The sequence below is a fragment of the Cupressus sempervirens genome, chromosome 3 (assembly GCF_028749045.1).
Source record: "Cupressus sempervirens isolate cs-2001-9-10 chromosome 3, ASM2874904v1, whole genome shotgun sequence".
Lineage (NCBI taxonomy): Eukaryota > Viridiplantae > Streptophyta > Pinopsida > Cupressales > Cupressaceae > Cupressus > Cupressus sempervirens.
In genome coordinates this window covers 443067822-443212000 of record NC_143120.1, presented here as the reverse complement: position 1 = coordinate 443212000, position 144179 = coordinate 443067822, and positions in this window count along the sequence as shown.

The window sequence follows — 144179 nt, the reverse complement described above, 5'->3', positions numbered from 1 at the left end:
CTAGATACACCTCTATAAGAGTAGTCCTAACTATTGCAGCATCGAAGGGATGGAAAGTACATCAGATGGATGTGAAAAAAAACATTTCTAAATAGAAAGATTATAAAAGAGTATATTTGGAACAATCTGAAGGATGTGAAACTCACAATCCTAAAGTCTTTATTTGTAGGCTCAAGAAAGCTTCCTATGGGCTTAAATAGGCTCCAAGGGCATGGTATGAAAGAATTGATAAGTATCTCACCAATTTAGGATTCTCCAAGAATAAAGTTGATCCAAATCCCTATTATAAAAGGGATAAATATGATATGATAATTTTGATACTATATGTTGATGATTTACTAATAATAGGTGATGATCATATTATGGATCAATGAAAGAAAGATTTAATTGGAGAATATGAAATGAAAGCTTTAGGACTCCTTCATTACTTACTAGGACTATAAGTATGGTAGAACTCTAACAACATCATACTTAATCAAGGAAAGTAAATATTAGACATCTTGAAGTGATTTGGAATGTGGAACTATAGACCTATATCTTCTCCTATGAAGACTAATCTACAAAAACTTATGGAAGCAACAACAAAATCACCCTCCATATATTCTACTCTTTATAGACATATGATTGGGTCTCTTATGTACTTGGTAAATACAAGACCTAATATTTGCTATGCTATTAATGCCTTAAGTCAGTTTATGTGTGAGCCAAAAGAGATTCACCTCATTGCAGTCAAACACATTATGAGATACCTACAAGGCGCTCTTAACTTTGGGCTCAAGTATGATAAAGTTGACTTCAACTTACATGGGTTCACAGACTCAGATTGGGATGGAAGAGTTATTGATAGGAAAAGAACTTTAGGATGTTGTTTCAATTTAGGCTCAATGATGATATTATGGGTATGCAGAAAGCAGGCATCAATAATTTGAATACATTGTAGCAGCAATGACCTCTTAGGAAGCAGTTTGGCTTAGAATTTTACTTGTGTGGTTATATGGTTAACCCATGAATCCCACTATTATTCACTATGATAATTAGAGTTCCATCAAGATTCTATAAATATAGTTTTTCATGACAGGTCTAATCATATTGAAGTTCCTTACCATTATGTAAGAGATATGGTAGACATGAAAATTGTCAAGTTAAAATACATTTGCACTGTAGATTAGACAACAAATATTCATACCAAACCTCTCTCTTGAGTGAGATAGATCACTTTAGGAAAATAATTGGTATGATTGTATTATAATTGTATTGTATTCTTTAATTATTAATAAAATAATTTTGTGTTAAAATTATTATTGTTAGGCTACTGACTGTTATGGGCTTCACCATTTGTATTCATTATCTAGGAGGTGACAATTTTTGAGATAATAAACAAATGTATAAAATACATTATGAGAGGTGATGATCTCTAAGATAATGTACTAAATAGTAGAGAACTATTGTCAGATCTGGATGAGTTCAAGATCACATTGTCATGTAGACATTTCTATGCCTATGAGTCATAACTTGGATAAAGGAAGAATTTAATCATTCTCCAGATTTTATCCTATGTATTGGTAGATCTTAACTTAGGATCATATTGTGATATAGGTCTACTATTACCTACAAGTCACAACTTGGATAAAGGAATAATTGATTCATTCTTCAAATTTTATCTTGTATATTGCATTCCATGCAATACTTTTATCACAAGTATAAGTGATAAGTCATATCATAGGTATAGTAATATGACATAGTATCATGTGTTCAATGATAACACATGCTTAGAATATTCAAATAGATATAGTGTATCAATCTATGATTATTCATCTTAATTAATGATGCTAGATATGTTATCTCTTTGTATGATTATCAAGTTAAGAGGGAGTATTTATTTTTTAAGTATGATAATCATAACTGATCTGAACTATAGATCATACAGATCTAGTAAAGCATAAATATCCTTAATAGGATTTTCCTCTTTAATAACCTTATATGATTAACCAAATCTGCATCTTCATTTTGAGCATTTAATAATGTTCCATTTTGCATAGTTGTTAGTATAATTACTAACTATTTTGCATTCCGGGAGATGTTGATCTTGGAATATTATCATTAGTTTATACATAAGGGCCAACCTAGAAAGAGTCATGTCCTTTGTAAGGACATGCCTCTTGGGTGTTATATAAGTATGAGTTAAGAATGAGGATATAGTACACACAAATACAATTAAGTCTACTCCTCTTCATTATTGTCTTATGCGATTTATAACAAGGATAATAATAAAACATTTTCAGAATAATTATCATACTCCAAGTAACACTTCATATACAAGTCTATAGATTAAATATCATCTTCAACAGTACAGAAAGGCATTATATTAGTTTGATTTATAGTAGAATTTGTAGTAACTCTACATGTGCAAGTCTGTAAACCACAAGCAGAAAAATTATAAATTCAAAAACAGGCCCATAAACTAATACGAATGCAAGGAATTTTTTTTGTAAATGTTAAAACAAAAACCAAATCATTATAAAAACCTCCAAAAGAGTTAATTTATTAAAAAAATTCCTGAAAAAATGTTTGAGGGGAATTTTAAGCTGATTTCAAACCATCTACTAAGACAATGAAAGCATGTCAAGGAAATGAAGGTTTAGTTTTAGTTAAAATTACATTTTAAAAAGAGGATTTTTCATCAATTATTAGTTTTAAATTTTCATTTTAATCTTGGGAAATGTGTATTTTGGATCTTGAGGAAGTATTTACAAGAAAGTATAAAAAATTCATTTAGAGGTTTTTGTCTTAATCATAAGAAAATAAAAAGATTTCTTGTGTTAATAAGTATGAGGCCTAATTATATAAAAAATACACTAAAAGTATAAACACTTTAGTTGAAAACATGTTTATAAATCTAGTTTTTATTTATAGATGCATGTTACAAGTTCTAAAACACTTGTAATTGAAGGATTAGAATAAAATTACAAGTTAAAAAAATAGAAAACAAAGTATCACTTATCAAATTGGTTATGAAACATGAAATATATGAGTTAGTTAATTTTAGAAGGATTTAAAAGTTACTTATACCGAGTTTAGAAATAACCATTACAAGTACCTATGAAATATTTTAAATATAAAATATTAAGTGTAGTTATGAATTAGTATCAAGCAACTTGCAATAGCATCAAAAACTCACTCACTTGACTCATTGGTCATATGGAAACCATGCCTTGACTATGAGTTAGAGGATGATAGGATATATTTTGGACCTTTTTCTATACCTAATGGATTATAGATAGGACCTCACTCATTATTGAGTGACATATTGTGACACATGTTCTCTATTATCTTGAAATGATCTAGGAGATGCCCTAGGGTACATATGAGTTTTGGTAGACACACATGAAGTGAATGGATTGGGTCTCATGGTTTATTTTGAGATTTCTAGATAATTTTTTATAGAAATGCCTAACTAATCATGGACAAAGAGGAGGGAGATCATAGATCTTAGTATGACAACAAAGTATGAGACATAGTGGGAGCATCCTTTCCTATGCCTAAAATTGTCATAGGAGATTCCTCTAACTCTAGAGGAGGATGAGGTTTTGTGATACCATGGATGATTTTAGGTGATAGGGAGGTGATAAAAGAGGTGGTGGACTAAGGATATTCTAGACATTATCAAGGAGGTGGACAATTGATATGAGGAGGCCAAGTAGAGTTAGAAATAAGCTCCACTTGCTGATATCCCCATGTAGATTCATGATGATATTCCATAGTTCCACGTAAAAGGTGATCAAGAACCTAGTCCTTGAAATGTACAACCTCATATGCAAGCACAAATTCATCCATTGGGGCCTTGGAGAGGCACAAGTTCCTCTACAAGGTGGAGTTCCATGGGATGATTCTTATGTACAAAACCATGCTTAAATACATGATGAGGATATTGATGCAAATGGTATTTTCCCTTATTTTATAGAATTATATGTATAGGTGGATCACATCCCACAACTTGAGAGTCTGTCATGCCCAAAACTTGAAGGCAAAAACACACACACACAATTTTTTTTGACTTAATAATTAAACATGCCCTAGGTTTGAAAAGATTGATAATAGTTTTAGTACAGGTTCCTTACTTTATGTCTTAAGGTTATAAACATGAAGGCGATTATATTGTTAAGATTTTGAAACTTTTGTTACTAGATTGGTATCAATCTTAAGTTATGCTATTTAAGAATTAAACATATCAAAAGATATTAGAGATGTAAGTTACACTTAATTTTGACCAAAAGATAAAGGAAACAATCCAACATTCTCTATTGGTTTTAACATTTACATCAATTTGCAATGATATGCGATCAAATTTACTTACATAACATTGTACATGAATTCGGATCTAAATTTTCTTGCAATAACAAAACAATCAAAAACTACTTTAGAATTTATTCAAATAGCCAATTAATCGATAATTTAATCTACTTAATGATCAACAATTGGAGTACATTTAAATTAAAACTAGCTAATTAGTATTTAAACATAACTAAGTAACAAAAGAAATATTATCAATTACAAACAACGCCCTTAATCAAACATAAGATAACCTTAAACTTTATTAATTCAACAAATTATTCTTTAACAATTTAAAATTTCATTCTAAACTAACTAGATATATATATATATATATGAAATAATAATGTTAATAAAGAAACTAAGATCAAATAATAAAATAACTAACTAATCTAAGACTAAACCTAAGGTTTAAAACTAACCTAACACTATCACCTAATCTAACTACCACTAAACTACAACTCTTAACACTCTAACACATTTAACAATATTTAAATAAAACACATCTTAACATAATTAATAAACTAACTAAACATACTAATTACACACTAAAAGAAAACTTAAATAAGAAACCACCTACAACTAGCCCCCCACTAGTCTAAGCTTTTCCCCCCCCTTACACACCTACTAACCCTACCAACCCCCTAACTCCAACCAGCCCAAACCTAACCACTACCCTTTATCCTAACCCGCCCCCCCAAACATGTCAACCCCATTCCCCAAGGCACGTGCTTCTCCAAGCGCTTCAACCTACGCGCTACATGAGAGAACTGACCTGCGTCAGTAATGTCCAGCGCAGGTGTAAGGAAAGGCAATTCATGCCCAAGTCCTCCACAAAGGAGAAGGAAGAAGGAGCCTACAAGGAGGAAATGGAGGAGATGGGTGATGTGAAAGGGCGACGTCATCGCTATGATGAAAAAACAAAATTTCAACCATTTTTAATTCTTCCTTATGTGCTAACGGCTAAAGGAGAAGACAGGGCATTGAAGTTATTAAAGTTTTATGGGTGAGGAAGGATATTAGTTTATATATTGATTTAAATTTTGTTATACAAAACTTTCAAATATCATTATTATTCTATTTTAATTTTACAAGATTCATCATATAATTTAAAAGAGGATATTTAAAGGAATATTCTTTGTTCAACCAAGAGAATGAACAATTACTTCAATACAATTTCCAGCATCCTGTAGCTGGATGTTTTGAATTTTTTTTTTTTGAATGGTGTTAAAAGTAGATTTAATCCTTTTCAAATTGGGTCAAAATTGAATAGCTACATAATGCAAACATTAAACTTAATACAATGGATATATATATATATATATATATATATTCCATGATAAGGCTTGATATGAAACTATCTGAATTGTTCTTATCTATGCATTATGAAGTTTTAAAAAAAAACACTTTCTCAAAGATTGACATTATATTCTCATGCAAATTTAAATTTGAATGTACATTCACAGCTACTATATACTAGAATCAAAATGATAATAATAATCAACAAGGATAATCATTTCTATGAATACTATCTCTGCTATGATATCAAATTTAGTTTGGAACATACTTTTTTTTTATCACTCAAACATCAAGTATTCTAAGTTCTTGAGAGATGTTTCTATCCAAGACCATGAGACAACCAAATTTTGGCAATGGACTTCTCTTCCTTGATGTTCTTATACTACACAAAGGTGGTGGTCACAATAATGCATGGTAAACTTGATCCCCTAAATAACTTGAATTACAATAAATCAACCATAGCCATTGTTTTCTTTCCTTAATCATAATTTTCATTTGAACATAAAAAGAACTGGAAAATTTTGCCTACTAAACTATCATCATTTCATCTTAATTTTTGATGTGCATCCATCCAAAAATAATGTGTTACAAAATTAATCACATGACCAACGATTATGCTCAAAACCACCAATTTTATTGGTAAACCTGATTCAAGGTTCAGCCGAGAAAGAATCAGGAAGAAAACCCGGCTTCGTTTCCATTTACAATAAGGTTTGAAAATACAATTTCATAGGATAGCAATCCCAATTACAACAATTTTATCCCATTTTATTCATGATCATAAACAAGGAGTGTGTAATGTTTATTGAATCTCATTTCAAGTACCCTGGAGGAAACCAATATCTGATCGGGTGACAACCAAGCAGAACCAAAAGAACATCAAGCATGCATAATCATACATGGTTTACACAATAGGATTCACAATGAATCAAGACTAGGGAGAGGTGGATTCTTCCAACTGGAGAAGTCAAGCACAACACCAATTCAGATGCCCAATCGGGGCCAATAACCAAGAACTTCCGTTCTTCCATTTAAACTTGCCATACTCATACCAGGCTTGTGCTGACGGGTAGGGGCCCATAACACCCTACCCTTTATCCCTCTTCTCATCCTGAGAAGAGACTCTACACAGGTTCCTCCATAATACTCGATCATTGGTCCTTTTCTTCTTGTTTTTCCTCAGGTTGTGGGGCCACCTTCTATTCTTGTATTATGCTTAGCTCTGATACTATAATATTTGTAGCAAGTGGCTAATCATCTTTTTCCTCAAAAACTTCTAGTATTATGCTTTTAATTTCTTATGTTGGTTGAGGAATTATCTCATCTATCTTTTCCATCTTGATTTTAGCTTCATAAGGCACTTGTGAAATCAATTCCTTTACTCTCTCATCAATTTTTTGAGAAAATTTATCAACAAACTTCATTTCTTCAGTATATATTGATTTATTTAGCAGTCTATCATTTGCTACTACCTATGATGATTTTATTATTGATGCATACTTGGCCACCCATTCATTATACGTTGCATTATCATGCTATTAGTAACTGATGACTTCTTTCTCTTTACTAAAAATATCTTTCCAATCACTTTTAAGAAATTATTCCTTAGAAACAATTTTTTAATAAAATCTTCTGGCTTTTGCCAAGTCTACTACAACATCTACAAATGAACTATTGGCATTATATCTTATTATATGGTATACTTTGTCATTCAACATAGCGAAAATGTCTTCATCCTAGACTGTTAAAGTCTTTATCTCATGTCCTTTCATGAACAATGGAGGAAAGAAAGTGAAAACCTTGTTTTGACATCTAGAGATGCATGACCCAATCTTTCTCTGTAGTGACTCCCTTTTCATATCAAAATCTAATTAGACAATTGCCTTGTCATATAGTTTTTCAACATGGTAATCATCATTCCTTTAACAACTATTTCAAAACATTTCTTTATTATTACCTTCTCTCTTTCTAACCATTTATTTAGGATTTTTGTCAATTTGTTATCATCAGTACTAGGGGTTTTAATGATAGAGAGTAATTGGGTGACCATGTAATGTAGTCTTCTAGTATCAATCTCATAAAAAAAGAATACCATTGCTTCTCTTATCTTTTGCTCATCCCTCTTCCATGTTTCTTCTTGCATAGTCTTGAGCCTAGCCTTTTCTTCCTCCATGTCCTTTTTAGTGGTATCTTCTTGATGTAGAGGAGTATCAAGAATCTCAACTATAGGGATAGTTGGTGGTGGAGGAGCAGGTGAGGAGGAAATTAGTCTTTGGGATGACTCCCTAATTTTTGATATTCTAATTATCTATCCTTTATATTTAGCAATTTCATTCTCAAGTATTAGTCTCTTCTTAACCTCTTCATCATGGCTACCAAGACTTGTTCATACTTCATCTATAGCTCCAATACAAATTTCTTTCCTTCCTTGTAGTAGCCAGTGAAAGATTCATTGTTCCAACATTCATCTCGACAAACTCCTCATTTGGAGTTTCTTCTACCCTTTTCACAATCAATTTCCCTATTTTATCTGAGTCATAGGATCAAAGGAGTGAGTCCTTGTTCCTCTTTGTAATGATCAAATGACCAAAGAATCATGATCTTCACTATATTTACACCACCTAATGCTTTGTGTTTTTGTTCCTTAGTGTTCATTCCTTTTCTTACTGCATCAAAAACCATAACACCAACAATATAACAATTAGGGAGAAGTAGTACTCCAACTCCTTTGATCATTCTTCTTCATTCCTTAGGAGTTATTCTATTAAATTATTACATTATTTTATCCTTGATTTCATTCTATATAACAAAGTCCTCTTTATCTAGTTGCTTTGTTTTCCTTTTTTGACACCTCTATTTAAAATTTGCAATATTTACTCTCCATGCAAACTAATTAAAAGCCCTTGATTTAATGAAGCTATCATCTGATAAGAATTCATAGATAGCCTGTTCAATCATAGGATCTAGCTCTTTCCCTTGAAATCAGATATAATTAGCTCCAAGCTAGGCATAGGGGGTTCTTTTAAAGTTCCTTCTTCTAATTTAGCTACGGTAATAAAAAATCTACCTCGGCTTCCAAGCTACTACATTTTCTCAATTGTGAGTTATTCATCTCTCAGGAAAAGGGGTGACCGAGATGGTGTATAAGTTCCTCCTTGAGTTATGGAATCTTCTCCAATTCTTTTTCACTTGGGTGCTAGCTTTGATGACCTTTCCTCAATATGGGGTCTCTTATGGGCTAGGGAAACATACATATCAACTTCTAATTTTTCCATCTCTCTGTTGCCATCTTATTCTCCCACCTTGACTACACTATAGCCAACCTTTTTTGAACAACCAACTACCCTAAGTCCACAATAGGAGTGAAAGATAGCCACTTCATGACTTCTCTTACTCTATCAGGGTAAGTTCTGATGAGGATGGATTTCTTTTCATTTAGAGTATCCTTTATCTCTGCAAAGAATGTCATCAGATTGTTTACCTTATCAACCATTGTTTTACCCTCAGATAATGGGCAGTAATCTTTCTCAAAACAATTCACAAACTCTAGCACTCTAGAGTAAATTCTTCATTTTTCCTTTTTCACCTCTTGCTCTTACAAGAAAAACTAGTTTCTTATGATATCCTCAAGTTACTAAAAAATCATGCTCATGAGCTTTAATTTTTTCTCTTTTCTTGAATATCTCAAAAAATCCCTCACTATCAACAAATATTGCATGGGAGGTAGCCATTTTATAAGGGTTCAAAATTTTATACAAGAAAACCCAACCCCCTTTAGCAATCACAAATTGATGTGCAATAGTGCATGTTGGAAAATGGAACCTCTTGATCTACTTGTTAATTCTAGTTCCTCTAGTCCACCTTTTTGCCATAGTATCTCTGCTAAACCAACCTTTAGAGGAACTTGATATGGTAGCACATGTGGAGTCCCTTGAAATCCATCTATACTAAACACAGTAGAAGCTAAATATGGGATAATGCCTACCCAATTATGGAAGACTTTCAAATTAATTGGGGAATCCATAGGTCTAATAAAATCCAAAAGTAACTTAGGAATTCTTGGGTCATCATTTAACAAAAGTATCCTCAGCTTTGATGCAAAAAAAACCTATCAAACCTAGCAAATCTGGCCTCACTTATATCCAATGACATGTCTACACTCCACAAATAAACATGCAAAGGCTCTCCCTCATGTTCTCCTTTCAATTGCATCTCTTTTTCAAAATAAGAGACCTCTTTGAAAAAAAAACAAATGCATAATCATAAACCAGGGCTAACTTAAACAAGATTGTGGTCATGGAAGCCAAAGAAATGGATGATCTGAAGGACTCTATGATTAACATGAATATCCTTGTAGATTAGGTTGTTGATTTATTGAAGACATTGTAGTTGTCATAGTGTTGTCTTTTTTTCTTTCTTTTACTGTCTTTTCCTATTGGTTATATTAAGGCTTCTTGTCTTAGTTAGTTCTATTTTTTTGTGCTGATGCATAGTTCTTCTGGGCTTCATTGCTCTTGTTGTTAGTTACTTTGTAAAGGTTTTAGGTCCTTTAAAACCCATTTTTACTTAATCAAAACATATGCATCAACATTGAGTACCACCCAAATGTTCTCTCTATCTTTCCTTTTGCAATCCCAATCAATCCAACATGGATTTATTTAGATAGAAAAGAGGCAAAATTGAAGATAATACTAACTCTAAAATAGGAAATTTACACTATCATATACATGAACTTGATTGGCATAAAGTCATGTTCATCCTCACCAAAAACCATACATAAGGTCATATAGACATCTAGGTCACAGGAAATGAAAAATTATTTCTTACAAGGTTCTTGGGTTGAGGATGTGACTAGTGTGTTAAATTCTCAATAGTTGCAAGGTGTCCCCTTAATACTCCTTTCCTAATTTTCATAATCTGAGATTGGTATTCCTTTTCTAATTCCTAAAAGTCAATAGCCTCATGGTACTATGAAGTAGGGTCCATTCCAAATACTTTCTAAATCTCTTGAGGTGCTATTTTTAGTAAGCATTCTCCATTTAGTCCCCTTATTGACCTAATTATTGGATCATACATCTTGGCTATAGAGGTTAAAAGGTTATACTTCATGAATACTCCTGGAACAACTAATTTCCAAGATCAAAATTGAAAATGTTACCATGTGGGGTGAATAATTTTCTTTTTCAAAACTATTTTTTGAAAAGTTGCAACACAATTTTAGATGTTGTTACATCACAAGTCCAATTTCCTCTATCATACAAACCATCAGCCACTTTCAACCTTGGTGTAACAGGGAAAAATTTCTTCATTTTTTTTCCATCATTAATGGCCTCATTCAATTATTCTAAGAAATCATCATGGATATTTATGTGATAGTAAGCCCTTTTCCTAGAGAAACCCTTCTTTGGAGGCATTGTGAAAAGATAAAGGAAACTATCAAAATTCTTCTAGGAGAAAGAAATTTAATTACTAGGATTGAAATTTTTAGCTTGTTGTTGTAGCAGCTCATTATTTAGCTTTATACAAAGATTGGTTTCTACTAGCACTATATTCTAATTCTTCAACAATCTCTTTTTAGAATGAACTATCAACTTTCTATTATAATTTCTATATCAATTTGCATGAGAGGCATTCAATTTTCATAAATACTTTACAGTGAACACAGATATATGTTGATCCATAAAATATGACATGTGGAAACCTTCTATCTTATTAAAATTCATTGTTTAATGGTTACAACACATGGGACATGTGTCTACTCATTGCTATGTTGCTATAATTAAAATCATGTGCCTTTGATCATGATATAATGATAACCATAGATCTTTACTATATCAATGAATGATATTGCTCTTTATTATTACTTCATTTGGTTAACTCAAGAGAGTCCAACCTATTCAACATTGTGTGTTGCTTTTATGTTGCCTCGATTAAAAACCTTGCAACTCTCCATAATGACATAATGATAACCATTGATCTTGAGGAGATCTATGGTGGTGTTGATTTTAAGCATTGAAACAATTGCCTAGCCCCACTGATAGGTGTCACACTGGCATTATGTTGCCTTACATAAAAATCACTCAACTTTCCAAAGCAACATAAAAATGTCCATATATCCTTAAGAGATTTGATTGCTGAAATTAAAATGCCTAACTGCCATGCCTTCTATGGTCTTGCATGATAGGTGTCACACTATCTGTTGGAATTCTTTAGAATAACTGAGGGTGGGGGGGTATCAGTTATTCAAGGTCCAAATTCCCTAATAATACTTTTTCACAAATTATAGTGGATCCATAAACTTTTCATCCATCCAAGCTTAAATCAATCATCCTTAGCAAATTATAGTAAATCAATATGCAGGGATAAAACATGCAAGATCAACACATGACACAATGATTTACGTGGAAACCAAATTTGGGAAAAACCACCAGTAACATGCTACTTGATTTTCACTCTTCTAAAGTGATGCCCTGTTAAAAGCCTGCCCTATTAAAGGCTTACAACACATTGTTAAATGTGACCTTGTTAGAGGATTTCACCATACTGTTAGGAATGGGCCTCATCAAAGGACTTTAGAACATTCACTTGGAATGTCACCCTATTAAAGGATTTACAACATGGCTATTTTACCAACCTAAGTCCATAGGATTTAAACTAACTGTTACAATTGCTAGAAAGTAACAATAATGGCTTTTTGATCTGATACAACTTACAACATATCTTGCAGATTTTAGATCACACTTCAGCTCAATCCTTTGCTTGGCTTTAATTACTTAAGCTTTGACAACTTGTCATCTCAAGCTTCATCTCCTTGAGTCTTCTTACTCATCATATGAATGCAATCATATTTGTGGTCATCTATTGAAGTAGAGTAACTGTGCTTTCTTACTCCTTAGCACCTCCTTCAACACTTTATACTTTCATGCTTGACCTCTCCTCTCTCTTTGCTTCGTGACCTTGTTATTCCTTAAATAGAAATTTGGATTGCCTTTGCCACTTGATTCTCCCTCTCCAACTTTAGGGTTTCATATGGATTAGGTAGGCTACAATGTATCTACCCCATATCTTGCTCTTTTCTAGAAACTTCATCTAGAGTCCAATTGTATCCTCCAAAAAAAAAATGTTCTACATGGTGTTCTGTGCCACTAGCTCATCACTCTTATCTTCTATTTAATTCACATAATTCAAGACAACAACCTTGTCAACTCAGATTTGACAAATCTTTGATCTTTGAAATAATGTAGCAACTCGAAACTATTGGTTTACTGATGCTCGACATCTCTATGTTACTTGACACTAATATTTGCTCAGCACTTGTTTTTGCTCAACACTTGTATCTACTCGGCACTTGTATCTGCTTGGCACTTGTTTCTACTTGGCACTTGTTTTTTCTCGACATCTGAAGTTCACTTGGCACTTATTGAAGTTGAACTTGCTCAGCTTCAACTAGGAATCTATTCGGCACTTACTAGCTTGCTCGGCTCTCTCTCTCTCTCTCTAATGAACTTAGTTAGGCTTTACAAATGACTTAGCTAAAACCTTGCATCTTTGATATGTTTCAGTGTGCCCATTTTTTGTGTCTTATAGTATGTCATCAATACACTTTTTCATCAATGGCTTAGCTGATCCTTGTACTTCATTACAACATCATAACTTCAACCTTTCTCTAGGTGTTCTGGTTACATCTTATTGATTGCCTCCTCCTTGTCAATCAACCATTTGATAGTGTTTGGATCACCAAAGCAATTTTCATTCCTGCAAGTAGCAAGTTTGACATCAATGAAAAAACAATGATTGAGAACATTCTTTACCAGTTCCATTACTTCCATTACTTTTTATATATGATCATTTCCAACAATCTCCCTCATGATCTTTTCAATCATTTCCAACACTATCATTATGTCACTTTGATTAAAACCATAGTATATTTTCATAGTGACATAGAAATGACCATTGATATTTAGGAAGATCAAAGGTCATCAAAGAAACTCACAACTTGGGTTAAAAAGGTAATTTATGTGGGATACAGGGTAGCCATGATGAAACCACAGGTTGAGTAGAGACATAAGTTAGGAAAATAACCCTATTCCACGAAAGATTTCAAAATCAAAGAAAAACTCTATAGAATAAAAACTTAGTTGGGTACTAGGATTCTTCAAAATATTTCATGTTAGTAATTAGGGTATAATTCAAATTTCTTGCCTTGACAAAGTATATGACTATTAAATTTTTCAAGAATATTGTAGAAATGATTTGAGAGAATGGGGCATAAAAAGTAGGGCCAACAGATTGGATGAGATATCTTTCTTTTCTAAATTATATTAGAGACAAATTAACATAAATAACTCTTGTTCCTAGGTTTTCACCTTTCACTTTTACTTCTCTTCTTTATTTTATTTGATCTTTAATTGTATTTTTATTATTTTTTAATTATAATTTTATCTCTTACATTGGCATTTAAGAAAAAACTTATGCCAATGAATATTAATGATAAGCTCTTCCAATGGTTCACCTTCTAATGTTGATAACTAATAAGCCCTAGACCTATAGGTAATTGTAATCACAAAAGAACCAAGACAATTAGGTCAAAATTTTCTCTTATTTTCTCAATCCTATTGGTTATTGGGATTTTGTCTTTGGACTAGACCTCCCACTTGAAAAACACCTAACTCTTTGATCATAAGTTTGAGAAATCCTTTGATAATAATATTTTAAGTGGTCAAATGCATAATCTCAATTAATTGAATAATTAAATTCAATAAATTAAAATAAGGATATATTCTTATTAAATCAAATACATTTAATTCCTTTGTACATTAGCTAAAAAGATAACTTTAATTTAATTAAAGTATGAAGACTTATAATTAAATTAAACTTAATTAATAGGTTTGATGTAGCTAATTTGAGTCAATACTTAGGAATTAAATAAAGAGTATAATGAATGCAGATTAGGGATTTTCTACATTTGACACTTAGGTCAAGCAACGATTATCAAAATCAAAATTACTTAGTAATATAGGACTTAGAATTGACTAAATAGAATAGAATTGGTTTAGCATGGCAATGTGCCAATTTTGGGGTATTACATTTTCCCCTCTTTGAATGAATGTGTAAGAAGCACATTTGATTCAAAGAAATTAGAAGTATGAAGCATAGATCAAGAAATGAGATTGGTTCTAAAATTGATGACACAAAGACCAATTGATAAGCTTTCTAAGGTTATCTCTAGAACGAAGCTTAACCTTAGGGAATCTGGATAGAAAACCTAGATACCAAAATTGATAAGCTTTTTAAGGTTATCTCCATAATGAAGCTTAACCTTAGGGAATCTAGATAGAACATCTAGATACCAAAATTGATAATCTTTTTAAGGTTATCTCCAAATGAAGCTTAGCCTTAGGGAATTTGGATAGAACACCTAGATACCAAAATTGATAAGATTTTTAAGATTATCTCTAGAATGAAGCTTAACCTTAGGGAGTCCAGATAGAACACCTAAATGCTAAAGTTGATAGAACAAAGATTTTCAAACTTCATAGAATTGTTCCCAAAACAAGACTCAATTCTTAGGAGTCAGGGTTAGACTTCCCGATACCTGTCCATTAGAAGATGACAAGATTAATCATGATTCATAGAATTATACCCAGAATTGAGCTTAGTTCTTAGTAAAAGATTGGGATTATCTTCAAAATGAAGCTTAATCCTCAACAAGAATTTGGAATTATCTCCAAAATGAAGCTTAATCCCCTAGAGTCTAGATAGAACACCTAAATACTAGTCCATAAAAGAGACAATAAGAACTATCATGAGTCATAGAATCATTTGTAGAATAAGGCTTGATCCTCAAGATTCGAGGTTAGACGATCCCAATACCTATCCATCGAACTCTGACAAGAACTGTTATAGGGTTGATTAGTTGATCAAAAGATGAGATAGATGAGATAGATGCTAGATATAGAGGAAAAAGATGCCATGAGTGTTATGATGCCCTGAGTGATGAGGGCATACGATTCAAATTGAATTGAAGTTAGTTTTAAAAGATTCAATGATGTAATCATCTTTCCCCTTTGGGAGAAAAATAAAAAGATGACACACTAGAATAGTGATGTAGAGCATTATATTAGGAGATACTAAAGAAATTAGGGATTGAGAAGAATTTAGAATAGATCAGATGAATCTAAAGAAAATGTGAATTTGATTTGAAATGATTTTGAGGTCCAAAAGACCAAGTTTGACCATAGTTGGCTAAATTTGACCAGAGTTGAATTTTTTCAAAAAAATTGGTAAATTTGAAGAGATTGTGAGTTGAAGAGATTTCAAGATTCAGAAAGTATCAGAAAAATGGACTGCACAAGTGTTCAATTACATTCAACCCAAAATTTAAAAATGCAATTTTGAGCTATTTAAGTGTGTTAGATTTGAATTTGATCCTGAAAATGAGTTTAGAGTAGCCAAATTAGCTAGGAGGGTGATTGATCAATCATTTGTTCAGTCATGAATAAACATGATACTTTGAAGAAACCAAAAATCCCTCATTACAAAGGATGCAAGTAAGTCAGTGATTGAACCATGTGCTTATGCAATCCAACACTATGCTAGATGCAACCCTAAGTTTGGTTACCAAGCTTCAAAAATTTTCATTACTAAGAATTTAGCTAAATCTAAAGTGACATACAATTCCCACTGATATTACAATCACGGGGATATGAATATGACGTATGTTCTAGTTTTTTTGGGATTAAATGTAAGTATTCAAGGCACAAGAAGCCAGAATGACTAGAACATTTGTCCCTTTTGATATAGAAAGCTAACATAAGCATTAGAGAATAAATGCTAGGATGACCAGAATGTTTCTTGCATGCAAATGCACTAGACACATGAGAGATCCTTCTTATGCTAAGTAATCATTAAGTATTTTGTCCGCAATGACCCTTGCATTCATAATCTAAGATAGAAGTGTGCTAAGTATACTCACACTAATCCATAAGTTCACTTAGCAGGACAAGTATCAGTATTTACTGTAGCATAAAGAGTTCACTCAAACAAGAAAGGAAAAGAACAAACCTCACTAAGTTATCATATAAAAGGAGTTAAGTTACACACAACTATCCAATATGAGATTGAGGTTCTTATAGTGGACACTCCATTTATATGGATGCTTCAGAGAATTGGAACTAGACCAGAAAACAAAAAGAAGAAGAAAAGATCATGCCCCTAGTCCTTGATTCTCTAGTTGAAAGTGACATCATTAAATTTTTCAAAGAGACATGATAAAGCAAAAGAAAAACAAACAAAGAAAAGCTCAACATATCCCAAACAAATTCATTGTTTGTAGTTCAATTTCTATGTCATAGGATTGATGTCAAGTGTCAATGTTTAGAACATATGTAAAAAAAATCTCTTCAATAGGAGTATGATAGTAGACAAACACAGTTAGAACAAATGGTGACTAAAGTCAAAGAAGAATCTTAGTAGGAAACTGAGCAACAATAGATAGACACAATTAGGACAATTGGTGACTGACACAAGAGAGAGATCTTCCATGAGAAGAATCTCAAAATTGACATGAGAAATAGTAGGTAGAAGTAGTTAGAAAAATATGTGATTGAAGCTTAAAGAGATTTTCCATGAGACGAATCTTAATAGTGACACAAATGATAGTAGGTAGATACAGTTAGAACAACTGGTGACTGAAGCTTAAGAGATTTTCCATGAGAGGAATCTCAAAAATGATGCAAGCGATAGTAGGCAGACACAAGTAGAACAATTGGTGACTGAAACTTAAGAGATTTTCTATGAGAGGAATCTCAAAAGTGACATAAGTGACAGAAGGTAGATGTAGTTAGAACAACTGGTGACTAACACAAGAGATTCTTATGACATTGTAGGGTGTTGCCCCCAAATTATTACAAGATTCAATCCATATATACATGAGTGAAAGAAACAAAATAAATTAGGAAAGCAGCTATATAGGAGCCAAAAGATGCGCTGCAAGATATAGCATTTGAAATAAGAGGCACCTATTTACCAAGTTTTCACCTTCTTGGTAGAGATTTTTTAAAAAAAAACCATGATGCCTATTTTTTAGGTTTCCATCAATGGAACTTTTTTGTTTTTTGAATTTTTTTGGTATTTTTCTCTTTTTGGATTTTATTTTGTATTTTTGAAAATTTCATTTTTTTGGATTTTTTTGAATTTTCCATTTTTTTTTATGACCAAGAAACCTATAGATTTTTTTCACCAAGATAATAGATTTTTTCATGAATTTTTGCAATTTTTAGACTTTTTTAGCACATTTTCAAAATTTAAGAACTTTTTTATAGATTACTAGCTCTCAAGTAGGATCATATAATTTTGTTCTAATGTCTAGCAAGGTATAGGACAAGATATAGTAGCAAGTTAGTAGATAAGCAGAGGCAAATAGGCAAGGAGTATGAAGTGGTGAATGTTACCCTCAAGGAAAGTCTTCACAAGATTACCCAAGCTAGGGAAAAATGATATATCAATATAAACTCATGGTGTAATGAAGGATATCACTTAAGTAATCTAAGAAAATGACCATGTCTAGAGATTGCTAAGAACTAAGTTTTCTTCTTTCTTTCACTGATCAAGACCAAAGGGTTAATTGACTAGGATAACAAAGTTTGTTATGGAGGTTATGAGTGAATGACTTTGGGGATGAGGAAATCTGAAGGATAAGCAAGATCATAATAGGATGTCATGGATGGAAGAATTATGCATGCCACCTATTTACTAGGTTTTCATCATGGTATTTATCCAAGGGGCCACAAGAAGTGGTTTTCACTATAGGATGGATTTATTTTTCTTTTACTTTTGCTACCAAAATTCCACAAGAAGTGGTTTTCACCAAGGCACTTTTTCACTTTTTATTTTAATTTTTTTCTTTATTTTTAGAAAGAACTCAATCTTTCTCATGTTAGATAGCACACCTATAAGAAAGATAAATTATGATAAGCCAAGGCCATAGCAAGGTACACTTAAAGATGCTAATAAGGTAATGGAAGAGAAATGATAGGAAAATGAGAGGTATATGGAGGATAAGGTTGTTGGTTTTGGGAAAGGATAACAAGTAGGCATAAGGTTTAGAGGATTTCATGAGGGTGGATGAGATATTAAGGAAGATCAACATTGACACACACCTTGAAGGGTTATGGAATGATGCAAAAATCATGGACAAAATAGATCGAGGCTTAGATATATGAGGCAACAAAGCCATTTTGGAGAAAGGTGGAGTGGAAGGTTTTGAAACCTTTTTAGGAAGATGTTGAGAAGAAGATGGAGTGGAAGCCTTTGGAAGCTTGAATGTCAACTTTGTTTTGTTTTTAATATTCAAGTCCTTCAAAAGAGACTTGGGAATCCATATAGCTTTTGACTTTTCATTAGATGCTTTGGAACACATTTCTTCAATAACAAATTTAAGAATCCATACTTTCTTTGGTTGAGCTCCTTGAATAGTGGACCTTTGTGGTCTCTTTTGCATATTTTTCTTCTTAACATTCACATGTTGATTAGAGGAGACATAGTGAACTTTTGAAGATGGATTCATGCACTTGTGTTTGAGTTGATCATCCAAATTACTACCAAAGGACTTGGGACTTGTGGATGAATGAGGCCAATATGATTGGTTTAGATGGAAAGGTGAATGTGAAGAGTTCAAGTATGTGTATCTTTTTTGATCTTGGGGTAGGGTAGGAGCTATTGGAATTAAAGGTAGAGTAACTGAGAGGGGGGGTGAATCAGTTACTCACAAAAATTAATCCACAGATCCCTTATATGCCTTAAAGATCTAGTTACTGTTGATACTCAGTAAACATAACAAAAATGTTGTAACTCGATAAATTAAACTATTACTTATCTTCAAGCAAACATGCATGCAATTGAAAACAAAATGAACATAAGAGACACCAGATTTAACGTGGAAACCCAATATCGAAAAAACCACCAAGTAACTAGTCACCAATTTTTCACTCTTCTGAAGTGAGCCCTGTTAGGGGCCAACCCTATTAAAGGTTACAATACACACTGTTAGGTGTGACCCTGTTAGAGGATTTAATCATCTTGTTAGTAGTGGCCTTGCTAGAGGTCTTTAGAATAATTCAACTAAACTGTCACCTTGTTAGAGGATTTACAAAATGGCTATTAAACCAACTTTGTTAAGAGATTTGAAATCACTACTACAATGGTTAGAAAGAAATAATGAATTGACCTAAATAAGATGCAACTGAATTTGCTAGCTACAGGTCTCTGTTCAGCATCATTAGATCCTCCTTGATCAAATATGGCTCTGCTACTCCTCAATGATCTCTGATCATCCTTCAAATTTGCTTCCACAATAATTAGTCTTCATATCACATTAATTCCACACACTTCCACACACTTAGAATTCACAACTTGACCTCTTACTTATACCATTCAGATTGTCAAGTTGGATCATTTACATGTTATATTTACCAATAAACCATACATCAGTTGGCTAAAAATATTACTCTAAACAAATAAACATTATTTCATAAAACAATGAAATCTTTTACTGGCTGACCCTGCTCAATAAATACTGCTTCCAAAAATTTCTTAAGTTAACCTTCTTGACTCGGTTATCATTGCAATATCTGTAAAATCCTTTGGCTATCGAGTTTACTCGGTAAGAACTAAATTCCTTCATGAGAGCTCAGTAGAACTGCTTTTGCCACATTTCCTTTGATGATCGAGTCAGCTCGATAAGAACTGTTTCTGCCACATTTCCTTTGATGACCGAGTGAGCTCGATAGATTTTTTCCTTTTGCCTTATTGACCTTCTGAGCTTGGTAGAAACTGTCCTTTGCCTTGCTAACCTTCTGAGCTTGGTAGACACCATCCTTTGAGTTGCTGACCTTCTAAGCTTGGTAGACACTATCTGATGACTGATATAAAATTTGTGTGACATCAAAGACAACACACAATTAAACAATTGTATCCAACAATCTCCCTCTTTGGCATTTATGGCAACACAACATGTCATAGTAGAATAAAATTTGAAAACAAGTCTTTTACTGATAGAATAATTCACTTTCTTCTTCAAATATAGCAAACTCCCTCTTTCATAATAATCTCTCCCTCTTGCACAAACTCTTATTATTTTGCAAATTTCAAAAAGATATGATAGTATATTCTCCCTCTTTGACAACATATGCCAAAGACAACTCAAAATAGCTGAATATCATTGTACCTGATGTACTGATTCACATGCAATGTCTTCAATTGTTTACTTCATCAACTGATAGTTCTTCAATTTTGTTTCTATTGATGCATCACTAGAACTATATTTTAGTGAGCTTTAGATAGGGGAATGACCCCTAACTTACCTCTTACATAAAAGAATGCATCCTTAGGTAAAGGCTTTGTGAATATGTCAGCAATTTGTTCTTTTGTATGGACATATTCCAATCTTATTTCCTTTTCTTGTACCAATTCTCTAACAAAGTGATACTTTATGGCAATATGCTTGGTTTTTGAATGCATCACTAGATTCTTGGAGATGTTAATTGCACTTGTGTTATCACAAAATATAACAACAAGTTCTTTGATTTCTTGCTTCATACCTTCTAATAATTGTTTAAACCACATAATGTTTGAGCAATTTACTGTTGTTGCAACATATTCAGCCTTTGCTGTGGATTGAGATGTACAATTCTACTTTTTGCTTGTCCAAGAAACCAACCTTTTTCCAAGAAAGAAAGCTCCTCCACTTGTGCTCTTTCTATCATCAATATTTTCTGCCCAATCTGCATTAGTGAACACCTTTAAATCTAGTTTTCCTCCAAGTTTATACCATAATCCACATTCTTTAGTTCCTTTTAAGTATTTCATCATCCTTGGTCAATTTTTATCCAGTACACATAGGAGTCTCAATTGGTTTGCAGTCTTCCATACCAAAATTTTTCAGTATCTCCTTGATGTATTTAGATTGCATGATGTAGATCCCATTCTTATTCTATTGAATTTGAAGACTGCCAAAGAATTTTATTTCACCAAACATTGAGATTTAAAATTCTTTTTTCATTTGTTCTGAAAATTCTTTGCAAAGATCATCATTTCCTGTGAACAAAGTATCATCTACAAATATTTCTACCAAAACAATCTTATTATCTAGTCCTTCCTTTATGTACAAACTATTGTTGTCATTAGTTCTTTGAAAACCAATCAGAATAAGATAGTTATGCAATCTTTCATACCATGCTCTAGGGGCTTGTTTCAGACCATATAATGCTTTATGTAATTTGCAGACCATGTCCTTCTTGTCTGGATCAATAAAACCTTTAGGTTGTTCAATGTAAACCTCTTCATCCAATATGCCATTGAGAAATGCTGACTTGACATCCATCTAATAAAATTTGAATCCTTTGAATGCAGCATATGAAAGTAAGGTTCTGACACCTTCCAATCTCGCAACAGGAGTAAAAGTTTCTCCATAGTCTACACCTTCTTCTTGAGATTATCCTTTGCATACCAATCTAGCTTTGTTCCTTGATACGTTACCATCTTCATTTAATTTATTTCTGAATACCCATTTTGTTCCAATCACATTTTTGTCTTTGGGTCTAGGTACAAGAGTCCATGTTTTGTTTTTCTCTATTTGTTCTATCTCTTCATTCATAGCTTCAATCCAACTTTCATTTTCTAGTGCATCTTTGACATTTCTTGGTTCAAAATCAGCAAGTAAAAAAGTGCCTTTCAACTTACTTCTTGTCATTGTTCCTTCTGATTTGTCTCCAATGATCTGATCTGGTGCATAATGCTTTTTGACATACTTGGCTAACATGGGTTTCTTGCCTTTTGAATGACTTGCATTTTTATCCTTCTGTGTCTCAACTTCTAGTTCTGATTCTGGTTGTTCAGGCTTGGTAGATGCTAACTCAGTAGCTTCTATTTACAACTCGAATTCTTGCAGCTTGGTAGGTACTGACTCGGTTTGAACTTCTTGTGACTTAGTTAATGAAGAATCTGGAGTTGAGAGTTCCTGATTAATAGGTGTACTTGGCATTGTATTAGGTTCAATGTAAATAAATCTTCTGTAGTCTTCAGGTTCATTTTTGCTTTCTTCTTCTATTCTTTCTGCAAACTCATCAACTTTCACATGTGCACTTTCTTTGACTTTGTGAGTAGATAAATTCAAACATCTATATGCTTTGCTTTTGTAAGAGTATCCCAAAAATATTCCTTTATCACTTTTTACATCAAATTTACCTTTTCTAGATTCTTTCAAAATGTAACATTTGCTTACAAATACTTTTAGATAACTTACATTGGGTTTGTAGCCATACCACAATTCATAGGGTGTTTTGAATGAGTCCTTTTTTAGCTGTACTCGGTTCAAGGTATGAACTGTAGTGCTAATAGCTTCCTTCCAATATTTGATAGCAATGCCTTTCTCAATCATTAAAGTTCTTGCACAATCCATGATATATTTGTTCCTTCTTTTTGCTATTCCATTTTGTTCTAGAGTTCTAGGTGCTGAAACTTGTCTTTTGATTCCCCTTTCAATGCAAAAGTTGTTGAACTCATGTGAAATGAATTCACCACCTCTGTCAGATCTTAAGAATTTTAGTCTTTTTCCTATTTCCTTTTCTACTCTGGCCAAATACCATTTGAACTTTTTAAATGCTTTCGATTTCTCTCTGAGGTACATGACAGTCATCATTCTTGAATAATCATCAACAAATAGAATACATTTTTTTTCACCTGTATAACTTTCAATGCCAATAGGTCCACACAAATCAGTATGCACAATTTCTAGAACTTCTTCAGTCTGAAAGTTCTTGCTTTTAAAACTAGTCTTTCCCATTTTACCAATTTGACAATTCTTGCATAGACCAACCTCAAGTTTCTTTATGTTAGGAATACCTCTTACTTTCTTAAATTTACTGATCTTTATTAAGTTGTCAAAGTTTACATGACATAACCTTCTATGCCACAACCAACTTTCTTCAATTTGAGAAATGAAACATGAACATTCACCAAGTTCGAGATAAAATAAGTTACCTTTTGTTTGAATGCTTGATCCAATTAGCTTTCGTTTGCCATCCAATAATCTTGCTTTTCCATGCATAAATTCTACTTTGAATCCATTATTGAGTAGCTGTGCCACACTCAACAAATTATGCTTTAGTCCTTCTACCCAATATGCATTATCACATACAAGTTCCTTGGTTACTGAGATTCTCCCTTTTCCTTTTATACAACAAAGTTCATTGTTACCAAATCTTACACTGCCACCATCATAGTCTTCAAAGTATTCAAACTTAGTTTTATCACCAGTCATGTGATGAGAACAACCATTGTCTATGATCCATGTATCATATCTGCTCATATGAGAAATAAGTGCTATTTCCTCATCATTATCAGACTCATCTTTTACAACAATCATCAGAATCATTAGAATCTTTTGCCATAAAACATGTTTTCTTACCTTTATCCTTGAATGATTTGAAGTCTTTCTTTCCATTGTACTTGTGACCTTTCTTCTCATCTTTGTTCTGCTTATTTGGGCACCTAGCCACAATATGTCCAATTTATTCACAAGAAAAGTAGATTAGAGGAATCTTACCTTTGTATTTCCCTTTGCCTCTTGAATATTTTCTTGCTAGTAGAGCTTCAACCACTTCAAGATCACTATCTAATTATGGATGCTTCATATTTTTCCCTTTTTATTTGAGTGAAAGCTTGGATTCAAATGCTGATTCAATGGTCTTGGTAGCTAGAACATAATTGTCATAGTTGTCTAGCTCAAATGTAGTCAATCTTCCAACTATGGCCTCTAAAATTATTTTATGTTTTGCCTCACATCTCCTTTCTTGAATTGTAGAGACTCTGATTGCATAAATGGGAAGTAGATTTCTAAGAAATTTAGTTATAATTGTCTCCTCATTGATATCTCCTCCAAATGCTTTGATTGCACTACCACATGCTTTAACTCTTTCAACATACTTTGCAATGTTTTCATCCTCTCTCATCCTCATTTGATCAAATTGTCCTCTCAAACTTTTTGCTTTGGCTCTTCTCACATTATCATCTCCTCCATAGATCTCTTTCAACTTGTTCCACATTTTAAAGGCAGTTTTGCAATCCTTGATGTCATCAAATTCTTCATAACTTAGAGAAAATGCTATATCTATCATCATGTTGTTGTGAGTCTTCTTTTCAGCAATACCATTGATAGATAATGTACCAGAAGGTTCTTCATATTTTTCATCAAGGTACTTTAGCCCTGTATTACCAATAGAAGCCAGATGAAGCCTCATCAATCCTTGCCACGTTGAGAAGTTGTCCCTGTTGAGTCTTGGAATTTCCCTTTTGTAAGACATCTTGATCTTTAGCTTAGATCCTTGAAATCTTTTCCTGTAAGCACCAAAAGCTCTGATACCAATTGTTGGAATTAAAGGTAGAGTAACTGAGAGGGGGGGTGAATCAGTTACTCACAAAAATTAATCCACAGATCCCTTATATGTCTTAAAGATCTAGTTACTGCTGATACTACATAAACATAACAAAAATGTTGTAACTTGGTAAATTAAACTGTTACTTATCTTCAAGCAAACATGCATGCAATTGAAAACAAAATGAACACAAGAGACACCAGATTTAATTTGGAAACCCAATATGGGAAAAACCACCAAGTAATTAGTCACCAATTTTTCACTCTTTTGAAGTGAGCCCTATTAGGAGCCAACCCTATTAAAGGTTACAATACACACTGTTAGGTGTGACCCTGTTAGAGGATTTAACCACCCTGGTAGGAGTGGTCTTGCTAGAGGTCTTTAGAATAATTCAACTAAATTGTCACCTTGTTAGAGGATTTACAAAATGGCTATTAAACCAACTCTGTTAAGAGATTTGAAATCACTGCTACAATGGTGAAAAAAAAATAATGAATTGACCTGAACAAGATGCAACTAAATTTTTTGGCTACAGGTCTCTGTTCAACATTATTAGATCCTCCTTGATCAAATATGACTCTGCTACTCCTCAATGATCTCTAATCATCCTTCAAATTCACTTCCACAATAATTAGTCTTCATATCACATTAATTCCACACACTTCCACACACTTAAAATTTGCAACTTGACCTCTTACTTATACCATTTAGATTGTCAAGTCAGCTCATTTACATGTTATATTTACCAATAAACCATACATCAGTCGGCTATAGTTAGTACTCTAAAAAAAAAACATTATTTCATAAAATAATGAAATCCTTTATTGGCCAACCTTGCTCTGTAAATATTGCTTCCAAAAATTTCCTAAGTTAACCTTCTTGACTCGGTTAACATTACAATATCCGTAAAATCCTTTGGCTGCAAAATTTATTTGGTAAGAACTAAATTCTTTCATGAGAGCTCAATAAGAACTGCTTCTGCCATATTTACTTTGATGATCAAGTGAGCTTAGTAAGAACTGTTTCTGCCACATTTCCTTTAATGATCAAGTGAGCTCGGTAGATTCTATCCTTTTGCCTTGCTAACCTTCTGAGCTTGGTAGACACTGTCCTTTGCTTTGCTGACCTTTTGAGCTCAATTGAAACTGTCCTTTTCTTTGTTGACTTTCTAAGCTTGGTAGACACTATTTGATGACTGATATGACATTTGTGTGACATCAAAGACAACACACAATTAAAAAATTGTATCCAATAGGGAGTGACATGTAATGAGTTAAGAGTGGAAATAGGAGATAGAGGAACATAAGGTCCCAATATGGATGGAAGACTTGAAGGTTTTAGCTTAGATGGATAGGGACCAAGGATAGATTTAGAAGATACAAATGGATAGTGGATAGAGATATATGCATCCTTAGAGTGAGCAACATGACCAAAACCATCAATGGATTTATGAGTTACTATTATAGGAGCAATACCTTTGCTAAGAGTATTTAAAGCTTGGGCATAGTTTTGAAGTGAATGTGGTGAGGTACAACAAGAAGGTGAGGGAATACTTTTCTCTTCAAAAGGAATTTTAGGTAGCATGGGAAAAGTATCCTTCTCTTGGTCTTTAATAATATCCTTAGGGATGCTGGAAGGAATATCTTGATCTTTCTTAGTAGAGGTACATGACAAGGGAGATGGAGACACAAGATCTTGGAATATTTGAAAGGGGATGAAGGAATCTTGTTCTTGATCATCACTTATTTCTTCATTGTTTAAGTATTCCTCTTGACATGAAACCAATTCTGAGGATGAGGGAGTATCTAAATCTATATTCAAATCTATTTCTGGAGTCTGCATAATAGGCTCTTGAAGTTTAGAAGGAAAATTACTTGGAGTGGACTTCATAGGCATAGTAGGGTATGAAGACGTATGATCTATGAAATTAGTGAAAAGACTTGTAGCCTAATATTTGTTGGCTTGAGTTTATTTTAAAGGCAGTCCTTGAGTGTATACATAGTCAACAAGGGGAGTAGTGAGTTCCTTGTTTGGTGAATATGTGTTGGAAAGATTGGACACTTTAGAAGGTCATTATATGTTGGAAGAGATAATAGTCACATTTAAACCATTACTAGACTTGGTTTCATGATGTTGATCCTTCTTGAGAGTAGAATCTCTAGTAGATGAGAGCTTAGATTTTTGAATTATACCATTATCAAAGAGATCTTGGATGTTGTTTTCCATCTCCTTAAAATGTGAAGTTTTATGTAAATTATGTTTATGATAGGTACAATAGTTACTCATAAAGGAAACTCTACCAAAGTGTCCTTAGGTAAAATTATGAGTTTTTCTTCAAGAAGTTCTTCCAAGGTTAATTCATAAGAGTTTCTCAAAGATGTGAAATCACGCTTTGGTTTAAATTCCCAAGGTTTGTTTCCAAAGTTTCATTTAGATTTTTTGGGTACACTATTTTCCAAGGGTTTGGTTTCAACATCATAAGAAGTTGATGGCTCATTGTCATTAGAGGAACTAGAATAACTTTGTAAGGAGAATGTGCTCAATGATGTGTCTTCTTCTTCTTTTAATCTTTGGAGTTGAGCACTTATTGTTTCAATTTGTTTCTTCATATTTGTAATTAGAATCCCTTCTTCCTCACTAGGAACATTAGACTAAGTGTATTTATTGCTAGCCATTTTGATGTACTATGGTTTATTTGAAGAAAAAAACAACTCTCTTCCTCCCTTAATTACAATAGTCATAGAAAATGATGAAAAAAAAAAGCCTAGACAAGGACCACACTAGAATATAGCCTCAAAGTGAGATAAGGGTGTTGTATACTTAGGTATGAGTCATCTGAGTAATCGGTAGAACAAGCAAGAGTTATGACTATCATGACACAAAGTATGAAAAACAAAAAAGGATAGAATAAGATAACTAAGTGAGGAGACTAGTCCATGTGAAGAGCACAATTTGTCAGCTAAGAAAGAAGACATTGTTTGATACTATTTACAGACAACGAAGTGGTAAAATTTTGTAAACACAGATCAGACTTGGAGTGTAGGTAATTCTGACATAAATAGTTTAAAATTTTTAGAATAAGATCCCACATGAGGATTCATAGGGAACCACATGAGAAAGCAAAGAGAAGCAAGTAAATTTTTAGAACAACAAATTTGAACTAGTTTTCTTGCACGAGGACTTGCATAGAGCCATGCAAGGATTTGATAGTTTGACAAAAAGATTGAATTTTGGCATCAATAAATAGTATTTGGAAAAATCTCACATGAAGATTCATAGAGAGTCATGTGAGGAATTATAGAGAACCTCATGAGGAAGTGTTGATAGAGAGGTTTCTCGCACAAAAATTCATAGAGCTGGGCATGAGAAAAGGAAAAAACCAACTTTTTTTGACTGAATTGAAGAGAATTTCAATGGTTTTGATAGTTCTAAATAGAAGGTTGATTGTGTTGACAAGTTTCAGATAGATATTAACATAGTTTTCAAGTTTTTGACATCATCTTGGTTTTCAAATAAACAGTTGTTCTCAAACAAGGGAAGCAAGCAATAGTCATAAACAGTCCAATCGAGGGTAAAGAAACTTGGAGGGATGGGGGAGTCTTCACCTTTTTTTTGTTTGATAGATTTGGACAAGTTTAAGGACTTGAAAAAAAACACACTTTATCCCTAAAATAAAAAATGGTAGAGGAAGAAAAACCTTTGTCTCACAACTTATGTGCATGCATTCACCTCACACAACCATGTCACCCCACTAGAGGGCACTCATGTTTTTGGTGTATTCCAAGGACTCAATAACATATAGGCTAAATGAGCACCCTTGTGGTAGGGGCCAAGCATATATACCACCTTCCAACAACCAGGTACATGCCTATGATGAGTATCTATAGGAGAGATTCTTCCCCCTCCTTGCACAAAGATTATGCCCCCTTTTGGAGGTGAACCAATGGCAACTAACTAAGAGGTTTTTAATTGGCTTCCATTAATATTAACCCCTAGTGGCTTCACAAATGAATTTGAGGCCAGCAACCCACACCAACATCTATAAGTGCACATGCTTGACTAGAAAAACTAGGGCCGACACTGACCAATGTAGTATACCAAGCCTCTTCTTGATATGTGATATCAGAATGAAGAAAAGGTAATTAACATGGATTTGGAGACTTTCTCTGAACAAAACTTCTTTATTATAGTGAGTTGGAATCTCTAAAGAAATGAGTGTGCTCACTTGGGTCATTCCTGAAGGTTGGATCGCTCTGGTAAGCCTTCTAAAAGGTTGACTTGAATTGGTGGTTCAGATCTAAGGGTCCAAGCTTTTGATTTTCCTCAAGGGGAAAGTGCATACTCCTCTACCTTCTCACCTTACCCAAACATGCAAAACATATTCATCATCGAGTTAGGTTATCGATCCTAACTTGTCTTTTCTCAAGATTTTGATTTCCTAAAAGGAAGTCATCATTCCTTCATAGAAAAGACTCATATAGGAGAACCACTAACTTTCTTGCCTCCCTTAGTTACCATCTTTCAAAGGCATCTAGGTTTCTAATTTACTCTTGGGCATCACTTCCAAGTAGTAAAGAACATACTCCCCTATTCCCTTGTCTTGCATCCTATGAAGTTCACAAGACCTATTAAACTATGTCTAAGAAAGAAGGAAAGAAAACAAAACATTTTAGTGGATTTGAATTGATTTATTTGACATGTATTTCTTCAACAGACATCTTGAAATCAAATAATCAATACAATTTCAAGGGTTTGTGATAAGGTGCATTCTAAAAGCATCTTATAGACCACTGTTAATCTGCATCAAAGGTTAGATATCATTAAATAAATGCTACCAAAATAGTCATAAGATCAAATAAATCATGAAACTGAAGAAAAAATGCAGACTTTAAGTTTACTTGTCATGCCCAAAACTTGAAGGCAAAAACACACACACAAATTTTTTTTGAATTAATAATTAAACATGCCCTAGGTTTGAAATGATTGATAATAGTTTTAGTACAGGTTCTTTACTTTACGTCTTAAGGTTATAAACATAAGGGTGATTATATTGTTAAGATTTTGAAACTTTTGTTACTAGATTGATATCAATCTTAAGTTATGCCATTTAAGAATTAAACATATCAAAAGATATTAAAAATGTAAGTTACACTTAACTTTGACTAAAAGATAAAGGAAACAATCCAACATTTTCTATTGGTTTTAACATTTACATTAATTTACAATGATATGCAATCAAATTTACTTACATAACAATGTACATGAATTCGGATCTAAAATTTCTTGCAATAACAAATCAATCAAAAACTACCTTAAAATTTATTTAAATAGCCAATTAATCGATAATTTAATCTACTTAATGGTCAAATAATTGGAGTACATTTAAATTAAAACTAGCTAATTAGTATTTAAACATAGCTAAGTAACAAAAGAAATATTAACAATTAGAAACAACGTCCTTAAACAAACATAAGATAACTTTAAACTTTATTAATTCAACTAATTATTCTTTAACAATTTAAAATTTCATTTTAAACTAACTAGATATATATATATATATATATATATATATATATATATATATATATATATATATATATATATATATATATATATATATATATATATTAATAATGTTAATAAAGAACTAAGATCAAATAATTAAATAACTAACTAATCTAAGACTAAACTTAAAGTTTAAAACTAACCTAACACTATCTCCTAATCTAACTACAACTAAACTAAACTCTTAACACTCTATTATATTTAATAACATTTAAATAAAACACAACTTAACATAATTAATAAACTAACTAAACATACTAATTACACACTAAAAGAAAACTTAAATGAGAAACTACCTACAACTAGCCCCCCCCTATTCTAAGCTCCCCCCTACTCCTAGGCCCGCCCCACCCCACGAGGCCCTCACATCCCCAGGCTGCGCGTTGCTCGGGTCTGACTCGACACGTACTGTCCCCAGGCCTGAGTTTGGCCCAAGTGGGAGGTCAGCCCTACAACCCAGCTCCAGGTTGGACATAAGACTGCTTGCTACCATGTCAAATCAAATAAATTTAAATGGTTTCCCCCAACACATGTGTCCATTTCCAAATGATGAGGGGGAGGGATGGGACAAGTGTCAGAATGATGTCATCCCAAGTGATGACCCAAGACTTGCAATCCATTCTTTTTAAAAGAAAACTCTTAAAATATGCATTTCTAAGACTGACGCCCAAGGAGAGAAGGCTGGACATTGATGACATAAAGTTTTTATGGTAAGAAAGGATATTTAGAATATTAAAGTTATAAAGGTTTAATAACTTATGCATTGTATTAGATATCATTCATATATATATTGTTTTATTTCTAATTTTAAACACTAGTAGATTCTTAGAATATTCTCTGTTACAAAACAAGGATTATCACATTCTCTCATACAAACTCCAGCATCCTGTAGGTGGATTATTTGATAATTTGTCTACTCTCTCTCTCTCTCTCTTGAAACTCAATGTATATTTTTCTTTTGCAATTATATTACCACAATAGGTGTTTGCATTCTCTTATAAATTTCTAGTTTATCATCTCCATGAACCTCAAATGGCCATGCATTTCAATGAAACCACATTACATGAAATAACCATCTACGTATTCATTTAACTATCTAATAAAACTGATGGATCAACATAATGACTAAACTAGTCTTAAGGCATTTGGGAAAATAAGAGATCAAAATGATAATGCTCCATTCCTTTTGAAGGGAGTATCAAAATACACAAAGTTATTTCTCTATCATGTTCCAATTTTAGCTTGGATCTCTTGACATAATTCTTCCTACATGTTCTTGCAAATTTATTTTCAACACAATCAACCATGAACTAATCATTTCAAACTTGATAAAGACACCATACATTTACATGGATTAGCAACATCTCTCTCTACAATCCAAATGAATAGAGGCATCACCATACATCACAAATTGAATCATGTATAATTGAACATCATGGTTGCATCTTATCTTTGATACACATTCATATGACAACATAGAATACGAAAATTTTAAGAGAAGTAAATTTACTCAATCACTTATTTTATTATCAACCTGATTCAAGGCTCAGCCGGGAAAGAATTAGGAAGAAAACCCGGCTTCGTTGCCATATATAATAAGGTTTAAAAAATACAATTTACAATAGGATCTCAATCCCAATTTTCAATAATTTTATCAAATTTTCTTCATGATCAAATCAAGGAATATGTAATGTTTTTTGAATCTCTTTTCAAGAACCATGGAGGAAACCAATAACTGATCGGGTGACAACCAAGCAGAACCAAAAGAACATCAAGCATGCATAATCATACATGGTTTACACAATAAGATTCACATTGAATCAAGACTAGGGAGAGGTGGATTCTTCCAACTGGAGAAGTCAAGCACAACACCAATTCAAATGCCCAATCAGGGCCAATAACCAAGAACTTTCATTCTTCCATTTAAACTTGCCATACTCATACCAAGTTTGTGCTGACGGGTAGGGGCCCATAACACCCTACCCTTTATCCCTCTTCTCATCTTGAGAAGAGACTCTACACAGGTTGGAGTCCAACTAAATAGACCTCTCCCAAAATTGGTCACTTCTGCCCTCTCCTAGGGTGAGTAATACCAAAACACCCATGCAAGGAAACTCAAAAATTTCAAACATAAACAAGAAAGGAAAACAACCAAAATAACAAGGTTTACAAATCTTCCCAATGTACCCACAACCATACAACAGTAAAACAATAACAAGGTAACAAGAACATGAAACAAATCATAAAAACTGAATAAGGAAAATGGGAGTTTCCTACCTTCACAAAGAGGTAATGGAAATGAACCAATTTGAGTAGAGTATCCCTCCTTCCTTCAAGCTTCAAGAGAAACCTCTCTAAATGTAGAGATTGGGTAACAAAACCACTAGACCAAGGAAGGCCTCTAAATAAGCCTCCAACTCAACCACCCAAAAGGAGCAATAACTATTTCCACCCACTAGCCACACTAGAAACTCCTAACTCAACCTACACCATGGTTAAACCCTAAAAGGAGGTGGGGTAAGACAACTCATGATAACCACTTGCAATTTTCGCACAAAGGCAAAAAGGGACTTTTTGAGTGCCCTCAAAAGTCAAAGCTAGGGGCTTAGGGGTTGGAAAAGACCCCTAACCCATACCCACACCCATAGGTTAGAAAAAAAAATGTTTTAAAGCCTTAGGGAAGAGGTTAGAGTCAAAATAAAATCTAAGAATAAAATAGGTCCATCTAACAACTCTAACTAGCAAATTAAGCACATAAACATTTTACGAGTGTCTAGCAACATTGAAAGAGCATAATTACGAACAATAGGGTTTCCAAATTTTAGCACATGGAGATCAGTTTTGTTCCTCCGTAGGGTTTCTCGGCTAAATATCTACACACTCATTGCACACATCAGTAGTCCCATAAAATCACATGTACATATATGTATATGTATTAGAAATTTTCATAATTTAAAACATACATCAATAAAGTTTCTTCATCCTTTATAATTCTTAACCATTTGAAATATCTTAAATCAAATCTCAATCCTACATCTACTGATTTCGTCAACATACATATACATGAACATTAAATGACAATCATCAAATATATCTGGAAATAACATCACACAACATGAAATAATAAAATATGTTCTAAGCATTAGATAATGTCTCGACATCTTGAGTCGTGAATAACAAAATAAGAGTAATGTATCACTATGCTACGATGGGTCGGGGCGATGCCTCACATCCTCCCCCACTAGGCATGAACTTCCTCCTGGAGTTCATCAAAAAGGTACGGGTACTGAGATTGCATCTGCGTTGCATCCTCCCATGATGCTGTGACCTCATCGTAACAATCCCATTGGACCCTAACCTAGTCCAGCTCTCGGCCTCGAAGTGCTAGGGTCTGTCGGGCAATAATGCGGATAGGCTCCAGTGCTAGCTGCTCGTCTGACTCCACCTGTAAAGCATCCCAATCAGTAATATGAGACTTGTCATAAATATATCCTCTAAGTACCGAAATATGAAACACATCGTGGATGCGTGATAGGCTAGGTGGCAAAGCTAAACGGTATGCAACAGGTCCTATCCTCTCAAGGATCTCGAATGGCCCAACAAACTGGGGTGCCAACTTAGAGCCCTTTCCGAATCAAATCGGACTCTTGTGTGGTCGTACCCTCAAGAACACTCTATCACCAACCTGATATTCTCGATCTGTCCTCTTCACATCTGCATACTTTTTCTGCCTATCTTGTGCCTCTTTTAGGCGCTGTCTAATCAGGGTCACCTGCTGCTCCATCTCCTTTACTAACTGGGGACTAATAGATACTCGATCCTTGATCCTATCCCAACTCAAGGGTGTCCTGCATGGTCTCCAATACAAAGCCTCATATGGTGGCATACCTATGGAAGAATGATGCCCATTGTTATAGGTAAACTCGACAAGATGAAGGTATTCCTCCCATTTGACCTGATGGTCCATCACGTACATACGTAGCATGTCCTCCAAAACTTGATTCACTCACTTGGTCTGGCCATCGGTCTGAGGATGGTATGCTGTACTAAAATTGAGCCTAGTGCCCAAAGCCGACTGTAGCTCTCTCCAAAATGAAGAAGTGAACAAGGAGTCTATGTCAGATATGATCTTACGGGGAACACCATGAAGTCTAACAATGTCTCGCAAGAACACCTGAGCTATGTCTTGTGCTGTAAATGTAGTACACATAGGTGAGAAATGGGCAACCTTGGTCAATGTGTCGACTATCACAAAAATGGCATCATGGCGACGAGATGACATAGGAAGACCAACAATAAACTCCATAGATATAGTGTCCCATTTCCACACTGCAATCTCATGTGGTTGGAGAAGCCCGCCAGGATGACGATGCTTCGCCTTCACCCTCTGGCACTCAAGGCATCTCGCAACTATGCTAGCAATCTGCACTCTCATGCTTGGCCAATGATACAACTGCCTCAAATCTGCATGTAACTTCTTAACACCGGGGTGCGCTGCATAAGGTGCTCTATGAGCCTCAAGTACAATGAGCTCGCACAAACCTCCAATGGAAGGTACATACATACGTCCCCTATGACACAAAAGTCCATCAGACTCCAAAGAAAATTCTACAAACTTCCCTTCCAAGGGTATCTGAGAATGTACTAACTAACTTACTTCTGCATAAAGCTCATCAACTAGTAAGTGCTGCAAGATCCGCTCTCTCAAGTCGGTGCAAGTAGTCACAGATGAAAGTTCATGGTGCCGTCTACTCAAGGCATCTACAACCACATTCTCTTTTCCCTTGATGTAGTGAACATCAAAATCATACTCACACAGGAACTCCATCCACCTTCTTTGCCTAGCATTAAGGTTTGGCTGAGAAAACATGTACTGCAAGCTCTGGTGATCGGAATGAAGCTCGAATCTATGACCCAGAAGGAAATGTTGCCATCTCACCAAGGCATGAACCGCTGCCGCTAGTTCTAGGTCATGATTAGGATAATTGAGTTCATGAGTCTTCAACTTCCTAGACTCAAAGGAAATAGGCCGTCCTTCCTGCATAAGGATTTCTCCTAAACCATCTAAAGATGCATCGGTGCACACCACAAAATCTGCAACAGGATCTGGTACTGCAAGAATTGGTGCACTCGAGAGGGCTCTCTTGAGCTCTTCAAAAGCTCTACCACACTTCTCTATCCACTCGTACTTCTTCCCCTTCCTCTGAAGAGAAGTGATGGGGTGTGCCAACCTAGAGAATCCTGAAATGAAGCGTCGATAATATCCTGCTAGCCCCATAAAGCTCCTCACTTTGGAAACACTATTGGGTGTTGGCCAATCCATGATAGCCCTGATCTTTGATGGGTCTACTGAGACACCATCACCTAATATGACATGACCCAGATAATGTATCTCAGGTCTGAAGAATGCACACTTTGACAAGCTGTCAAACAACCGATTCTCTCTCAGCCTCTGCAATACCTGTCTCAGGTGCTCTTCATGCTCTCTCTCATCACGAGAATAAATCAGAATGTCATCAAGAAACAAAACCACAAATTTATCCAAAAAGGTATGAAATACTCCATTCATGAGGCTCATGAATACAGCTGGAGCATTCGTAAGGCCGAAAGGTACCACGGTGAACTCGTAGTGGCCATACCTAGTATGAAAAGCTATCTTGGGGATATCACTATCCACAATTCTCAACTGATGGTAACCCGACTTTAGGTCAATCTTTGAAAATACTTGGGCACCCTACAACTGGTCAAAGAGATCATCGATTCTGGGAAGAGGATATCATTTCTTGATGGTCACCTTGTTCAATTGCCGATAATCAATACACAACCTTAGTGATCCATCCTTCTTCTTGACGAAAATCACCGATGCACCCCAAGGAGACACACTAGGTCGAATATGCCCCTTCTCCAAGAGTTCCTCCAACTGAGCCTTTAGCTCACTAAGCTCATGAGTAGTCATCCTATAAGGTGCTCTCGAAATTGGCTCAGCTCCTAGCACTAGGTCTATGTGGAAATCCACTGCCCGCGGTGGAGGCATGCCAGGAAGCTCTGAGGGAAACACATCTGCAAACTCCTGAAGAATTGGAAAATCATCAAGGGATGGCTCCCTTTCTGATTCTTCCTCTCAGTCACTGATGGTGACAGAAAATAACTGACAACCCTTTCGCGTGCACCATCTAAGCTACATAGCAGAAATCATATGAAGGGACACTGGCCTCTTCACTCTGAAGATCTCCCTAGAGATACCATCATCATCCACACATTCCACCCTCTTCTGTCGACAATCCACCTTGGCGCTGTGGGCACAAAGCCAATCCATGCCAAGGACAACATCATAAGAACCTAGAGGGGTAATGCGCAGGTCAGTCCTAGTGGACATGTCTCCAATCTACATCTGACAACTCCGAACCATGGAACAAACTGACACTCTAGCTCCTGAGGCTAACTCTACCTCCCAACTAACATCCTATCTAACTGCCACTAGCCCGCAACGCTCCACCACAAATGGAGATATAAAAGAGTCAGTAGCTCCAAAATAAAATAGAACTGCAACCATATGGCCCTGTATAATACCTGTAGCCTCGATAACTGTGGCCTGATGCTCAGCCTGGTGGTTGTCAACCACTGCAAAAACTCGATGGGATCTACCCATGTCACCAACTGTCGGCTCTAAAAAAGCCCTGCTCTGACCACTGGATGCCTGTCCCTGCGGACACTCCCTAGCTATATGACCCATGCCACCACAAGTGTAGCATGGTCCGCGAGTATAAGATCGTGCACCCTGTGACCCAAACTGCTGTGGGCCTCCTGATCTGCTAGATCCGCTGAATCCTCCCCTAGAAGACTGCTGAGTCTTCACTGACAGAGACTGTGGGACCTGTACTTTCTACTCCTGCCTAGGACCCTATGACTGCCACTGCTTGGGCTTAGAGCCCTGATAACCATGAGAAGGTTTCTGCTGGTGCTGCTGCTGGGGTTTTGGCTGCTGAGACTGTTGGCCCCTAGAGGACCTTGCTATATAATTCTGATTCCCTTTCCAAGCGGGTTTCTGCTGGAAGGAGTTTCGGTTCTGAGGCCGATCCCATGACTCCTGCCTCCCTCGAGTATCCTCAACAACTAGTGCTATCTCCACTGCCTGTCTGAAAGTGGTAGGGAAGGCCATCCTAACTGGGCCCTAAAGAGAGAAATTCAGACCCATGATAAAGTGATGCACCTGAAGTTTCTCGTCCTTCATGTATTCCACATAGGGAAGGAGCTCGAGAAACCTACTCTCATACTGAGCCACTATAAGGCCTCTCTGATAAAGAGAATGGAACTCCTCTATCTGCTTCTGCCGGAAATGCTCTGACAAGTACCTCTCGCAAAATCTTTCTAAGAAAGATTCCCATGTGAGGGTGTCCATCCTCACTCCACCAATGATCTCCTCCTGATGCCACCAGTTGGAAGCATCCCCTCTCAATTGATGAACTACTAGTCATGCTTTTAGATTACTCCCATAAGGGCGTAACCCAAAGCACCACTGTAAGCTCTGCAACCATGCCTCTTCTACTAAACCCTTAGTGGTACCGATAAATAATGGTGGTCCGAGTCGAATCAATTCCCTGATGTCATCCCCTACATGTCTAAGAGGTCTGTCAAAAGGTGGTTCTCTCTGGTGTATGGACTCTTCCTCGTGATCACCCTGAGCCTCTATCTGTCTCGGTGGGGGACTCCTAGTCCTCTCTCTGACTCTAGGCCCGCCTCCTCCGGGTCCCTCTGCTTCCACTACTGGAATCTGCTGGACTGGCTGAACTATAGGTACCACTCTCTGTTGAACTACACCATCAAAGTCTGGAGTGCATCAATTATGTCCTGGTTTGGGTTCGGTGGTGGTGGAGGTGGTGGTGGTCCACCCTCCTGTCCCGCTCTACCACCCCCAGTCTTATGACCTCTGCCTCGCCGGTTGCGAGTAACAGGCGGCATCTACACAATTAAAAGTTTGAGTTAAGTTTAGGAAGCATAATGGTTTAAGGTTCCTAGTGTTGAAACACGCGCTCTGATACCAAAATGTCATGCCCAAAACTTGAAGGCAAAAACACACACACAATTTTTTTTTGAATTAATAATTAAACATGCCCTACGTTTGAAATGATTGATAATAGTTTGAGTACAGGTTCTTTACTTTATGTCTTAAGGTTATAAACATGAGGGCGATTATATTGTTAAGATTTTGAAACTTTTGTTACTAGATTGATATCAATCTTAAGTTATGCCATTTAAGAATTAAACATATCAAAAGATATTAAAAATGTAAGTTACACTTAACTTTGACTAAAAGATAAAGGAAACAATCCAACATTTTCTATTGGTTTTAACATTTACATTAATTTGCAATGATATGCAATCAAATTTACTTACATAACAATGTACATGAATTCGGATCTAAAATTTCTTGCAATAACAAATCAATCAAAAACTACCTTAAAATTTATTTAAATAGCCAATTAATCGATAATTTAATCTACTTAATGGTCAAACAATTGGAGTACATTTAAATTAAAACTAGCTAATTAGTATTTAAACGTAACTAAGTAAAAAAAGAAATATTAACAATTACAAACAACGTCCTTAAACAAACATAAGATAACCTTAAACTTTATTAATTCAACTAATTATTCTTTAACAATTTAAAATTTCATTTTAAACTAACTAGATATATATATATATATATAAATTAATAATATTAATAAAGAACTAAGATCAAATAATAAAATAACTAACTAATCTAAGACTAAACTTAAAGTTTAAAACTAACCTAACACTATCTCCTAATCTAACTACAACTAAACTAAACTCTTAACACTCTAACATATTTAATAACATTTAAATAAAACACAACTTAACATAATTAATAAACTAACTAAACATACTAATTACACACTAAAAGAAAACTTAAATGAGAAACTACCTACAACTAGCCCCCCCCTATTCTAAGCTCCCCCCTACTCCTAGGCCCGCCCCACCCCACGAGGCCCTCACATCCCCAGGCTGCGCGCTGCCTGAGTCTGACTCGGCACGTACTGTCCCCAGGCCTGAGTCTGGCCCAAGTGGGAGGTCAGTGCTACAACCCAGCTCCAGGTTGGACATAAGACTGCTTGCTACCATGTCAAATCAAATAAATTTAAATGGTTTCCCCCAACACATGTGTCCATTTCCAAATGATGAGGGGGAGGGATGGGACAAGGGTCAGAATGACATCATCCCAAGTGATGACCCAAGACTTGCAATCCATTCTTTTTAAAAGAAAACTCTTAAAATATGCATTTCTAAGACTGACGCCCAAGGAGAGAAGGCTGGACATTGATGACATAAAGTTTTTATGGTAAGAAAGGATATTTAGAATATTAAAGTTATAAAGGTTTAATAACTTATGCATTGTATTAGATATCATTCATATATATATATTATTTTATTTCTAATTTTAAACACTAGTAGATTCTTAGAATATTCTCTGTTACAAAACAAGGATTATCACATTCTCTTATACAAACTCCAGCATCCTGTAGGTGGATTATTTGATAATTTGTCTACTCTCTCTCTCTCTCTCTCTCTCTCTCTCTCTCTCTCTCTCTCTCTCTCTTGAAACTCAATGTATATTTTTCTTTTGCAATTATATTACCACAATAGGTGTTTGCATTCTCTTATAAATTTTTAGTTTATCACCTCCATGAAGCTTAAATGGCCATGCATTTCAATGAAACCACATTACATGAAATAACCATCTACGTATTCATTTAACCATCTAATAAAACTGATGGATCAACATAATGACTAAACTAGTCTTAAGGCATTTGGGAAAATAAGAGATCAAAATGATAATGCTCCATTCCTTTTGAAGGGAGTATCAAAATACACAAAGTTATTTCTTTATCATGTTCCAATTTTAGCTTGGATCTCTTGACATAATTCTTCCTACATGTTCTTGCAAATTTATTTTCAACACAATCAACCATGAACTAATCATTTCAAACTTGATAAAGACACCATACATTTACATGGATTAGCAACATCTCTCTCTACAGTCCATATGAATAGAGGCATCACCATACATCACAAATTGAATCATGTATAATTGAACATCATGGTTGCATCTTATCTTTGATACACATTCATATGACAACATAGAATACGAAAATTTTAAGAGAAGTAAATTTACTCAATCACTTATTTTATTATCAACCTGATTCAAGGCTCAGCCAGGAAAGAATCAGGAAGAAAACCCAGCTTCGTTGCCATATATAATAAGGTTTAAAAAATACAATTTACAATAGGATCTCAATCCCAATTTTCAATAATTTTATCAAATTTTCTTCATGATCAAATTAAGGAATATGTAATGTTTTCTGAATCTCTTTTCAAGAACCATGGAGGAAACCAATAACTGATCGGGTGACAACCAAGTAGAACCAAAAGAACATCAAGCATGCATAATCATACATGGTTTACACAATAAGATTCACAGTGAATCAAGACTAGGGAGAGGTGGATTTTTCCAACTGGAGAAGTCAAGCACAACACCAATTCAAATGCCCAATCGGGGCCAATAACCAAGAACTGTCGTTCTTCCATTTAAACTTTCCATACTCATACCAGGTTTGTGCTGATGGGTAGGGGCCTATAACACCCTACCCTTTATCCCTCTTCTCATCCTGAGAAGAGACTCTACACAGGTTGGAGTCCAACTAAATAGACCTCTCTCAAAATTGGTCACTTCTGCCCTCTCCTAGGGTGAGTAATACCAAAACACCCATGCAAGGAAACTCAAAAATTTCAAACATAAACAAGAAAGGAAAACAACCAAAATAACAAGGTTTACAAATCTTCCCAACATACCCACAACCATACAACAGTAAAACAATAACAAGGTAACAAGAACATGAAACAAATCATAAAAATTGAATAAGGGAGATGGGAGTTTCCTACCTTCACAAAGAGGTAATGGTAATGAACTAATTTGAGTAGAGTATCCCTCCTTCCTTCAAGCTTCAAGAAAAACCTCTCTAAATGTAGAGATTGGGTAACAAAACCACTAGACCAAGGAAGGCCTCTAAATAAGCCTCCAACTCAACCACCCAAAAGGAGCAATAACTATTTCCACCCACTAGCCACACTAGAAACTCCTAACTCAACCTACACCATGGTTAAACCCTAAAAGGAGGTGGGGTAAGACAACTCATGACAACCACTTGCAATTTTCGCACAAAGGCAAAAAGGGACTTTTTGAGTGCCCTCAAAAGTCAAAGCTAGGGGCTTAGGGGTTGGAAAAGACCCCTAACCCATACCCACACCCATAGGTTAGAAAAAAACATGTTTTAAAGCCTTAGGGAAGAGGTTAGAGTCAAAATAAAATGTAAGAATAAAATAGGTCCATCTAACAACTCTAACTAGCAAATTAAGCACATAAACATTTTACGAGTGTCTAGCGACACTGAAAGAGCATAATTACGAACAATAGGATTTCCAAATTTTAGCACATGGAGATTAGTTTTGTTCCTCCATAGAGTTTTTCAGCTAAATATCTGCACACTCATTGCACACATCAGTAGTCTCGTAAAATCACATGTACATATATGTATACGTATTAGAAATTTTCATAATTTAAAACATACATCAATAAAGTTTCTTCATCCTTTATAATTCTTAACCATTTGAAATATCTTAAGTCAAATCTCAATCCTACATCTACTGATTTTGTCAACATACATATACATGAACATTAAATGACAATCATCAAATATATCTGGAAATAACATCACACAACATGAAATAATAAAATCTATTCTAAGCATTAGATAATGTCTCGACATCTTGCGTCGTGAATAACAAAATAAGGGTAATGTATCACTATGCTACGATGGGTCGGGGTGAGGCCTCACATTACTGATGTCAGGTCTTGCATGAAGAAACACAACACATGGTGCGAGAAAGTGTAGTGAACCCTACGAGGAAGTGTATGTTAGAAATAGGGATTACTGGGGGGTGGGGGTGAATCAGTAATTTACAAAATTTAGTCACCAACTAGATATTGTTACTTACTTTAAACCATGCATAACAAAGCAATAAAGTAATGTTGAACAGTAACAATAGCAATGCATAAAGATAACTCATAACACCATATTTTATTAACTAGGGAAACCTTGGCCAAGGGAAAACCCTAGTGGGGATGATACCCACTAGATAATATGCTATTATATAAGTTCCTTGTTGGAGGATGGACCCTATTAGGAGTCAATGAGAAAATTTAGTATAAGCAGTCTCTATTAGGAGAATTTGAATTCCTATTAGGAGATTTCAACCCTATTAGGAGTTGTGGTATAGTGTACTCAAGAGCCCACTGCCCAACCATGCAATTTCAACTACAAGAAGAGCTCACTGCTCAAACAAGCAATTTATTATTATTTTTCTTCCTTGTCTAATCTCTGATCTTCAACTCAATCTCAGATCACTAGATAGATCATAAAAAACTTCTCATATACCACTTTCACAAAAGTTCACTCACTTCGCATGACTTCACAAGCACATGCAAGCACACTTCTCATTGCAAGAAGTCCTCACAAATAACCTACCTTTACATAAATTACTATTGGGTTAGCTAGGACCACAATTCACTTTTCCAAGTTAGAGTAATCATCTAGGATGTCAGTCCTAATTAGACAAGTAATTGTTTTGTAAACAAAATAATTCTTTCCTTCAATTTTGTTGTCATGCATCATAAAAACATGATTATATCTATTCCATACAGTCTATAAAAACTTCTGAGATTATACATGTCATCATCAACATGTATACTATCTCCGTGTAACATCACTTGTCATAATATGACATTTGCAACATGTTATAAATAAAACAATACACTGTTGTAAATAAATTCTATACTTAGACAATTTTCTGATTACCAAATATTAAGTATCTTTATTTTTGAGTTTTCCTATAAACATGTGCATCATGTGTTGCCATTAATGACAAAAATTACATATCACAATTAGCCAATTGTCAATAGTTTAAACTTAGCATTTTCTCACATGAGAAAGTATAGTAAGCCATGCAAGGAAACACAAATTCAATAGTTTTTTGTGTGAGGAAGTGTAGAATAGGGAGAAAAATCTTAGTTTCTTCATGTGAGAATGAGATTTTTTGCATTAAAAACCAAGGGACTATCTATAAGACATCGATAGAACACTAACAAATTGAAAAATAAAAAACAAATGAGGCTAGAAACTTGATTTTGTGGCCCCATGATGGGTGCCCTAAATGTATGCAGGAAATGTGGGCCTCAATCTTCACACACACTTCAACATGATCATTATCTAAGGGATCATCTCAGAATAAACATGAGATTGTTCATTTGAGAGGTCTAATAGGTCAATCTATTTCCTTCTAACTAGAATGATTATGTTGTTACTCTTAGAATGAGAAGCCATCAACTAGACATCTAGTATGAAGGATTTAATTAAGCTATATGAGAATGCAAGATTAATTTAAATGAGATATACAAATTAATCTATATGTAATGCATACATTAAGTTATAAAAAGAGCATATTATTCTAAATGGATGCATTTTAAAGCTAGAATGATATTTTAGTGCAATAAAGATAAAAAAAGCTATGAATGTATGAATATTTTAGCATAAGTTCAATGCAAAATCAATTCAACCTCTGGAATGAGGAATTGAAGGCTCCTCAAATAGAATTCTAGAATCAATCAATGATCAAGATTATATAGAACAAATGGTCGAGATCATAAGTGAGATTCAGTTAGAGTGGAAACTTTCTTGTGTAGAGGAAGTTAATTGATTTAGATCTAAGTGTCATGGAGAGTAACTAATTCTCTTCTGAGTGTGAGAAAGAGTTAACTAAATTAATTCCATTTTCAATTCAAGTTCACTTAGAGTTTCCATTTTTGAACTGAAGAGAAGATTTTGGAGAAGATATTTAATTTAATAAAATAGAATATGACCTCATAAATGCATCTCTCAATTAATTGAATAATTAAATTCAATAAATTAAAATGAGGATATAATCTTATTAAATCAAATACATTTAATTCCTTTGAACATTAGTTAAAAAGATAATTTTAGTTCAATTAAACTATGAAGACTTATAATTAAATTAAACTTAATTAATATGTTTAATGTAGCTAATTTGAGTCAATACTTAAGAATTTAATAAAGAGTGTAATTAATGCAACTTAAGGATTTTCTACATTTGACACTTAGGTCAAGTAGCGATTATCAGAATCAAAATTACCCAATAATACATGACTTAGAATTGACTAAATAGACCAGAATTGGTTTGGCATGACAATGTGACAATTTTGAGGTATTACATTTTCCCCTATTTGAATGAATGTGCAAGAAGCACATTTGATTTAAAGAAATTAGAAGTATGAAGCATAGATCAAGAAATGAGATTGGTTCTGAAATTGATGACACAAAGACCAATTGATAATCTTTTTAAGGTTATCTCTAGAACAAAGCTTAACTTTAGAGAATTTGGATAGAACACCTAGATACCAAAATTAATAAGCTTTTCAAGAAGAGTTAAAATCAATAACTAGTTGCAATTGGTAGTTTTTTCCAAATTGAGTTTCCACATTAAATCCTAGTGTCAAATGTGTTCATGCTATTGTTCTTATGTGTTTGGCACTAAGTTAAAGTAATAAGTAATCACAGGTAACATCTTAAGATTTTCATATTAAGTGTTTGCCAAGCATTCTCAATATTTACTAAGTTACAACATTTTCACTGTGTTTACCAAGCATCAACAAAGTTCAGTTTAGAGATTATTTTGTACTTGTAATGCCCCGTCAAGGGATCCAAAGAATTAACCTAGAATTTCACTAAGTCTGGTAACATTTTTTTTTTTTTTTTTTTGAAATCACACGAAAGTAAATACCACATACAACTTATTCACAATAATGGAAGCAATAGTAGTGTCCATCTAAAGAATAAACATAACATACACAACATATTACATTCTTAAGATCCCTTAACGTTGAATTACATATATGAATCTATCTAGTACAACAACCACATAAAATAATAATGATAAGTCCAATGTTCATACATTACATTTCCAAATGCTCAATCATCCACTGTACATGTCATAGGGTATGAAGGCTTAAAAGAATATACATATGTGAAATATAGTACATCATCCTATTCTAATCCATGATACATTAAAGTAAAGATAATCACATGGTACACATGATACATCACCATAAAAGTCATATACATACATCATAAAGATCAAACAAAATAAACTAAGTGCACGGTTCCTTCCAACCGTTAATAGCATCATTAGACCATCATGGGCCCTAGCCATCCCTCCGTGCGTAACATCCCAAATCACTAAAGAGATTATCAGTATTAACATAGTAGGAATGTCACTCTTAAAAAAATACAACATCATATGTAGAAAGTAATCTAACATGCAAATATAAGCATAAGATAACATAATCTAACATATGTTAATCATCAATAAAAGGATACATATCCACCATCATGAAGGGCGCTTCAGCCACGATGTCTCAATGAATCTCAAATGATAAGAGTGGAAAATACACTACCACCCGACCACGTGGTACCTAAGTGGTCCACTCCCACTGTGCTGAGGAGATAATCTCAAGTCCCAAACAGGCTATCAAAATCACATAGCACAAGTCTCTAAAGTCCAAAAATCCTAAAAGTATACTAACTCAAAGGTTCCAATCACAAAACAGACATCTACTTCCTAGAGGCACACAATGACATGTAGGAGCCTACTATGCAAGCGGGAAAGTATCATTGCATTTATCTCGTACAAGTTACCCTGGCAGTTAGCTAAAATCCATGGGTCCATACAGATCTCATGCGGCCACTAGTATCCTTTCATACTGACAAGGCATACTATGGAATGCAAGGTCGCAACCATGCGTTCTCACTACACCCATCCTAGCTTGTACAAGCACTCAAGGCATGGGCGAGAACAAAAACTCTTATTTTTTTAGGTTCATTCAGTTAGTATTAGGTGTGAATGTTATCACTTATTAATCCAACTTACAATGAGTTACCCTGGCAGCCTCTCAGGGCCCCGACCCCCATTGCAAGCCACTTCCCGACATTACATGCAGATATCCTACCCTAATGCTTATGGTATCATATATCATCAAGATCACCAAAAAAAATCCATAATAAAATCATCAAATATCCACAATAAGAATCATCAAATATGCATAAAAGCATCAAATCTCCATGAGCAAGTATCCATAAAAAATCATGACCAAAACAACTCTTTATTGGCAACTGAAGTATCACTGATAATCAAAGTATCCATTGGTTCTCAATAACCAAAATATATCTCAAAATAAATCACCATATCCATTAGTTCTCAACAAGCAACCAAAAATATCTCAAAATCATACTTATCGAAGACTCCAAAATGGTTGAGTCAAACATAACATCATCAAGAATAAATCCACATTTTAGTCCCATCATGGTGACTAGAAGGTAATCCAAGGATAACTGATCAATGACTCAAAAATGATTAGCTCAAGTGTCTCATACGCATATATCTCAACTTCACACATGAAGACTAATGAACGACAACAATCAGTAAATACAAACATTTCATAGAGCATACGATCACATTACCATGGTTGGGCTTATAAAGATCGAGACCAAATAAGATCAACATGCCAACACATCTCATAACCCCCGAGCCTCTGGTAACAACCTAAGACTGGTCAACACTAGTCAACCCAAAAATCCAAAACAAGAAGCATAAAGAATACACGATGCAAACACATGTTTTAGTTTTGCTATCTTACATAGTTGAATCAAGTGTAGAGGTTTCCAGTTTTCTATTTGCAAGTATATTTTTAAGTGTCTCAAGTTTCATCATTTGACCTACAAGTCAACCCGTTTGTTCCCCGATAACATTATCCTTCCATTAATAAGAATTATATTTAAAGAATAACTTAAGGATAAATATTCACTAAACTGATCATCATTGACCTTTAATTAAATTGTTCTCTTATTTAACGATGATCCATATTCGAATTGATTAACCTTTCAATTTTTCTAAGATCATTACTCATTATATTATAAGAGTACCAATTATCATTCTTCGAATAAGAGATTGTAACTTTATTTATCTCAATCCATTAACATAGGTACACCATCCATGACCTATTAACATTTTTTTAGTTTTCAATTAGAAACTTAATTAAGTATTACTAAAGTTTGAGTCTTTGAATTTAATCATCACCATCATTGACAACCATACAATATATAAAGTCATAATTCAAGTCATAAGACTTATCAACTTCGATATAGATAATCTACAATCTCGTTAAAAAAATTATATCAAATAAATCTCTATTACATAACTTAATTATTAATTTAATTTAATTAACTCTCAGTAATTGATTTAATTAATAATTGCATAACCATAGGAACGTTCTAATTATCATCAGTTGAGTAATAACTAACTAAAATTCTGTAAGTTAAAAGTCAACTATAATTTAATACTCAAATGATCATATTAATAATTCAATAATAATAACTTGTTAATATTTAATGACAAGCTATATTGGGAATCTTATTATTAAATCTTTAATGATCACATACATCACTCTGCAACAATGTTCTCATTTATATTTTAATAATAACAAGTTATAATAAATCCTCAATACCAGGTATTATTATCTCAAATAAGTTTTCTCTATGTACGTTGATTCAGTTAACTGATAATCTTCCAAATTATTAACCAATTCAATTTGATTAATATCTTTTATAGTACTTTTATCATTAACTAATCTCCTTTAGAGTAACTTTGTTCGTATTAGTTGATAACTATCTATTCTATTTATACTATTATTTATTAATAGTTTGTTAGACCCAACAAACATTAATAAATAATAAACTTATCACAACTATAAATAATCAATCTAGAGAACTTTTACATAGAACTTCATTAGCTAACTTTTAATACCATTAAGGTATTCAAACGTATTAACCAATAACATAATAATTCAATCTTAATCCAATATCATTTAAAATTTTTAAATTTAAATCAGTATAATATAACTTATCATCTTATAATTATTTAATCAATATTAAAATCAACCATTAAACTACATTTTCTAATTGTTCTAATAATATTATGTCTATACAAAAGTTGTTTGAAAAAGATCCCTATCACAAACCAATAAGACTCATTGTAGATTTTAACATGAATAATCTTCAAATTCTTAACATTATCATCTTCATTAAACAACTCTAAAATTGTTTAATATATATTAAATAGTATTCAATATACATTATAAAAAAGTCCACTATATAAACTATATTGAAATCTCTTTTTTTTAAAATCCATTTACTTAGATTGACTAATAATTAATTACACTTCTTCTACTATTAACTAATCTTAATTAAATTTGATTTAATTAGATTAGATAATAGACCATATAAAACTAATGCATATTAATAAGATTCTAATAAGGAAAGATTGCAATAATATCTTTAATTCATTAAATAATCTCCAATAGATAATCTCTAATCAAATTTGTTGATAACTATTTAAACCATTATTTATTAATAGTTTGTTAGACCTAACAAACACTAATAAATAATAAACTCATCAACTATGTTTCCATAATTATTATTTAACTAACCTTTAAGGCATATCAATAATTCAAATCATAGCTATGTTATAACAATGTTATAATGTAACTATGACTCCTTGTCAATATAATAATTCTTATTTAAATCTAAATCCAATATCATTAAAATTTGAGTCTCTTAATAATCATCATTAAACACTTTTACCACCCCTTAACTATATATTAAATAGTATTTAATATACATTAAATAATTAATATTAAAAGTCATCCATTCTCTATTGAATTCAATATCTCTATCCATCAGCTTCATCCACAAACTTTCCATTAAAAATTTCTATTAATTCATTTAGAACATTCTTATTAATCTTTTAGACTAATTAAATTCTAATTATATTACTTTGATATATTATTTTTGTGAAGTTTAAGCATAAAGAACTCTCGGTTATGGGAAATGAAAAGACATCTGTTTTTGAATAAAACAGTCTCAGTACGACGGCCATATCTCCCTAATGAACCGTTGGATCGAGCTGAAATTTAAATATGTTAGAGAGGGCCAAGTTGCGCCGATTTTGACCGGAGCGATCAAATAAATTTGATCCTGATAAAAAATTATGAATGACTGAATTTGGGTCTATCCAAGAGGCAGCGACATGACAATTTGTGATGAAATAAGAATTTTCTCTTAAAATAATTGTTCTCTAAATTTAACCATAAAAGGATTTGTTCATATGCATCTTAAAAAAAATTGATAGAAAGATTACATCTAATCATTCGAATTTTTACCATAAAATTTCTATTTTAATTTCAAATCTTGTCTATCTAATTTCACAATATAAATTCGAACCCAAACCCGATTAAGATCTAATTATTTCTCCTTAATTGGATCTAAGATTTTTCTATTATTTTCTTCTCAACCAAATAAAATATCTCGATTCCAATTTCAACTAGTAGATTCAAAAATAGAGAGTATTTAGATACATAAAACAGATATGATGAAGACAGGAAGAGAAAGAGTGCAAAGAAAATATGAGAATATCACGAGTGCACCTGGACACTGATGCTAATTTGCTATGCCTCAGAAGTCTATAGAAAATCCCTTCCATCTCCATCATTCGCAATTTTTATAAGAATCCAAGCCGATCGAATCCTCCAAGTGATTAGAAGTGCTAGAAAGAGCATAGAAGCAAGTAGAAAATATATGAGCATTCCCATGCATGTAAGCTTTGAAGCTTCTATTTTTGCTTGTAACTCGTGGCTTCCATTAAGTTTGTAGCTTCTATTAAACTTGTAGCTTCCATAAAGCTTTTCTTTTAAGCTTCTATAAATACCTAAATATCAAGAGCTCTCAAAAAATTTTTGGAATGCTTCTTGAAACCGCTGAAAAGTGTCACCAACTAAGCATGGGTCTTTTTCAATTCTTTTTTGATGAGTCATAGAATTGTAGACACCTTGTGCTTAATTGATGCACTAACCTCCGTGTTGTTGACACATGTTAATTCCCATGCAAGCTTATAACTCCAATTTACTTTACTCTTTCCAATTTAATTAATTTATTAAGTCTCATGCACTAACTTTAATATCTTCACTTTTCAATTTTAATATATTTATATTTTAATCATATGAGATTTAGAATCTTTTAATAATTTAAAAATATATTTTCCACTTCTAAATTTCATTTTTTAAAACTTTATTGCTAAAATATTTATTAGCTTTAATAATATTATTATTTAGTCATCTATTTAAAAATGATCTCCAAATATATTATTATTAAAATAAATATTGTCACATTCTAAATTTAATATTATAACTTTTATCTTCCAATTTAATTATTTTATTTAATTAATTTTTCAATTAATTAAATAAAATAAATATCAAAATATCATATTAATTTTTTATTAAATTAATTCATTAACTAAATCTTTTAATTAGGCTTAATTAATAGAAAATACTCCAAAGACTCACAAAGGTAAAAATACGAAAAATTCATCATAGCCAATATACATACAAATCAAACCAAGGGGTTTATATCACGAATAACATCATCTGACGCATTCAGAGGGTACTCAACTCAGATACTTGTCCTAATTTTTTAATTAGAACAAATGACTTAAAGGGTTGAGATTTGGACTTGAGAATTTATCTCCCCTCTCTTATCATTGAGATAATGTGATAGGGTACGCTCATCCTGGCAATTCAGAGAAGTTGATACCCGGTACCTGCAACCTGCATAAAAATTATGCATGTACAAGCACAATATATACTAAACTAAATAGGCAATGGCAGGAAGTGGTGCATTGTGTAGATCCCGACTAGCAGGTGACTACGACTCCCTTCCTTAACCACATCAGACACACCATACAAAAAAAAATACGCACACCATACACATGCAAGTATGGGGTAAGTATCCGTAAGAAAACACATATGATAATAAATCATCTTACTAATCATTATTAATAACTACAAACACTAAAAATAATCATCATACATACATGAAATGTAGAGTCTAAGTAATCTCATCACATATCAACTGAATCTATAGCACAATATCTGATAATCTCATAATAATGTTACTAACCATCAACATGAAACTAGTGCTAAAAGAGTTCAACAATGATAACAAAATGCAAACCAGGGGCAGGCATTACAGTACTCACATCTAAGGGATTTGAGATTTATTTTTGTAGTAACTGATTCACCCTTCCTCTCTTAGTTACTCCTCTTATATTTCCAACAATTGGTATAAGATATTTTGGTACTTGCAGAGAAGGTTTCAAGGACCTAAGCTAAAGATCACGATGTCTTATAGAAGAGAGATTCCTACATTGAATCAAGACAACTTTGCAACATGGCAAGAACTTATGAGTTTACATCTAGCAACTATCAATGATTCAGGCTGTAAGGATCTTGATACTAAATACAAGACTCCTATTAGAACATTATCAATTGAAGACATCACTGAAAAGGAGAATCATAATGTCATGATGATTGATATTGCATCTACTCTTAGTTATGTTGAATTTGATAAAGTAAAAGATTGCAAATCAACTCATGCAATGTGGATAATTGAAAGACATTTATGAAGGAGATGACAATGTAAGAAGAGCTAAAGCAAAAAGTCTGAGAGGACAATTTGATCAGATGAAAATGAGAGAAGATAAAAATATTGCAAATTATGTGAAAAAAATCAAAGCAAGTGTGAGTGCAATTAAAGCATCTAGAGGAGACATTGATGACAAAATAGTTGTAAGAAAGGTACTCAGAACCCTTCTTCCTATCTATGCAATTAGAGTGTTTTCTATTCAAGAGATGAGATATGATCCAAATAAAAAAATATCTTTAGAAGCTCTAGTTGGAAGATTGACAACTTTTGAGTTGGATAACTATGATAAATATGTTTCTAGTTCCAAAGGCTTGAGTTTGCATTTGAAGCCAAACTCTCGCTTAAGAAACAAGGTAACAAATCAAAGGCCAATCAATCAAGAAGTGAAGAAAAAACATAAGAAAGTTCTGATAGTGATGTTGAAGTTGTTGAAGCCTTATTTGCAAAGAAATATTTCAAAGGGAAAGAAAGTACAGAGGCAAGATTCCTCTAATCTATTTTTCTTGTGAAAAAATTGGTCACACTGTTGCTAGGTACCCAAATAGAGAAAACAAGGATAAAAAGAAAAGTAACAAGTACAAAGGGATGAGGGAATTCAAGGACTACAAGGACAAAAGTAAGAAATCTTATTTTATAGCTAAAGATTTTGTTAATAGTGAATATGAAATGGTATATATTGCTGTAAAAGATGAATATGATGATGAAAGAGATTAGATGGAACTCATCTCTCATGTTAGCAAAAATGATACTTGGATTAGTGATAGTGGCTACTCTCATCATATGGCTGGAGACAAAAAAAAGTTTGAGCACATGGAATATTATGATGGTGGTAGTGTGAGATTTGGAAACAATGAACCTTGTTGCATAAAAGGAAAATGTCATATTTCATTAACCAATAAACTTATATGTGATAATACTTATTGGATTGAAGGACGAAAGCATAATCTACTAAGTGTGGCACATTTGAATAACATTGGATTTAAGGTAGAATTTATGAATGGGAAGCAAGGTATTTTTTAGTGACTAATATTCATAAATTGGCTAATTATAGATTTTTTTGGCTAGTAATTTGGCTAATAATTTAAGATTTGATATAGCCTAAATTGCCATAGTTTTATAAAATTTAGTTCTAGAATTTTAAAATCGCTCAATAATTTATTTTATTGAAAATTTTAAACTCATATTCGCCACAATATTTATTACATGATTAGATTTGAGTCACCTAAACATAATATATTAGTGGAGAAATTAAATTGAAATCACCTATAATTATCATAATTATTAGTTAATTTAGGAAAATATCACCAATACTTAGTCTTCACTATTGATTTAAAGTATATGTAATGATCCACATAATATTCCATGAGGTAAATAAAATGCTCAATTTTAATTTGTAATATTCTATGGTGATTAATGAACTTCCTATTATTATTGAGATTTGTAAATATTTTATACAAAAAGATTATGATTAAAAAATAATAGCCAATATTACTCATATTTAGAATAAAAAATTGAGAGATTCACTAATAAAAATAAATAAAAATTTAAAACAATGAAAGATTCACCAATATTTTATATTTTTTTTGGAGGTGTCTTTCTTAAAGTTTACCCTAATGGGAAGGCCAAACTACTGGATGGAAAAGGAAATTTGGTTGGAATTGGCAAACAAACAAAAGACAATCTATTTTATCTTGATCTCAATGAAAGTTCATGTTTTATTGCTGAAGTAGAAGAAATTTGGTTATGGAACAAAAGATTATGTCATGTAATTTTTGATAATCTAGTTAAGATAAGCAAACATAAAAGAGTAAAAGGCACTCCTAGTTTGAAGAAACTTGATACGGGTTTATGCAAAAATTGCCAAATTGGTAAGATGGGAGATACTAGTTTCAAAAGCAAGAACTATCATTATGAGGAAGTCTTAGAGCTTGTGCATAAATACTTATGTGGACCTATTGGAATAGAAAGTTATAGTGAAGATAAGTTTTTCATTCTTTTTGTTGATGATTATTCTAGAATGATGACTTTAATGTATCTAAAAGAAAAATCAGAAGCTTTTCAAAAATTCAAATGGTATCTGGCAAGAGTAGAAAAAGAAACTAGAAATAAATTGAATGTTTAAGATCAAATAAAGGCATTGAATTCATCTCCAAAGAATTCAATGAATTCTGCATTGAAAAAAGAATTAAAAGACAAGTATCAGCCCCTGGTACATCATAGCATAATAATATAGCTGAAAGAAAGAATAGATCCATCATGGATTGTGCAATAATATTGATGATAGAAAAGAATGTTGCAATCAAAAACTAGAAAGAATTTATCAGCACTACAATTCATACCTTGAACAAAGTGTAGTTGAAGAAAGACTCAAACCAAACTCTTTATGAACTATGGTATGGCTACAAACCTAATGTAAGTTACTTGAAAGTATTTGTTAGAAAATGTTATATCTTGAAAGAATCTAGAAAAAGAAAATTTGATGTCAAAGGTGATGAATGTATATTCTTAGGATATTCTTGCAAAAGAAAAGAATGTAAGTGTTTGAATTTGTCTACTCATAAAATCATAGAAAATGAACTTGTAAGAATTGATGAGTTTGCAGAAAGGAGTGAAGAAGAAAGAAACAAAAAGCCCAAGGATTACAAAAGATTTATTTATTATGAACATGATACCCTGCCAAATCTATTTGAAAGAAAGGAAGCTTCACCTCCTGAGTCCCCAAAATCTCCAATAGCTACTAAGTTGCAGACAATGCGACCTGAGTCATAGTCTGAAGGACTTGATTCAGAGGCTACTGAGCTATAGAAAATCACTTCTTATGTGTTTGGCACTAAGTTAAAGTAATAAGTAATCATAGGTAACATCTTAAGATTTTCATGTTAAGTTTTTGCCACGTATTCTCAATATTTACCAAGTTACAACATTTTTAGTGTATTTATCTAGCATCAACAGAGTTTAGTTTAGAGATTATTTTGTATTGACATCTAAGGGATCTGGGATTTATTTTTGTAGTAGCTAATTTACCCCTCCCCTCTTAGTTACTCTTACATTTCCAACAATTACACTATGACTAAGGAGAAATAACATTCACCACATCATCCATACCAGTTATCAATCCAAGATCTACCATTGATAACTCAAGAACATAAATATTTTATCTATAAAATTAATTTATCACTATAATACTTACTCATTGGTCATCCAAATGATTTGTAGTCATAACCATAGCATCTAGGGACCATTTTCACCTACTTCTATGAATGACTCACTTAACTCTTTATAGGTTTGGCATATCAATAAAATCACCCATTTCCTATCACTAATTATTTTAGTAGTTGTAATGTCAACCTTCATTCGACCATAACTTAAAAATTTACATCAAGATTGGTGGCCATACATTTGAAATTTATATATACCCCTAAAGCTCTCTCATTTATCATATTTATACTCAACAACATATTGGGAATACTAGGTCAATACTTGACATCAATAACATCATAATAATTTGTCATCATGCACATAAATCTATATCATGATAACACTGAACAATACCTACCATTACTACATTAGTTTTGGAAACAATCTCCCTTTTTTACATTGATGAAATAATCTCAACACATCTTCTTACCTTATCAATTAGTTATAGTTATTATACTCTAGCATCAATAGAGTTTCTCTCCCTTTCACTAATCTTCTCTATGTTGTTCACTTTCTCTCCTCTAGGATTTTTCTTCATTAACTTTCTCAATGGAAATTTTATTTTCATATTCTCTCCCCTTGTCATATATATTCTTCCTACTTCACTTTTTCTCTATCTTCTTCCTACTTTAATTTCTCTCCCCTTTTGACAACAATACAAAAGGTATCAAATAATATGACTAGATATACTTGAAATTCTTAGATTCTTTAATTAGTTCACTGAACTACATCACTTCCCTTAACTACTTCATTACATTGATAGATTCACTATATTGTTTGATTAACTAAAATAACTACTCCCTCTAAGGAGAATTCCATGCCACCAATCCATGTATATAAGATATTTAGTGGATACAATGGAATGGTGCAACATCTCTTCTAGCTTAAGCCAAGTAGGGGAGTGACCCCTAACCTACCTCTTAAATATATTCTTAGGTAATGAATTTTTGAAAATATCTACTACCTTCTTTGTAGTTGGAACATACTCCAATTAGACCTATTTTATGTACCTATTCTCTAAGATAATGATATTTGATGGCTATATTATTTGTCTTCAAGTGCACCACCAAGTTCTTAGATATGTTAATAACACTTGCATTATTACAATAGATAACTTCTTGGTCCCAACTAGTAGCGAGAGGAGGATGAATTAGTACAAACATTTTTATTGGTTAAAGTAGAGATCTTACTAACAAAACTAGTTAAAAGTCTCTTAACAAGTAAGACAATAAAAAATGCAATACAATAAAACCATATAAGATGACACAAGAATGCATATATCAATGACACATTTATTTATATATGGAAGCTCTTAATGAGAGGATAAAAACCACAGTAGGAGTAATATACCCACTATCCTTTTCTTGCAAGTAAAAGGGTGCTCTCTTAAAGGCTTACATATGTTCATTTTGAGAACTCATCTTGTTAGGAATGAACATAATATTTTAGAATTAAAAAATCATGCTAAGGCTATCTCGTATGAGGATTTTGATCTCTTTTTGATAGATACCTTGTTAGAGGATTTCAAGATTTACTAGAAGTCTATCATGTTAAAGGCTTACAATGGCTACAAGGGTAAGAAAGAAAACTATAGCTTAGATATAGGAAAATGGAACACCTTTCCTTGTAGATCCACTATGATTACCTAAAAATATTTTGAGATGTCCTTCCCCTATTCTAGCTTTACTCAATGAACACTCATGTTTACTTCTCTCTTTTGCATGCTAGTGCATTGGTCTTCTATGTGCTGATTGTTAGTCCTTTATAATATCTTCTTCCTTCTCTATAGATATTTGAGCAAAAACCAACCACAACAACAAAAACTTCAACAAAAAAGTTCAAGTTTCTTTAAATAAACTTATTCAATCTTGGCATCAAAACCCTAAAATTATCCTGCTCAAATCATGCATTCAAAATTTAAAATTCATAAGAAATCTAGTCACAAAATACCTATGACTACCTATACATAGGTTCCTATTCTTGTAGGCCTACCCATCTTATTGTAAGCCTACAACTAGACTTGTGCCCTTTCTCTATTAGACTATCCTATACTATTGTCACATCACTTGTGACTCAACTTAGATGATCCATGATCAACTAAATCCTACACCTATCTTCGAGTCATAGGCTTGTCTGCACCATTCCTCTTTTTCATGACCGATATAATAGTATATCAATGGTTGCACTCTCTTGCAACATTTGTTTCTCTTGTTAACCGGTTTCCAATCAATGACAAAACTCTAGTGCTTACACAATACTTAAGTCTTGGTGATGTTACAACTTAATCAACACCATTTCATCAATCAAGTTCAACATAACCACTAGTTTAATTACCTTTTCTTAATTTCCTTCTAATAGCTTCTTGGTCCACACCACTTGTGTATAGTTGATAGAAACAACAATATTTTCACATACAATTGTAATTTTTACTTGTCCAAGACATGAGCCTATCATGAAGAAATAATTCATTTCCACTTGTAATCTTCCTATCATCCACATTTTCTATCAAGTTTGCATCACTAAGAACACTTAAAAAGAAATCACCTTTATGATCATACCAAAGGTCATAGTCTTTAGTACCCTTCAAATATCTAAATATTCTTTTTACTACCATCATGTGTGATTCTTTAGAATTACCTAGAAATATGGAAACTAATCCAATTGCAATATTGGGTCTTCTAAACACAACATATTGCAACTTCCATATCAAAGACCTATATAATGTTTTATTCGCCTACTAGATTCATCTTCCTTTGACAATATGTAAATAGTCGACATATGAGTACCAATAAATTTTGAGTCTTCTAACCCCAATGTCTTTAGTATATCTCTCATATACTTGGACTAGTAGATGTAGATTCTATCTCTAAGTGTGATATCTTAAACTTATTCATCCCATTAACAAATTCTATGTTCAACTCATTGTTTCCAATAAAAATGATGTCATCTACAAAGTCTCAATAATAAAATATTCTTCATCCTTGTCTAACTTTATATATACATTATTGTTATCACTTGTTCTAATGAAACCAATATCGACCTTAAATGAATACAATCTTACATATGATTCCCTTCATGACCATTTCAATCTATATAAATATTTTTTGTGCCTTTTAGGTTGTATCATTCCTTTATGATAAAGAAAAACCTTTAGGTTGTTCAATATATTTGTCTTCCTCTAGAACACCATTTAGAAATGTTGACTTAACATCCATTCAATATTCCTTGTATTTCTTGTATTCAACATATGTAAGAAGAGTCCTTACTCCTTTAATTCTAGCCATAGGTGCAAATTTTTCACCATAGTCCAAACCTTCCTCTTGTGAATAACCTTTACACACAAGTTTGTCCTTGCTTCTCACCACTTCTCCAGATTCATTCATCTTATTCCTAGAGACCCACTTGGTACCAATAATTTTCTTATCCATTGGTCTAGAAGCTAGTTTCCAATATTTATTCTTCTCAATTTATCTAACTCTTATTCCATAGCCTTCACTCCTTCACCTTCTTACAATGTTCCTTTCAATTTTTTTGGTTCAAATTTAGAAAGAAAACATGCTCTCTCTCTCTCTCTCTCTCTCTCTCTCTCTCTCTCTCTCTCTCTCTCTCTCTCTCTCTCTCTCTCTCTCTCTCTCTCTCTCTCTCTCTCTCTCCCTCCTTCATTCTAGTTATAAATATAACATTCTTATATCCTATAATTTTACTAATAGATTGATTCAATTAAACATACCTTGGTAATGTAGGTTTAGGTCTAGGAGCATCTTCTTTTTTTGAATCGATTCCTTCTCATTGACTTGTCTTCCACATTCTTCAACAAATTTCTCTACCAATTATAAATATAAAATTGATTGATAGTATTATTGTTCCTTCTAGTTGGACTCATCACTATTCTTAGAAAACTCATCAACTCTTGCATTTGAAATTTCTTCTATCTTGTTAGTTCTCTTGATTAGGTAGTTGTATGCTTTGCTTTTTGTGGAGCACCCTAATAATATCCCTTTGTCACTCTTAAGAAAAATATTCCCATAATCTCATCTCTCTTAATGCAACATCTACTTCTAAATACTTTGAGATAATTCACAAAATGTGAGTGACCATGCCCTAGCTCATAAGGAGTTTTGTTTGTACAACTTTCTTTACTTATACATAGTTTAGTGTATACATTACAGTGCCCATATCTTCTCTCCAAAAAAATTGTGCCACACCTTTCTAAATCATCATTGTCCTTGTATACTCAACAATTGGTCCATTTCTTCTCTCTACAAACTATCATTAACCTTAGAAACCATTTTTTTTTAATAGTGGTGCTAAGATGAAACAAGTTACATTTAGTTTCTTCATTAGTAGTAATCAAATCTCCTAATTTATCATGAATCCCACACAAAAATTCATTGGACTCAAACGCATACCTTTGTTAATCAACTATACAAAACTCAAAAAATTATACTATAGACCTTAAAACCAATATAAATAATCACAATTTGTCTTATTATTCAATGTAATAGACCCTTTAGCTTTCATCAAATGTGGAGCATCATTTATAAACCTTGTTGATCCTCCATCACATTACTCCATATTGATGAATTTTCCTCTGTCATTGGTCATATGATGAGAGAAACCATTATTAATTATCCAATATCTATTGTGATTAATGTCTGAAACTAGTTCTTTCTCAATGATTACAGAAGAGTGTTGATTTAAAAAATAATAATAATTTATTATTCATCTTTACCATTAGGCTCTTCATCAACAACACCTTCTTCAACTAGATAACATACTTTCTTGATCTTTTCTTTGCATTTCCTTGGCCCATCCCTCCTTTACTATCAAGACAACTAGAAGCAATATGTCCAATCTTTCTCCATGAAAAATATTTAAAGGCAATTTACCCTTGTACTTACTATTTCCTGTAGGTAGCCTCCTAGCAAGAAATGCTTCCAACTCATGTTTTTACCTCTCTTGAGACATAATGGATTCATAATCATTAGAGTAATAAGTCATGTTAAGAGAATTATTAGAAACATATCTTCCTTTCCATGATGGTGCAAGAGTCAAAGATGACTTGAATGCAACTTCTACCTTAGGAATACTATTATCAATGTTTCTAAACTCAAATGTTGCCAAATTTCCTATCATTGAATCAAGAGTGATAGCTCCAATACTTAAAGATTTGACTTCTTGAATAGATGAAACCATAATAGAATACCAAGGTAAAAAATTTCTTAGAAATTTTCATACAACATATTCTTCTTCAAGTGTTCCACTATCTACTTTGATAGCATCAACTACATACTTGATTATTTTACTGTAGTGTTCAATATTCTCATGACATCAAACTTTATTTTCAGGCTATCCACCTTAGCTTTCTACAAATGTGATTCTACATCATATAATGTGTTAATTTTTCCCCACATATCATGAGCAATGTCTAGATCTTAAACATTGATTAATTTTATGCCAAAAAGAGTACTTGCAATTTCTTTGATAATTGAAATATTCTTTTATTTCTCTCTCAAATGATCTTTAAAAGGTTTCTGTAGGAATAGAATACCTTGTACCAACTTCATTCCAATATCAATTCCCCATAGCTTTGAGATAAAGCTTCGTTCTACTACACTGTATTGGATAGTTCTCCCTTGTGAACTTACGACCTCCTTTCACATCATCTTCAAATCTTTTCCTTTAGATGTTAAGCTTCACCACTACAGAGGACTAAAAAACTAATAAAAATTATTAGTCCTAAGGGATTAGACTATTGAGAAGGGGGTTTAATTAGAAATCAACCAAATAAACAACTTTTTAAACTTTAAACCCTTATCTCAATATCAAATCAATAGAAGTAATTGAAGACTTTAAACAATAATACATCAAAAAGATAATACAATATTGACACAAGGATTTGATCTCATGGAAACCCAATTTGGGTGAAAACTACAATGAGAATTAGTACCCATAAATTGTGCACTCTTTTAAAGTATTCCTTGTTAGGATATTAACCCTATTAAGAGTTTGCAAAGACATTATTAGGTGCTAGCTAGTTAAGTGATTTACCTCTTGCCCTATTAGGAGTTTTACCCTATTTAGACTAAAAATGGGCATCAGAGATAAGTTCTTTGTGTATATGAGCAACGTTAGTATGCTAATAGAAACCAAATTTAAATAAAGCTTCTACAAACTAAACAAAATTCATAAACTTCAAGATAGACTAAGATGAGCTCTCAATTGAGAATATGAGCCATTAATGGACTCTCTCAATAAGAAGCTCTCTTGTTGAGTAGCTTTATCTAAATGGATAGGATGTATGCTCAATATGCTTCCAAAGGCTTCAATGGATGATTGTGGATTTTTGGTGTGGATAGATGGCTTTAGTATGGATTTGGCTCTCAAAATAGCATTATAACTTTACTTCATGGATTGTGTTATTTTGTAAAGGGGAAGGATCCAATTTATAGGCAAGAGGCTTGAGGGATTGAGGGCTAAGATGCAAGGATGGGAAAAAGCTTATGGAGGGCTCAGATTGCATGAGAGGAGAGCACATGGATTGTGCTTCCTTACAGCCAATCAAGGAGTGACACATGTCACATGGTGAGAGGATGGAGGAAAGGGGAAGGATGAGTCAACAAAGGAGGCTCAAGGGATAAAATCTTCATAAAGACCCTCATAATGACTTGTAAGAGCCATAAAAGGGCTTGTAAGAGTCATTTATGACCTAGTGGACTTCATAAAGTTTTATGGTTGAGATATTTTGAGGGTGATGAGAGAAATTTCAACTTGGACTTGATTAGGAAGGTTTTAAGCTTGTTTAGGCTTGTGCAAATGATTAGAGGATGGATTAGGATGGTTTAGGATTAGCTTAGGGATATGCAAGTGGATGGCATTTAATGAGGGTGGGTGAAGGAGGAGATATTTGTTAACTTTGGCTTGGGTTAGGAAGTTTTAACCCATGTTTAGGGAATGTAAAAAGGTTAGGAGGGGATTAGGATTAGGTTTAAAGACATCTTCTAGAAGAGTCTAGATTTTGGATGAGGATAAAGACTTTCTAGAATAGTCTAGAATTTCCTAGGATGAGGATGAAGACTTTCTAGAAGAGTCTAGAACTTCTTAGGGTGAGGATAACTTAGATTTTTAGGAAATAAATAAAGTTTTATTTATTTCAAGGGTTTGGGTTGAGGAGATATTTATTAAAAATTTTTTAATAAACATGAGGATTAATATTTAATCTTAATTAAATATTTTGAGTTGGGATTAGGGGTAGGAAATGATGGGATTAGCCTTTAATCAAAATTAAAGAAGGATTAGAAGATTTTGGAAGAGGTTATTGGTCATAAGGAAATTGGCCAAGTTTTGGGCAAAAAATAAATTTTTTATTTATTTTAGGATTTTTGGTCAATTTATTAATTAAATAATTAATAAATAAGGAAATAATGTTTAAATAAGATTTAAACATTTTTGGGAGGGATTCCTTAATTAAATATTTTTAATTAAGATAAAGGGATTTAATGGCATCAAAATTAATTAATTAATTAAATAATTAATTAATTAATTAATGATGATGTCATCAGGACTTTTTCAGAAAATAAAAATACTTTATTTTCTAAAGGTTTTTAGGTGTCTACATTTTGCCCCTCTTTGATGTGATGCTGCAAGTGGCATGGCATCAAAGATAAGAAAATAAGATGCCCAAGGCTAGAGCAGAAGAGGAGAGAATGGACTGTGAGATGCCCCCTCAAGAAGGTAGCGAGGAGAGAAAGCGAGGCTCGATGGCTTCTTGAAAAGTACAAGAATCCGAGATGAGCAAGGAGACTCAGATTGGCAAAGAGAAGGGGCTGAATTAGCTCAAACTCTCACTATGGGAGAATGATAAAGGAGAATCAGATGCACAAGAGGAAGAAAGCTTAAGACCTTAGGGAAGGTGGAGGATGAAGGAGCAGAGCGCTATAAAAAGGAATCCAGGATAGGGAGATGGATGAGGGGATTATAAAGCTGATGCAACAAGATTTCAAAGAGTCAGATTAGTGGAAGATGGGTTTCGAAGATCCCTAGGACTAGGATTGTGGATCTCAAAAGATGAGGCTTGGTGGATTGATTTGGATTGGTGGATCCCTAAGACTAGGATTGTGGATCCCTAAAGCTAAGAGTGATGAATGATTCAAAGAGATACTGATGCATAAGTTGGGGTAGGAGAGATGGATGCTGGATATGGATGGGGGATAATGGAGATGAAGGAAAACCACTGAAGCTTTTTGAGCGGGGGGATACTTCAAAGAGAAGTACCACCATGTAGTTGATGTAGTGCCTGCCCCTAGTTCACATTCTATTATCATTGTCAAATTCTTTTAAGCTAATTTTATGCATTGATTAGTTTTAGAGATACTAGATTTACATTATTATGATATTATTTCATGACTTTGATTACAAATGCATCGGTTATTATTGCTTAGTTGATTTCATTCATGTGTTGTTAATGGTATTTTGATGATCCTAATTAGTAAATGTGGTTTCTTTCATAAAAATGTTAACATGATGTCTTTAATGATGATTATGTTGTATTGATAGAGATGCATTATTATATGTACGCATTTGATCTTAGATTTGTGATTTTATACTTACCCCATACTTGCATGTGTATGGTACGCGTGTTTATTTTATCTTTCTGTCTGATGTGGTTGATGTGGTTAAGGGAGGGAGTCGTAGTCACCTGCTAGTCGAGATCTACACGATGAACCACTCCTTGCCATTGTCTATTTAGTTTAGATATACTATATACATGTACATGCTTGTCTTTTATGCAGGATGTAGGTACCGGGCATCGACTTCCCTGAATTTTCAGGATGAGCGTGCCCTATTACAAATACTCAAATGGTGAGAATGGGAAGATAATGATCAGGTCCAATCCTAGCCATAAGCCTATAATACTTGTCCTGCAAGGAGGACTCGTAACAGACTGTCTACCCTTTTTAAACCCGTGAGTATTTTATGCGTATGTTGTTTTGTGAGTCTTTGATGTATTTTCTATTAATTAAGTCTAATTAATAGATTAAATTAATAATTTAATTTAATAGAGAATTATTATGATATTATGAATATTTAATTAATTGAGAAATTAATTAAATATAAAGAATTGAATTGGAAGATAAAAGTTTTAAGATTAAATTTAGAACATGATAATATTTATTTAATTTAATAATAATATATATTTAGAGTTCATTTTTAAATAAATGCTAAATATTATTGTTATTTAAGTTAATAAATATTTATCAAATTAAAACGTTCAAAATATATTCAAAAGGAAAAGATATTAATTTATGGAAAAGATTTAAGTTCGCATGGATGAGTTTTAAATATAAGAGATTAATTTAAAAGATTAAAAAAAAAAAACATGTGAACTTAATAAAGATATTCTAAGAAAGTGTGCATGAGATTTTAAAAGGTTATTAAATTAATTTAAAGTAAAGTAAAGTGGAAAGTTAAATAAAGTAATTTAACAATTCACTTAAAGTGCATGAAGGAATAATAAAAGAATATTTTAATTTAAAAAGGAAATTAATTGTGCATGAATGAATTAATTAAATAAGAGAGAATTAAATATTGGAGATAAAAGTTAAAGTTTAAATTTAGAACTTGATTATATTTATTTAATTTAATAATAATATATTTAGAGTGCATTTTTAAATAAATGCTAAATATTATTTTTATTTAAGTTAATAAATATTTTATCAATTAAGTTTCTAAAAATTAAATTAAAAGTGAAAAGATATTTAATTATCATAAAGATTATAGTTCGCATGAATTATGCATGAGTTAAAAAATAAAATTAATTAAAAAATAAAAATGTGAACTTGAATAAAGATATTTTAATAATGTGTACATGAGATTTAAAAAGTTATAAATTTATTAAAGTAAAGTGGAAAGTTAAATAAAGTAATTTAACAATTCACTTAACGTGCATGAAAGGAATAATAAAATAATAATTTTAATTAAAAGAGAAATTAATTGTGCATGAATGAATTAATTAAATAAAGTAATTATTATTTTAGAGTTGTGGGGACAGAAGCCCTAAAAGGTAATTAGATTCTATATTAGAGGGTTTTGGGTCATTATTGCACACACAGGTTTTCAGGGAACACACTTTTGAAAAGGGGAGCAAAGAAATCTTTGGAAGCTTGGAAGGGTTCAGATTAGCAAGGGTTTCACCAGATTGTTAGCATCAGATCAAGGTAGGGTTTGTGAACCATTCTAGAAACACTTTCGGATCTTTGTCTTCTTCGTGCTTGTTGGAAATTGCTTTCTCAAATTTTATTGAATGAATCTTGCTACTTTTCTTCTGAATTTTTTGCGATTTGATTTCTTCTGGGAATCGGGATTAAAAAAAAACTATTTAGAAAACCTTGTTTTACTTCTGAAAGAAATTTAGTATTAAATTGAAATTTGGGTTTTGAATTAAAATGGAATTAAGAAATTTAAATTTGGAAGGGGTTTGTTTTTTGGAAATGAAAATCTTAGGATTGAAAATTCGAAGGGTTCAATTTATTTTTTTCCTATCAATTTAATATCGTAAATGTTATTAAAATATGTATATATTAAAATAATATTGTTATGAAGTTCGTTGAGAAAAATATTATAAACTAAAGAATATAGAATTATAATACAATTCTTAAAATTTTCATATATAATAATTTATCTAAATTTTTTAGAAGGGTTGTTCTTCTAATAAACAAAATTATTGAAATTTGACTTAGTTAAAAAATAAATAAATAATAATAATAATAATAATAAAATAAAATAAATAAAATTTAAAAAAAAAAATTAAAAAAAAATAAAATAATAATAATAATAATAATAATAAAATTATAAAAAAATAAAAAAAAATTAAAAAAAATAAATTAAATTAATGTAAAAAAAAATAAAATTTTTTTTAAAAAAAAAATTAAAAAAAATTAAAAAAAATTGAAGCCTTACATTAATTCAACAATATATTATCAATCAAATCCAACTATGAGACTATGATGTTTTCTATGTACTGTCTATATTTCTTTTTTGAATTTTGGTGTTGTTTAGATGTCGACTAGTCTAGGATGTACACCAGAGGTTTTGTGAGATTTCTTGGATACTATTATGTGGCTAGATGTTATGATGATTCTTGTGATTCAAACTGGAGTTTATACTTATGAGATTTGTTTTGTGAGCATTTATGTGTATTTGGATTTAGTTTGATCCATCTTGTTATCAGGTTGCCTGTTAAGGAACCAAGTTTGATCTTTATGGGTGTTGTGGTATGGGACACAACTGTGTTTTTATGTGCTTAGGAGAGGTTGTCTAGGTATGTGACTTGGGAGTGGCTTGCATAGGGGTCCGGGACCCAAAGTGGTCAGTACCAGGGTAACCTAATGCAAGTTATGTAATAAGTGATAATCTAGTAACTAAAATTTATGGGGGGAAAAATACACTAAAAAGATAAGTTAGAGATATTTGATCTACCCATGCCTTAAGTGCTTGTATAGACTAAGGATGGGAATGAGATGAGTGCCTCGTCTTCTTGAGAGGGCTTTCTAGTTTCCATATGTGTGATGTTGAGGGTCCGGGGTTCATAGTAACCAGTCCAGGGTAACTCAACGCTTGAGGGTCCGGGGTCTATTAAGAGATCAGTCCAGGGTAACTCAAGCAGCCATGTGATGACACTCCCTAGTATGTAGCCTAAGTCTCCTCTATAGATTTTGTGTACCTCTGGTGGTGTATCTATTGTTGGATGTGTTTATTGTGGTTACTTACTTTCATTGATGATGATTGGTGTTTCATTATGTTGTACTTTTGACATGTGGTTTTTGACTTGAGATGATTATCTTTCGTTGACTTTATCTTATGATCTTGGTATTTGGTTTATACTTGGTTTTGTATGATGTTTGGTTATGTGGTGTCGGTATTGGATTGAGTGTTCTTTCTTTGGATTATTTTATCTTCTTAAGTAGTATGTGTTACCTTTGAGGTAGTTTTGGCTATTAGGGGTACCTTGCCTAGGAATGTTTTATGTTTGATAGCCGTATGTGGATCGTTCATTATCTTCCCTGCACGGTGGGAGTGGAAGCCTGACTAGGTAACCACGCGGTCGGGAGGTAGTGCCTTCTTACCATTTGGGTTCCCCTTCACATTACCAGCTGTTGGATGTTCATTGCAGAAGATGTACCTTTATCATTCTTATTTCTTATCTCAGAAACTTCTTTTCAGATGAAGTATATATGTTATCATGTATTCTAATGTATTGTATCTATTCTCACATACCCTGCGACATGTGCAGCAGATGTTATTGATTGGATGTACTTTCATTGTATTGTTTATACTTATGCATTTTCTTATGACATTGTACTTGAAACTTAAACTAATTAATTTAAGATTATTAAATGTGACTCAACGTAAAGGAACCTTTGAGGAATTGAAACTATATCTGTAATTGCAAATGTGTATTTGTTGTGTATGTTCATATTGCTTCCGCATTAATGTTATCTTGATGTTGTTTAAACTTCAAAAAAAAAAATAGTTCAGTAAACATTGTAACATGTTAGGTTTATTTCTCTTGGGTTCCCGAGCGGGGCGTTACAGTTGAGCACTAGATTTGCTATAGGACTGTTGGTTAATTGCCAAGGTTACCAAGAACATCAAGGCCTTTTCACCAACTGTCCAGAGGACTGACAAACTGACTCAAAACAAACACACAAGGATTTCCCCAGTATCACACATGAATCCTAGAGGAAGCAGTGTGGAAACGACATTGGAGAACCCACAAGCAGGAAAGAAAAACAAACGAAAGACCTGATCAAGACCTTACGCTCTAATTGCCCCATTCGCAGCATACCATGATATGGAAGATCGTGGCAACCTTGAGGAGGGAACAAGGAGATTGCTTGGAAAAGATATTTCAAGACCCAATAGGGAAGAGTCCAAATCAAAAGAAAGTGAAAATCCAAAAGAGAACCGTTTGCCAACGAGATGGGTAGGATGAGGTACTAACGGACCAAGATCAGACATGAGGAAAGCTATATCCTGCAAGGACCTATCGGAGAGCACCTAAGCTGGTGGATTTGGATGAGTGATGCATCTGGCAAGCTGAACTAAGAAAGATAACACTTTGGTGATAGGAAATCTAGCTAAAGGATGCATTGGAATAGCTAACCAAGGGTTGTACGATGTGTGCAAGATGTTGATCAAGGAGGAACTGACATGAAAGCTGGATAGATACAATGGTACTAAGCTAAAGAGGATGTACAAGCTGACAGACCAAGATATTTAAAAGTGAGCTAATCAAGATATGGTACAAGCTAACAGACCAAGACAATTACAAGCAGGCAAAAGCTCAGGATAATAGGATAGCGGGATGGTTCGATGTTGTGCAAGATGCGAAAGCTAAGGGTGGGGTGATAGCGAAAGATATGGATTTGGCAAGATGCATCCAATGATGATGAGAGATTTTGTTACCAAGGATAGCTAGAGGAGCAAGATGAGATGGCTGGATAGGATGGTAGATAGTTAGGATTATGATGGATATAAAGAGATGACATTGGGTTTGCATGAGGATAGCCTAGAGCTAGATACCAATGACAAGGGAGGATGGACAAGACAAGATCTCCAAGGAATATAGTGCCCCCAATCAGAAGATAACATGCAGAAGGAGGTCTTATGATTGATGTGATAGGATTGAAGCTAGGATGGAAAAAGCTGAAGGGGCTAGGGAGATGGATGATAGCTAGGATGGTTGGCTGAAGCTACAGGAGATAAGTGGATGGTGTGAGATGGAAGATGGAGGGTGGAGGATAGGTGGATAGATTGGAAGATAGATTTGGATGTCAAGAGATGACCAAAAGCATGAGGGTGATAGGCTAAGCTGGGGATGGCAGGATTACGCATGACGCTTGTTTGCCAAGTTTTCATCATGGTACTTGTCCAAGGCGCTTGAATTGCCAAGTTTTCACCAGTGGACACTTTATTTTTCTTTTCTTTTTTGACTTTTTGACTTTGGACTTAGTTGGAATGATTTTGGCTTTCTTCAGCTATTTTGGCTATTTTGGGATTTTTCACTGGCTGTTGGAATGTTCAATTTTGTTGCTAGTTGTTGGTACACTGGACGTGTGATTTATGCAATAGATCGGATTAGATGGGATTGATGGTAGGAGATGGAGGGATGAAAATGCTGGAAAGGAGCATGAGATGGGGATGCTTGCAAGAGCAACATTGGCACATGTTGGAACGGGTGTGAAAAGAGCATATGGGGGATAGATGGTAGATGCGGGTGTGATGGAGGATTTGTGGAAGCGTGCTTGGGGATATAGGCACCCAAGATGGAGTTAGGAGATAGGGGACATGAGTCACTAGATGGGGGATTAGCAATGGTGGATGCCATTATGCATTGGGTTTCAATTTTTTTCTTGGGGATCCACATGGTTTTGGATTTTCTTTTCATAGGCTTTTGCATTGTTTTGCATTCTTTGATTGGATTTTGCATTTTTGGAGTATGTCTTTTAGAATAGACATATGATTGCCTAGGATGTGGATTTTAAGCTTTATGCATTTTGAAGTTGGCATTCACATTGTTGTGGTAAGCTTTGGGAAGATGGTTAGGAGAAGCTTTGTGAGATGGAGAGGATATGAAAGAGCATGTAGGGGGATGATGATGGATGATGTGCCCTGATATGTGCCTTTGTTGATCTTGCATAGGAATGGATGGAATAGGATTTTTATGATGGCTGATAGGAGGATGGAGGATGGTAGATTTTGGGACATAGGGACCCAAAATGGATTTAGCAGATGAAGGGGGGATATGGTAGGTTGTTTTGGGTTGCAAAGATGGTGGAGGGGGGATGACATAAGATTTCTTGAAGGAGTGATGGGAGGCTGGCATGGTGGGCTTGGAGATAGGCTTGGTTTGGGGGTGTGGTGTACCAACACCTTTAGATGGTGAGCCTTTGGATACATATCCAAGACCATGAAATCCTAGATTTTTTTGTGCAATAATAGGCTCTCTGATTCCTTGCTCTTGTGGTCCTAAACCTTGACCTTGATAATGCCATCGATTGAGCATTTGAACAAGCTGAGGAAACTTTTTGCTTGCAGAAAATGGTAGAAGTGATTTATTAGGTGTATTGCAATGGGGAGATACTGTTCTTAATTCTTCTGCTGAGAGAGGGCCACTGTGGATGAATGTAAGTGAACCAAGAGGGTAGATTATAGATGGTTGAATAGCTTGGATAGGTGGTAATATGGAAGCATGGAGCGGGGGAGATGGAAGGATAGGATCTTGATGTAGCTGGTGGGATGACAAGATATCTTGTAGTGGAGGAGATATGGCTTGAGGTTTTGGAGATGGAGGAGATGGTGACTGCACTATGGATGGAAGACATGGTACGATGATATCTTCATTTATGCTTTGAGGGATGTCAACATGCTTTTAGGTAGGATCTTGATAAGATTGGTTTGGAGTGGATGGTGCGATAGGAGGTGAAGGGATGGATTCTTCAAAGGCAGCGGATGGATAGATGGGAGATTCAGTAGTGGAGATGGGTGAGTAGAAGATGGATGCATAAGGGTCATTACGAGAGATTTGGGAAATGCTTGGAGGTGATGTGGATAGGATTTGGAGGGATTTGACAGGTGGTGGGATTTTGATGCTTGCGGGAAGTGGAAGGATTTTAAGCAATTTGATGGATGGTATGGGGATGATAGCTATGGGAGATGGAGGTGATATTATAGATGGTGAAGCTTCATCACTGACTACTTCACATGGTTGGATTAGATGAAATGGCTTATCGACTGTTGGAGGCAACTTTTCTTTTATTTCCTCTAGGAGATTCCTTGGAGACTTGTGTGTCGAAGGTGGAGGTGGATTGATAGGAATAGCTAGTGTGCTGGGGGTGGAAGATTGGAAGCTTGGTTGATGGGGTGGTGGAGGGGAAGCTGGAATATCAGATGGCATGACTAGATAGTTTGGAATAACTCTTGGATTTTGGGGGATGCTTGGGGGAATGTTTCTAAGGCTTTCAATATACCCATCATAGTCAACAAGATTTTCATCATCATTGGAATAGGAGGTGGTGGGAGCAAGGACAATGCGACCAAACACATCATGATAGGATTGGTACTTCATGCTTTGATGATGAGTTTGATGGGGATGGGGTCTTGCGTATGGATGAACACGAAAGCTCATGGTTGGATTTGGCTTAAGCATAGATTTTGGATTGGCTGATGAAAGATTTCCTAGGGAGAGTCAAAGTTGTATGACAGACCTAAGGAAGATTGGCTGGAGATTTTTGGCTTTCTTGTGGGTGGAAGACTTCAAGGGCATGCTATCAAAAAGTGAGAGTTTTGATTTCTTATGTGCTGGATTTGGTGGTGGCTGTGTCAACTTGAGGATAGACTAATGATCCTATGGGCATGACACAAGATTGACCACTTGTGGATCCCAACCTTTAGCTCAAGGTGATGAGGGATACAAGTGACAAAGCTGGATTACCCTAGACAATGCTCTGTCAAAGGGATAACCTTGGTGAGATTGGTTGATTGGTAGAATAGATTGATTGGATAGCAAATTTTGACAAAGTGACAACAACTCTTTAAAGGCTTGGGTGATTTTGGATTAGGTTGCTAGCTGGCTAGGGGGATGATTTGGATGGACTTTGGATTTGGGATTGTTCTAAAGCAAGGAACTAGATAGATTTGGTTGCAGCAGGGGAGCTTGGATGATTTTTTGATGAGGCAGTGACTACGCTAAGTATGCCTTGAGCTGGGAGATTTCTACTTTTTTGGGATTTTGACCAAAGTTGGCAAGCATTCATTCAAAAGCTATGAACAAACAAGCAGACAAAAGTTTGGAGCAAGCATGTCAAACACACCAACAGCCTAGGAAGCTTTCTACAACAATGAAATTTAGTTTAGCTAGGGAGTCCTTGATATACGCAAGGTACGGGAGGTCCAAATCCGTAGATGAAACCAAAAAGATGTCACACAGCCGAGAGGAGCGGTAACCCACTTCTCCTCTTTCACTTCTCAAGGGTATAAAGTTCCTTGAGGCTTAGCCCGAGTGAAAAAATCTTGATTCCAAGAGAGGTGTCTTTGGATTCACCTCCCGATTTTTATACTCCGTCGGAACACTGGAGTTGAGGTCGTCCCAAGGGGTGATGAAATCCCCAAGCAGGTCTCCTAAAAAGTGTAAAACAAGACCACATACATGATCTTGGGCTTTAAAAGACACGCGTTCATTCCAATTGATGATTTAAATTTTGTAAGCTATGATTGAAGACACTTGTGATTATGGCATACAATGTTCATTCCAATTTGACAGCATCATTAGCATAATGAAAGTTGAGAGATCGTCAACATAAGAAATGCGAGCGCCATTGAAAATGCGTCAAAACCATGCGATGTTCATTGATTTTTAGGCATTCAAGATTGAGTGTGAGTTTATTTTAAGCCCAAAACAAAGATGTGTGAAACTCGATTGCCAAGTGCATGCCCGGAGGCCCTCCACGTCAAGATTTGTCCAATTTTTATGCCCAAATGAAGTGTGAGCAAGATTAATGCGCATTCAAAGAAAATTTGATTTTAATCCATGGCATTCAAGAGTGTGTTTAGCAACATGCATTCAAAGACAAGTGGTTAAACATTCAAGTGTTTTCTTTTGAGCATTCAAGATTGAGATTTTGTATGTTGTTTTAAGAACTTTGAAGTGATTTGTTTTAACCTTAGATCATTCAAGATTGTTTTGGACTCAAAAGTGAAAATGACTCTTTGGACTTTGTTTTTCATTCAAGATTTTGTGTTCTAGTTTGCATATTTTAAGCCCAAAAAATGATATTCCTAGATTGTTTTGATGCATGAAAAACCTAAGAAACATTCAAGATTTTGCAACAAGACATTTGTTTGGAACAAATAACAAAGCTTTTAGGTCAATTTTGGCAACCATTTAGGACTCTTAGTTTTCATGAGATTTTTAAAAGAACTTTAACATATTTGCAAATGAGGTTCATTTTATCCTTGATTGATGCTTTGACTTTGAATTAGATTTTAGTGTGCACTTAGTGTTGATTTTGAACCTTTTGAAATGGAAACTTGAAGTTTTTTTTTAATTCCCAAAAATGAAGTGTTCCTAACTTTGCATGAATGCATCTAAAACCTTGATGTTGCAAGGATGCAAATGATTAGATTGGTTTAGTTTCACTTGTTAAAAGATTTTTTCTTTTTTGCAAATTTTTAATTTTTTAATGGATTTAAGTATGATTTGGGGGTTCATTTTAAGCACTAAAAAGAAGTGTGTATGATTTTGCTTCCTTAAAAAAAAAAAATGGCCAAGATATCCCACAAGAAGAAGAAGAAGAAGTAGATGGAATAAGAAGAATATAGACAAGAAGAGGAAGAAGAATTCCAAGTGTTTTGTCCACCTATAAGCTTGAAAAATCTGCAAATACTATGAGATAGACTACGAGTTCCTTTGTCTTCTTCATGCTCATGTGGACCTACAAAACCAATTTATACAATCCTACCAATCACAAAAACAAGAAAAATTAGCCAAAATAAGCAAATGACATACAAAACTTGACTAAAAAAGCTAATGAAGATGACCCATGCGGGGTCCCACCGGGCGTGCCAAAATGTATATGAGCAATGTTAGTATGCTAATAGAAACCAAATTTAAATAAAGCTTCTACAAACTAAACAAAATTCATAAACTTCAAGATAGACTAAGATGAGCTCTCAATTGAGAATATGAGCCATTAATGGACTCTCTCAATAAGAAGCTCTCTTGTTGAGTAGCTTTATCTAAATGGATAGGATGTATGCTCAATATGCTTCCAAAGGCTTCAATGGATGATTGTGGATTTTTGGTGTGGATAGATGGCTTTAGTATGGATTTGGCTCTCAAAATAGCATTATAACTTTACTTCATGGATTGTGTTATTTTGTAAAGGGGAAGGATCCAATTTATAGGCAAGAGGCTTGAGGGATTGAGGGCTAAGATGCAAGGATGGGAAAAAGCTTATGGAGGGCTCAGATTGCATGAGAGGAGAGCACATGGATTGTGCTTCCTTACAGCCAATCAAGGAGTGACACATGTCACATGGTGAGAGGATGGAGGAAAGGGGAAGGATGAGTCAACAAAGGAGGCTCAAGGGATAAAATCTTCATAAAGACCCTCATAATGACTTGTAAGAGCCATAAAAGGGCTTGTAAGAGTCATTTATGACCTAGTGGACTTCATAAAGTTTTATGGTTGAAATATTTTGAGGGTGATGAGAGCAATTTCGACTTGGACTTGATTAGGAAGGTTTTAAGCTTGTTTAGGCTTGTGCAAATGATTAGAGGATGGATTAGGATGGTTTAGGATTAGCTTAGGGATAGGCAAGTGGATGGCATTTAATGAGGGTGGGTGAAGGAGGAGATATTTGTTAACTTTGGCTTGGGTTAGGAAGTTTTAACCCATGTTTAGGGAATGTAAAAAGGTTAGGAGGGGATTAGGATTAGGTTTAAAGACATCTTCTAGAAGAGTCTAGATTTTGGATGAGGATAAAGACTTTCTAGAATAGTCTAGAATTTCCTAGGATGAGGATGAAGACTTCCTAGAAGAGTCTAGAACTTCTTAGGGTGAGGATAAATTAGATTTTTAGGAAATAAATAAAGTTTTATTTATTTCAAGGGTTTGGGTTGAGGAGATATTTATTAAAACTTTTTTAATAAACATGAGGATTAATATTTAATCTTAATTAAATATTTTGAGTTGGGATTAGGGGTAGGAAATGATGGGATTAGCCTTTAATCGAAATTAAAGAAGGATTAGAAGATTTTGGAAGAGGTTATTGGTCATAAGGAAATTGGCCAAGTTTTGGGCAAAATTTTTTTTATATATTTATTTTAGGATTTTTGGTCAATTTATTAATTAAATAATTAATAAATAAGGAAATAATGTTTAAATAAGATTTAAACATTTTTGGGAGGGATTCCTTAATTAAATATTTTTAATTAAGATAAAGGGATTTAATGGCATCAAAATTAATTAATTAATTAAATGATTAATTAATTAATTAATGATGATGTCATCAGGACTTTTTCAGAAAATAAAAATACTTTATTTTCTAAAGGTTTTTAGGTGTCTACACTTTGAAGGAGTGTGGAAACTTAATGTGAGATCCTTAAGACATGCATGGAATTTTATAAATACTAAAAGATAATTGTAGAAGATGAAGGGGTAATTAATGGATTGAAAAACTAGTTGAAGATGTCTATTGCCAATAGACAAGATTTATGAGAGCAACTTAATAAAAGTCAATATTATATTGAGTAGCTATAAGAAAAGAGTGGAAAATAAGACTCTAAGGAAGAAATTGTAGATATGATGAACGAGAATGAGAAACTAACCAAGGAAAAGGATAATATAAAGAAAAAATGGATGTGCTAGTAATTAGATTGAGTGAAGTTGCCAAAGCTAGGAGATCTATGGAGAATGTTCTACATGAAAAAGATGGGTTGTTAAAAAAAGAGAGGAAGAGGTATTTAAAATTTCATAAGAGATTGTTATCATGAAAGAGAACTTACATGAAAATAATGAAGAGCTTAAAAATTACTTGAAGAAAAAAATGAAAAATTAAAGCATGAATTGGAAGAAACTAGTGGAGCCAATGTCATATTGAAAAAATAAATTGAAAGTTCTACAAACTTGGATGAAGAACTTAGGAGTCAAAGGATAAAAAAAGGAGATTAAAGGTCTAGTATTTATTGGAAAATTTTAGGTTGGTGATACATCTAAGGAGAAGAAGAAAGATGAATCTTCATCAATGGCAACACAAAGGTAATATAGTGATAAATCTTACACACTTGTCTTCTTTAATTGTCATAAGGTTGGTCACATTGAAAATGTATGTAAGAGAAGGGAAAATACATTCAATGGGTATTATTACAACTACAATAAGTTTGTTCATGTTACAAAGGAATGTAGAGCTTGAAGCTTTAAGGGATATTATTATTATTGCGACAAGTACAGTCATAAGGATAATGAGTGTAAATTAAGGATAAATTGTTGAAGTTGATGAAATATCAACTCCACTACTCCCAAGAATCACCTGCATGCAAACACTTGTCACAGAAAGAGGGAAGAAAAAGCTACGAAGGCCAAAATTTCTAGATCCATAGATGAGACATTCTTGATGAGAGAGATTGCTATTATCAAAAGTAAATGAATATTACAAAGATACATCATCCTTATAAAAGAGATCAAAATCCTAATAGGTAACTAACCTAGGAAATTTTGGAAAAACCACCAGCAACATGCTACTCCTTTTTCACTCTTCTAAAGTGATGCCCTATTAAAGGCTAACCCTATTAAAGGTTACAATACACACTATTAAATGTGACCCGGTTAAGGGATTTCAATCACCTTATTAAAAGTGAGCCTTGTTAGAGGAATTTAAGCCATTTACTTGGAATGCTACCCTATTAAACGATTTTCTAATGACTATTAAGTCAACCTTACTCCAAAGGATTTACCCTAGGCTAATAAAATTGTTAGAAAGTAATAGTAGAGCTTTCATCTGATACAACTTACAACCTTACTTGCAGATTACAGATCACTATTTAGTCCTCAATTCTACTTAGCTTCCAATCTTTGCAGCTCTGATAGCTTGTTCACCCTTCAAGCATTCATCCTCTTTAAGCCTTCTTGCTTAGTACGCCATTACAAAATTCTTCTCTTGGGTCACTTGATGAAGCAAACCCCTTTCCTTCTCCTTGTCAAAATTTTGCATCAAAAATCTCCAACTTCTTTGCTTCATGACCAGACATCCCTACATATAGGAAATTAGAACACTTTTCCTACTTATTATCCATCACCAAAATTAAGATTTTCAATGGATTAAGTAAGATACAATGTATTTAGCCCATTTCTTGTCTTTTCTAGAAATTTCTTGTAGAACCCATTTGAATTCACCTTCAAAATAGTTTACATAAGATTTTGTGCCTCTAGCTCATCAATCTTATCTTCCTCCTAATTTACAGGTTCCAAGAAAAAAAACTTGTCAACTTTTATTTGGCAAATCTTCAATCTTTTTCATAATGAAATAGCTTGATGTTATCAATTTACTAATGCTCAACACATACTGTGTTACTTGACATCTACTATAAAATCACTCAACATCAACTAGATTTTACTGGTGCTTGACATCAATAAAAATCACTTGGCATCTATTATCTTGCTCAGTATCTACTAACTTACTTGGCATCCACTAGAATTTAATTTTACTCGGTTCCAACTAACTTTTTGCTCAGTTTGCACTAACTTTTCTCGGCACCTTCTATCAACTTGGTCAAGCTTGGCAAATAAACTTTGTTTAACCTTATTCTTCTAAGCTTTCTAAGTGTAGCTAGTCATTTTGTAACCTTGAGTAGGTCATCAATACATTATGTTATCACTATCTTAACTGATTCTTGCACTTCAATGCATAATCATAACTCAACCTTTCCTCTAGGTACTTTTGTTACATCTTGATCAAATCCTCCTCATCAATCAACTAAGTGATAGTGCTTGAAATATATAAGCAATTATCTTACCAACATGTAGCAAGTTTGACATCAGTGAAAAAACAATGATCGAAACACATAGTCTTCTTCAAAAATCTTTCTACTCAAATAACATTTTCAATCATATATCAACAACTAAAAACCTAGAACTACTATTGAAAAGAAATTTGGGTCCCAACAAAAAAGCCTAATGAGGTACCCAAGCACAACCAAATCTCTAAAAATAAGAGAAATAGAGAAAACCACATGGGTAAAACCCTACTCCAAAAAGTGATGAAAAGAATGTTGAAAGAAATCTTGAAGGATTGAAAATGCCTCCAAAATATGGAATGTCCTAGAAGATAAGAAAAAAATATAAACATGAATAACACCAATGGATCATGAAGCTACAAACACTACCAAACTACTGATCTAAATAACCTCTACTAGATAGAACATGAATAGGTAGAGAAGAATAAGTCTAAAAAGTTGATCAATAGAAGATGGAAGGTATCTTCATAGCCTCCAAAAATAGGAATGAAAGAATGTCTATATGGTAAATGATTCATTTCACCGAAATGCATAGGTATCTAGCCACTACAATCACCTAGTACATAGGATCAAATACTAAATACATAGCTCACTTCATTGAACCAAGAAAGAAATATAACCAACATAATCCCCCTATAATGGTGAGAGGTAAGACATGAACACTGAAATTGAATTTAATATCTCTTGTAGAAAGAAGAACTGGAAACATCAAGAGTGCAAAAGAAGTAAAAACACCTATAATGGCACATGTCATCAACACATCATGAGATTAATGTCATGGAAGGAAAAATCACTTAACAAAGAAAGATGAAGAATATGTCCACCATGAAACCCCTCAAGGAACTTTATAATGTAGTACAAGAACAATCAAATACAAAGATGTGCAAGATCCTGAAATGTAATAGAGTGGAACTTTATTTGAGTCTGTTTGTAGAAATGCTACAAAAGATGTCTAAATATACTAGAAGAGATATAAGGCTGAATCAACATATAGTAAATCCCATGATGAATCATGTGAAAAAAGAAAATTGATCCTCAAACTTGAAACAACCAAGAAATCCACCAGAATGCAAAAAATACAAAAGACTAAATAGAATGTGTCTGGTGCAAAATCTAGAAAACCATCCATCATCAATAGAAAGATATCTCAAAGACCTTTCCAATGATATAAAGAAATCCAGAATTGGAGATCATATGCTTAAGATATGTCTTCAAGAGTGTAAAATATAACTCCTAATGTTGATTAAAAAAATAGCCATAAAAAAGAACTAAAATTGAAAATAACCTACACCACTAGAATGGGCTCAAAACCAACTTTATGCCGATATCTTGTTTGTAAAAAATGGAGTCCAGATGAGAAAGTTACAACCTAAAAACCACATGTAGGTCAAAAAAGAGTTGGAAGGGAAAAGTAAATTTTTTATGGCCTCAGGATCTATTCCAAAATGCCTCAAAAAGTGTGTCCACTAGTACAAAAATCACCTCAAGAAACATGCCAGTTCTGTACCAAAAGTTTCTTGATTTGCATGCCAAAAATCTTGATTTGTGTGCCAAAAAATCTCAATTATGTGCCAAAAATATTGATTGTCACACCAAAAACCTCAAATTTTCAAGTGAAAAGCTCAATTTTCTATGCAAAAAAATCATAAAATTGTTGCCTCAAGAAACATGTCCAATATGGGAGCAATAATTTTTTGCCTCAGATTCCAACTATCCAAATTGGACAAATTTTATATGAAAATAAGGGTTTTTGGGCACTCCGAGCTCAATGGTGAGGTCCATTGGGCTCAAAGTATATCATAAAAAGGTGGCCCCCAGATCCAACACAAAAAAAAATCTGGAAAATGGAACCCTCTAAAAGAAAGACATAGATCTAAAAGCCAAGCCAAACCTCTCATAAATAGAATAGAGGTATGAAGATCTAGAGCATTGATACCATGTTGAAGTTGATGAAAGATCAGCCCCATAGCTCCCAAGAATCACTTGCATGCAAACTCCTATCACAGAAAGGGAGAAGCAAAAGCTATGGAGGCTGGAATTCCTATATCCATAGATGAGACATTCTTGATGAGCAAAAAGAGAGACTTTTATTATCAAAAGTGAATGAATGTTACAAAGAGAGATAATCCTTATGAAAGAGATCAAAACTCTAATAGGTAACTAACCTAGGTTACATAATAATAATTAATAAAAGAATTAATTATTATATGCCCAAAGTTTAGCTTAAGTAAACTAGAGATAATAAGTGACTTAATAATTAAATCAATATGATTTAATTAATAAGAAAATACTTTATCACTCTAACATAAATAATCAAATGTCACTAGTGAACCAGTCAACCCCTTATCAAAATTAAATAAGGTCTGATGTTACATGTTTTATCTATGGAAAATAATACATTCAACTAATGTTTGTAGATTGAGGAATAAAATAAGTATGAAAAGATACTGTGTAAGCACTAGTATAGCATGTTACCACTATCATAAAATTAGACGCTTGGAAAGGAAATAAAAATCAAGGAAATGATCAATGAACTAGTCTGAGAAGGAAAAGAAGAATAAGATTGTAGACATAGATAAAGTCAGATAAGAGATAAGTAAGACTTGGAAGAAGAAGGACAACTTTAAGAAGGAAAGGGACACATCTAATGGTAACACATTGGATCAATATGGTGTGTATGTTCTTCATCATCTAACTAAGTTGACATTTATCTTAGGGAGAAAAATGAAAAATCAATCATATAGACCCCTTGAAATTGAGTGATAAGATCTATTGGCAATATTAGATGCATGAAGGAATGTAAATATGTTTGATAATCTTGGCGTATCAGTTAAATTCCCAAATGTATTTGTTGAACACTTAATCTCAACTACTGAAAAGAAGAAGCTCTATTGGTAATGCATTTATTTCTCAAGGAAAGGTAGGTAAGAAGTACAATTATTCACTTTCCCTAATATCTTTCATGATAATAAACTATTTTGTAGAAAGGAAAATGCATTCTATGCAGTTTGTACTGATCAAAGATGAAATGTGTGATTTCTGACATCAATCAAGAGGAGAATGTCGATCAACATATTTGTAGAATAAAAAGTTAAGTCTTCATCAAGAGCCCGAGTAGTGGAATTTAAAAGGTACTTACTAGTGACTTGTTGATATGATTGAGAATTCAAAATGGAAGTGCCTAGATTAGTTGAAATTTCTAGGGAACATAGACTAATATTTAAGAAACAATCATTAAAATTAGTGAAAAATGATCAGGTGGATGCTTTATCTGGTGTGCCCTATGGAGTTTTGTGTAGAAAATATGTAAATGCATACATTCACTATAAATTTGTAAATCTTGGAATGCTTGGAATCCTTGAGAAATTTAAGAATCTATGTGGTGAGAACAACTTGACCCAAAGAATGTACATAAATGAATTACTGATAAAGGTTTACATCATTTTGTTGACTTTCCTTATGAATTTGACAAGGATAAGATTAGGTATATCTTAAGAATATTTCATGGTCGGTACATATGGATGGAATTACCTCATGAAATCACCAAGAAAGTTATTCATAATGTAATTGGTCTAATGAAACTGGTAAGGTACCTATTTTTTGGAACACTCATAAGGAGGAAGTGATGGAATTGATAAAATAAAATTGGGATGGACATGTCATGACAATAAATGACATTTATGATGATGTGTTAATATTTTATTCGATGGTCATTGGATAAAAGATGTGTCATTATAGTGAGGACAATAACATACCAATTATTACAATTCACATTGAGTATTTTATGATTAAAAAAAATACTATGATATAGCTAAGTCATTAGGAGAAAAATTGATGGAGAATCTAGAAAATATTAAAATGAACAAAATGAAGATATTCAAATTTGGATAGTTGTTATGTGTTTATTCTTCTATGCTCAAAATATTTTTCTGGGGACTAATGATATTTCTTTGTCAATTATCTACATCCATATTAGTAGGTGCATAAGTAAATTTGGAAATAATTTTACATTTTCCTTTTGGAGATTTTAGAAGGGATTTCAAAAGAAGATGCATGCTGAATTGATATTTCTTATTGGGTTTTCAATAGGAAATAGAGAAATGGAGAAGGATAAGAAAAAGGAAAAATAATTTGTTAAAAGACTCCTAGTCACTAATGACAAGAGGAAAGAGAAGGAAAAGGTAAAGGGTGAATCACAAGTGGAAGTTGTAAGAATTTTCTTAAGGAAAAGAATGAAATTCCAAGATCTAGAAGCTCAATTGATAGCACAAGAGTGACAAAATGATATGATCAAATGAATAGCTTAATATTGATCAAAATGAATAGATAATCAAACATAATACATGGAGATATTCCTAAATATATAGGAAATGCAAGATAACTAGGATCATACAAGTGATAAGCACAATAACTAAGCACATGTCCACCAAAGGTGGATTATCCTCCATTGTGCATGAAAGTATGTGCAAAAATGAGTGAATATGAATACAAAGAGAGTGTAAGAAAATATGTACTCAAATGAAGTGCAAACTCCTTTGTGTCTACATGTAAACTAATATGAAAATGTACTATCCTAGGTAAACTTATGTAAAGCATAATTAGTAATATTTAATTACACCAATACCCCCTCCCCCCCCTTAAGTTCAACTTAGGGGAATGCACTTAAGATTAAAAAAGTTAAATAGAAATGTATGATGAGTCCTAACTATTAGGCCATATTAGGTACTCATGTACATGATGCAAAAACAATGCAATGTAATCTCTCATAAAGAAAAGAAAGAGGGAAAACCGAATGGGAAAAACAATCCCCCAAAAAGAGAAACAAAAATAAAAACAAGATGCATGGATGGATGGAGTAATCAAGACCCCCCGACTATGACGCACATCATGCATATATAATGGATAATTTACATATATGAGAGAATAAGTAGAATATAGACCAATTAGCAACCCCCCTCCTCCCACCAAAAAAAATTTAAAAAATATAATAATAATAATAATAATAATAATGTAGAGTATACACCTATGGTAGATGTTGTAGAATCAATGTAGAAATTGTTCCACTAGTGTAGAAAGAAATTCTTGCCCTCAAGAAGAAACAAAATTGAAGGTCCACCAATGAAGCCTCCCCCATATGTAGGAAGAAACCTCAAAATGTAAGGAATCTCTTAAACATGCCCAAGTCTCCCAATATCAATACTAAAATATGCCTCCTCCAACTCATGTCTATTATGCCATGCTGCTAAAAATAACAAATTGGGATAAAATGAGGATGAATGTAGAACATGTACAAATACTCAAGTGTCTCGTCTAAAGATAAAGTTATCTCCTCCAATTGTTGTCTTGAAATATCCACCAGAATGTCAACCTTGAAAGAATGATCAAGTAGAGAATGAATATGAGGCTTGTTGACCTATCATTTTGCATGATGTTTGATGACAGGAATCCTTTCAAACTCCTCTCTTGAAAAGTTAATATGAGGATCAACTCCAAGGTTCTAGGTGATCTTTTGACCTAATAGAATCCACTCAGTTGAAGATAAATGTGAATGTTCACGAGGAGGCCTTTGCTAGTTCTAAAAAAATTGGATAAGAGTTTTAATTTGCTTTCTATTTCAAAAGAATAACCACAAAAGAAAGATTTTTTTTATTTTTTATTTTTTTGTTTTTATCATGAATGCAATCTAACAATGCAACTATATGAGTTCCTAAATTAACCAAGCAGTTATTAAAGCAAATAATGAAGATAGGGAAACAAGAAATTTAAGCAAATAACATGAAAAGTAAATCCAAATGGACATAGGCTATGAAAACAACACATCTGCAAGTTAAGCTTTCAAAAATATTGATAGGTAACCAATGAAAATAGGAGCAGTGCTTCCTTAATTCCAGTAATGCAATTGTTAATGGGAATTTAGTAACTCTACGATGTTTCACTTGTCATAAAATCACAAGGCCATGGAAAGTGTGCTTATGCAAGATGAAAAGTTATACAATAATAATATGATGATCTCTTCTCAAACTAAGTACACCAGTGGAATTTGTAGACACATAGCAAACACCACGATTAAAAGATTGCACAACCAAAATAACTTAATAAAATTATTGACTCAATTACATTCCATGAACATACATCCATAAAATGTAACACATTCAAGAAAGGATCACTACACTCCAAATGTGAGCACCAACAATATATATTATTGCATCAAAATAATGGCAGCTTAGAATACATATTACATTCCTAAATTTATAAGAAATTCTCTCCTCAATTTGTGTTTAGAGTGAGAGATCTCTTTATGCAAATATATACTTCTAAACTAATAAAAAAATATATTTATGTACAAACAAACTCTCTAACTAATGCTAAGTAGGACTCCACCCTTGTTTATATCAATTAATGTGTGCATGAGCCTTTACATATCTTTAAAAAAAGAAAGTAGGAGAAAATAAGAAAAAAAAATCCATTAAATGATGTAGGAGTCTCTATAGATGCCAAAAATAGAAGCTCCTATTGGTCTTAGATTGGTTTTGACAACTAAGTGTCAACACACTTAACCAATTTTCACATAGAAGTTGAGTACACTATGTATGCCAAGCTACAATATGTGCTGAGCTAGAATTCCAATAGGTGCTGAGTGATTTTGATGTGCTGAGCAACCTACAGGTGCCAAGTGAAGATCAAGTGTCGAGTGATATATAGGTGCTAAGTCATAGTTAATGTCGAGCATGTCAAAACACATCATGTGCCAAGCGAGCCAAAACTATGCATGTGCTAAGCAAGATAGAATGTAATAGGTGCCGAGAAAACTAGGATCAAACATGTACCAAGCACCAGTAATCCAGTGTGTGCCGAGTAACATAGAATCAACATATGAGTTTGTACCTTCAAAAACTCAAATGTATACCATTTTTTTAGCCAACATAGAAGGATCTCGAAGGATAATACAGATAAGAATGAATCTTTTATATTTCCTATGCAATCAACATGTAGGCAATAAGAAAAATGGAGAAGGCATGCAACCAATGAGAAAAGTGCAAGGAATGAGCGGGAATTAAAGATTCAATATGGATCATAGATCCATACCTAACCCTAAGTCTTCATAATCTTTAAAAGGAGAACATAAACCCAATTATATGTGTGGATGAGAATAGTGTATGGGTAAACTATAGAAAAATTTAGAGAGCAGTGTGAAGAGACTTAGAGGAATAGAGCTACATTGCACATCTAGTTGATCAGAACAAAGCAAGGGATACGAACAGTTATTAGATCAAGCAAGGATCACATCAAAATGAGTAGATCAAGTGCCTAAAATCAACAATTGAAGATTATAAGCAATCAGGTCAAAGATTTCTAATACTCTCTAGCAATTGTATTAGATAGTGAAAGTCCTATGTTGCTAGGTTAGCCTAATAGCTAGGTTGTAGATCCTTTGAAGAGGTGATTAAATCCTTTAACAGGGTGACACTTCATGTAAAGTGTTTATAAATCCTTTGAATAGGTCACTATTGACACAATGTAAAGCCTTTAATAGGGCAGGCATTTCATAGGGTAGACCATTAGAAGTGGTCAAACATTATTGCTGCAGTGATTTTGTGGATATCATCCCCACCCTAGTTTTACCTTCTTATTGCTGGAGGGTTTTTGGGTTACCAAAATTTGGTGATATGTGTTTTTGATGCGTGTCTCTACTTCATGTTTATTTAATAAGTTTACATGCATGCAGTTTACTTTCAATTAGAAGTTTTAATGGATAAAATGTACTACTTCTTATTCACCCCCCCCTCCTCCCCCCCCCCCGCCAATAAGTATTCTTCCCATTTGATTATTCCAACAATTGGTATCGGAGCAAGGTTCTCACAAGAAGAAGCCTAACAGCTTAGAGAAAAGATTTGAATATGGAAGTCTTCAAACTTGGGTAGATTATAGAGAATCAGGTGATTGATGTACAACTCACCCTATACAACTTTGAGCAAGCCAGAGAAGAATTGACAAAATCCTTTAAAAGGAAGGATATAGCCATAGCTGAAAATGACATACACTATAAGGAGATTGATACCACAAAAGTTTTTTCTAATGGAGATTCCAAAGAGTTTGATGTAGCAATAGTAGAGCTGATGGATAAGAACATAGCTCAAGTAGAAGAAATAAGAATACTCAAGCTTGAACAAGAATCACAAGCCATAATGCTTTGTGAAGTAGCTGAATAGAAGAAGAAAGCCATTAAAGACAAGGCTATGATAGAAGATGACAAAAGAAATCTTACCAATAGACTGGAGGAAAAGATAATTGAGTTTGAAAGAATCTCAAACATGCAACTTGACACCTTAAGCTAGATGATGAATGAACATCATGAGCTGAATATGAAGGACATTGAGATCTCTACATTGAAGATACAAAATGATCAACTACAAAATGACCTAAAAAGAGAAAAGGAAGTTACAGAAAGCTTCAACAAACTCAATGAGGCTATCAAGTACTTTGAGCAGCTACTAAAATCACCAAGGGCCAGTAATGATACTTTAGGACTTGGTTACACCAGCACTAAACAAGGAGAATCATCCAAGACTACAAAAGAAAGGAGTAACAAAGGTAAGAATACTAAACCTACTTGTCATTTCTATGGTAAAAAAGGACACACTGTTAATATATGTAGGAGAAAGAATTCCTATCAACATGATAAGCCTAAGAATGCAAGCTACTATCATAAGTGCAAAAAGCAAGGACATCAAGCATAAGAATGTAGGGCTAGGACTATCAGAACACCAAGATTTGAGGGTCACTGTTGCAACTGCAAGAAATATGGACATAGAGCTTTTGAATGAAAATCAAAGCCCATGTGGACACCTAACCAGCCTATAAGGAGAAATAATCATGGACACCACTACAGATTACAATACTAGGAAGAGCTATCATTATTGTCAAGACTATGGGCATGTTCCTGAAAATTGTATAAGAACACATTTTAGAGGGAACTACAATAGATGGTTAAGTCAAACCACATATTCTAGTTGCTTGAAGACTAGTCATATAGATAGGAATTGCCCAAGAAAGTCAAAGGCACCCAAGTCAGAAGTCAACAAAGGAAAAGAGAAGGTAGATGTTGAACATATTAGAGGACAAATGAACAAGACTTGGAAGAAGAAAGATGAGTGCAGCTCATCAAATGAAGGGATCACTTCACCTAATAGGTCAAGTGATCACACCTCATCCAACTAAGCATGAGTAAGTGTATGGGATTGATACACATAGTTATATCATGCATTAGTCCCAAGACAAATAAGCACTACAAAGAAGAAAATATCATGAATCAAGACTTAAATTTTTTGTAAGTATTGCTAAGTTGTCCCCAGATGCCGAGTAAATGTCAGTATATGTCGAGTTGCTAGTAGTGACCAAGTTGATAGTTAGTGCCAAGTTGAAAAATGTCAATGGAAGCTGAATGAAGTGGAAATCTAGTTGAAGCCGAGTAATGGAAAACCATTGGAAGCCGAGTCAAGTTGAAAGCTTCAAGAGCGAAGTGTATAGTTGTATGCACTAAGCATTTAATCCTAGGTTTTAAAGGGTATAAGGTCAATTTTTGATCATTTCACACCATTCAAATGCAAAGAAAAGATGAGAAGAGTGCATAAAAGATCAAAGAGAAACCTTAAAGCCTTTAGTGCCTTAAAGGTATTCATCAAGTGTTGAGTTACACAATTTTTAAAGTTTAAACTTTTGAAACCCTAGATTAGTATAATGGCATCTAGTTCCAAGAACCCAAAGGATAAGGAAGGTTACGAGGTCTAGTTAGTTAGTAATGAGGTCAATCAACCTGAGTTTAGGCCAATCCCAAAAGTCACCTACAAAAATGACCCTGCTGGCACATTGTCCATTATTCCACCCAAAGTTGTCATGGTGCAGGATGTGAGAAAATGTTACAATTGCAAGATAGGTGCAATTGGAGACCTTGAGATTTTTCAAGCATATGAAAAACTATGTGATAATAGAATTTTGAAGGATAAATTTCAAATAGTTGAGAAAAAGGGTTTAACTCATCCCCTAGTTTATCCCACAGGTTTCAAAATAGAATGGATACGAATTGTCTTGAGCAGAATACACAATGGTTGTTTGTGGTTGGAGCAAGGACCAGTAAAGATAACTAAGAGAATAGTACATAGGGTTATAGGATTTCCAACCCTAGATCAGCCCAAGACCCTATGTAGTGACTCAAAAGAAGTTATTGAAAGAAACATAGGGGCTAAATGGAATAAAAGGGGCATGACAATTGACACTATCACAGATCCCCTTCTGGACTTTGCTGTGAGAATCATTTTCACAAGTTCTACTAATCTAGTAGATTAAACAGTGTACCATGCATTTTTGTAGATGTAGCCCATAAGCTTGTAAAGGAAGATCATACATATGATATAGCAGAACTAATGTTGCAGTAGATAAATGAGAACCTAGGAGCGATAAGAAGGTCAAAAGGAGCTCAATGAAAGTTTGGTTCAATCCTTGTTTGCATATTTTTCTATGTCATGGAATAGTTTCCTTCAATTAGAAAGGTAAACTGGAATTCAAACAAGTCTGCTATCACTCAAATCAATGAATACATTGAACAGATGGGTGACAACTTTGAAGCCCAAATGATAAGCTATTTTGAGGATTTTAAGAAATCCATGAAGCAAAGGGTTAGGATACTAGTTTCCCTAGTAGAAAAACATATCAATGACATATGCTTCCTGGTAGACATTAACTACACTTATATCCAAGCAGTAGTTCCAAGGGTGAGATGGCTAAGGCCATTAGGTTATGAACTTGATGCGGATGAAGCATCAACATCAATCACTACAGTACTTGGAGAAGAGATTGATAAGGCGGCACCTCACTTTGGAACATATGATGTTGTGCATTTGAAGGTAGATATGGAACTAAAAACAACCTCCACCTAAAAGAAGTAGGATAAACTAGTAAAGAGGGTAAAGAAGAAATTTAGTGCAAAAATTGAAGAGGCAATAGGTGCTAAAGAGGAAGAAGAAGAAGAAGGTGAAAGTGAACAAGAAGAACAAGGGCAAGGCCCTATGGAATTGACCTAGGGCTTAGGAGAAGATAAGGAGGAAGATGTTGAGGAAGAAGAAGTTGAAGAAGCACCTACACAAGCCAAGTCAAAGAAGAGAAAGGCTAAAACTCAGCCTCCAACTCAGCCCAAAGCCAAGAAGGTAACCAAGCCTACACAAGCCAAACCAAAGACACCTACAACAAGAGCTACCACAAGGGAATCTACACAAAAGGAAAAGGAGGAAACAAAAGAGAAGAAGAAGGCCACTGAATAGATTGGTGAAGTGCAAAAGAAAAGAAGAAAGTGTGTAGCACAACTAGATTTTGATGAGGAGGAGAAGACTAAATCAGAGGATATTAGCCAATTCAAAGTGGTAAGTAATCCTCCCAAATCAGCCATAGATAAAATCTATGATAATGTTAGGAAAAATGCAGATTTTTACTGATTTGAAAAGTGTTGATTTTAACAAGTTAAGTAGAGAGGACCAAAAAAAGATAGAGGAATCAGTGTATGCCATGGTGGAAAAGTTTAAGAACACACCTCTAGAGTTAGACAATACCATGCCTAGGGAATTAGATGAGATCATTGAAAATAAATGGCACTATTACCTCCAGATGGAGACAGAAATCAAAGAATTAACACTGGCACAAGTGATACCTGATCTAACAAGAGGTCAAATTACTAAGGCTACTAAGAAACATGGTGGAAAATTTGCACCAAAATATAGAGCCTTCATTATTCTACAAAATAAAATTGAAGATGTAGTGAATAAGTCCACAAAATTGTGGAAGTCAATATACAAATTGACTGATGACAAGGATGAATAAAAAAATAAGGCTAAAGCCAGTGAGAAGGAAAAGGAAGCCAATGTAGTAAAGGAGGAAAAGAAAATAGAAGAGAAGAAAGGAGATGAAGAGAAGAAATGAGAAGAAGAGAAGAAAGAAGAAGAGGATAAGGAAAAAGGAGATGAGGAAACACAAAAGGGAGATGTAATGGAAATAGCTAAGCAGTAGTAGCAAGAAGAACAAAGTGTGCAAGACACACAAATACCACTTCCTAGCCCTCCTTATGTAACTATTAGACCTGCAGACACTATTACTGCAAAGGATGTTCCTAACAATTCTACTCAGAACATCAATCCACTGACTGCAGTGGATCTCAAGAAGATCCTTCACCAATCAACTCTACAATCACAATTATGCACAAATCTTGTATTGGTCAGTGTGGATGAGTTGAAAAAGGAAGTAGCAGGACCAATAAAGACAAGGTGAAACCACCAGAACCACCTTCTATCTCTACATCTACTAGTACTCAAATTTTAATGCTTCCACCACCATCTTTAACAATTGCAACAATGGACACATCAGGAGTAGGTGACACCATTCAGAAGTCAAGTGTAGAAGAAGGGAAGGATACAAAAATAGGTCCAACATGATAGATTGATACATCTAATAATATAGTACAACTCCAAGGTACACCTCAAGTAATTATCATTGATCAAGGGAAGTCTGATGATGAAAAAGAGGATAAATCAAAAGAAGAGGAGCAGGCCACAATACAAACACTGGTAGAGTTACCAAAAATAGGCACTCCTACAAAAACTCTTCAGAAGCTAAGCACTGAAGCCATACCTTTACAAATATCAACACCAGGCTCGTGCTCACCCAAGGTGACTTGGGTACTTCACTATGGAGACCCTGAGCTAGATGAAGAGATAGTAATACCTTCTTATGACTCAAATACTATCACCATTGAGTAGATTACATAGATGCAAGATGCATTAAATAGAAGGAGAAGACAAGAAATACTCAAAAAAGAGCATAAACATAAGTAAGCACTACATGAGATTAAGGACATCTTTATAGATTCCTTCAGCTTGCAGTCACCAAATGAGTCAAAGCCTATAATGGAAATATTATTAGATATAGTTGACCAGGTGACAAGTGAAGAACAGGATACTAATGTCAAACTTATGCAGTGGTCTAAGAGGAAGTTTCAAGGGAAGGTGAACGAGAAAATATCTAGTGGCATAGAACTTCAACAAGTTGAATTGGCCAAGAACATTGAAAAGGTCAAAACTATACTTGATAATATCTTCTCATTGTACAAAAAGTTGTGTGATTTCAAGTCTTTCACACAGGTGGATATTGAGCTTGGAGAGAAATCTTAAGATTTCTAGCATGTAGCTACCCACTAATCTAGCTCAAAGTGAGAAGCATTTTGCTTAATCACTTTACACTAAAAAAGAATTAGCTGCACTGGCAAGTGAAGAGGCCAATATGAAGGACAAATTGATGCAAATACAATCCTCCATCACCCCACATCTGGAGGTCCTCTATGCAGAGAATGTTCTAAAGAAAGATCCTAATCTTTCTATACTTGATGGGCTTGTACATCTTGCTATAAAGACTGCCATCTAGCATAAGTCACTAGAAATTGCTTTGAAGAATTGGGAGGCAACTCTCAAGATAATAATGGAGGTAAACAACACATTTTTGGTGAAATATGGTATTAGTCCTTAGCACCCTTTGAAATAAGTATAAAAAAGGGGGAGATAGATATAATGTTTAGGGGGAGAAAGAAAATAAAGAGGGAAATATAACTAAGGGGGAGAATACTAAGTATTCTAGTGATTACATTCTTTCATTCATTCTTTTGGAGAATAAAAGGGAAAATATTGTAGATAGCCAAAAAGGGGAGATAATAGATGAGACATAATGTGGGGGAGATACAATGTTTTGGGAATTGAATGGAAGATAAATTTGATACAGAACATAGGTACACACAGGTGCAAAGTATAGAAATAGGGCAAAGCCAAAGAGTATCAGATACACCAGTCCAAGAATTCTGGTTACACAAATGAAATGGCACAATTAGCTTAGGGGAAGTTATAAGAATTTTAAGGTATATTGTTACTTACAAAATTCTGAACAAGTTTTTGAAATTTTGTATATATGCCAAATAGATTGGATAATGTACTCATAAGATCAAGCATAAAGCTTAGGTAAGTATTTTTGACACTCATGTCAAAGGGGGAGATTGTTGGTCTCAGATTGGTTTTAACAACTGAGTGTCAACACACTTAACAAATTTTCATATATAAGCTGAGTACACTATGTATGTCGAGCTATAGTATGTGTTGAGATAGAATTCCAACAGGTGTCGAGTGATCTTCATGTGTCGAGCAACCTATAGGTACCAAGTGAAGATCAAGTGTGGAGTGATATATATGTGCCAAGTCATAGTTGATGCCAAGAAAGTCAAAATGCTTCATGTGCCGAGTGAGCCAGAACTATGCATGTGCCGAGCAAGATAGAATGTAATAGGTGCCAAGCAAACCAGGATCAAACATGTGTTGAGCACCATAATCCAGTATGTGCCGAGTAACATAGAATTAACATATGAGTTTGTGCCTTCATAAACTTAGATGTAAACCATTTTTTGAGCTGACATAGAAGGATCTTGAAGGATAATAAGGATAAGAAAAAATCTTTTATATTTCCTATGCAATCAACATGCAAGCAATAAGAAAAATGGAGAAGGCATGCAACCAATGAGAAAAGTGCAAGGAATGAGCAGGAATTAAAGATTCAATATGGATCATAGATCCATACCTAACCCTAAGTCTTTGTAATCTTTAAAAGGAGGACATAAACCCCATTGTATGTGTGGATGAGAATAGTGTATGGGTAAACTATAGAAAAAATCAGAGAGAAGTGTGAAGAGACTTAATTGGAACAAAGCAAGGAATACGAACAGTTATTAGATCAAGTATGGATCACATCAGAATGAGTAGATCAAGTGCCTGAAATCAGTAATTGAAGATTGTAAGATTTTAGGTCAAAGATTTCTAATACTCTCTAGCAATTGCATTAGATAGTGAAAATCCTATGTTGATAGGTTAGCTTAATAGCTAGGTTGTAGATCCTTTGAAGAGGTGATTAAATCCTTTTACAGGGTGACACTTCATGTAAAGTATTTGTAAATCCTTTAACCAAGTCACTATTAACACAGTGTAAAGCCTTTAACAAGGCAGGCCTTTCATAGGGTAGACCATTAGAAGTGGTGAAACATTATTGCTGCAGTGATTTTGTGGATATCATCCCCACTCTAATTTTACCTTCTTATTCGTGGAGGGTTTTTGGGTTACAAAAATTTGGTGATATGTGTTGTTGATGCATGTGTTTACTTCATGTTTATTTAATAAGTTTACATACATGTAGTTTACTTTTAGTTAGAAGTTTTAATGGATAAAATGTATTACTTCTGATTCACCCCCTCCTCCCCCCCCCCTCTCAGAAGTATTCTTCCCATTTGATTATTCCAACAACTCCACCTTCTCTAAATGTTTGTAGGAGTTAAATTACCGTTGGAATGTGTTTCTAATGCATGAAAAGCTCTAAAATTAAAACTAGAAGTTAACTATTAGTGCACCTTAGAAGAAGCACACCTTGAGAGAAGTGCACTAGCACACCTACGCACCAATGGAGAAATTTGTGCAAGGTGCTTAATTCACCAAAAAACCAAAGTTCTCGACTTTGAAAACAATTTTTGGGTTTTTCTCAAATGGGGTTTGGGATCACTTTTGTGTACTTACTTTGTCCTTTTTTGATGATTTATACCCTCTTTAGAGCGAAAAACATTCATAAGAAGTTGACCTATGCACTAGTGCACCAACGCACCTATGGAGAAATTTGTGCATGGTGTTTAATTCACCAAAAAACCAAAGTTCTCAATTTTGAAAATGGTTTTTGGGTTTTTCTCAAATGGGGTTTTAGATCAATTTTGTGTACTTACTTTGATCCTTTTGATGATTTATACCCTCTTTAAATTAAAACACTTTAAAAAACTTGAATTCTTTTTGCTTCTTCTACTTGAAATTCCAAGGCACCTATATTAAATCTTGTCATTAATAATTGCATAAGATGAGGAACCTATTCTAGTTCATGTGTCTAACCTCTATATCTTTGATCTCTTCTTCTCTCCAACTGCCCAATCCTTCCGAGTCAGAGACCAGGTGATCCAGATGATCAAGAATGATCAAATGTTTGAAACTTTTCCATATCTTTTTAACTAGCTTTTTTGGAGGTCTTTTGCTCAAAATTTCAAGTTCAAAATTTTATCAGTCTGTAAAACTAGGTAGCTAAATGCTTGATGTTTTAGGGATTAAAATTAGATTTTTAGTTCTTCTTTCCAACAGTGTAAATGGTTTTGAATTTTGAGATCTAGGTCAAAAGTTATGACCCTTACAAGTTAAGGATTCTTTTTTTATCCACACAAAGAACTAAACATTAGTCTAGAGAGTTGAAAATATTAATCCTAAATAAACCCTAAGTGATAAAAAACCTAACACAGAATGTTAAAACATCATGAAAACACTCAAAAACCCCATTTTAGCCTCTAATAAGCAAAAAAGAGCATTCCTGGCACACCTTAAAGGTGTTCAAGATGTGCCTAATGCCTTGTCTAGCCTTTTAAATATGAGAGAGTGCACACTAGTGCACCTCATGGGGTGTGCTTGGAATGCACTTCATGAGTCATTTTAATACACTTAGGAGTAAAAAGGTGCATAGTTGTGCACCTTTATGGGGGTTTTAATGTTGTTCTTTTTGTGAGTGTAGGTGGCGATGTGAGGATAAGGCACAACACTACACCTGGATAGCTATGCCTGTGCAGTTTAGAGAACTTAGAATTGGAAGATGAAGTATGGAGGAAGGGGAAGGGGGGTCCAAAGCTTAACACACCTCTTGGAGGTGTGAAACTATGCACTTCCAAGAGGGAAGTGCTTTCCCCTATGTGCCTTAGGTAACTTAGCACACTAGCGCACCTAGTGAGGTGCGCTAGGTGCACTAGTGCACATCTTTTATGAAAAAAGAATGACTTTTCTCATTCAGAACATGCTTTTTAGGAATCTGGGTTTCTGGGTAGAAACCTTGACTTAGGTAAAAATACTGTGCAAAACTCTAAAAAGACTTAGACCCTAGACTAGGGATTCAGAAATCTAAAAAATAAAGTAAGGGGTCCCCATTTCTAAGCAAAATTGGGTGTGCATTATGAAACCACAACAAATAGCCCCAAGAAAAAGGAAGAAATGATAAAGGCATTTCTTCATCAGCAAACATTCCTCAGATATGTGTCTAACATCAACTGAATCCTGAATACTCCAAGTGTATTTTGAGTCACTTTGTAGTCAAAACCTTAGAATCTTGAATCTCCAAGTTTTGTGTGTGTTCAGTGTATCCATTTTCTTCAACATCTCAGAATGCAATCTATAAAAAACCTTCCAACAACTTGGAAATAATCTTCCACTCCTTCCAGTTCATTCATTGAGAATCTTAAAGAAAGTTGTTTATCAATTCCTTGTCTGACTAGATGAGAGAATCAGTCTCGAGGGCTCTTAACGGTTATCACTTTTCACTTTAAGTCTCAAGTAATCTTCTAAATATTTTCTTCATGTATCTTGCATGTCACCATTTGATTCTTTGATGAAGCAATTTTTTGTGATACTAGATAGCTTATTTGGAATGCATATCCCTATAGTCAAATTACCTTTCTTAGACTTTGTAGAATTTTTCATTCTTAATACCATTTTCTTTTTTACCCTGACCACACTTAGACTATGTGGCCAAAACATTGGTGTTGTTTCTCAGGTTCAATCTTTAGTGAACAACCCATAAATTCCTCTTTTAAGAACCTTTTAGAAACTCTCACACCAAACAATGATCTTAGCAATTCCTTCAAGAAGACCCTTCTATTTGAACTAGTAGGGTTTGGACTATCCCTTGCTGCCATCAAATTTAGTTCAAAAACCTCAAGGTAGTCAATCTTTAAATTTGCAAAGTGATGAAAACTTGTTGATCTACAATTTTGAATTCAAGACTAAAAGTCCTCTATTACTGCAAGTAACATCTATTCCTCAATTGGTATAAGAAAGAAAATCATTCAAATTTTTTGACAAAGAAATACCTCTTCCCAAAAGTTAAAACCAAAAAGTGGTTTAATGAGACACATCAAGATAAATTCTTGAGTGCACCTAACCCTTGGACTGATGCAACTTTGAAAGAAAAAGAAAGAAAAATACTCGACTCAAAGAAAACTAACACCTAACTAGAAAGACTAAAAAGACTAAGAAAAACAAAAACAAAAACAAACACAAAAACTTATATACAGAAAACCTTGAATAATAAGAATGTGGGGTGGTTATAAGTAGATTTCACATTATGTGCAATAGTAATGAGCCACCCCATATTGTTCTAAAAAATGCTGACTTGTATTTATACTTAGGAAAATAAAATTTGGACAATTTTGTTTCAAGTTCCAACCATAAATCATACAAAATTAGAAGCTGTGGTAACTCTGTATGACCATGATTAATCCATAAACAAGTTCTCTTACCTTTAGCATCATATTCAAATTGAAAATCATTGAATTGAGAGGGATAATGGAAATATATCACCTGATCTAGCAAGTCTCCCATCATAGGGGTACACTCGCACATTGTAATCTCTCCTTCTAGTAGTCTTATCTCATGGTACACAACTTCACACACACATGGAAACACTTTAGGTTCCTCCAGACTATAAAAATCAATCATCAACCCTCCTTTCAAATTACAAGATTGATTAATATCATCGATCAAGATGTTTTCTACCTCATATCCCAAAGAAGCCTGTTCAAAATCATACTTTCTCTCCATTGTGATCTCCCAAGCTAACAAGAAATTAGGACAACTTTCTTTTGAATGGAACCCAAATGGGTGGATTCTACATGACTTGGTTATTGCATGGTTTAATATATGTGTAGAATACCCACAAATAGACATTTCCTTAGTCAAGCTTGAGACCAAATTGAGCACTCTATCCATCTCTTCTGATGACATATCTTTTTTTGAGGGAGGTATCTTATCATTGTCCAATGCAGAATCAATATCATAGTAGGAAGCATTGGTATCTTTTTCTTGATGACTTCCTAATTCAAAAATCTTACCAACCTTAGGATCTTCTACATTTCCATCAATTTTTGCAACTTCAAATTTTTCTACGTCCTCAAAATTTCTCGACACATCCACACTTATTGTAACATCAACACTTGGAAGAATTTCTTCATTGAATGGGAACACAAACTTCTCTTGATCATCTTCATCATTGTGTCCTCCTATAGATTTATCATATGATTCAAACATCATTGCACTAAACTACAAAGGCTGTTCCTTCATGATTTGTGGAGACTAATCCGAAACATCATTGTGCCCATATCCATTTTCACTTGGACTCATACTTGTAATACCATTATTCTCATTGTTGATGTTATTATAAAGGCCAAAATTTTTGCTCTTATTTTGAAAATAATTATTTTGGGCAACAACTTGTCTTGGATGATCACCTTGTTTTCTTGAGGAATTCAACTTTATTTTGATGAGTTCATTGGATAAAAGAGACATTGTCTCCTTCATGGCCTTAAACTCTCTAGCCATATTATTTTCTACTTCAGTGGATGCAACTACCTTCTACTCAATGAAAGAAATCTTTTGAGACTCATACCCTAAAAATGTAATTGTTGGCATTAGAGCAATAGTAACCTAATTCATGAATGCAATAACCTCTTTGAAGACCTTTTCAATGGTATCAATGTCTCTAGGTGGGAGCCTTCTTATAAAAATAGAAGTTAATGAATCCATTGTTCTAAAATATATTTGGATGGAAACCTCTTGTGATATAGTGTATGGAAACTCTATTCTTTGATACATCCTATAGAAGTGATGATTCAACTGTGAAATAGTCTCATGGGGATCCCTCTTAATTGAGATTAATTGATGATGTAGGATAGTTGGATCAATATAGATCTTGAATTGTTTGAGAAATTTTCTCTCAAAAGAGTTCCAATACATTATTGATGCTAGTGATAGATTGAGGTACCAATTGAATGTTGTTTCCCCAAAAGTGTAAGGAAAAAGTTGGCATACCACGTCTAGATGCTAAATCTAGTTTTGATAATAGATCTCCTTGAAAATTTTAATATGGTCTTCCACTATTCCTAATTCTCCATAGATGAATTGTGGGCAAAAATTTTCAAGATTTTTGGGCAAGTCATGAAATGGACCAGTTAGATTCAAAGGTAAACTTTGGGCATTAAAGAAAGACATGGTGCATAATGATGGGAATGTTTGAAGTAGAATGTAGAGTGGATGATGATTATGGAATATGTAATGCAAATGGGTGGAGTTCTTGGTATCTCTTTATCATTGTGATGCTTGTGAAAGTGATTGAGTTCTAGGAACTTGTGTTTATTCTGGAAAAGTACACATTTGAACAAGCACACTTTCTCAAAACAACACACATTTGTACCTTCTAAAATTTCACAGACTTAGTTTTTTTTTTTTTTTTTTTTCAAAATTATACAATTTTCAAACAGCAACTTGGGTTTTTTGAGCCAAATGGTTTTTAGGCCCTCCTTCTAGCACCACTTATGTTGAGTTGTCATTTTGCATCATGCTTAATGACAAGAATCTGTTTGAACTCCTCTCTTGAAAAGCTAATCCAAGGATCAACTCCAAGGTTTCAAGTGATCTCGTGACCTACTAGAATCCACTTAGTTGAAGATAAATGTGAATGTTCATGAGGAGGCTTTTGTTGGTTCTAAACAATTTAGATAAGATTTTGAATTTGCTTGTTGTTTCAAAAGAATAACCACAAAAGAAAGAAATATATTTTTCTATTTTTATGATGAATGCAATCTAACAATGCAACTATATGAATTTCTAAATTAACCAAGGGGTTATTAAAGAAAATAACGATGCTAGGGAAACAAGAAATTTAAGAAAATAACATGAAACGTAAATCCTAACAGACATAAGCTACGAAAATAATGTGTCTGCTAGTTCAACTTTCAAAAAGATCAGTAAGTAACTAAAGAAAATAGGAGCAACACTTCCTTAATTCCACGTATGCAATTGTTGATGGAAATTCAATAACCGTAAGATGTTTCACTTATCATCAAATCGCAAGGCCACAAAAAGTGTGCTTATGCGAGACAAAAAGTTATGCAAGAACAATATGATGATCTCTTCTCAAACTAAGTATGTTAGTGAAATTTTTAGACCTATAGAAAAAACTACAATTAAAAGATTGCATAACCAAAATAATGCAACAAAACTATTGGCTCAATTACATTCCATGAACATACATCCATAAAATATAATACATTCAAGCAAGAATGACTACACTCCAAATGCGAGCACCAACACCATATACTATTATATCAAAATAATGGTAGCCTAGAATACATATTACATTCCTAAATTTATAAAAAATTCTCTTCTCAATTTGTGTTGAGAGTGAGAGATCTATTTATGCAAACACATGCTTCTAAACTAATAAAAAAAATCTATTTATGTACAAACTGACTCTCTAACTAGTGCTAATTAGGGCTCCATCCTTATTTATATCAATTAATGGGTGCATGAGCCTTTACATGTCTTAAAACAAAGAAAGAATGAGAAAATAAGAGGAAGAAAGCCATTAGATGATGTAGGAGTCTCTAGAGATGCCAAAAATAGAAGCTCCACTTTCTTTAGATGTTTATAGGAGTTAAACTATCGTCGAAATGGGTTTCTGATGCATGGAAACCTCTAAATTTAGAACTAGTAGTTAACTATTAGTGCATCTCAAAAGAAGTGCACCAATGCACCCGTCCACCTATGGAGGAATTTGTGTAGGGTGCTTAATTCACCAAAAAATCAAAGTTCTCAATTTTGAAAATAGTTTCCAGGTTTTGCTCAAATGGGGTTTGGGATCACTTTTTTGTACTTACTTTCCCTCTTATTGATGATTCATACCCTCTTTATAGCCAAATGCTTTTATAAGAAGTGCACCTACGCACTAGTGCACCAGTGCACTTGCGGAGAAATTTGGGCAAGGTGCTTAATTCACCAAAAAATCAAAGTTCTCAGTTTTGAAAATGGTTTTTGGTTTTTGCTCAAATGGGGTTATAGATCACTTTTGTGTACTTAATTTGATCCTTTTGATGATTTATACCCTCTTTAAATCAAAATACTTTCAAAAACTTGAACTTTTTCTACTTCTTCTACCTAAAATTCCAAGGCACCTATGTTGAATCTTGTCATTAATAATTGCATAAGATGAGGAACCTATTCTAGTTCATGTGTCTGACCTCTATATCTTTGATCTCTTCTTCTCTCCAACTGTCCAATCCTTTTGACTCAAAGACCAAGTGATCCAAATTGTCAAGAACAATCAAATGTTTGAAACTTTTCCATATCTTTTTAATTGGCTTTTTTGGAGATCTTCTGCTCAAAATTTCAAGTTGAAACTTTTATCGATCCCTAAAATTGGATAGTCAAAAGCTCATTGTTTTAGGGATTAAAATTACATTTTTAGTTGTTCTTTCCAACAGTGTAAACGATTTTGAATTTTGAGCTCTAGGTCAAAAGTTATGACCTCGACAAGTTTAGGATGCCTTTATATTTGCACAAAGAAGAAAACATTAGTCTAGAGAGTTGAAAATATTAATCCTAAAAAAACCCTAAATGACAAAAAAAACCTAACTTGGAACACTAAAACATCATGAAAATGCTCAAAAACCTCATTTTAGCCTTTGACAAGCAAAAAAGAGTGTACTTGGCACACCTCAGAGGTGCACTAGGTGTGCCTAATCCCTTGTCTAGCCTTTTAAATATGAAAGAGTGTGCACACCAACACATCTCATGGGGTATGCTTGGTGCATACTTCATGAGTCATTTTAATACACTTAGGAGTACAAAGGTGCATAGCTACACACCTTTATAAGTGTTTTAATGTTGTTCTTTTTGTGAGTGCAGGTGGAGGTGCAAGGATAAGGCACAACATCACACTTGGATAGTTGTGTTAGTGTAGTTTAGAGAAATTAGAATCAAAAGAATGAAGTATGGAGGGAAGGGGAGGGGGGTCTAGAACTTAATGCACCTCTTGGAGGTGCGCAGCTGACTTCCAAGAGGGAAGTGTTTTCCCCTATGTGCCTTAGGTAACTTAGCACACTAGTGCACCTAGTGAGGTGTGCTAGGTGTACTAGTGTGCATATTTTATGCAAAAAGAAAGACTTTTCTCCTTTAGAACACAATTTTTGGGAATCTAGGTTTTTGGGTAGAAACCCCGACTTAGGTAAGAACACTTGTCAAAACTCAAAAAAGACTTAGACCCCAGACTAGGGATCCAAAAAAATAAAAAATAAAGTAGGGGTTCCACATTTTAAAGAAAAATGGGGCATGCGTTGTGAAACCACAACAAGGTTCAACATGTTCCCTCACAACAACTAAAGAAGGATGATCTTTACCAAAGAGAAAATAGATGCCATCAAAAGTGTCTCCCAAATTTGCAATGTAGGACTCCACAAAAAAACCTGCAATGTATGTTACGTAGTTATCTAATGGATATGTAACTAGAAGACATGGAATATCCTAGTATGTTATTTCACTTGAATCCATGATTATATGAATGGAAGGATCATTAGTAAAAATAATAGATGTGATCTCAACTGGAGAAGTAGGAACTACAACTAGAGGCTTTGGATCATTAAGACTCTTTTTAAATGCAAGTCTTGTGATGAACTCTAATGTTTCATCATTATAGAGAATATTATTTACATAAGAAAGTGGAATGAGATAGTCTACATTAAGATCAACTAGTACTAGAGCAATATCTAGGTCTTCAAAATATTCCCAAACAAGATTTCAAACTCAATGAGGGGAATAATGATCCATGGTCTTATGGTAGACTATATGAGATCTCTAAGAAGAGAGAATAATACAAATGATAGCACAAATATGTTGATTTTAACTCCAACAAGATGCTTTCTTCGAATATTTCTTTGGCTTAGGTATGAGTCCATAAAGATTAAAAGATATTAAGCCATCTACAATGTGTGATGATGCCTTTTGCCCATGATGGATAATTATCACTAGTTAACTATATGATGAAAGGATGTAGTTCCCCCATGATTTCATTAATAATGTACCTCCCAAAATGCAATGAAATGAAGAAATCCCCCCAAAAATGGATAATTTTGGCACTTTATACTTAGTGCATGTACAATTGTCACTTGCCAAAATGGATGAAAGTGGACATCTGATTTGGATAATTACAACAACACATATGAAGCTATAATAGATTTAATAAAATAAGACACAAGTTCCCTTAAAGATCTAATTAATTATAAGTGTTAAAATAGGCCAATAGACCAAATTGTGCCTTTAAAAAAAAAAGCACCTAAAAAATGTATCTGTATCAGCTTGAACAAAGCCTCTAAAATTGAAAAATACTAGGATTTTCAATTTTTAGATCAATTTAGGAAAAATATCACAAACAAACTATACCAATGTGTAGACCAGAAAATTCTACCCCAAAACAACAACAAAAAATTGCTAAAAAATGAAGTCTAGATGAGTGAGATATCATTGTTTAGAAATCACCTCTGTAATTTTTTTTTTTTGAATAGTTGTTGCCATATCTCCAAAATTAAAATGACTCTATATTTTGCCTTAGATGTTTGATTTGGATGAAAAAAAGTCAATTTAATGGCTTTTGGACCTTTTGAATATGATGTGAACATTTGCTTTGCACTAGTAAAGCCAAATCTTGACCTACAATAAAATCATCTCCAATGGGTATGAAATAAGAATCCTATGGCTATGATACTATGGAAAAAATTTTGTAAGGAAAATAATGAAAATGCCAAGATCTCGAATCTCAATCAATAGAAAAAGAGAGATGAAATAATATGATAAAATCAATAGCTCAATATTGATCAAAATGAATAGATCATCAAACACAATACATGTAGGTGTGACTGAATATATAGGAATGAAAGATAACTAAGACTCCTACAAGTGATAGGCACAAAAACTAAGAATATGTCCACAAAAGGTGGATTATCGTCCATTGTGAATCAAAGTGTGTGCAACAATGAGAGGATAGCAATAAAAAGGTGTATCACATAGAGAGAGGTGTGAGATAACATGTATTCAAATAAATTGCTAACTCCTATGTATCCACGTGATAACTAATATGAAAAAGCATTATCCTAAGTAAATTTGACTTTAATTAGTAATATTTAATCACACCAATAGAAGGAAAAGAACCCAAACAAAAAGAAAAGCAGTGTAAGGTAATAAGTCCTTACACTCAAAGGTCAATCCTAGATAGACATCAATGTCTAAGTCTATTAATATTAGTCACAATGAGGAGAAAATTGATGAGAAAGAAGAGTCCATTTAAGAAACTAAAGGTTGGGAAGTTGATGATGTATTAATACCCAAAATACATACAAGTGAGCATCAATTGGAACAAAGAATGGAGATTACAAGTGACAAAGTGGGGGAGAAAATATCAGTATGAGAAGAATAACTTGCAAAAAGGGATCAAGAAAAGGTACATGCTAAATATTGCATTATGATAAAGAAGAAAATGGATGAAAGTACTATGAGTCCATATGATATGTATAAATATGCAAAAAATCTTTAAAATAGGGGCAAAAGAGATAAGTTGAGACAAGAAAGCCAAGTCAACTTGCAAGAAAGGGACACATTATTTGAGCTAATGCCAGATCCAAAATATGATGAGAAGGCTAATTTGATTGAATAATTGGTTGTATTAATTAAAGAATGAAAATGGTAAGATGAGAAATATGAAAATGAATTTTGATTCTACTTCAAAATAATTAAGACCAGGTTGTACTATAAATACATTGTTACACTTTTGTAATACCTTCATCATTGTTGTCAAAGGGGGAGTAGTTTGTTGAGTAAATATTGTAAATTTATCTTAAATCATGCATGTAATCGTTAAAATAATTGTTTCCTAGGGAGAGTGTGAATATTTATGCTACCATGCATTATATTTGGACAAAATGCATTTGAAATTAATTCATGCAATGTAATTTAAAACTTTTTATTCAAGTGTTTCCATCAATGTAAAAGGGATAGATTATTGGAATTTTATGAAGATGATAATGAACTTGGTATTGACATGAAATTTTAATTACCAAAAACAAGATTGTAAAACAAGTGTGTGGCATTACAACAAGGATAGATGGAAGGATGCAATTGAGTTTGACTATTTTGTTCTTGAATGACTTTTCACTTAAATACCAAGTCATGATAGAATAGGTGAAGTGCATGTTATGGTGTGAAATATGGTGAAAATTCATGCACATAGTTTTGATATGTATTTTTTATGCTACTTCTACAATTGCACATGCTAACAATAAGTCTAGTGTAAGTTATAGTCAATTTGGTGAAAACAACAAATTGGCTCACAGTACAAGAATAGGAGTAGGAATAGAGAAGATACTTTTGTTAGTGTGCTCAAATGGAATAAAATTGAGTTGATTGGTTGGAGATTTTAGATTATGATAATATTATTGATCTACTATTTCAACCACACATTGATTGGTGAGTGATAAATGAAGTTATTGGATTATGGCATTTGATAGAGAAAACATTAAAGAATAGTGAAGTTGATCATTAAAGACAAATTAGTTTGAGGAATTGATGGGTAATTGTAGGATACAAGATAATGTGTCCATGTTAATGTAAAAATATTGGTATCAATTGTATTGGTCAAATTGATCAAAGTTCCATGATGATGTGCATGTACCTAGGGAAGTGCAACATGTTTTGAATATTATTTTCATATTGATGAGTGATTGGATCCAGTAGTTAGTGCAAGTCAAATATCATTTCCAAATTACTTGGAGACTTTTAGAGGGGATAATTAAATTTATTATGAAGTTTTAAGGTGGTGAAAAATCCTAAATGGTGGAAAATATGAATATGATTTTATGCATGAAGAAAGTGTGAGAGATGATAGAGAAAATAAGAGAGATAGTGGGTGCAGTGATAATTAATTATGAATTAAGGTGTGTGATTTAGGATAAGAGTTAATCTCCATGTGATCTTAATTAAATTTGTATAAGAAAGGCATTGGTGCTATTTATCAAATCATTTCACTTGTTGTTCCCTAAAAGTTGCACTACACAAAATTCCTTAATAGGGTCATACTTAATAGTGTGGGAAGAATATTTAGAAGGATTTGAAGGATAAATTATTTAATAGGGTAAAAAATTATCTTTTATTTTTGAAACTCTTAATGGAGTAGTATTTAATATCACTTTCTAGCTGCTAACAATAATAAGATACTTTTAATCAAGTATAAGGTAATTGCAATCGCCATATATTATTGAGATTAGTATAATATTGTGGTTGTCATCCCAACCTTGATTTTTCCACTAAAAAGTGTTTCCATGATATGAAAAATCTTGGTGCATTATGTTAATATTTGTGGATGTTGAATGTGATAGTATCCTATATTATTTTTAGTTTTACAAGTTGGTTTCTTTGGAAGTTATTGAGTGAGAGGAATCACCTGGGTGTTTACCATTACATTCTCCTTATCATTCAACTAAGGATTTCTTGATTCTTTTCAAGGCTCTTGAGACCTTTCCCAATGCTTCTTCTCTCTACTCTCTAGATATCCTAGCACTAGAGTTTGCAATTTCCTCTCCTCTTACTCTTGTAAACTCTTAATTTAGAAAAATGTCCACTTAATACAAGAAGAACATTTTAGAGGTTTGGATGTGTTAAATCCAACTTCTTAAACTTTCTTTAGAATCCATATGATTTTTTATAATGTTTATTTTCATATTAATCTCATTAATTCTCCTTGTTCAGGTCTAGTAGCCTTCGAGATCTCAATTAGGCCTCCTAATTGGATTTTTAGGGCTTATCTTTGAAAATTTACAAATAACTTCTTAAAAAACTCAATATTTTAAATAAATTTTTTGATCCCCTATAATATTTTCTTCGTCTCAACTTTTGGCCCTATCTATACATGCCCTAACTAGAAAGTGAGGTTTTGTAAGGGTTTTAAGGATTTCAAGGATCACCTAGATGTTATTGTTTCAAAACCTTAGTACATGTATTCAAATCCAACTAGTCTTCATCATGATTAATCTTTGGGTTATGCTCTATTCTTATCAAATAGGATTTTGGAACCTTGCTTCCACTGCTGCAAGTATTAAGAAAATCTATGTTATCAACACCTAACCAAAATTCACTCTATCTCACCTAGTGCATCACATGAAAATTAGAAAAATAAATATTTCTTACTCCAATAAAAAAAATACTAATTTATACCATTCCTACTACCATTCCTCTAAGATTCGTACAAATTCAACAATGGGTAATGTAGTAGGTGTCTGTTCTTTGTAGTTCACCCTATATAAGCCAGTGACTAACAATGAACCAAAAGAATTTTATTGAGCACACCAAAATTAACTAATGACCTTAATAATATGTATAGAGATGGAAAAAAATGTAAAGTAACTATTCAAAGAAAAGACTTTAAATTAAATCTATTAGAACACAAATTCCAAATTGTAAGTATGAATGTGATAAAAGTTTGACAATCCTTATATTTTGTTTCTCAGTTTTGTACAAGCAACTATCCAAAATGAGTTTAGAGGGATTTAAAAAACCCATGCCTCCTATTCTAACTAATTATCTATCATGCATAACCACCTTACTACATTTTTCCTAAAATTGCAAAAGGTTGTCACAATGTTGCAAACATTAAAAAGTTGTTGTTGACAACTTTTGTTGCAACTTTTCAATTTTACATGTTTCAAGGCCAACCCAAGTTGAAACATGATGTATTATGATATTATAAAGAATTATATACTTAGATAAAACTTATCTACCACTCAAGTGAACCCTTTGACCTATAGGCCCTATTTGGCCACCTTGGAAACATTTGGGAAATTTAGTACCAAACTTAACACTAACTTCTAAAATACACCACACACACTCAATCATACTTGTGGAATAAGAAGACCCCTTATTAAATATTTTAATTTGATAAGAGTCATCAATCCAAAATTGGTTAGGGCTTTTTAACTACCCTAAGGTGCTCCTACACCATTCTCCTCAAGTAGAAAAAGAAGTCAAGTGATTTTTGGAGATATCGGACTCAAGTCTATGCCTCTCTTCTTGAACTCTTCTCACAAGACCATGTAACCTTTGTCTCATATACACCTTTAAACTTGATCAAATAGTCCATATATATCTCATTCCTAATCTTTTTTCCAATCCTTGAGCCCAATATCTTCTCATCTTTGGGAGTTGGGATGACCATCTTAGGCATGCCCTTTTCTAATTGTGTCAGGTTTGGATCCTCCTAGTTGCTCATGGGAATTGGACCTTTACATGCTACAAGGTCTATTATGTTGAACATAGGAGATATCCATATATTATTAGGAAAGTCCACCTTATAGGCATTATTTCCATATTTATCCAAGATTTGATAAGGTTTGATCCTCTTCATTTGGAGCTTAGTAGGTACTCTTTTTTGTAATGTAGATTTTTTTAGGTGAACCATAAAAAGGTCCCCTACTTTAAACTGCAAGTCTATCTTATTTTCATCAAAAAATTTCTTGATCTTATTAGTGTTATTAACCAAATTTTTCTTGACGGTGTCATGAATCTCCTTCATGTACTAAGAAAATTCCTCTGCATACTCACTTGTACTTATACTATTTCTAGATCTCTTAAGTCACAATTACTCTTAGATGTATCCCATAGACAACTTCAAAAGGACTTAGTGTCATTATAGGCATATTCAACATTAGGAATGAGTTTATCCCATGTTTGACCATACTCCCTTTTGAGACAACTAAGTAGGTTTCCCAAAATCTTGTTAATGACCTCTATTTGTCCATCTATCTATGGGTGATAAAAAAATTCAAATGAAAGGTTGGTCTCAAGTTTCTACCATAGATTCTTCCAAAAATGACTCATAAACCTAGAGTCTCTATCTAAAATAATACTCAAAGGTTGTCCATGGATGTTGATTACTTCTCTAAAGAAAAAAAATCAATGTGGTAGGCATTATGAGTAGTCTTGTAAGGCACAAAATGAGCCATCTTACTAAACCTATCCACAATTATATGTATGCTATCAAATCTCTCTTTAGACATTGGAAAATTGAACACAATACTTAGGGACTCCCAAGGTCTATTAGGAATGGGAAGTGGTTGGTAGAAACCTATATTTGAGGATGTCTCCTTAGCCTTTTGATAGATAACACAAGACTCTACATACTTCTAGATGTCATGATTCATCCTAGGCCAATAGTTGCATATATGAACAAGTTCCATGGTTTTGTGAACACCAAATTCCCACTAAGAGATTCATTGTGCTTCTTTTAGATTAGTTACACAAATTTGTCCCTCGTTAAACAACAATCCTTCTTAAACGGTAAAATCAGAGTATTCACTATGGAAATGGTTTTGATTTTTTTTTCATCATTAGGATATTGATCCCTAAAAAAATATATACCAATGCTCCTTAAATAAATTTCTTGATTTGTCAAAATCCTCCTACTAAAGGCATATGCAACCTTGTTGGGTTTTTCCTTCTTGTGCTTGATAATTAATGTGTAGGCTTGGATATATTCAACCCACTTCATGTGCTTGTGATTGAGTTTGTATTGAGAATTTAGGAAGCTTAGTTCTAGGTTATCTATGTACAATACACATTATTTCTAAAGGAGGTAGTGCCTCCACTTCTTTAGAGATTGAACTAGGGAATATAGCTCCAAGGCATAAGATTAGTACTTCCTCTTTGCATCATTGAGTTTCTCACTATGAAAGGCAACATGTTTGTCTTCCTAACTAAGGACATCACCTATTATAATATTATTGACATCACCTTCCACAATGAATATCTTCTCAAAAATAGGTAGTGTAAGGATGGGTTGTGAAGCTATCTTTTTCTTCAAGGTTTCAAACCCTTTATTTTCTTGTTCATTACATTAGAATTTGGCTTTCATTCCACCCTATACAGTGTCTAGCATGGGTGCACATATCTCACTAAACTATCTTATAAACTTGCTATAAAATTGTGCTAGCCCATGAAAGATTCTTACCTTTGTGGGAGTCTTAGGTGCAAGATAGTTAAAGATTTCTTCTACTTTTCTTGGATCCATTTCTCGTCTCCCTTGTGATATGAAAAAACGTACATAGACTAATTCTTGCTTCATAAATCAATATTTCTCTGAATTGATTATTATCTTTTCATCATGCAACCTTTGTAAAACCATTTTCAAATGTGTAAGGTGTTAAGCCTTGGTCATACTAAAATCAATATATCATCAAGATACACAACATCAAGTGTACCTATGAAATCCTTTACGACTCCATTCATCAACCTAATGAAAGTAGAGGGGTCATTAGTTAGCTAAAAGGGCATGAAAAGCCACTCATACAAACTTCATTAGATTTGAAAGTTGTCTTCCACTCATCTCCCTCCTTGATTTTGATTTGATGGTATCCACTTTTGAGATCAATCTTTGTGAAATATCTATCTTCTCCAAAATAGTACATGAGATCTTCTATTTTAGGTATGGGGAACCTATATATTATGGTTATTTTATTGATAGCTCTAGATTTAGTGCATAGTCTCCATGTACCTCCTTTCTTTGGAGCTAGAATAGTAGGTACTACATAAGGGCTCATACTTTTCCAAATCAATCTATGGTCTAAGATTTCTTTCACTTGCTTGGAAATCTCTTCATTCTATTGTGGTGTCATCTTTTATGTGACATTTTTAGGAAATGATGTTCTTGGTATGAGGTCTATTTGATGACTAATAGCCCTCTTAGGCAGTAAAGTGACATGTTGTCCATCACTAATTATATATTTAAATTCCTTCAATAATTCCTACACCTCAATTGGTATATTAGGCTTCTTTTCTACCTTCTTCTTTATTGGCTTCACCACTATGGTATCCCCTAAAATCCTTATCACCCACCATTAAATTTTTTTTCCCCACTAGTTGACTTTCCCATTCACCTAACAAGGACTAAAATTTAAAATTAATCCCATCCTTTTTGAAAATGTAGTCATTTTCATCTCCATCATGCATTGTAGTGCCTCTCTTGTTTGCAGTCTGTACCTTGTCTATTTTGCTTCGAGTGATACTTGATACTCTTATTTTGTACCTTATGATGACTTGAGGGTTAGATGTTATACTTTGACTCAGTTCCATAGATGCTATGCTATTTATTTTATCATTTTACATGTTGATGCTATTTTGAGATGACAGTAGACCTATGATGATATCTAGTTTTATGGTTTATTGGACTTATTTGTTGAGTATGTTATGAGATGGATTCTATGTTATGGTTATTTACTTCATTCTTGTATCTTTACGATTTCTACAAATGTGAGTGATGTAAATGGTTTAAATATGTATTTTAATAGACGTTGGTTCAGCTATGATATTATATGCAATTGCACTTGATAGTGTGTTTTAGTGTGCACGAATTATATCCCTGGCAGTGGCACATGGAGTTAGTGATTCAGCTATTCATATTTTGCCAATGTTGTCCTTGTATGGTCAGTGTACCCTTATTTAGTTGTTTAAATCTAAACCTTTTGATGATTAGTAAATCCAAACTCATTTGCATTATTTGATTAGACCAGTGAGCATGTCTGTGTATTTAGAAGTTCACATTTGTTCCAAAAGTGTTAAGTGATTTTCTGTGATTTTGGGTTTTTGGGTTTTAAATCTTTTCAAATTTAATTTTTGGCAACTTTGCTTTAGGTGAATTTCCATTACAGATAATAACCTTTTTTTTTTTGGGTTGATTTGGAGTTTAGCTACTCCAACTGGCTAATTTCTAGAATTGACTATTCACTTGAAAAGTGAATAAGTATTGGAAAGTGAATTCATTATTCACTTCTCACTTTTTAGAATTTGAAATTTGAGAGCTATTTTGGAAATCCTCTTCTGAAAGATTCTTGTTTTGTTCATTCTAGGAGCTATGAGTGTGGGATCTTCACAAGGTTGGTCTCGTTGGATTTGGCTTGGGGAGTTTATGCTTTGCAATCATTTTTAGCAGATTTGGTGGGTGAATTATTTTAATGTGCGAGGTACTATTTCTGCCCCTTTTGCTGTCAGGTAGGGCTTTCTCATTTTATTGTGTTTGCTCCATTTTAGCTTCTGATTCTTGTAGCACTTTGTTAGGAGGCTGAGAACTAGTGTTCCCCTCTGTTTTTGTTTGTTGGTTTTGCCCGATTGGTCGAGTATGAACTTTTTCTTTGTTTTTGAAATGGGGGTTTGGGTTTTTGAGCTATTTTGCTCTCCATTTTTGCATACAATGTCCAATTTCAATTATTTTTGGATTTTTGGGGTTTTTACACCCAAAGGCCAAATGGGTTTTAATTTTGGAATTTTTCCAAATTTGGGGTTTTTGCCTTTTTTTGCGTGCTACCCTATTTTCTTAGGTTTTCTTGGTACAATGTGGGTTGTGGACTTGGATGATCCATTTGGATATTCATTAGACCACTTTTTCACCTTATGTTTCATTGAGATGCGTGTAGCATCTTTCATCCCGATTATGTTTTCAGTTGATTAACTTATGTTTGTGTTCTCATCCTATCCTTGTGTATGATCTTCATGATGGTGGTGCGCCACACACATGTACATCTGTCGAGTAACCTGAGAGATCCAATCTTCCATGATACTTTCGAAAGTTGTGATCATTGGGGTTGAGTTGGGAGTTTGCATGCCTACGAGCACTCATCGTTGGATGAGCATGGGTAGGGTAGGGTAGCATATGGAGGGGGCTTCTATCTCGTAGCTTGGCAGTCCTGGCGTTGGAGGTTGGCAGAGGAAGCTTTATATAAGTGATGACTAAATAAAACATTGGGTGGTAATAACATTAAAGATAATAAAATAGTACTCCAGTGTATGAGCCTTCCGTTGAAGAAGTTGAGTCTACACAGTGTATGAGCCTTCCATTGAGGGAGTTGAGTCTGCACAGATCCAAGCTTGGGCTTTTTGATGCCAAGAGACTCTCCATGATGTTAGTACCTACTTAGTAGCCCATTGAGATGTTTGACTAGGACCTGTAGCTTTTGCATTGTCTTTGTCTTGGGTTTAGTCATCATATTGCTTGGCGTGTGTGTTAGCCATGGATGTTATCTTACATCTGTTTGTGGTTGGATAACTATCTCCATCAGCACGATAGGTGTGGACCTATGGGTGCCACATGGTTGGGAGGTATAGCTATCTTCTCCACTGCTAGGGACCAATGTACAAAGATGGTCTTATATACTAGTGCGACCATTGTTGGATGTGTTCACTTGGTACTTTAGTTTATGAAGTATGCTTCTTATGATTTATGCTTTTATTGGGATGTTGTTTATCATGTTTAGATGATCTTAGTTTTGACACATTCCTTATTATGATGATTAGCATGTGATAGGTGATGTTATCTACTTGCATGTTTATCTTTTGTTGTACTACTAGCATGTTAGATTTCCTTATGCTTTTGGTTATCAGCATGATTAGTAGTGATGTCCCTATCACAATAGTATCAATGATTTGATTAGTGGCTTGGGATGTTATGTATGGGGGGATGGCTAGGGCCCATGATGGCCTTATGATGCCATTGATGATTGGGAGGAACCACATACTTAGTGATGGAACACTAAAATTTTGGTAAATTTAGAGTCCCAAAAATCCATGGCAAGGGGCTAGTTTTCAGATCTTACGCACTACCTATGTTCAAACAATATACTTCAAGCCAAAACAAGTCATAATAAAAAGATTGTAGAAAAAGAAGCTTGATCCATATTTGGCATCTCATTCAGTTGCTATTTTTCTGCTATTTCCAATCATGTGATAATGTCTTCATCATTAAAAGTAGGACAATTCATTAATATCAATGGAGGTGGTGAAATGGAAGACATGTCTGACTATAGTCAGAAGTTTATATCTGCACTTTTGTTGTCATATTGACCCATTGTAGTTTCTACTACAACATTAGTGCAAATGGAATGTTGAGAAGGACTTAACAGTTTTGGGAAATAGAAATTTTATATAATTGAGGAAACTCACGTTGCTAGATTTAGGAGAAACCTGTCAAAAGTATAAAGCTATGTTATACACTAAAGATGATTCTGGTACAATATGCTATGTGCAAGTGATAAAGCTTTCATTTGCAGTCCTGTAAATATGCATCTATACAAGGTATTATAGCATGGTGATGACAATATCTTATATTTGAATGTTTCTTAAAAGAACAATGATAACCATGAGGATAAATATGCATATTTTTGGAGAAATTGACCAGTAGCAAACCCCAGAATATGCATATCATGAAGATGTGCTAGATTTAATAAAGCATAGCACTTGTAGAGGGCCTAGGAACTATAGATTTGGAAGGAGCCCAAAATAAAAAATTGATAGGGCAACACACAGTTTAGAAATAGAGATGAATATACGAGTGATGAAGATTAAAATTGTGAATCGAATTTGGTAATAGTAAGGAATAAAAACAAAGATATATATCCAGAAGATTTTTTCCATTAATCAAATAGAGCATACAACCACATATATTGAACTCCAACCGCAAAATATTAAAGGGATTGAAGAAAATTTATGTTTATTGATTATAAATAATAGACATTCCTTGCACACATTGATGCAAAATTTCTTCCTAAATGACAAAAACAATAATTTTCTTCCAAACGGAGATGCTTGAAATGAATGTGACAAAGATTTACGACGGATTCATCTGAGTGTATGCATCAATAGTCAAAGACGTTTATCCCAGATAGCAACAATGATATAATACAAAGTCCATAACCTACATCATGCGCCGCCAAAGTAAAAAATTGCTTCTCAAACAGTGACATATAAAGAGTATTCACCAGAATCGATTTCATGGAATTAAGGGACTTCATAGCGGTGTGTGTATAGAAGTCTGAAGGTGCATGTTTATTACTACAACTATTGCTCTTGCCAAACCCACAACTTAAGAACCTGTCATCGTGTGGACTTTGAAATCTTCCTGAATGAGGAAGAGTACACAGGTGGAAGTAGACATGTTTGAATCTATGATGAATAACCCATATGCCTTTGGGAGTTTATTTAAAAGCCATGGAAATAATTATGATTAGCTAGGTTGCATATTAAAGTCAAATGATAAAGTTTAGAATCAGTTAAATTAAAGTATCAAAATATTATGTTTTCGGTGGTTAGTATAGGATACAATTATTTATTTAAAATATGTGACTCAATTCTATAGGATTCACGTCCTTAACGTGAGCAAGTATAAATAAGGGAGAATTTATTTGTAATAGAAGAGGGATAAGATTCACATTTGACAATTACATTCATATTGAGAAGAGGCATTTCATATTTATTGTAAGGAGGGATAAGGAGTTTATTATGACTTTATAATAAAATTTCTATTATTTTATTTTAATAATAAAATAAATAGTCTTTTGTTTATTTTTAAATGGCATGGAGATTTAAACTACAGGCGAATCATCCTTCATAATTATATTTTAAAATTTTGTATATGATTTTGTTATCAAATAAGTGGACATGGTCAGTTAGCATATTAAATTTGATCATCATAGGTGTTGTGAAATATTTAATTATTTCTGCAGCTATGTCCAGTTTGTCTCAGTGAAGTTAAAATTCAATCTAGACTAATTTAAAGATTGCATTATAATTAGTTTTTCGCATCTAGATTATCAAAATTATTGGCAGTACAAGTGCATTGAACATTATGAAGTTGTATGTAAAAGTTCACCGAAGTTGACTCTATCGCCCAGATGAGCAAAGGCACTAGTCTTTTTATTGAAGTCAGAAAATCTATATATTCATCTTGCAAGCATCAAATTAATTATTATTCAATTGTTCAAAACATTTAACCATTATTCAACATTTCAATTTCATTTCGATCAAGTTCAAGGACCTTGCCAGCCGAGGAACTCGCAAAGTTTAAATTTTCTATAGAAAACCCTTGAATTGAGTAGTTAGTGTTCAAGGTGAAGGTTTACCTACTTGGGTGTAGCGGAGCCCAAAGTGTAGGGGAATCAAGAAGTATTCCCGTTCATTGGCCAGAACTGATTGAGAAGTCCTATCAGAGAAGTGGCAGGCTCTTGGATTTCTAATCTGTGGTTTTGGGAACCAACAGATAACAGATTGGCGACTCTACTGGGGATAGTTGTAAAATAAACCCTAATAGTTTCTGATTGCAAACTAGTAAGAGTTAGATTTTATTTTATTTGTTAAAACACTTTGATATATTTGAAATTCTGGATTAATAAGTTTTTTACATTTAATATTGTGCATTTTAATTTCCTTGAAGATTTCGATCTTGTAATTATTTTTTAAATCTAATTGCTTTGTGGAGATTGTATCTAGTAGAGCATTGTATTTCTTCTTTAAATCTTTCACAAAGGTATACTTTGCTAGAAGGAAGAACTTAGATTCTTGAAGATTATTTATTTCCTCTATTTGAGGTAGCAACTCTATTGTATTTTGATCGGTACTTTAACCAAAGATGCCTAGATCATCAGTGACTCTGCTGAGGGAGTAGACTCAGAGGGAAATTGTGGATGGTTTTTCAAATGTATCGATCATTTGAAAGAAAGTCTTTCATTCCAGATGGCATCAGGCCATTGGATTTCACCAAGTTTGATTATGAATCTTACAAGTTATCTCCAAGGCTTTCACAACTGGTACCACAATTTCATGGAGAATGGGATGAATCAACAATTCAACATTTGGATGCATTCTATACATTTATAGAAGATTATGAGATTTATTTGGAAGATCAAGTGATGAAGTTGTTTGCTAGAACTTTAAAGGACAATGCAAGACAAGCATATGAATCACTACCCACACAATGTATTGCATCTTGGAAAGAATTTGAAGGATGGATCCTATATGAATTTGATGACGCAAGCCATGAAGAAGAGATGTGCTATGAATAGTATGATGATCAAAATTGCAATATAGGAGAGGATCCTGAGATGTCTCCACTTGATGTTTTCTTCAATATAGAGAGATATGAAGGCGAGACTTCAACGCATTTGTTTTTGAGAGTGATGAATGCTTACCATGAAATTCCATCAAATTTCAAACCTCCATACATGGAATTCCTAAACAGAATTGTCAAGTTGAAAATTTTGCTAAAGGACCCTGATGTGATAGTTCTTCTTCAAATATGGGATCAAGGTATTGAAGATGAAGCAAAAGGTACTAAATTTAAACAAGAACATAGTAATTTTTCAAATTCAAATGTAGAGGAGATTGAAGAAGAATCTGATCATGATGAGATGGATAAGGAATTAGACTGTGAAGAACATGGAAATGATGAAGCAGATTCTCTTAGTGTGGATGAGATTTCGACCTTGTTGGACATAGAATATCAAAAGTATGTCGAAAAGGGTGGTCAATTTTTTCTTCCCATACACAGGGAGAAACAAATTGATTTTTCCTATGAAACATTTAATCAACAAGAAAATTCAGCATCTCTACAAATCCATATTATTCTCAAGAGGAGGAATCCAACGAGCTAGAAGAAGCATATAGTTCTCAAGTGGATAGCATATTGGTTGAAGATGTGCATTATGATTTAAGTATAGAAAAGGATCTATTCGATTACAATTTCAAAGAATTTTCAGATTCTATATATGAATTAACAGAAGGGAATGAAGACTATGGCCCTTTTACATTTTTAGATTTTGAAGACAATATGAGCATACATGAAGAAGAAGATGCATCTAGGCAGGATTACAAAATCACTTCAGATCTCTTATGCAATGAAATAATGGAGAATATCAACATAATACTTTGTGAAAGAGAAGTAGGACAGCATGAAGAAGTTTCTAATGAAGGTTCTCTTGAGGATATTCCCGAGGTTGCCTTCTTGAGTCCATTGTTGGAAGAAGAGTTTTTAGATCAAATAAATTAGTACAATGATGATATGCCTAAGAATGATTATAAAAATAATAAAAATCATAGCATATGTGGAGCAATATATTTAGAGGAAGAGCCATTTTCCAATCCATTTTATGATCAATATTTGCATTTAGAATGTGAGAATGAGATGCAATTGAATAAGGAGGATGTGGTTCAAATTGGTGCTGAAAGTTCTACAAATATCCTACCTAATTAGATTCTTAATAAAACTGAATCAATATTTTCTACGACAGATCAAATACATAAGGATTTTTTATTCAGCATGAATTACAGTGTACCTAAAGATTTATCAAAGGTTAAACAAAAGTCAAATACCAAGGATTGCATTAATAAAGAAGAGTAGGTAAATATCGCTCATGATTGTGGCACATTTAATATAGGTAAGAAGAATGAGCAGCACACCAAGGTAAGTATCCTTGAATACCATGTGATAACATTTATAAATAATATTCTTAAGAAATTGCTTTCAAGTTTTCATTATCTTTCTTTTGAAGATTTTTCTTCCACGTATATTGATCAAATCAATGAAGTAAGAGATCAAATGTTTGGATTGAATAAGAAAAATGAAAATTTTGATTTTGAACAAGAAAGGTACATGTCATGTAATGATTGTCTTTTATCTGCTAACAGATTAGATTTAACTAACAAAAGATATGATATCATATTCAGGACTTCAAAGGTGTTACAGGATCAAAATCGGGTGTTCGACAGAGGAAAGAGTCAAAGTTCATTTTTTGGGGGGGCTAGGGGCCACCCAATTTCACTGTACACTATGCTCAACATGGATGCTTGATCTGCTCCTCCAGAGACAACTAGGATCTCGCTATGCTCATAGGAAGCATACGTCCCCAGCAAGAGCCACTGATGCTGACCTAAAATTTAAAATTTTAGGCATCCATTTGAGGATATTTTATGAGTATCAACCTCCATGATTAAGAGTATGAAGCTGTATATGATTACTGCCTAATGATATTAAAGACTTTGAGAGAGAAGTTAAAATGTTGTGAGCTTAGAATGAGCATGTGAATGCAGTCCATTTCTATAATACATATGAAGATGATGATCATCATGTTCACAAGCTGATGAAGTTACATAAAGATAGAGAGCTCCTTGATCAAATATTGAAGTTAAAAGGATAAGTGCTAATGTAAATTTGATGCAACATGTCTGTTCATTAGTTTAGGGAGATTTTAACATATGTTTATGGTTAACAAAGTCAGGACTGAAAACTTGCCTAGATCATTAATCCAATTTTTGATGTCCATATGGGAACAATTTAAATGGCAACCAAAGGCAAAAGTTTGCTAAGAGAAAAGATATGAAGCATATTGAACTCTGGATAGTTGTATATTCTGAGCACCTTTAGTGATACTTTTCGACTTTTGCTACCAATCAATATGAAAGTGTTAATGATATAAAATAGTAGTCAAAGTCACTGCAAATGAATGGAGTAATAAATGGGTTTTGTTTAGAGTTCCTATGACAGGTAATTGTTGGAGAATCAAAAGTCTTTTATTTAGATGTAGTGATCTGATTGGAGTATTGATCATGTAAGACAAAAAAAAAATGCTTATATAAAAAAGGGTTATGGTATCAAAACTTACCTTATGCTATAGGATCATTAGGACAATAGTATCGATTTAAGGTGTTTCTTTTCTAAAATAGCTTGCAATGCTAAGTATGGTTTCCAGATGTTGATGAGGAATGAATAAAGGTATGAGCACTAATTCCCATCCTAGTTAAACATGTTAAAAGGAAATGGTTTATACTTAGTGATAATAGAAAAATTGGAAATGAAAAGGAGCAATGGAAGAGATCTTCAGAGGGATTCTATTGCGGTTATGGGTGCCTTGGGAGCTCTTTTTGACTGGAGAGATATTACTTGTCATTGTGCCAACTCCATCTTAGTATTGTGAAGCTATTACCGACCTTGTGCTAACAGGCTTCGCCTTGTTCCTAAACCATCTAATTCAAATAAGGGCAATCAAGGAAGAGCGCAACTACAATCACTCTAGCAAATTTGCAGAGAGTTGTAAAGGTCAGGAGAGACGAACCTTTTTACTAAGCACAAAGAAGCAGTTTGGACAAAATATGTAGCCACAAATAATACCAGGTCTTCAGTGAGGTGTCTCCACCATTCACCCTATTTTTGTGATGAGATCATCAGATTTTTGAATGATGGATTACGAGTGTTTTTAGGCCTTATGTTTCATTTTTCTCCAGAAAATTGCGATTGGAGCAAGTAATCTTGGATTGCTGATAGCTTCAGATCGATTGAGATTTCTTAAAGACTGGATAAAAGCCATGTTAGTTTAAGGAATACCATGAATTAATATTATGGTTGCGGCAGTCTATGAAGTGCTTCAAGTCAGCAACGGAGGAAAATATGGTCACCAAAATGCATCCCCTTATTTGGATTTTGGAAAGAGGAATATAAAAATATATTTGCTTGTTCTAACACTGTGTTTTTTTTGTTCTTGTAGGTGAATGCACGTTTGGATGAAAGAGCCGCTAGAAATTGGGAAATGATCATGGAGCACCATACACACCTAGTGGAGGAAAGCCCTATGCAATTTTGGAGAATGATCCTAAGGCCATACATTCGACAATACTATGAGTTCAATAAATATTTTGGTTCATAAGCTTCCACCATTTGATTTGGTAGTAATATGTCATTAATTAAATATTGATTATGGGGTAAAGCTTATGTTTGAAGCTTATAAAAGAAAAGTGATTAGTTTCTTGTTATTAAAGGGCACGATGTTTTTAAGAGAGGCCCCACGTCCTTTGGAAATCTATAAATATGAGATGTAAAGCAGAGACTTGAGAGACATATTGATATTATTAATTTTTACCTATTATATTCATTATGATATATTATATTTTACCAATTGGTGGAGAAATGGGCTTTTGAACTAAGCCTGTGGATTTGAGTTAGCAATTGGATTTTGTGTGGTTCGGATATGTTTGCAATAGATGGATCTTCTGTAAGGAATGTCTCTATTGTGATTTTATTTTTGGCATTATTATTTATTTTATATTTTGGAGTTTTAAATTATTATTAAGTTGTGTCCTTTGTAAATTTTTTAAATTTATTTTCTATAAATATTTTAATATTTAGATAAGTGGATTGGATCATTATTGCATTTTAAATTTGATAAACGTAAATATTGTGAAATATTTTATTGTTTCTGTATTTACATCTAATTTGTCTCCACAAGAGTTAAAGTGCATTTTAGAGTCATTTAAAATTGCATTTATATAATTGATTCATCACATTTGAATTATTAAAATTGTTTATATTTTAATATATTAAACTTTATAAAGTTGTACATTTCAACTAATAATATTGACTCTATTGCCCATCTAATTAAGCACTGGTCTGTTTTTCTTAATTCATAATCCATATGCTGGAAAATGTTTCATTTCTTGCCTTAAGGGAATTAATATATTCATCTATTTCATTAATCTATATTTATTCTTTATTTAAACATTACTTCAATCATTTACTTTTGTTCCCAATTCATAAATCACAAGTTTAAAGTTTTCCTATAGTTCTTGCCATTTGGGAAACTTTTATTGTATTTGTTTTCTAATTGATCTATTTTAAGTATCTTGGATCTAAGCATTTCGTCTAGGATTAGGTACACTCGCCTAGGTCTTGCAGAGCCAAAAGTGCAAGGAACTTGGACCATGTTGTTCAGTTCCGCCAAGTTGGCCTTAACTAGTTGGATATCCCAGCATTGAGTAGGCAAGGCTCGTAGGATTCCAATCTATGGTTTTGGGAACCAACACTTGGTTTGGTTGTTTTGTACATTGCAATGTTATTTTAGTCATTGTGATGTTGCTTTAGTTCACTGTGATGTTTCTTCTGTACTTTTTCTCTTATCTGTTAGATGGTTAGATTTTGTTCTTTCTATATTTCCTTATTTGATTTGAGGGTTCTTGCCTCAAAATGTGAATTCGGTACGCCCTAGTGTGGAGGTTCTAAACTCAATTTTAGTCTGTTGGTTGTCCTTAAGTGTTTTCTTGAGTTCCTTGGGTGACCTTTTATCAGCATGGTGTGACACAAAAATGTATTGCATGCCCATTGAAACTGTATTGTGTGTCCCCTAATTCTATCGTATGCCTTTTGGAGAAATATCACATGATACTGGAAAGTATTGCACCTCCTTGTAAGAAATGTCATATGATACTCATAATGTGTTGCACACCTTTGGGAGAAGTATCGTCCAGTCCTTGAAAATGTCACCCTCCTTCTTTAGAAATGTAGCATGATACTTTTCTGTGCTGTATTAAAGTATCACATGGTTTTTGTAAAAACCAGCGCAGGAAAGTAGTAGGCACTTTCTAGTCTGGTCCAAACTTTTTGAGAGTTGATTTGGATGCCCTCTTTAGTGTTCTTCAACCCTATGGTGTCACATTTTGGGTCCTAGTTGTTTCTATTATAATCCAATTTTTCATCTTTCTGTTGTAGTCCTTTAGGGTTTAAAATATATCATTTAAGTATAAGTTAATGTACTTAAGATATATTTTAATATATGTGACGATTCATTTGAGATGGGTTTTAGACCTCTACAGGCTAAGATAAAGATTATAGGAAATTTCAGGGCTTCAGAATTTAGACTTAGCCAATTTTTTAGGAGTTTACTTTGATCTTTTAGCTTGGTCGATCTCTTATGCTTTCTCATCTATGGTTTTGGTAGTAGTGGCATTTGGAGATCCATTAGTGTTGGATTGTGTGTCAGTCTTCCATTGCAATCTTTATGATCTGTGTATGATAGTTGCTTTGGGCTCTTACACTTGTTTAAAAAAATTTATGTTGCTTGTATTTCATCCTTGTTTCCAAGGATCTTTGAGTGGGGCATTACATGCATGGCTTCCCTATCAAACTAACATGGACTTCCCAATAATAGGTTACAAGAATCCATGGGTAGTACATCACACAATACCCTATCCTTATATCTCCCTTTGCTAAAGTCTGCCCAAGTTTTTTTATTGACTAGTACACATTAATGTTTCTTTAACCATGTGACCTTATAGGGATTAATATGGGGAATTCTTTTCAACTTTAACTTAGTTACTACTTCATCAAAAACAAGATTTTCAATAGATCTAGAATTAGTTATGACTTTACATACCTTATTGGAAATCTTGCATTTGATCTTGATCAATGTCCTCCTTTGGATCAGTTCTTCTTTTATGAGTTATTTGATCAATGCCCTCCTAATCATTAGGTTTTCCCCTATCTATGAATCTAAGGGTGCCTCACTTTATTTCTTACTTGATGCTTCTTTTTGGTCATAAGTAACCCTCTTCTCCCCTCCATGTATTGATTGCAAGTGTAACACTTCATGGTAGAAAAATAAGAAGGACCTCTTCCTTGCCCACTAGACCTACCTCCAAAGTTTCCACTTGAAACTCTACCTTTGTGATGATCACCCTTTTGACTAGTTTCCCCACTCCATTATGTGAGTTTAGACTCTCCTTGAGTCCTTGATTTTGATCCTCTTCCTCCAAAGTTCCCTCTATTATCTTTTTCATTTCTACATCTTCCCCTTCCTCTAGTATTAGATTCATGCTTCTTCTTAAGATTTTTCTCTAACTTAAGGGCCAACCAGTAAGATTTATGGACTGTGTTGGGACTCCAAAAATTCAAATCCTATTGTATATTACACCTTAAGAATTTGATGTACATAGCCACTTTGATACTTTCCTCTTCATTCACATTTTCCCTTAGGCATATCTTTGAAATTCCTCAATTATTGAGGTCACATATTCATTTTTTTGTTTCAAATTTGGTCTTGTCATATGCAACTATATTTCATTATCTTTAGGGAGGTAGGTCTCTTTGATTTTAGATACTATGCATTTCCAACTAGTTATAGGGATTTTCCCTTCTTTTTCTCTCTTAGGTTGTATGAAATTCCACTAGGTTCATGAAACTTCTCTCATCCTTTCTTTCTCCATCTTAATCTTTTGGACCTTTCTCAAATTTTCACATTCAAAGTGGTTCTCCATTCATTTAATACATTCCATGACAAGTTCTGCTTCCTTTTTTCTAGAAAACAATGAAACTCATTCAAGAGCTTTCCCACTTTAGGATTAAATAGCCTTGAGAAAAGGTTACACCTCCAATAATGGATCAAGTTCATGTATTTCATCCTCCCAAGACACCTCCTTGAGCTTTTCTTTCTCTTGCTTGCTTGTCACTTCCTTTTTTTTTTCTAGCTACCTCTCCAAGATTTTCCTCTAACTCTACAAGCTTGTCTCTCAATTGTCTGTTCTCATCTTCTTGATCCTTCACTTTATTGGCTAGCTCTATATTTGTCACCATCACACACTAACCTATGAATTCTATTTCTAATATGTACCTTCAACCTTTCCCAAATCAACCTTTCTCTAATACCAATTTGATAGAAATCACTTAGAAATTTACCATTCTATTCCCCATCTCATTCAACTAAGGTTTCTTAATGCTTGTAATGATCCTTAAGACCTTTCCCAATGCCTAATAGAGGCTTCTTCTCTCTACTTTCTAGGTATTCTACTTCCTCTCCTCTTATTCTTTTGAACTCTTAACTTAGAAAAACCTCCACCTCATACAAGATGGAAATTCCAGGGGTGTAGAGGTGATCAACCCAACCTCATACACTTCCCTAAGAATAAATTTTATCCTTTCTAATGTTCATTTTTTTACTGATCTCACAAATTGTCCCTTTCTAGGCCTATTAGTCTTTTAGCCCTCAATTAGGCCTCTTAATTGGCTTTTTAGGGCCTATCTTTTAAACCATTAAAATAATTCCTTAAGGAAATCAATACTATAAATACCCTTTTGGATCCCTTATAAGATTTTATTGGTCTCAAATTGTGGCCCTATTTGTACATGCCCTAATTGGAAAGTGAGTGTTTATAAGGGTCTTAAGGTTTTCAATTATCAACTAGATGTTTTTGTTTCAAAACCTTACTAAATTGATTCAAATCCAATTGGCCTTCCACATGAATAATATTTGGGTGATTCCCTATCCTCATAAAACAATATTTTGTAACCTTGCTTCCACCCCTACATGTATTAAGAAAATATATGTGACTGGCACCTAGCAAGGATTCATTCTGTCTCGCCTAGGGAATCACACAAAAATTAACAAACTACATCTTTTTGACTCCAATAAAGAAAATAGAAACTTAAACCCTTTTTTGGCTTCTAAATTAGATAAATAACTTGGTTTTAGAAACACAACTCATGCATTCAACATCCAAAATGAGTAGTTATCTTTCTCATAGAGAAGGTTCATTTAAATTGTCAACCTGAGGACGTATACTTGAAACAAGTTTGAAAATTATATGCACTATAAAAATCTCTAAGATATTCTATAATTGAAAAATAAAAACTATAACAATGCTAGAAATAAATCTAAATACACAGTAATGGCTGCAAGAAACTTTGAGAAAATTGCACAGTAATGGCTGCAAGAACTGTATATTATCTAATCTATCTATATCTCTATTTATGTTTGCATATCAAATGTTTGATTACAGTTTTGAATATATAAGATTATTGAATCTATAAAAAACATCTAACAAGTGTCTCATCATTCCTTTAAACAAGGAAGATATTTATTACAAAACTAATGACTATTGTGCTGATTTTATGTTCCACATTTTTAGTAGTCCACTCAAATGCTTGTATCTCCTTCATTATTATGAATTAGATAAAACACCTTTACCATGTTATTCTTCTCCTTTTTATCTTTCCAAATAATTTTTAAAATTTATATTTCATTAATAAATGTGGAACTTATGGCCATTTTACTGAAAGTGGTTTTATGTTGCCTGAAAACGTACCACCTTTTACTTAGTCAACTTCTGATCCGTGGTGTTGATTAACTGTTCTAAACCAACTCAAACTCTCAAAAGGGTTTGTGGACCTTGTTTTCAGCTTTCAAAATCCATAATAAATTCTTAATTTTATTAATAATTGATTGATATATGCCTATTTTTCTAAAACTGACTTTTGACCTTTTTTGCATTTCCTGCAACTGTTGAATATTGATAAGAGTCAACTTGCTTCTCCTTTTTTCCAAATGCACGAATGACTCAAATACCTCACAAAAAATATTTTAATCACCTTAAGATAATTATATTTTAATAATAACCACTTATAATAATAAATCATCACAATCTAGCATCAACTAGCTACACATGCAAATGCTAATCAATAAAACATTTATCATAGTTAATGTTTCATAAATCAAGTTAATGTATGGAAATGGATTGAGAATATATTGAAACGATGGGTAAAGTGTTATAATAAATGAATATAAATATGAAATTTTATAGGCTCATCACCCTTCCTACTATCATTCTTCCAAGAGCTATACAAATTCAACAGTGGAAAATGTAGTAGGAGTTAGTTCACTCTATATAGGCCAGATTAGTACTAAACCAAAAGAATTTTATCGTGCACGCCAAAACTTTACTAATGACCTCAAAAATATGTAAAAATATGGAAAATAAATTAAACTAACTATTCACACCAAAAAGACTTGAAATTCAATCCATTAGAACATAGATTTCCAAATTGCAAGTATGACTCTGCTAAAAATTTGGGAATCCTTATATTCAGTTTCTTAGTTTTGTATAGCCAACCATCCAAAATGAGTCTATAGGGCTGAAAAGAACCCATTCCTCCTATTCAAAATTTTTCTTATGCATGAATAAGCTCCTAGCTATGTTTTTTCAAAAATTACAAAAAGTTGTCACAATGTTGTAAAAATTGAAAAGTTGTGATTGACAACTTTGGCAACTTTTTAATTTTGAATATTTTATTGTCAACCCAAGTTGAAACATGATGTAACAATATATTATAAGGAATTTTAGACTCAAATCAAAAAAAATTCCACTTAGGCCAACCCTTTGACCCATAAGCCCTATTTGGCCACCTTGGCAAGTACCGAACTTAGTTCTAGCTTCTAAAACAAACCACAAGCACACAACTAAACACTTGGGAAATCCTAAGAACCTTTAGTACATCTTTAAATTTTACAAGAATCATCAAGCCAAAATTTGGTTTAGGGTTTTTTAGCTACCCTATGTTTCTCCTATACTATTAAGTTTAATTATCAGATTTATCATTGGATTAATTCACACCCCCCTTCCCCCTCCCAGTGCCTATTCAGACTAACAAAATATTTTCTTAGAAGGAAGAATAAGAATAAAAAATTTATGTTGATGTTTCTTAATACTTACTGACTTCCTCACCATCATTAGAAGAATGATCTTTTGGCATGAACATCTTTGATGAACCTATTAACCTGGATATTTTTGTTGAAATCTTGGAAAACCTATACATTAATCCTCCATCATCTACTCAAATAGGAATAAGTTGATAGTAGGTAATCCCTAGTCATATATTGACCAAGAATACCACTAGGTCATCCACCAAAAATAGTATCTCCCACCATTCTATTTATCGTAATTGATCAACATGTTCATAAAAACCTCAAGAAAATACCACCTTCATCCCTTTTGAAATTTTATGACTTAGAAATAGAGGATCCTTATACCTAAGACTTTTAGTGTTTGACATCCTTTGGAGAATCTATGACTACACTAAAAATTCCCATAGACCTAAATTATCTACCTACAACTCTTGAAGAGTCGACATTACGATGGTTTATGGTATTAGGGGAGTAATGTCAATGACTGGGATGATGGAAGCTTTTTTCTTAAACAAGTACAAATGATATTGTAGAGGAAATGATTTGAGAGGAGATGCTATTTTTAAAATGACACAAAATGAGGATAAAATTATGGAATAATCATATCAAGGTACTTGTTTATCTTACAAAAGAATACTCAACATGATCTCAATGAGGAATCACAAAATATATGCTTCCTTAAGAGGAGTAAATTGGGGATTTATTGAAGCATTGGACCTTATAGTAGGAGGAGATATTACACAATTTTCTTGAGATGAGATAAATAATATTTTCTTGAATTACTCTAAAGCTATTGTAAATAAAGTCAAAGGATACCACCCAAACATGGGGAATTCTAGTTGTACTAGTTTTTAAAGATTAAAGATCACTATCATGTTGTCTGATTTTAAGCATGATATAATAAAGATTATTAATTGAGTGTTATATTACCCAAGTGAAATATTATGTTCACCAAGTAAAAGTAAGAAGAACAAGTTTGAAAAGATAGAATCAAAGGCAAAATTTTGATGGAGTTTAAGAATGTTCAAGAATTTGAAAGGCACGAGAAAAATTTTGTTAAATGATACATGACTGGGAAAATGCAAGGAAGATCTAATGATGGAAATTGAAGAAGGATAAGGATGGACAAAAAATTCTATGGAAGTTCTATTTTTTGAGTGTCTAGATTCATGCATTTGGTATAAATTTTAGATTGACAATCATGATGTAGTGGTAATAATTGGAAGAATTTTGAAGCAGAAAGACAACTATTTAAGGAGAAGTTGAGAATTTTTTTTGGCTATTGATTATGTTGCTAATGATGCTAGTTGGATGTTGATCATTGGTGAAATTGTTGGAGGAAGAAGATCAAAGTGAAAAGTTGTTGTAGATAAAAGACAATCTAGGTGAACTGAGAAGAATTGAAAGAAAGTAAAAGAGAGAAGGTGTGAATCAACAAAGTAAGAGATCAGAGGATAGAGATAAAAAAGAGACCAAGAAGAAAGGATATATGAATAAGAAAGGTAGTTTTGAAACTAATATATCATTTTTATTGTTACTTCTTAATTATTGTAGCATAAAAATATCTTAACCAAGTGGACCTAACAATTCTATGAAATCCTATATGGTAACATCAATTAGTGGTATTTATAGGTCATTTATAAGTCTCTTATTTCACAATTTAGCAAGATTGATTCATGGATTATAGATACTAGATGCTTGCATCACATGACTGGTGATGTAAGTAAGTTCGATAAATTTGAAGAAATTGATGATGGTGGAATTGTTAAGCTAGGTAATGATGTTCCATGTTTGGTAAAAGGTAAATGATCACTAATGTTGAATGGTAAGATCAAACATGATGATGTTTATAGGGTAGAAAGACTAAAGTATAATATTTTGAGTGTTGCTAAGTTGAATAATTCATGTCACAAGTTGTAATGTCATGAAAGAAAAGTCAAAATCTTTGATGATAAAGGAAATTTGATTGGAAGTTGGAAGAAAAAAAAAGGTAAATTAATTAATCTTGTTCCTACTGTTAAGACATGCTTATTTGCTAAAGTTGAGGATGTATGGTTGTGGGATAAAAAGTTATGTCTTGTAAACTTTGAGAACATGGTGAAGGTCAATCAGGTAAACTTTAAGAAAGCCACCTCCAAAAAAAGATATAAAATATTGGCGAATATTTCATTATTTTGAAAAAACAAAATTATTTATATTGGCAAAACTCTCAAATTTTTATTCTAAATATGATTAATTTCGGCGATTATTTTTGAATCATAATTTTTTTTGTATAAAATATTGATGAATCTCAGTAATAATAGGAAGTTCATTAATCACCATGGAATATTACAAATCAAAATTGAACATTTTTTTACCTTGTGGAATGTTATGAGAATCGTTACATATACTTTAAATCAATAGTGAATAATAAATATTGGTGATATATCCCTAAATTAACTAATAATTATGATAATTATTGGTCAGTTCAATTTTATTTCTCCAATAATATATTATATTTAGGTTACTTAAATCTATTCATGTAACGAATATTGTGGCGAATATTTGAGTTTAAATTTTTCAATAAAATAAATTATTGAACGATTTTAAGTATTCTAGAATTGAATTTTATAAAACTATGGCGATTTAGGTTGTATCAAATCTTAAATTATTAGCCAAAATACTAGCCAAAAAATTCTAAAATTAGCTAATTTACGAATATTAGCCACTAAATTATACCCTAAGGTCAATGGAAAGAAAAGAGTTAGAGGCTTACCTAATTTGCAAAATCTTGAGAATGTTGTGTAAAGAATATCATCTTAGTAAGAAAAAAAAAGTTTTTCAAGAAAAACACACACTTCAAATGATATCTTGGAATTAGTGCATACTGATCTATGTGGACCAATAGGTGTTGATAGTTATTATGGTGACAAATATTTCATATTGTTTATTGATGACTACTCTAGAATGATGATTGTTGTGTTCATGAAGGTGAAATCACATGCTTTTTATATGTTCAATATTATAAAGCTAGAGTTGAGAAAGAAACTAGTAATCTTTGAAATGTTTAAAGATCTAATAGAGGTGGTGAGTTTATGTTTGTTGAATTCAGTAATGTTTGTACTAAGAATGGTATTAAGAGAAAATTATTTGCACCAAGGAAACCACAATAGAATGATATTGTTGAGAAAAGAAATATATCAATTTTGGAATGTGCAAGAATACTAATGATTGAAAATGAGGTTTCTTAGATATGTTGGAGAGAATCAATTATCACTACTATTTATACTCTTAATTGAGTTCAATTAAAGAAAAGAAAAAATATGACACCCAATGAACTTTGGTATGGTCATACATCGAATGTAAGTTCTTTAAAAATCTTTGGAAGTGGGTGTTATATTCACACAAATGCAATGGATGGTAAATTTTATTTTAAATGAGATGAAGATATGTTCCTTCACAATTTATCTAAGAGGAAATCTTATAAATTTTTGAACAAAACTACTAACAAGATGATTTAAAGTGCAAATGTAAGGATTGATGATTTTGCAGATATGAACAATGTGGAAAATAAGAAAGAACCTAAAGATTATAACAAGTTTTTCTATGTGTATAAAGAGGCACTAGACACACTACCCAAGTTACAATAGAGAACCACCAAGCACTAGATAATATCACCTAAGTGACATAATACTTTACCCAAGCACTAGACAATGCAACTTAAGCAAGAAGTTGAATCCCTACTGAGTAGAGAAATTAATGAAAGTCAAAGAAATAAACCTATATTGGCCAATGTGTGAGAAATAATCATTCCCCTAAATAAATTATTAGAGACAAAAGTGACAAAGTACATAAAAGAAGTAAGCTAAGAGATAATGCCTATTTGATTATTGATTTTGAACCAATAACTATAAAGGCATCATTAGAAAATGAGGATTGGATAAATTCTATGAATGAAGAGATTGAGCAGATAGAGAAGAAAAATACATGGACATTAGTATCAAGATCCACTAACAAGAATGTGATTGGAACAAAATATATTTTCAAGAATAAGTTGAATAAAAATGGAGAAGTGGTAAAAAACAACGCAAGACTGGTTTGAAAAGGTTATGCACAAGAAGAAGGAATAGATAATGGTGATATTTTATCACCTATGGCTAGATTGGAAGGTGTAAGAACATTGTTATCCTATGATACATACAAGTTGTTTATATTTTATCAAATGGATGTCAAATCTGCAATTATGAATTGAATGCTTGAAAATAAAGTCAATAATGAACAACCTAAAGAATTCATTGAACTTGATTAGAGGGACATGGTTTGCAAATTGAACAAGGCATTTTATGGATTGAAACAAGCAGTAAGAGCATGGTATGAAAGGTTACTTTCCTATTTGATTAATATTGAATTTGCTAGAACAAGTGAGAAAATTATATTTGAAATGTGAATATGATAATATGGTGTTGATCACTAAGATATTTGTTTTAGATTAAGGTAAAAAAAATTTTTTAAGGGACCCAAAATCCTTTACAAAAAACTGAAGATAAACATTAAGAACCACCAGGTTTTACAAGGACCTGAAATCTAAAGTTTTAAACAAAGAAACTAAGTTTTATAGGGACCTGAAACCAAAAGTTTAAACCATAAAAAAGCAACTAGGTTTTACAAGGACCTAGAACTTAGAGTTTTAAACAAGCTGGAAAATAAAAAGAAAAACTAGTAAATCCACATGGACCAGCAACCAACACACTAGCTCCCACAACCAACACCAATAATAGCTCTTTGATGATATTCACCACCTATTTACCTACTTCTATAGTACTTTGGATAATATTAGCTGAAGCTAAAACAAGAGTCTCAAGAGCCTTAGTGATCTTTTTCCTCTTGTCCTACCTAGTTCTCTTACTAGGTCCTCCTAGACGCCCCATCCCAACATTACCTAGAGACGTTATCTCCTCATTTCTCTTCTTACCTAGACTAATTACCACCACACATAGACTAGAAGTGACCTATTCCATTCTTTGACCACTTTCCATAATTAAGTAATGGAGCTTCTCATATTCCTTGAGCTTTGCAGGGATGTTACCAATTTGTATTTCCATTTAAGCTCTCCTGGTGCATTCATCGTTGAGATCTTTTTGCATATCTCCCATTTTCTTCTTAAATACCATAATTTCATTGTAAATCCAAGAGTCACCCTGAATGGAAGCCTCCACTTTAATTTTAGAAGTTTGAAGAAAGGATAATTTTTCTTCATGAGATTCATCCCTACCATCTACAACAACCCTAATCTTAGAATCAATAGCAATAGTAACTATATTGATCTGGATATCAATATTGATATCTTGCTTCTCTATCCTCTCCTCTTTTTCCTCTTTACTTAGGATTTTGTCTTTAGTAGTAGGGTCTTTATCCTCAATTTCCTTGCCAGTATCCTTGTCCATTTTCTCCTAACTGGCATTCCTCTTTGGGTGGGAAGGTTGAGCACTTTATTTCTCTTCATCCTCCTCGAGGGCTTCTGACCAACATTAAAATTAGTAATTCTATCCTTGCTACCCTCCACATTATCTCTACCAGTTGACATGCCTTTGCTCCCAAAATATCCATCTAGGTTGGAACTAAGTTCCCCCATTTTTGTCTTGTCATCATTGTCATAATTCTTACATTCTATGATTTCCTCCACATTTTTCTTATTCCTCTCCCATTCAAAAACCTTTTTTGTACTCTTGCTATCAGTAGAACCCATCTTGCTATCAATAGAACCCATCTCAATTTAAACCTTAATTCTATTAGAATGAGGATCATTTCCAGATACTTTCCCCTTCTCCAAATCTAGAAGGGGCTTATTGGCCTTTCTTTTACAAAAATTTTCTATAAGTAATATTAAACTTTCGTGAAGCATAGGATGGGAATATTTCTTCCTATGAGCATAGCAGCTTTGAAGAAGAGAATACTTCATATAAAATGGTAAGGAGATCCTATCTTTATGTGTAAAATGATTTAGGAAAACAAAGTGAAATTTATGGACTCTCTTTGCCCTCCCGTCAAGAATAAAATACTCACAAATACATGACATGTCCCTCCAAATGACCTTAATTTTTCTAAGGTCATAGAAGTCACCATTTTTCCAAATTTTTCTCTTTAGCTTCCTCTTTGGGAATTTCTTAAAAGCCATGTTTTAGATACTAGTCTCCTTATTGAATTTTATCCCTTCCACAGGAAGCCTCATAAGCTCAAAAATGAGTTCTTCACTCAAGTTCACCATAAACCCATGCAAAGTGACCCTTTCTTCAAACCAATTTTTAAAAAGGTCTTTGTAATGTGAGGTTTATATCCATGGATTCTTTCAATGTAATTCATTACTTTCCCCTTCCACAAAATCTCCCACACAAAAGCATTTGCCTTCCATCACCTGTAATTGCTCGATTCTTTCTTTCTAGGTTCCCTCCCATCTTGAAATCTTGTTTGCCCCTACAATTCACCTGAGAAATGGAAACCAAAAAAGAGAGTAAATTTTTTATGATTACTGAGGAGCTATTAACCTTACATACATGTCGAATGCAAGTCAGAATAGCACCACAGTACTTTCTAGGGAAACTCATACTGTCCTTTGTAAACCCATCACTCCCCTTAATAAACTTTGCAATCTTAGGAAACTTTTCCTTCTCTAGCTTGTGTCTTCTCATAACTAGCTATCATCGTTAGCTCCACTTCCTTGCATAGGCTAGCTTGCCACCTCAACTTACTTTCCCTATAGATAGCTTGGTTGGAAATTCAATCAATAAATAAATTATCCTCCCAAAAAAATGAGAAAATAAAACATTATCAAATTTATTAATAAGATTTTTAATTTCCATTATGCTTCCCTCAATAGTCCAAGCACCCATGCTCTTTTTATTAAGAATATTAATAATGTTGAGCGAATCACCTTTCAACTGAAGATTTCAATAACTAGAACCCATTGCCAACCTCATAGTATACAAAGCAGTTGTAGCCTCTACTTTATGGCTAGTAGATATCCCTATAGGAATGGCAATAGCATCAACAATTCTACTAGTATGGTCCCTCAAAACCCCTCCACAACTAGCTTTACTAGGATTACCTTTAGCAACACCATCAAAATTACCTTTAATCGAAACCATAGGTGGAGATTCCCATTTAACATTTTGTCTTTGATCATCAATTTTGGTTTTATAGCCTTTAGTCTTCATAGGATTATTGATTATAATTTCATCACTCAATTTTCTATGAGACTTGAAGTTTTCCTTGATAGCTCTAATTTGCTAAGATATTTGTTCATGACATTATATTTGGAGAAAATTCAACATGTAATGTAAGACATTTGTTGACCAAATGAGTATAGAATTTGATATTTCAATGTTTGGTGAGATAAAATTTAATTTTATTACAATTTCATCAAACAAGGAAAGGTATATATATGACTCAATCTAAGTATGTGAAAGACATCTTGAAGACTTTTGGGATGGATGAGTCTAAGCTAGTCGATACAACTATGGTGACTAGAGTTAAACTATCAAAGGAAAACACTACTAGAGAGGTAAATGAAACACAATACAAATCTCTATTTGGTAAACTACATTATGTTGTGCATAATAGACCATATATTGCACACCGTTTTGGAATAGTTGTGAGGTTCTCCTCTAATCTTAAGGAGACACAAATGAATTTTATCTAGAGGATATTCATATATCTAAAAGGAACTGAAGATTATGGCCTATGGTACAAACAAGATGATGAATTTAATCTTTAAGTCTTTACTAATGTTAATTGGGCTAGTAATATGGATGATAGAAAAATAATAGGTGGTGGAGATTTATTTTTAGGAGGGGTAAAAGCATAGATCTGTGTCACCTTTTGTGATACAAAAACCTGTTTTGGTCAAATCTCATTTCTCTATCAAAACTCAATTTAAAAAATTAAAAAAAAAACCCATTTTATAGATTTCATATTCAATATCATCATTATATAAATTTTTGAGTGTTTTGATTAGTTATAATATGTTATAATCTAAAAATATTATAAGTCAATATTTCAACATTTAAGAAGATGCTCTCTGAAAAAATGAAAAAAAATAGTAAATCATATCAAAAAAATAAAAAAAATATATTTATCACTAGAGGAGAGAATCCTCTTCATGAATATGTAATTTTTTTTCAAGAAGGTATAGATTTGATAGGGAAGTTTTGACGGGAGGAAAAAATTGTTGAATTCTAACAAGGTCGAACTTGAGTACTTATAACAAAGAAAGTATACATCAAAAATAATTATTTCTTTTTTTGTGCACTATCTATACATGTAATCTATAAAATATTTTCAAATCATAACAAAAAAAGATGATTTGCACATACTTGTTTGACGGGAACTACATCCTATATTTTTTACAGTTAAAAAAGGGACTTCAAAATAAAATAAAATGAATAAATTGTTAGTCAAAAAAATAATTAAAATTATAGGCATAAGATTCATACAATTCTACACATTTCATCAGTTTACATCATCTTCATATTTTAAATGCAAATACCATTTTTTTTGTCATTAATGTTGAACTGTCACATTCTGATATCACTTTTCTTTATAAAAGGTGACACAGGTTTGTGCTTTTACCCGGAGAAAAGTTGATAAAATGGACAAGTAAGAAACATAGTTGTATTTCCAAACCCATTATTAAAGTTGAGTATTCTTTTGTTGCAATCAAATTTTCAAATATTGTGTGGATTAAGCAATTGTTGGAAGGTATGCATGAAGAGGTAACCAAGCATATTTCTATTAAGTGTGATAAGACTAGTGCAATAAATATATCAAAGAATCTGGTGATGCATGCAAAAAGAAGAAGCACATATCAACCAAGTATCATTACTTGAGGGAGAAAGTACAAGAGAAAAAAGTAAGGATTGAATATGTGAAATCTAAAGAAAAAATTGCATGCATATTTACTAAAACAATGCCTAAGGCTACTTTGAGTATCTGAGAGGTAAATTTGGGGTTGTGCCCCTATCCAAAATCTACTAGGTGGAGATGCATGCTACATCAATTTGTAGATGAACATAAATATCTTTATGGAGTTTATGAAAAGATTTCACACTTTAGGAAAAATTATGAAGTTGTGAAGAAGACTATGATGAAACTGATATATATTATATATGCAAGGTACAAGGATAACTACGAGGTTTTATGAGTTTCATATTGGAACTTATAATGATCTTTGGCATTATTGTCAAAGAGGGAGAGAATTAATAAAATATTAAGACAATCATCAAAGAGGGAGAGAATCACTAAAGGATAATATCAGAAGGAAAAGAGTTGTTGTTGTCAAAAGGATGAAGATGAAAATTATCAAAAAAAATCTATGGAAAGGGAGAGTAAAATCAAAGTGAAGTTGAATAGAAGAAAGATCATATCCTATGGGTGAGAAATTTTTTTGATGATTGAAGTTGTTGAAGATATAGACCAAGTTACATAGAACCTACTGATGAAGAAACAAAGCTACAAAGTTGTATTATTTTCAATGCATACATTTGATTATCTTGTGTAATGTTTAATGCAAAATTATATGTTATGTATTTTCATCAATGCCAAAGTGGGAGATTGTTAGCCCCAACTAATAATGTAATTAATGATGCTACAAATGTATGTAAGAGAGTTATATTATTTATTATGTTGTCATTCATGTCAATTCTTAGTTGCTTAGACATTATGCCAACTCAGTAGAGTGCTATATCAATTTGATTGATGAAGAGGATTTGAAGAAAATATGTTGAAGATAGAGTTGATAAGCATAGTATTCAATGGGCATTTGAATGAGTTGGACAATGAGAATTTCATGTTGAGTTGGTTATTTCACAATCATGTAATATTGTAATGTATTAAGCTATACAAGCTAAACCAAGTGACAAGGTTAAAGAGAGTATTCACTGAGTTGCTACAATATTCACCGAGCAATTGGAAAAGTAAAGTTGGAAGTTTAGTATTGCCTCAGTAAATTCAGTATTAACCAAGTCTTATATTACTTGAGTGAAATGTTATGTTCACTGAGTAACATTAAGAAGAACAAATTTTAAAAGATGGAATCAAAGACTGAATTTTGATGGAATTAAAGAATGTTTAATATGTTCAAAGGAGTGAGTAAATTTTTTTTACAAGATCAATAACTAGGAAAATAAAAGGAAGATTTAATGATGGAGATTGATGAAGGATAAGGATGGACACAAAGTTCTATTTTCTGAGTGTCTCAATTCATTGCATTTGGCATGAATTTGAGATTGATGATCATGATTTAGCCGCAAGAATTGGAAGAATCTGGAAGCACATAGATGAATATTTAAGGAGAAGTTGAGAATTTTTTTTGCTTGTTGATTGTGTTGTTTGATGATGTTAGTTGGATGTTGATTGTTGCTGGAGTTGATGGAGGAAGAAGATCAAAATGTGAAGTTGATGTAGAGAAAAGAAGATATCGATTAACCATACAAAGTTGAAAGAAACTAAAAGAGAGAAGGTGTGAATCATCGAAGTAAGATATTTGAGGATAGAGATCAGAAAGAGACTAAGAAAAAAAGAGATCTAAACAATCAATGTAGTAATATGCCTAAAAAATCATTTACATTGTTACTTTCTAATAATTGTAGCAAATAAATCTCTTAATCGAGTGAACCTTACAAGTCTATGAGATCCTATATGGTAACATTGATTAGTGTTGTTTATAAGTCCTTTATAGAAGACAAGATTGAGGAGTGATAAGGTCTAGATGATCTTTTGGTGTAAATCCTCTAATAAGATCACATCAACATTATGTATGTAAACATTTAACAAGGTTGGCTTCTAGAATATCTCACTTCAGAAGAGTGAAAATTTTGGGTTGTTGGTCCCAGGTGGTTTTTTCCTTTACATGGTTTCCATGTTAAAGATTTTGGTCTCAAATGTGTGAATGTCATTATGTTGAAAGTTGATTTAGATGTTTTTTTCATTTTACTACAACACAATAACAACTAAGTTAATGGTTAGTAATAACTAAGTTTTGTTATTCTCATTCAGTTATAACACAATAGTTACAAATAAATAATTTGGAGTATAATGGTTGAGTGATTTGAATGAGTACATTGAGTGATTTATTTTGATGTTTATGAATTTTGTTTGGTACTAAAATTGTTTGAAGAGAGTGTAGGAAAATTGAATTCCCCCTCATTTATCTAATAGGAAGCACCCTTAAAATTAGTGGAAACCACCACAAGGGAATTGGAAAAAGGTCACCTTAGCAAAGAGATGGGAAGAAATAGCGTTATCAGTTAGTTAAGATATTTCAACAACCTCAATAACCAACATTAATGCTACAAAAAACCACCTCCTATAACCATTGTTCCTCTAGTCAAACCTACACAATTGCTAACTCAACCAAATCCTACTCCATATAGAAATTGGTAATGACATTACAACAAGGATAGATGAAAGGATACAAATCAATTTTAAAACTTATGTGTTCTTGATCGACCTATTTCTTAATGTACTAATTCATGTAGACTAGGTGAAGTGCATGTTATAGTGCTCAATATGGTGCATTGCCATGAAAATAGTTTCGAGACATATTTTTTGTGATTCTTATACAATAAAAAATTATAATACTATGTTTGGTGCCATTTATAATTAATTTGGTGAATATAGGAAACTATTTCATAGTACAAGAATAGGAGCAAGAACACAGTAGATAATTTGATTAGTATGATCAATACGAATAAAATAAAGTTTTGTGGTTGGACATATTATGTTACTAAGATACTATTGCAACCACACATTTATTGGTGGTTAGTAAATGAAGTTATTGGATTCTAATTTTTGATAAAGAAAAGATTGAAAAACAATAGAATAATCAATTAGATTGTTAATTGGTAAAGACAAAATAGTTTATAAAATTGATGAGTAATTATAAGATATGGGATGATATGTCCATTCTGATGTGGAAATTTAGGTATTAATTATATAGGTTAATCTGATCAAATTTCCATGATGGAGTGCATGTAAGTAGGGGATTGTAATACGTTTTGATTTTTGTTTTGAAATTGATGAGCAATTGGATCCTATAGTCAGTGTAAGCCAAATATCATTTCCAACTTACATGGATTTTTTTATAAGGAGGGAATTTTGAATTTATTATGAAGTATTAAGGTGGTGGAAAACCCTAAATGATGGAATACATTAATATCATTTTATGAATGAAGAAAGTATGGGACACAATAAAGAAGATTACATAGATTGTGTGTGTAGTGGCAACGAATTATGAATCAAAGAGTGTGACTCAGGGTAATAGTTATTTTTCATGTGAGGAATATGTGTGAGCTTAATTATATTTTTACAAGAAAGGAATTTTTTCTATTTATCATATCATTTCAATTGTTGTTCCCCAAAATTTATATAAATAGGGTAACACATTATGTTGTTTTTTAACCTCTTAGTAGAGTAGTCTTTAACATGAATTTTTATATCCTAATTCTAGAAAGCCATATTTCATAGAGCTCAATGAAAGATTATGGTCACCATCCTTACCATGGTTTTCCTCTCTAACAAGGCTTTCCATGATACCAAAAATCTTGATGCATTGTGATGTTCTTTATGGATGTTGAATGTGATAGTATTACACATTATTTCTAGTTGTGTATATTGGTTTCTTTGGATTTTTTTAAGTTTAATTATCAGATTTATTGTTGAACTAATTCACCCCCAGCCCCCCCAACCCCCCCTTCTTAATACCTATTTAGACTAACAAAATTTTCATCTATTAGGAATAATAAGCATAAAATCCTATGTTGATGTTTCTTAGTAATTACAAACTTCCTAGTAATCCTTAAAAGAAGAAACTTTTGGCTAAACATCTTTAAGGAATCTATTAACCTAAACCTTTTGCTAAAATCTTGTCCAACCTACACATTAATCCTCCTAATCCTCCACTCAAAAAAGAATAATTTGATAATAGGAAATCCCTATTCATATATCAAATAAGAGACCCACTATGAGGTCCACCAAGAATGGTTTCTTCCACCTTTCCATTTCCTATAACTTATCAGTGTGATAATAAAAACCTCAAGAAAATACCACCATCAACACTTCCCAAATATTATGACTTAGTGAGAGAGGATCATGACACCATTATTTTTGAGTTTTACATCCTTTTTAGAATCTATGAATTCACTACCAATACCCATAGACTTAAATTTTTCCTACAATTCTTAAAGTGTTAGCATAAAGATAGTTTATGATATTAGGGGGAATGGTGTGCATGATTAGAGTGAAATAGAAGATTATCTCATGACTAAATACAAATAACATTATAGAGGAAATAATTTAAAAATATATTATATTGTTAAAATGATAGAAAACGAGGATAAAATTCTGGAAGACTACGTATCAAGGTTCATGTTCATCTTAAAAAAGAATAGTCAATGTGAGCTCAATGAGTAATCAAAAAAGATACTCTTCCTTATAGGAGTAAATGAGGGATGCATAAAAGCATTGGATCTTATGGTAGGAGGAGATATCACAAACCTATTAAGATGAGATAAATAAGATTTTCCTAAATTACGCTAGAGTTGTTATAAAGAAGGGAAGAGGTTACTGGCCTAACATGGGGAAATCCAAAGGTATTAGTGTTTCAAGATCAAAGATCACTCTCCTATTGTCTGAATTCAATAAGGATAGAATAAACAACATGGGAAATCATCTAGACACATGTAAGATAAAAATAAACATGAAAATGTTGAAGCTATTTTGGTTGAATTATGTTCCCACTATAAATAGAATAATAAGGAAAGTAGATGCCAACTAGTGGCTAACTTGGAGGCTAAGAAGAGGCCCACTTAGTTCAAATGAGTCCTAAGAGAGGATGATTAGTTATTTTTCATTTCTAAAAGGAAATCATTAGATCAAAGACAATTATGCCAACTTTTTTTTGTCCTTTTTCAAATTCTTTTGGTAATCAGTTATAATCACAATATAATCAATAATGTTGGGAAATACCAAAATAAACCCTAGAATAAACCAAAAACTTAATGACCAAACTAATAAAATCCTATACCTCAATGGAAACATCCTTAAAATATTTGGTTAAAATCACAAACCAATTGGAAGTATCCTCAAGGGAATTGGAAGTAGCCCTAGAATCAGTGTAAACCACTACAAAGGAATTGGAAAAAATTACCTTAGTGGAGGTGTGGGAAGTAATGGCCTAATTATTCATTTAAGATCTTGCAACAACCTCAAAAATTGTAATTAATTCCACAAAACCCATCTACAAAAACTATTTTTCATCCAATCAAACCTACACAATTGCCAACTGTTGATCCAAATACCAAGCCTCCATAGAAATAAGTATATTCATCAGATATGAATCAACAACTTGTACATGCAATAAACATCAATGATATTCAATTTGAGGTTAGGAACTATCCTAGAAGAACCATCTACACATATAGTTATGGAGGTATCCCCTGATGAAATATCTCAACAATAACTAGTTGAACCTCTTGTTTAATGAAGTCTAGTACAAAAAAGTCAATAACCTTCCATTTCCTTAGAGAATTTACCAAGAGATACCATAAGTTCAAGATGGTTATATTATTGATCTTCTTGATTATTCAAAACACATTTACTTCAATATACTCTTATTGAGGGGCATTTAGGAAGTACCTATCTATACTAAGCCAATTAGGGAATCTTGTTTGAAGAAGCTTGGAATAAATTGTACCATATTAAATTGAAAGAACTTTAATTTACGATGTTTTAGCTCCTCTTTAGTATGTCTACATTATATACTTGAACTTAGAAAACACACTCTTTCTTCCTTTTTCTCTCTCTTAGGTGAAATTGACACAGGACCTAACACATCCTCCTTAAATTCCCTTTTTCCTATCATGCAAAAAATCAAGCTAAGATATAAGTTGTATGCATCCTTCTCTTCCTGGGTCATGTTTCTTGATTATGATCTTGATTTCTCGATCTCCAATGTAATTGCACCTACACCATTTTTAGTCCTAAGAACTTGAGATTATCCTTTTAAGTTAGGCTTCTTAGGGTATAGGTCAATCTAGTCAACCTATACTAGTATAGGTCAATGGGGTTGACCTATGTTCCTAGGGTTTTGAATTATGGGCCTTGATTCTATTTCAAATTTAAAGGGTTTCTCACTTACTGTAGTCAAATATGTAGGGGCAATCTTATGAATCCACTATAAAATGGCATCATTGGGCATGAATGGATGAAATATAAAAGTGATTTAGGAGAATCTTGGGTACTTTGATAATCTTGCATGAACCAAAAGGATTTCATGTTATTTTTTCTTGTCTGATGTTTGTGGAATGACCCTTGTTCATGTTCATTCTTTTCATGTGGTTGGTTTCTTAATGTGGACCTATCATGGATTCTTATCCTATGTTTTCAAAAATTAATTCCATCATATGTGAGAGTTATCCTTCTCATTTCTCAAGGCATACTCATTTTCTAGCATACTTGGTAATGTGTGGGTTTTGGCTTTTGCAAGGTTACATATGATATCAAGGTTTTATAGGGCCTTGGGAATCTCTTCTTGGATCATGTATAGATCTATCTTGGTTACTCATGGATGTTTTTTTTCTTAATTGTAAGGTCACTAAATTCTTCTTTAGGGAAGGATCTATATTTTGTACTATATTTCTTGATAGGATGACTTGTGGTCTTGTTGGATATATAAATTGAGATCTAGGATTAGAAAGAATAAATAAAGTTGGATAGAAAGAAGGTAATAATTTTTTTTCTCTAAGCCTAAGATCCTTATCTTGTTAATTGTAATTTGAATGTATATGGCTACAAGTAGGTAGGTCTTTTGCTAGGCATGTTTCAAGAAGATTGTATCATAATATTTACATTGAATACAATATAATTGTGTAGCTTGGGAGTGTCTTTAGGCCATCCAAAATTTCTTCAACAACCATGTGTGGACATCCCAATATGATACAAGAGAAATTGCAAGGTGGAAGAAAAGGTCTTGGTCTTATCCATGTTAGAAATAGACATTACTGGGAGGGGGGGGTGTGAATCAATAATTTATGAACTTTAGTTGCCAACTAAATATTATTTATTACTTTGAACCATACATAAGAAAATAAAAAAATAATGCTGAATAGTAATAGTAACCATGCACAAAGATAACTCATAACACCATATTTTGTTAACTAGGGAAACCTTGGCCAAGGGAAAACTATGGTGGGAATGATACCCACAAAGATATATTGATATATATGTTCCTTGTTAGAGGATGGACCCTATTGGGAGTCAATGAGTAAATTCAATATAGAGAGTCCCTGTTAGGAGTTATAGTACAGTAGATGCAAGATGAGCCCACTGCTCGAACATGCACTTCCAATTACAAGAAGAGATCACTACCGAAACAAGTGATTATTCTTTAGGTATATAGGTGCTATAAATTCTTTCTTGATTGATCTCTAACCTCAGCTAGATCTTGGATCACAAAATAAACTTTGCATATATCACTTCATAGAAAGTTCGCATATCACAATTGCTCAACACAACATATCACAACACATTTGAATTCACAAGATGTCCTTTGCATAAATACCATGAATTTTCACAAATTCTTGCTAGGTTGGCTAATACCATAATATACTTTTCCAACTTAGAGTAAACATCTAGGATGTCGGCCCTAATTGGTCAAGTAATTATTTTGTAAACAAAATAATTTATTTACCTTTAATTATGTTGTTCTATTTCACTAGTAAAACATGAATATCTCTTTTCTATACAGTCCATTCTAATGTCTGAGATTATACACATCATTTTCAACATGTATACTATCCCCATCTTACTTCACTAATCATAATATGATGTTAGTAACAAGTTACATACAAAACAATACACTGTTGTAAACCAATTTCATACTTGGAAAATTTTTTGGGTACCAAAAGCTAAGTATCTTTGTTTCTAAGGTTTTCTACAAGAATGTACATCATGTGTTGCCATAAATGACAACAATTACATATCTTCATTAGCCAATTATCAAAAATCTCCCCTTTGGCATTGATGGCAACAAAATAGAGAAAATTGGCTAAGTATTAAAAACTTGTCAAAACCTTACATTAATCATCTTTTACAACTTATCCATCTTATATATGCTCCCCCTTTCAATATGATTTTACAATTTTCTTATGCATCTTCTCCCCCTTTGACATCAATGACAAAGGTTGGAATGTCAAAAACTGTCAAAAATTGTTCATCTATTGTCAAAAACTTTGTTTATTTGCCTTAAACTAATAATATCTTCATGCAATTGTCAAAACTTTCCTTGAGACTATTTAAATCATTTATCCATGTATCCTTGGTTGTTTTAGCAGAGGTAAGAATTTCACATAGGGCATATGATGCAATCTCAACTACATTGAGATTAGAGTATAAGAAATTTGAATAGGTGTCCTTGGCTTTGACACACTCCTCCAACTGTCTCTCAATAATAGATATCTTTAGAGCAATAGACTCTCTGAATTCTAATAATCTCTTCAAAGTTTATTATTTATGAAGTTCCAGTTTCCTGATATCACTATGAACACTAGCCACTTGTCCTTCAAAGTCATCAACTTTGTTGGAAGGTTGCACTATATGTGGTTTGGTAGAGCTTCTAGCTCACTCAACTTTCCTTCAATCTTACTATCAAAATCATTGGTCAACTTACAAGATAAGGTACACTTAATGTACAATACCTTTCCATCTTGTTGACATTTCCAAAGTTCCTTGATACAAGTATCAAGACTTAGCAAATCATTTTTGATATTTTGACAAATGGTGATAAATAAATTAGCATCATTTGAAATCTGGGCCTTTAACTCTACAACATTCAACAAATTTGTAAATTCTTCATCAAAAGATTTTAATGCTGCTTGTGCCCTCTATTTAGGATCTACCTCCTTATGATTG